Below are 144,179 nucleotides of genomic sequence, written 5' to 3' on the forward strand. Positions count from 1 at the left end.
GTTATAATTGCAAAACAAATCTGGAAACAACATATTTTATGAATCTGAGACTGTCCAAAATCTGTGGAAATCTCCCCATGAATAATTATCGTCCAGCTCCATAAACACAGATTTCTGCTCTTTTCTAAACATCCAAGTAGGCGTAATCCTTAAAAAAAAAAAAAAAATTAATTCTGGGTGCTTTCAGACCAAAAAAACGGACCTTTTCTTCTTCTGTGGCAGCCCTGGGAGTCGGTCCTGCGTCCCGGGCTCTCACGTTCCTCCAGACGAAGGGTTCCAGTCGTGCTTATGCTGCTGATTTAAAGCAACACTATGTAACAATTCTACCTTAAAATAACAGCTTGAAAAAAAATGTGCGGTTAGAATGAGTTTTAATATTACGATTGGCCTGTCTCCTATGCCCCTCGGGGGTCTGAGTTGGAAAAACTGCGCTATGTAACTTTGCTGGAGCGGCCCGGTGGCGGCCCGGTAGCTGAGCGGAAGTACTTCGACTTGCTTTCTGGCACTCAGACCCCTCCCAGGCTCCCAGGTATAAGGCTAAGCTAGCGCAACATTGTCAGTACGATCATCATGGCAGAGGCACCGAAGAAACTGAAGAACACATTGACTGATGAATAAAGGAAGAGAAAGAGAGAGGCCGATAAAGCAAGAGACCGGACTAGAGTTCCTCTCGGAACAGCTTTTACTCGTTGGCGAGAGCTGAAAGCAACATTTGGATACAAGTTCGATTCAGAGCTAGCCACCTTTCTGCTGGATTAGTAAGTAGCTTATTTGCTGCCATGCTTTGTGCTGTGTTGTACTTGCTTGATGTTTCACTGTGTTCGGAAAGTGACTCCCTAGTTTGTTATAACTGAGGATCCAGCCCGACGACCCGCTCGGGAGAACCGGCGCCGCGATCTCTCGGCAGGACACCATGCCACAGGCGCCCTGCAGTTGAAACGGAGCCGCGGCCCAGCTACGGAGCGCCTGCAGCCGGCGTCCCGCCGAGAGATCACGGCACCGATCCTCCCGTGGCGGCTGCTTCCAGCGGTGTTTCGGGCCCACCAGGACCCAGTTTGGTGGCCTGCTCGGGAGGATCGGTGCCGTGATCTCTCGGCGGGACGCCGGCTGCAGGTGCTCCGCAGCTGGGCCGCGGCTCCGTTTCAGCTGCGGGGCGCCTGTGGCATGGTGTCCTTCCGAGAGATCGCGGCGCCGGTCCTCCCGAGCGGGTCGTCGGGCTGGGTCCTGGTGAGCCTGAAATACCGCTGGAAGCGGCCGTCATCCAGACGCAACTCCTGGAGAAGGCGGTGAAATTCTCCGAGCTGACTGCGCATCCGGAGGATGTCAAAGAGGCGTTTGAGGCGATGGAATTTAATTTACACCTGCGGCAACGATCGCGCGATGAATGCGGTGCGAATATTCGCATCGCGTTTGGTGTGAACGCACCGTAAAACATTTGATTACTCTTACCTTCTCAGTCGACATAGCTTGCACCTTCTGACTCCTCGCCGGTTCGTCAACAAACGTGAAATGTGAAAGTGAAAGGGTGTTGTATTTACGACAGTGTCGTATCCGTCCAAGCCTGTAGGGGGAGCTCCAGTTCTGGCTTTTTGAGAAGTTACATTGTACCGCTTTAATGCTAAATTTCATAAGATGTGTCACGGTGGAACTGGGACCCGGCTTAATTTGTGTTTACTGGACCCTGGGAGCACACGTGCACTCCACAGGCCTGCAGCTTCACACACTGTGGGACGTCGGGTTCAGACTTCTGTCCGTCGGTTAAAAGAATTCATCTCATCTTAAAAAAGGTTAAAACGGGGGAAAAAACCTCAGAAACGTCTTCAGATGAAGGAATTTGTTCTTTGCCCCCTAACCCCCCCCACAGCCCTGCACATGCACAGCCGTACGCATGAATTTGCCGTCACATTGAAGAGGCCACGAAAATGTCACGGGAAACGTTGTAAACTGCGCTATAAGACGGACTTTAATGATCCCACAGGGGGGAAATATAAGTGAACCGCGGGCAGAACGGCACAAAAGAAGCATTACACGGTTATAGAACCGGCACCTTCCTTATAAAAGACATGAATAACTGCAAATGTCTGGTATCTCAGCATCCAGGTGCAAAAAGAAATGAGTCTTAGGCGGATTTCAGACTAGAGCGTGGCGTGGCGGCAGCGAGACGACGGCAGCGAGACGACGGCAGCGAGACGACGGCAGCGAGACGACGGCAGCGAGACGACGGCAGCGAGACGGCGGCAGTCTTAACGCCGGTTATCGGGCGGTGTGTTCTACTTGGCTTTTCACACCGGACAGTCCGCGGCCGCGGTAGTTCCGCTCCAGCCCTGTCTGCAAATCCAACAGACTATGTATTTAACTGTGCATTCCCCATTTATTTCAACGGGACACCGCCGGCCGCTGCCGTCCAAATTCCGCTCGAGTTCTATTTTCCAAAAGCAGCGCGGGACGGAGGCGTCTCCCGCGCCGGTACCGCCCGAGTACCGCCACGTCGGTGTGCAAGGACAGATCTGTTTCCATGTATTTTCGCCTCCGCCGGTGAAAATCGCTTCCGTTCCGCCACGCTTTCCCGCCCCGGTCTGAAATGGCCCTTACGGTGCGTTCACAACGGACGCGGTCGCCCGACGTGATTACATACAAATCGCGGTGAGGCGAATGCCGCCGCGCGAGTGAAAAGATGCGATTCCGCGCGAGTTCAAAAAATCCAACTTTGGCAAAATATTCGCGTCAGACAGCCTATCAGCGATGAGATTCTGGACTACGTCATGCGTCCCGGGATCCCGCCTATTCCAGGAAAAATGGAGGAAAAATGAATTGTCGCTGTCTCTGGGCTCCCGGTGCTCTACAACACCACTTCACCCTCCTACCGGGATAGAAACCAGAAGGAGCTCGCCTGGAGGAGGGTGAGTGAGGCGACCGGTCTACCTGGTAAGTTGTGAAAATGTTGTGATTTCAGCTATCTGCTGTAGATACTTCTCTGTCTACAAAGTTAGCGTTAGCAGCACTAGTTAGCACTAGCAGCCTTCGCCGTCCGGCATATTTAGTATTTATCTGTTCACGTTATTGTTCTTATCAGATGAGATATGCCAGAGGAAGTGGAAGGGGCTCAGGGACACCTTCATAAAGGAAAAAAAGGAGGAGGCAGGAAGGAAGAGTGGGTCGGCAGCAGGGTCAGGGAAAAGGTGGAGGTACTCTGCGGTCCTCTCTTTTCTCGACCCCTTCGTCACCCCCAGGGAAACAAGTGGCAACATGGGGCGGGGGGTCGAGGAATACTTTGTGTCTTTGCCTGATTTCATCATTTTCAGTCAGAAATAATGTCATGTCAAACTGTCATTATTAAAAAATCTGATCTAATTGAATCACCCTATGTTTCAATTTTCATACAGCACCAAAGAGGGCCAGGAGGAGGATGCAGGAAAGTCCGATAGAGGGGCTTCTGCTGGAGGTCCTCAAAAGGAACAATCTACCACCCCCATCTGAGGATGAACTCTTCCTCAAGAGCCTGCTTCCTTCATTGCAGAGGTTGCCGCCCCAGCAGAAGGAATTAGTAAAATTTCAAATTCATAAATTAATTTTTGAATCCAGCTCTGTTTTTTTAAATTTGGAACCTGTTGAGTAGGCTGCTGGGGCGATAATCTCTGCAGTGAAGGAACCAGACTCTCTCTCTCTCTCTCTCTCTCTCTCTCTGTCTCTGTCTCTCTGTCTCTCTCTCTCTCTCTCTCTCTCTCTCTCTCTCTCATATACACACACTGATACACACAAACACACACACACACACACACACACACACACACAGACACATATTTTGCTAATAAGAAATTATGTTTGAATTTAAAATGACTGTTGGTCTTAGTCATTTGTTATTATGTTTGTATGTTAGCAGTGGTTTTATGTTATTATGTAATATTGTATTGTCCAAACCTTGGTGTTATTTTGGTGTCCCATTGACCTTTGTTTGTTTGACAATTCCTGGGGTTCGGTGTGATGATCACTGACTCGTGTTAAACAGTCGAGGAGTCGAAAATAAAGTTGATTGTGGTTTATTAACAGAAATAATATAAATTACACACTTCAAGGGTTCAAGTGTCTTTGTAAGTTTCTAATGTTCTGGATTCCAATGTCCATTCATTCTTCCTCTCTTTGCCACGGTCTTTGATGGTGTGCGCATCACCGAACCCTCCTATTGGCATCCGGATGGCACACCTATATACCTGTCGGCATATTTCCCCCTTTGCCTGTAGAGGGCGTACTCATTCATTCACACTCACTCACTCACACATACTCAAAACAGGAATTATATTAGATGTAGAGAAACAAATGAAGTTCTGAATGTAAAAAAATGGAATTTGTAAATGATAATATTTAAAGACAATAAATGATAAACATAAACTATTCAAATGGCTCCTACACACCGGCCCCTAATTGTGTGCATGGGCAACAATTATCAAACATAAATACTTAAAAGGAGCCTAAAAATGCTTCAATGCATTATTATTCTTCAATGTAAACATTAACAAAACATCTATCAAAATCATAATTAATTATACTCAACTTTCTGCACATTCCAATAGCAGACAGAGTTTTGTCACTGGTCTGTCATATACACCAGTCTTCGTTCTGATCTTCACTGTTCTCACAAGCCCTTTGGAGTCTGGTAGAACATCTTCAATTCTTCCCAGAACCCAGGATCCACGGTGGGCTGTGCTGTCCACTACCATCACAATGTCTCCTATTGCGAATCCTCTTCTCACTCTTGTCCAATGTGGGACTACCACACTTCTGGATTGCAGCATTGCATGTGGCTGAACTCTTCACCTCAAGGTCATCTTCTGAAAGTGACAATGACTGTAATGGGTTCTGCGGCCACTCACCCTCTGATGTCCAAAGGAATTCTGGTCCATTCAGCCCTCTCTGCATTTCACAAAGGTGGTTGCCTTCACTCCTCTGCTTGCAACATCAGCCGGGTTCAGTTTAGTTCCAATGTATCTCCATTGCGAGATGTCTGTATTCTCTCTTATAACAGCAATTCTATTGGCTACAAATGTTCGAAATCTTGTGTGTTGGTTTGCTATGTATTTCAGCACTGACTGGCTGTCCGTCCAGAATGTTGAGCTGTTCAGCTCCATCTCCAATTCTCTTCTGAGCATCATGTCCACTCTCACTGCTACGACTGCTGCCACCAGCTCCATGCGAGGTATGGTCACCTGCTTCAGTGGCGCCACCCTGGCCTTGCCGAGCATGAAGGCGATGTTCACAGTGTGGGTCTCTGCATGTAGGCGCAGGTAACTGACTGTACCATAGCCTTGCTCACTTGCGTCTGAGAAGTGATGGAGTTCAACCTCCACAGACGTTCCAGCTTCACTTGGCTTCACACAGCGTGCCACTCTGAAGTCTTTCAGCTCATCCAGACCAGCCACCCATCTTCTCCATCTCTCCACACACGCCTGGGGTATTGGATGGTCCCAGCTGCACTTCAGTCTGCAAAGCTCCTGCAGGAGCAACTTGGCAGGCAGAGTTAGAGGAGACAGGAAACCCAGAGGGTCATATATAGAACTGACCATTGACAGTATGTTTCTCCTTGTGGGTGCTTTGTCAGGGATGGAGATATTAAACTTGAATGTGTCACTTTCCACACACCACAGCAAGCCTAATGCTCTTTCTGTGGGCAATTTGTCTCTGTCCAAATCCAGCTCTTTCATTTCAGTGGCTCTATCTTCTTTGGGTACATGTGCAAGTACAGTGCGGCTGTTACTCACCCACTTGGTAAGGTGAAATCCTCCCTTGTGGCAGACACAGGTAAGTTCTCTCATCAGCTCCACTGCTTGTTCTTCTGTTTCAAGAGACTTCAAACAGTCATCAACATAAAAATTTGATTCAATTGTGCTCACCACATCTGGACTACAAGTGCCTCTGTTGTCTTTAGCTGTCTGTCTTAGTGCAAAGTTTGCACAGCTTGGAGAGGACACTGCTCCAAAGATATGCACAGTCATGCGGTACTCAACAGGGGGCAGAGATACGTCACCTTTAGGCCACCAGAGGAAGCGAAGAAAGTCAACATCACCTCTTGACACTCTGACTTGGTGAAACATTGACTTAATGTCAGCCATCAAGGCTACTGGATGTTGTCTGAATCTTGTGAGCACACCAATGAGAGTGCTTGTCAGATCTGGGCCTTGGAGGAGTGCAGCATTGAGAGATGTTCCATGGTATGTGGCGCCACAGTCAAACACCACTCTGATGGTGCCTTTCTTTGGATGGAAAACACCGTGATGTGGGACATACCAGAGCCTTCCATCAGCTCGTTGACTTCCAGCTTGTGGTACCACTTCTGCATGTCCATTGCTTATCACATTTTCCATGAACTCTGTGTAATCAAGTCGGAATTGTTCATTTCTTTTGAATTTCCTTTTGAGGCTAATTAGCCGTTGTTCTGCAACTTGGTAGTTGTTCGGCATCACTGGACAGTCACTTCGAAAAGGTAAGTCTATGCTGTAATGACCATTTTGCAGCTTGACTGACTGTTCAGCAATTTTCACAAACTTTCTGTCTTCCATTGACATTTCTTTGTCATCCACTGTTTCATTAAAATCATGATTGTACTGCTGTACAAGTAAGTTCTCCAATTTCTCAACAGATATTCTGTTTACACTCACAGCATGACACTCACCAGCATCTGCAGTGGGCGTGGCTTCTAGGGGACCGTTGATAACCCACCCCAGTAGGGTTTTCACTGCATAAGGTCCTTTTCCACGGCTGTTGATTACGTTCCATGGTTCTAGAGCCTTAGGAGCATTGTTTCCAATCAATAGCTCCACTTCAGCATTCACTGTTGGAATTTGCACTTCGTTTAGGTAAGTCCATTTTCTTAGTTCCTCAGTTTTAGGTATGTTTGTTGTATCCACAGGCATGGAGGATTGGGTGTATGTTTCTGGGAGTGCAATGTAGTTGTTCTCCTTTAACGCACTGACCTCCAGTCCTTTTACCAGGTAAGTATCAACAGGTTTTTCTTGGTTCATTGTTTTTAGCAGTATATTGGTCCTTTTTCCAGGGATGTTCAATTTGTGCATTAGATTCTCTGTGCAAAATGTTGCAGAGCTGCCAGGATCTAAGAAGGCATAGGTGTTGATGACTCTGCTATCCTTGTTGCACTTGACCTGCACAGGTACAATTGACATGGCACAGTTCGATGTTTTGTGTGTGCTACCGGCCCCAATATGCTCACTCACATCAGATGAAGACTTGACGGTACTGGCAAATGTCTGTTCTGATGTTGACACTGCGGATTTGATGTGTAATGCACTGGGGTGTCGCTTGTTGCAAATTGAGCAGGTAAGGCGCTTTGCACAGTCTTTGCTAATATGACCGGCTTTGGTCAGGCATCCAAAACAAATTCCACTCTGCTTGAGGAATGTGATTTTGTCCCTGTGTGGCTTTGTGTCAAACTGTGTGCATGTCTCCAGGTTATGCTCACCAGTGCAGAACAGACATGTGGTGGTTGATGGTACTGCAGTTGACGTCACATCCACTTTTGTAGCAAAGCTTCCTTTGGCAGGTGGTTTCACTGGCATTTTGGGTTTCATTTTAGTGCTTGAATCTTGGATGTCACCAAACACTGGGTCAGAAATAATGGTGGCTTGTTTTTCAATGAAGTTGACCAAGTCCTTCATTCTGACTCGGATATTCTGTTCTTGAATTTTGCATGCTTCCACACGCCACCTTTCTCTCCATCTATAGGGTAACTTTAGCAAAATGCTTTTCATGTTTGAGATGGTGTCCAGCTCCTCCATGTATTCCACATTTTCCATGGCATTACAGCAACTCCTCAAGAACAATGCAAAGTCCTGCAGAGCTTTCACATCTTCTGTTTTAACTGTGGGCCGTGAGAGTGCCTTTTCAATATAGGCGCATGAGATCCTGTACTCATTCCCAAAGTGCTGGTCTAACAGCTTTCTGGCCTTCCTGTAGGCTCTGCTGGCATCATCAATCAGCTGGCAACTTTTGACGAGCTCTTGTGCTTTCCCCCTAGTGTACTGAATGAGGTACAGCAGCCTGTCATGGTTATTGTCAGTTTTGGCCTCAATGATGTGATCAAACCAGTGAATGAATGACTTGTACTGTAATATGTCACCATTAAAGTTCTCAATGTTGCCTTTGGGTAGAGTAGTCAATGTTTGCTGCTTTATGAGCAGACTGGTTAGCCAGTTTTGCATTTCCATAACTCTGGTGATGGCATCAGTGCCCTGGTTTCCTCCTGGTCGCTCTAGCGGCGTTTGAGGGAATGGGGTTCGGGGTGCTGGCCCATATAGCCTACCACCACCAATGGCTATAGGTGCAGCTGGTGTTCTGGCGGTTGCAGATGGGATTCTACTTGCTATTCTAGCTGCTGCAGGGGTAAATGGGAACTGGACAGTTACATTTTCCTTGAGTCTCACTGTACTTTGTTCAAGGTATTCATTCATTGCATCTCCTGCACTGTCACCAAATGGTTTTACTTCAGCATCTTTAAGATATTGCAATTTGGCTGAGTTTGCATTTAATTCTGCTTCCATGTCAAGTTTTTCTTTCTTTTTCCTTAATTCATCTTTTTGCAGCTGCATTTGCACTTGTAATTGTGCTTCTTCATTTTCAATGCTGTGTCTTTTTTCTAAGGCTTTGGCCTTTTCAAGTAACGCAACCTGTTCAGCTTCAGCAACAACGCGCGCCGACTTTGTGGAGGACTGGCTGCGTGCAGAAGTTCGACTGCGCATTGAAGCTACAGAACTTCTGTCTTCGTCATCTAAGACGGCACCTGTTTGCAGTTCTAAAGGCAACACAGTCTCTGAGCTGGTTACATTGCTTTCCACAGCATAGATCCATTTAGACACGTTTTCCATAAACAGATTAATTTCCTCTATTCGCGGATTGTACCAGGCCTTTGTGTCGTCGGTTTTGTCCTTTGCGCTTAAAGTGTGTTGGAATGAGACATGCAATTCTTTGAATTCTACCAGCTGCTGATTAAACTTGATCATATTTTCTTTTACTTCATCTAAACCGTCTCTGTCAGCCATCAAAGTATCAACTATTCCCATTCGTCTCGTCAGGTGAGACATTTTGCCTTGGCGAGACAAGCGCATCTTTGCTGACGTATACTTCATTTCCAAATTTTCTTCCTCTAGCTCCAAATCCGCCATTTCGATTGCAAACAATTACTTTTTCGTTAAGGCAAAAATAATAAATCAAAAATGGGTCGCTAGTTTTCAACAAAACGTGTCCATCAAACTCAAAAATCCTTTTCAAAAAGTTTCAGAAAGGTATAATGGCGTTTTCTTCTCGAGCCGTCAAGTCAAACCAAAAGCGGAGTTTAAAACAAAAATATAGGCCTACTCCTTAATTCAAAACTCAAAAGTTTGTCCGTAAAAGGGTATTCAAAAGTTCGATATGTCTTCTTTAAAGTCCGACAGTTCAATTAACTCAAAGTTTCCATACCTTCGAAGGGGCTTTGCTTTTAAAATGTTTGTTCTCCGCTTTTTCCTTTGTTCTTCAAGTTTGCGCTTTCCCAGTCCAGCGAGTTCCTTTCCACATAAATCCAAAGAATGTTCAGTGTTCCACGAAGCAGTTCTTCTTGCGTGCATCAAAGACTATTGTATTGTCCAAACCTTGGTGTTATTTTGGTGTCCCATTGACCTTTGTTTGTTTGACAATTCCTGGGGTTCGGTGTGATGATCACTGACTCGTGTTAAACAGTCGAGGAGTCGAAAATAAAGTTGATTGTGGTTTATTAACAGAAATAATATAAATTACACACTTCAAGGGTTCAAGTGTCTTTGTAAGTTTCTAATGTTCTGGATTCCAATGTCCATTCATTCTTCCTCTCTTTGCCACGGTCTTTGATGGTGTGCGCATCACCGAACCCTCCTATTGGCATCCGGATGGCACACCTATATACCTGTCGGCATATTTCCCCCTTTGCCTGTAGAGGGCGTACTCATTCATTCACACTCACTCACTCACACATACTCAAAACAGGAATTATATTAGATGTAGAGAAACAAATGAAGTTCTGAATGTAAAAAAATGGAATTTGTAAATGATAATATTTAAAGACAATAAATGATAAACATAAACTATTCAAATGGCTCCTACAAATATTAATATTAATATTTATCATGTAAAAGTGTGACTGTTTGCTGAATGAGTGATCTTTTTCCTTACTGACTGGTTTGTTTATCATGTAAAAGTGTGACTGTTTGCTGAATGGCTGATCTTTTTCCTTACTGACTGGTTTGTTTATCATGTAAAAGTGTGACTGTCTGCTGAATGGCTGATCTTTTTCCTTACTGACTGGTTTGTTTATCATGTAAAAGTGTGACTGTTTGCTGAATGGCTATTCTTTTTCCTTACTGACTGGTTTGTTTATCATGTAAAAGTGTGACTGTTTACTGAATGGCTGATCTTTTTCCTTACTGACTGGTTTGTTTATCATGTAAAAGTGTGACTGTTTGCTGAATGGCTGATCTTTTTCCTTACTGTCTGGTTAGTTTACATGTAAAAGTGTGACTGTTTACTGAATGGCTGATCTTTTTCCTTACTGACTGGTTTGTTTATCATGTAAAAGTGTGACTGTTTACTGAATGGCTGATCTTTTCCCTTACTGACTGGTTTGTTTACATGTAAAAGTGTGACTGTTTGCTGAATGGCTGATCTTTTTCCTTACTGTCTGGTTTGTTTATCATGTAAAAGTGTGACTGTTTGCTGAATGGCTGATCTTTTTCCTTACTGTCTGGTTTGTTTATCATGTAAAAGTGTGACTGTTTGCTGAATGGCTGATCTTTTTCCTTACTGACTGGTTTGTTTATCATGTAAAAGTGTGACTGTTTGCTGAATGGCTGATCTTTTTCCTTACTGTCTGGTTTGTTTAACATGTAAAAGTGTGACTGTTTACTGAATGGCTGATCTTTTTCCTTACTGACTGGTTTGTTTACATGTAAAAGTGTGACTGTTTGCTGAATGGCTGATCTTTTTCCTTACTGACTGGTTTGTTTATCATGTAAAAGTGTGACTGTTTGCTGAATGGCTGATCTTTTCCCTTACTGACTGGTTTGTTTATCATGTAAAAGTGTGACTGTTTGCTGAATGGCTATTCTTTTTCCTTACTGACTGGTTTGTTTATCATGTAAAAGTGTGACTGTTTACTGAATGGCTGATCTTTTCCCTTACTGACTGGTTTGTTTATCATGTAAAAGTGTGACTGTTTGCTGAATGGCTGATCTTTTTCCTTACTGACTGGTTTGTTTATCATGTAAAAGTGTGACTGTTTGCTGAATGGCTGATCTTTTCCCTTACTGACTGGTTTGTTTACATGTAAAAGTGTGACTGTTTGCTGAATGGCTGATCTTTTTCCTTACTGACTGGTTTGTTTACATGTAAAAGTGTGACTGTTTGCTGAATGGCTGATCTTTTTCCTTACTGACTGGTTTGTTTATCATGTAAAAGTGTGACTGTTTGCTGAATGGCTGATCTTTTTCCTTACTGACTGGTTTATACGTTTGCACAGTAAGAAATCTGACTGATTTCACTGTGAATAAACAGCTCGTTTGTTAGCTGCTGTTTGGCTGGATGACTGGTTTCTTTGTTGACTAAATGTTTGACTCTCTTGTTGAATGGCTGGTTCTGCGTGGTCAGCTGATCTTTTCCTCGAGTCGTTCGCTTTCTGGCTGGTTTGTTGGTTTGCAGGGTGAGAATCTGACACTATTACTGGCTGATTTACCGACTGAAAGATCATTTTGTGGCTGCTTTTTTCACCCTTTGTCTGGCTGGTTGTTATTGCTCGAGCTGGTTCCCAGTTTTCTGACTGGTGTTACGGCTGCTTTGCCTGCAGACCGACTGGTTTGTTTGTTTGTTTGTTTTGTTTGCTGACTCGTGCCTGGCAGACGGCTGTTGCTGTTGTCTCTCTGTGTTGGTGTCTAATCTTATTTCTCTGGGTCACACACACACACACACACACACACACACACACACGCGCACACACACACACACACACACACACACACACACACACACACACACACACACACACACACACACACACACACACACACGCACACACACACACACACACACACTCTGTTTATTAGCTTGAAGGCAGATCAGCTGATGATGTCATGCCCTGCTCTGATTGGCTGCCCCTGCCTTCCTCCCCCTCTTCTTCTTCTCTCTGCATCTCTCCTCTCCTCCTTCTTTTTCTCTCTCTCAGTGTCCGCTCTCTCCATCACCACTCAACACCACCCACCTCCTCTTCCTCCGTCTGTCGGCGCTCCTCTCCGCTCCCGATGATGCTGGTGATGCTAACGATGATGAGGATGATGTGACGCTGCCGCCGGCCAATCGCCGCGCAGGGGGAAGTGGAAGGGGCGTGTCCGGGGCTCAAAGCAGATCGATGCTGAGAGGACCGAGGAGGAAGACGGGGGAAGAGAGGGAGGCTGAGGAGGCTGGGGGAGGCCTTGTCCGAGCCAAGGAGCGCCGACGCCGGCCTGATAACGGAGGAGGAGGAGGAGGGAGGAAGGTGTCGCCCGTCGGACGGGCATCAGCCTGGGCGGCCATGGACAAATACCGACCAAAGAGACCCACCAGCCTGGCTCTGTTCCCACAGCTGCCACAAGCCGGCACCCAGGTAGGCAGGGTGGGGGTGGGGGGGCACTCAGAGGGGTAGGCAGGGTGGGGGGGTCCACTCAGAGGGGTAGGCAGGGTGGGGGGGTCCGGTTCTGTTTCCTGAGAGCGTCGGATGATGGATGATGGATGATGTGTCATCGTGTGTTGCTGCTGACTCTGGGTCAGATCTGATGATCTGAGGATGTTTGATCACCAACCTTCAAACGATCAGCGCTGATGAGTCGCTGTCTAGCAGCAGTGAGCGAGAAACTAAGTGAACCCCTGTAGCAGAGCTGCAGCGGCCCAGCGGCTCGGGGGGGGGGGGGAGCGGTTTGCTCAAGGACGCCCGGATGGCCTGTTGGACCGTGACTGTGCTGCTCTGCCATCTTGTGAAAAACACACAAGTGAGACGGCGGTGCGTCGGGTGGAAGAGAAAGTTTCATTTCAAGGTTTCATCCTGAAACCGTCATAAACGGGTCCAAAAACTAAGTGAACCCCTGATCCAGCAGCTGGTAGCAGCAGTGAGAAACTAAGTGAACCCCTGATCCAGCAGCTGGTAGCAGCAGTGAGTGAGAAACTAAGTGAACCCCTGATCCAGCAGCTGGTAGCAGCAGTGAGTGAGAAACTAAGTGAACCCCTGATCCAGCAGCTGGTAGCAGCAGTGTGTGAGAAACGAAGTGAACCCCTGATCCAGCAGCTGGTAGCAGCAGTGAGTGAGAAACTAAGTGAACCCCTGATCCAGCAGCTGGTAGCAGCAGTGTGTGAGAAACTAAGTGAACCCCTGATCCAGCAGCTGGTAGCAGCAGTGAGTGAGAAACTAAGTGAACCCCTGATCCAGCAGCTGGTAGCAGCAGTGAGTGAGAAACTAAGTGAACCCCTGATCCAGCAGCTGGTAGCAGCAGTGTGTGAGAAACTAAGTGAACCCCTGATCCAGCAGCTGGTAGCAGCAGTGAGTGAGAAACTAAGTGAACCCCTGATCCAGCAGCTGGTAGCAGCAGTGAGTGAGAAACTAAGTGAACCCCTGATCCAGCAGCTGGTAGCAGCAGTGTGTGAGAAACTAAGTGAACCCCTGATCCAGCAGCTGGTAGCAGCAGTGTGTGAGAAACTAAGTGAACCCCTGATCCTGCAGCAAACTGACAGAACTTCAGCGTTTATAGAGCTGCTCACACTGACTGATGATCAGTTAATCAGAGCATTGATCAGCAGCAGCTGGCTGATACTCACCCTCTAAGTTCCTGTGGAAGCAGTGAGGGTTCACTTAGTTTCCTTCCTGTTTGTTTTGTCTGGTTTTCCTCCTGAAGCAGCTCAGTTTGGGTTAAACGTTGGTTTTAAAAGGACTGCAGAGATCAGTGAATGAGTGGACGGCTGTAGGTCTGTGTGTTAGCCGGGTGATGGACTGCGACCCCTTCAGAGTGAACCCCATCTCTCAATAGCCTCCCGCGAGCCTGAATGGGAGCCAGATGCAGAATATGGAAGTATCCATCCATTAAGTCCATGTTGTGACACAAGAAGATACAAAACAGCAACAGAGACAAGAAATTACAGCAGAAAGAGAAAAAACTACGATAAAGAGTGAAAACCTTTAGAGATGGAGGTCTTTTGATGCCCTTTGAGTTTTAACTACAGCGCTTCTGTCGACCTGCTGACTCCACAGTAGAAGCGACGTGTCTGACTGCTCAGCTCGGCGGTAATGAGAGCTCTGTGGAGGGAAACGGCGGCAGTGTCCCTTTAAACGAGCCGCATCCTGTTTACTGGGTCAGTCCAGCTCTCCTGCATCATCATCCAGAATCCACACGTTTAATCTGCCTCTATAACTCGCCCTCCGACAGGCGTGAGGAAGGTTATCACGTCTGCAGTTCTGTCTCTGGATGAGCTGTGTGCTGAGAAACCTGACGACCCAGAAGAGCATTGTTACCTAGTTTGTGTCTTTGTGGTGCAACTTTATAATTAACAACATAAATAGATGCAGTGATGAACCCCTCAGACAGGCCAGAGTCATATTAATCACATCCTGCTGCTTTTAACCTCTGTGATTGGCTGCTGTGAACTGTGACCTCACTAACCTCCTCTGCTCACCACCTGAACTCTCATCAGGAGGCGCATTAGACTGACAACACTCCCACCCACATAACTCACTCACTGTGAGCTCAGATTGTCGACCCTGAGCCCAGAATTAATCAGATAATCATTACGTCTCAAATGAGTGAGTCTGAGAGGCAGCAACAAGCTGCTGGGGTTGTTCCGATGTGGACAGACCTGTGGAGACACAAGACAACTTCCAAAGCATCAATGCCTCAAAGACGCACAAAATGACCACAAACAGACACCGAGAGGACCAAAAAGAACCAAAAGGAGATACATAAAATGACCACAAAACAACTACAAACTGACAAAGGAACCAATAACGGCAACCAAGGAGACCAAAAGGAACCAATAACGGCAACAAGGAGACCAAAAGGAACCAATAATGGCAACAAGGAGACCAAAAGGAACCAATGACGGCAACAAGGAAACCAAAAGGAATCAATAACAGCAACAAGGAGACCAAAAGGAATCAATAACGGCAACAAGGAAACCAAAAGGAACCAATAACGGCAACAAGGAGACCAAAAGGAATCAATAACGGCAACAAGGAAACCAAAAGGAATCAATAACGGCAACAAGGAAACCAAAAGGAACCAATAACAGCAAAGAGGAGACCAAAAGGAATCAATAACGGCAACAAGGAAACCAAAAGGAACCAATAACGGCAACAAGGAGACCAAAAGGAATCAATGACGGCAACAAGGAAACCAAAAGGAACCAATGACGGCAACAAGGAGACCAAAAGGAACCAATGACGGCAACAAGGAAACCAAAAGGAACCAATGACGGCAACAAGGAGACCAAAAGGAACCAATAACGGCAACAAGGAGACCAAAAGGAACCAATGACGGCAACAAGGAGACCAAAAGGAACCAATAACGGCAACAAGGAGACCAAAAGGAATCAATAACGGCAACAAGGAGACCAAAAGGAATCAATAACGGCAACAAGGAAACCAAAAGGAACCAATAACGGCAACAAGGAAACCAAAAGGAACCAATAACGGCAACAAGGAGACCAAAAGGAATCAATAACGGCAACAAGGAAACCAAAAGGAATCAATAACGGCAACAAGGAAACCAAAAGGAACCAATAACAGCAAAGAGGAGACCAAAAGGAATCAATAACGGCAACAAGGAAACCAAAAGGAACCAATAACGGCAACAAGGAGACCAAAAGGAATCAATAACGGCAACAAGGAAACCAAAAGGAACCAATGACGGCAACAAGGAAACCAAAAGGAACCAATGACGGCAACAAGGAAACCAAAAGGAACCAATGACGGCAACAAGGAGACCAAAAGGAACCAATAACGGCAACAAGGAGACCAAAAGGAACCAATGACGGCAACAAGGAGACCAAAAGGAACCAATAACGGCAACAGTGAGACCAAAAGGAACCAATAACGGCAACAAGGAGACAAAAAGGAACCACGAGGTGACATGAAATGACCCCAGAGACAGAAAAATGACAAAAACTGACACAAAATGGCCACAAAAAGACAAACGATGTTCACAAGAAGACACGAGACTGAGATTGCCATTTAAAGAATGAAATCCCATCAATGGAGGTGAGTCTCCTGAGATCTCCTGGTTGCTCAGAGGTGCATATATCACACGGGTAGATAAAAGATGTTTTGATGTCCTTCCACACGAGACGCTGGAGGCTGCACTTGTTCTTGTTTTGTAAGCTGTGCAAATTAAACTTTGAGGAAAGAAAATAAAGTACAAAAACATACCTCGACCTGTTAGAGGTGCAGACACAAACCAGACCGAAATGAACACGTTAACCAGTCAAATGTGGAGCTCACAGGTCTGATGTGATGCTTTGTGTCCGTTACCTGATCGCTTTCATACATGGGGAGCATGAAAGTAGAGCGGTGAGGCCGAGCATTGATTAAAAAATGTTCATAAATTAGGTTTATAATGTTAAAACGGCTGGTAGAGACACGAGATGTCCACCATCTTGTGTAAAAATGACACAAAATGACCACAAAATGACCCAAACTGGAAGTTCAGACAGAAAGTCGTTAATGTTAAAGCTTCGTGATCATCGCAGAGGAAAACTGGACTAAAAACGAAGATGAACAGTGATGCCTTTATTCAGAATCAGAGCTGCAACTTTAACTGGAGCTGCTGCCCACAGTTAAGATGTCAGATTTCCTCTGAAATATTCCGTTTGGTTGGAGGTGAACCTGAGGACACACCCCCTGGAGAATAAAACATTCAGATTAATGTAAAATGATGCAGAAACAACCAGAGACTGTGAGGACAAAAGATTCAAACACATTTAAACAACTTCTGGTGAATAAATCGATGAAACGTCTCAGATGTCTGGAGCAGGAAAGTGAGTCAGGAATGATCTTTAATGGATAAAGTCGGAGAGCAGAAGTCTTTTTTAGAGGCGCGCCAACAGGGATGCTTTTATTCACACACACAGAGTAACCATAGCAACTGCACAGGGTGGGAGACGGGGAAACCAGATGCATGATGGGACGTCAGTGTGAGTCAACACTTTCATCACGTGGAGGCTCGACTGCCACACTTCCTTCTCTCCAGGCAGTGATGTCATCAGATGGATGATGATGGGTGGAACATAATGTGTGTGTGTGTGTGTGTGTGTGTGTGTGTGTGTGTGTGTGTGTGTGTTCTTGCACTTACTGTTGAGTGAGGACCAAGTCAAGTTTTTAACCAACAGAGTGAGGACATTTTTACAGAGGACATTTTTACATAGTGAAGACATTTTGGTCGGTCCTCACTTTGTTTCCCTCCAGATGACCTCCTTAGGTTATATAGATGCTATCCTCTAATTTTCTCAGTAGGACCTCAGAATCAAATCAAATCAAATCAAATTTATTTGTAGCACATTTCATGTACAAACAATTGAAAGTGCTTTACATAAAATAAAAACATTGAAGCAGCCGAGTGTCTGGAATGACACTTTGTTTGTTTCTAAGTGAACTAGAAATACTGGTCCTCACTTTGTGAGTGGTTTTACGTAGTCCTTACTCAGCATTAAGTGCGAGAATGTGTGTGTGTGTGTGTGTGTGTGTGTGTGTGTTTTATCATACAATCACGTGCACGTTGCTGTTTTTATGCTGCCTTTCTGTCTCTTTTCAGGACTCCATCAACAACAACTCTTTGGGGAAGAAGGACAGCTGGAAGGACTCCCACTCTTCCTCCCCACACATCACAGGTAGGACAGCATCTTTAAGCTCTAAATATCTTTGAATATTTGTTTGTTTGACCCGAGCGCAGCAGCTGGAGCATCATGATGTACAGTTCTAAACAAGAAGTCCCGATCCAGCCTCATTTCTTCCTGTTTCCCACCGAACAGCCAGACTTTGTTAAATCCTTTAAAGTGGTCTTCATCAGCAGTTCTGCAGCTTCCTGAAGCTCTCTCAGAGTTTCTCTTTGGACATTTTCTGCTTCTTCCCTCATCTTCAGTCCAGCCCTTGTACCTGAGCATCTTCAGAGGAATGTGTTTTTTCTTTGTTAAGCCACTTAACTCTGAGCTATGAACCATTCAGGCAGGAAAAAGGCTCCTAACTCAAGGGATGAACCAGTGTTGTGTTCACACAGAACAGACAACTTAGCAAAGAAGCCGTTTTAAACTGGACTTTTAGGCACTTTGTTCCCAGCAGCCTGTCACAGAGACACATCATTTGTTCCCATTTCTTTAGCTGCATGTGTCAAAAACAGCAAAATGTACAGATTAGTGAAAAAAAGCCAAAAATTAGCAACAAATAAATTATTTTTACAAGGAAAAAAGGTTAAATTTGTACATTGGGAAGAAAAAAAAGAAAAAAAATTGTGATTTTTTTTTTACATTATTACAGGGAAAACGAGGATATTGATTGAGATTAAAAAGTGAAAAGAAAGATTTTCACATTGAGATTGATGGTGAAACTAGTTTTTCTCCAGTTTTTCCTCATTTGCTCACAACTCTGTGTTCTGAACACATGAACGAGGCTTTGTGCTGATTCTCTGTGAGATGACATGGATGATGTGTCGCTGAGGTCACCGTCACTTACTGCAGGAAAATGTGCTCTTTACTAACCGAGTTCATTAACTTTTACATTTACAAGCTTTTCGTCGGGTGATAGAAAGTTAAAGGGAAAAGGACGAGGGCCCAGAATGGAGCCCTGAGGAACTTTAAGTTATCGTGTTTGGATTGGCTCAGAGACACATCATTTGTTCCCATTTCTTTAGCTGCATCTGTGAAAAACAGCAAAGATAACACAGTGTGACAGACAGAAAACAGGATTTCTGCAGCAACAAGGTGATTCCCAAAGAGCTGTTAGCTGAAAACTTGGCATATCTCAGCATGGTGTGCAGTGTGTCCTTAAAACATTTGAGGAAACTGGACAAGTGGAGGACAGAAGAAGAAGTGTCAGGTCTAAAGAACTATCTACAACTATCTACATGTTGGAACATGTTTCAGTGAATCCCTGCAGCTGTTACCATGGAAACATCTGCAGATATTCACCTTAAAGCTGCTCAGAACTGAACTAACTCTGGTTCTGCCTCAGATTCTGGGTTTATGTTCATGTTGGAACATGTTTCAGTGAATCTCTGCAGCTGTTACCATGGAAACATCTGCAGATATTCACTTTAAAGCTGCTCAGAACTGAACTAACTCTGGTTCTGCCTCAGATTCTGGGTTTATGTTCATGTTGGAACATGTTTCAGTGAATCTCTGCAGCTGTTACCATGGAAACATCTGCAGATATTCACTTTAAAGCTGCTCAGAACTGAACTAACTCTGGTTCTGCCTCAGATTCTGGGTTTATGTTCATGTTGGAACATGTTTCAGTGAATCTCTGCAGCTGTTACCATGGAAACATCTGCAGATATTCACCTTAAAGCTGCTCAGAACTGAACTAACTCTGGTTCTGCCTCAGATTCTGGGTTTATGTTCATGTTGGAACATGTTTCAGTGAATCTCTGCAGCTGTTACCATGGAAACATCTGCAGATATTCACTTTAAAGCTGCTCAGAACTAGCCTGATAAACCAGCCTAAATGGATTGGATGTCTAATTTAGTCTGGCACCGATCAATGGATACAACGGAACATTGTTGATGAGCACAACCCGTTGTCTTTCAAACCGCGTCTGTGCCTATAGGCCAACGCTCTGACCAATCAGCGCAACTGACTGTGACGTAGTAAGCGCGACAGAAAGCTTTGGTGGGAGGGGACTCTTCCAAAACTGATGCCAAGCACAGATTCTATAATAGGACAGATACGCCACTCACGGTGCATTTCCGGTTTCCAACGCGGCGATTTTGGTTGCAGTTCCACCCTCTTTCCACGTGGGGCGCCCAATTTTGGAGACCAGAATGAATGGAGTCCTATGGAGCTATACGCCCTTTCGTGCCCTTATCTCAAGATATAATTTTTTCTCTAGTAATTCGAATGTTGTTTTCGAAAAAGGGTGTTTAGAAAATACCCATGGCTGAGTTTTAGATTTTTAGAGCCACTCATTTGCTTAAAAAAAGGATTTGAAGTGTATATGACGTCATACATAGCGGGTCGACCAGCTGTCATTAGCACAATGCTAGCGCGTTGTGGACAACAAGAAGCCAACCAGTAAGAAATCAAAGCGATATATGTACTCCTTCAGTAGATTTTTTACTTGAAACCCATGTTGAGCTCTCAGAAACTACATTCAAATCTGAGCGCTCTTGAGGAGACTTAGGTGAAACTGACCATTTGTAGCATCTAGCTCCATAGGGCCCCATTCATTCTGGTCTCCACCGACGCTCCCAGTGGAATTCTGGTGGAACTGCAGCCAAAAAGCCGGTACAATGGGGCTTAATACAGAGTGGCAAGGCTGTTCGTTATAATGGCTGTGTGCCAAGGCTGAATCAAACGAGCACTGTTCCATTGACGCCGCCATCTTTCTTGTTGTGCTTTCGCTTGTCTATGTTCGCTTCCACTGCCCAACGTCGCACTGCTCTGTCGTCACTCCCTCAAAACCCCGCACCAGAACCCTCTGGCCCGCCCGCGTTGATTCAAAACACATCTCTGCGTTGTGATTGGTTTAGATGCCATCTGCCAGATTCAGGGCAGTATTTTCAAAATGACAAGTGGATCGAGGCCAGACCCAACCGCAGGCAAAACATTTTGCCGTCCAGCAGTTGGCGCTGGTTTTCCAGGCTAGCTCAGAACTGAACTAACTCTGGTTCTGCCTCAGATTCTGGGTTTATATTCATGTTGGAACATGTTTCAGTGAATCTCTGCAGCTGTTTCCTGCTTTTTCATGGAAATATAGAAAGAAATGAGGGCTGGATGAAGACTTTGGTCCATTACTATAGATGAGACGGGACTCAGTTAATAAAGACAGTTAAAGACTGAAACTGGTCCAGCACAGCTGGGCACAGATCAGGAATCTCCAGGCTGGAGGAGGTTAAATTGTTTGGTTAAATACAGACTTTGGAATTAAAAACGTGTGGGTAAACGTTTGCAGCAGATCCTGCAAACTGCCACGTTTTCATCCAAATGAAACGTGGGAGTTTTTCTTCTGTTGCTGTAACTCTTATCCGGGATAAACTGCTTACTGCTGGTTACTCCGGTAATCCCTCTGTATACTGTACATCTGGTTGAGTAACACATAATCTGATGCTTGTGTGTGTGTGTGTGTGCTCAGGGGATCTCACGGCTCCGGATGCCAAACCAAAAACAGAGGACAAAGTGCGGCGCGGTGCTCTACGCCGGCCAGCGCCAAAGCCCCCCGCAGGTGCCGGGACCACCGGCCGAGCCAACACTCAGGCCGCGGCCACCGGCGCAGACACACGGGCTCGACCACGAGAGCGCCCGGCGCCCGGGGCCACGCACACGCAGTCCTCCAGCACGCCGAAGAGTCAGCGGCGAGCGGCAGGAGGAGGGAGAGGACGAGGGGCGATGAGAGAGAGAGGCCTGGGGGAGCTCAGAGGAAAGGATGGAGGGCCGGACAGAAGAGGAGGGCGGCTGTGCGAGGAGATGAAGGACAGAGACAGGAACGGGCATCAGAGGCAAAGGGAGGCCAACGTGGCGAGAGGAAGAGGGGCAACAAAGGGGGGCAACAGAGCAGGGGGCGTCAAGCCCAGCAACAAGCCCCCCAGCCAGGAAGTTTACCTGCCCGCCATGGTGGTCCCACGCACACCTGTAGCACCGAGAACCCAGGAGAACCAGGAGAACCAGGAGAACCAGGGGAACCAGGAGAACCAGGAGAACCAGGAGAACCAGGAGAACCAGGGGAACCAGCGGAACCAGGGGAACCAGGGGAACCAGGGGAACCAGGGGAACCAGGACCAAGGTAAGGACTCAAAAAGCTGCCCGTTTCTCCTTCATCATCACAAAATACTTCAAAATAAGGGAAGAAACCAGCACTTTATTTTAAAACTAGGGCTGGGCAACGATTAAAATGTTTAATCTAATTAATCACATGATTTCCCTGATTAATCGCGATTAATCGCATTTGTACGCAGAATCCAAAAATGAATCCAAAAGTAGCGTATAGCTTTTAGCATTTAGCTTTATTTTAAATGTGCTGCCATATGAATGAAAGTGCCATAACATTTGTTGTGCAAACACACTTTTAACATCAGCATCTTTCTGTAGTTTTTATGTAGAAGCCTCGCTCCACTGTCTGTTTCCTTGAATGACTTGCTGCTATCAGTTGTGTGTTTTGCCTTTAAGTGATATTTTAGACTGGAACTACTACGCTGAGAAGACAATTCAACTTGGCAGTGTTTACAGATGACTTTGGTTCTGTCGACTCCGCCGTCTGGAAGAACTTTAAAATGAAAATGGCCGAGTAAAAGTTCCGTACCCTTCTCCATGTTTGGTGGATCCGCCGATTACTTTCTTTTCCTGTTCCACAGCAGACAGCAGCAGACTTTTACAAAATAAAAGCCTGTGAGCAACAGACTTTTACAAAATAAAAGCCTGTGAGCAGCAGACTTTTACAAAATAAAATAAATAATAAAACCTGCGTTAATGCGCGATAAAATATTTATCTGCGTTAAATAATTAACGAGTTAACTCGCCCAGCCCTAAAGAAAAGATGGCTTTTTTATCCTTTGGTGGAATAACAAAGTGTCACATGCCTTAAAAACATCCAGATAAGCTTAAATAAGCTTAAAATGTTTAATCTAATTTATCACGATTAATTGCATTTGTACGCAGAATCCAAAAATGAATCCAAAAGTAACATTTGTTGTTTTACTACATCTACTGGACCTCAGAGCTTTTACCTGATACAGGTCTGAGCAGTTTATATCTATTCGCAGAGAAAGCGTAGCATTTTCAGAGTAACTTTATTACATATTATTAATGATGTTAATTATCTCCACTGTATGAGGATGGAGGCATAAATCTAAAGGCTTAAAGCTTTCTGCTCCGATAAAGAAAGCGAAGAGAAGGTTTTCTCAGGGATTTTCAGTGTCTTTGTTATCAGGGATTCAGATTCAGGCTGTCTCAGTAAAACTAATCGTTGCCAGCCCTGTTAAAATCTGTTAGTCGCTGGAATCAAACCTTTGGTCCGAAGGGTTTGAGATGTTCAGTGTGCATAATCCAGTTTTTTTAACCCCTTAACGCCTGAATTTATATAGCTGTATATAAAAAAAATGTTTTCTGTGTGTTTTAGCCTGTGAGTAGATGGTAAATAATGCTGAGATTATTCATTTCACTTTTACACAAGAAATAAATAGAATTTTTGGTATTGGGGGGATAAAGATGCTATCTCAGCTGGTTGATCGAGTCAAAAGGTTTGTAGCATATATGCGACAATAGGCGTTAAGGGGTTAAACCTTTAACCCAAAGTGTATATATGCTACAAAGCGTTTGACTCAATCAACCAGCTGAGATAGCATCTTTATTCCCCCAATGCCGGTTAGTCCACATTCACTACGGACCTAGGAACCTTTATATAAATAAATATGTAAAAAAAAAAAAGGGTGAATAAAAAAACATGTTTTTTCTCTGTTATATTACTGTGTTGTTGTTATCTTATTATTGACCATCATGCCTGGTGTTGCAAATAAGCAACATACCAAAATTTCTATTTATCTTTTGTGCAAAAGTGAAACTAATAATCTCAGCATTATTCACCATCTACTTAAAGGCTAAAACACACACAAAACATTTGTTTATATGCAGCTATATAAATTCAGGTGTTAAGGGGTTTAATGGAAACGGAGCTGGAACTCTGCTTTATGTTCCCAGGCCAAAACCACGACAGGACCCAGGACAACCCCCCCGTTCTGTCCCGGTCCAGCAGTGAGGGCGGCTCCAACAGGATGTCCCTGAGTTCAGACACAGAGGGCCCCCCACCGGGGCCCCTACATCCGTCGCTGTCCCAGAGAACCAACCCCGACATCAGCGAGGAGGACGGGGAGGGGGACCCGACTCCCTGCCTGACGGTCCAGAACGGTCTGACCCACATCAGGCCGGCCTGCGACGGGTCTGAGGCGGGGGGCCGGAACACTGTGCTGCAGAGCGAGGCCGCGGCGGGGCTGAACTACGACTCTGTGAAGTACACTCTGGTGGTGGATGAACACGCTCAGCTGCAGCTGGTGAACCTGAAGGACTGCCTGAGCGGGTACAAGGAGCACAACGACGACAGCGATGCGGAGACCGTCTACCAGTCGGCCAACGAGGAGGAGGACCCCGAGTACGAGGAGGAGAGGAGGAGGAGCGAGGAGGCCAGGAAGCAAGGTGAGAAAACGGCTGAAGCTTGGTTTAAATTAAAAGAAGTCTCATATTCAGCAGGAGAACTCACAACTCCACAAAGCTCCATCAATTCAGTTCAATTTTACACAGGAAAAAATCAAAGTCTTACCAAGTATATTCATCTCATTTCTAGTCCAAATATCTCATTACACTTAATATCAGACACAACTGCCTAACAAGCACCATTTCAGCCAGATATAGGGACTTGTTTGAAGACAATACATCTGGAATATCTTGTTAAATGAAAAAGTCTTGAAAACAAATTGTTTTGAGTCACATATCATATGAAACAAGCTTTTTTTTTACATTTGAAGAGGTTTTTAAGCTAATTTCAAGATCACTTTTAACTCAAAAGTCCTAAATATCACATTTTATTTCAAGAAATCTGGACAAGCCGATTTTCACTAGTTCCATTGGCAGATTTTTTTTCTTATTTCAAGCAAAAACGTCTTTTATTTGTTGTTTTTTTACTTATTTTTGGAGGGGCATTTTTTCCAGTGTATTTATTAACAGGACCCTGCATATTAAAAAACAGCACATCTGTAACATGCCAGAGTTAGCCAAAGGCTAGTCTTCATCTGTAGTCCTGGTGGACTTTAGGCACCCTAAAAAAAGAATGGAATGTTAAACAATAAAATCATCAACAATCAAGAATGACATATTAAAACAGTGTTGGTTCATAACAGAGAGAGCAACAATGATGGGAGGAAACAGTAAGTAGGAGTGGTCCTGAGGATCTTTAAGCACACGTAGCAGCAGCAAAGCGTTCAATAATAGCATCAAATCATCACTGAGGATCAAGCACTGATAAAACCGATGAAAACATCTGGTAGATGCATGAATATTTAACAGGCCGTGCTGATAAAAACATAAAAACACGAGCATTTGGGTCAGAGGAGAATCACACATTCACAGGTGTGAATGTCAGCAGCAGGTTTAATGTTGACCAGTCTGACTGCTGATCAGCCATCGTTTAAAGCGAGCGCCCAATCATTTCTACGTGTTGATGTCTCTAAATGCTGTGGGAACGCTGTTCCACTGGAATAATACAGTCACAACCTCAAGTGGTTCTATGTGTAGATGTTCTTATTAGGTCTGGGCAATGATTAAAATGTTTAATCTAATTAATCGCATGATTTCCCTGATTAATCACGATTAATCTCATTTGTACGCAGAATCCAAAAATGAATCCAAAAGTAGTGTATAGCTTTTAGCATTTAGCTTTATTTTAAATGTGCTGCCATATGAATGAAAGTGCCATAACATTTGTTGTGCAAACACACTTTTAACATCAGCATCTTTCTGTAGTTTTTATGTAGAAGCCTCGCTCCACTGTCTGTTTCCTTGAATGACTTGCTGCTATCAGTTGTGTGTTTTGCCTTTAAGTGATATTTTAGACTGGAACTACTACGCTGAGAAGACAATTCAACTTGGCAGTGTTTACAGATGACTTTGGTTCTGTCGACTCCGCCGTCTGGAAGAACTTTAACATGAAAATGGCCGAGTAAAAGTTCCGTACCCTTCTCCATGTTTGGTGGATCCGCCGATTACTTTCTTTTCCTGTTCCACAGCAGACAGCAGCAGACTTTTACAAAATAAAAGCCTGTGAGCAACAGACTTTTACAAAATAAAAGCCTGTGAGCGACAGACTTTTACAACAATAAAATAATAATAAAACAGGGGCAGTCCGTGGCGTAGTGGGTTGAGCAGGCGCCCCATGTACAGAGGCTATAGTCCTCGCTGCAGCTGGTTCGAGTCCCGCATCGGACGGCCCTGTGCTGCGTGTTGTTCCCCCTCTCTCTGCCCCCTGCTTCCTGTCTCTCTAAACTCTCCTATCCATGAAAGGCACAAAAGCCCAAAAAAAATAATTTATTTTTTTAAAATAAAAAACAAATAAAACCTGCGTTAGTGCGCAATAAAATATTTATCTGCGTTAAATAATTAACGAGTTAACTCGCCCAGCCCTAGTTCTTAGACTGATGAAGAGCAGGTGGGGTAGGCCACAGATCGGGCCTTTTATGTTAAAGTTTTAATAACTTTAACACAATTCAAAAGGTTCCATCCCAGTTCTATTATTCTGTTAAATATCAAACAAACGTTAAAGATTTTCTGGTTCCAGCTTCTCAAAAGCAAACACTGATGCTTTTCTTTGCCAAACATTCAGCAGTTTTTTTTATTTTTTATAATCCTTTTAACTATGTTGGAATTTCCCCTCGTGGGACAAAGGAAGGTCTTGTTCGATCTTTTATCAGGCATTTCTCACCACTCTCTATTATTTGTAGATTAGAAGACAGACTAAACAAGCTGATTAACCAGAACAGTCGGCCGAGGATTGATTGACTGACTGATGGTTTACACGTGCACGGCAAGTGCACGGCAAGTGCACGGCAAGTGCACGGCAAGTGCACGGCAAGTGCACGGCAAGTGCACGGCAAGTGCACGGCAAGTGCACGGCAAGCTCAATGAACAGTGAAGATGCAAAACAGTTGACAGATGAAAAATGACAATAATATATGTACTAAACACCCTAAAACAACAAAAGTCTGCAGACATATTTAGCCGAGATGATGGAGTCGAACAGTTAAGATTAAGATGAATTAAGCTGTAAATGCAGACTGAGCAGATATATGATATAGCTGCTCATACCAAAGCAATCTGCCCCAGTCTTCTCCTGTGAGCCTGCAGATGTGAGCGATGGTGAGAAGCATGAAACTGGGAAATACAAAAAGTTCTGAGGCACTCTTTTAAAGAACGACTCGAGAAGCCTTTATTTCAGCGTCGCCGCTAACAGGCCGACGGACTGATTGGTGTCCGAGGTCCTTTCCCTGTGGAATTCCACCAATGTGGAATTCTCTGTAATGCAGTTTTCCTTCAGGAGTTCTCCTCCCATGAGGAAACAATTTCAATAATGCAGCAGGAGATGGTGTCATGTGACCTGTAACATCAGCCAAAAAAAGAAAGCGAGGGCATCTAACCCCAAGAAATGCACATCATGATACCAAACCTATGAGATAAGTGTTTAAGCCGGTAAAGTAACTGGATATTTCATGGCCTGTGAGTTAAATATCCAAACAGCTTCCTGTGCCTGTCACCTTTTCCAATGGAACCGATTCCAAAGGCTTGTTATGTAGATGGGTCACTGTTGGCCTGTGATAGTTGACTTTACCGACACAAACTGCATGTTTATGATCCGCTCGTCCATCCTGCAGACGACCTCTGGTCCTACGAAGGACGGCGCATGCATCTGATCCTTTTAAACAGAAAAATGAAGACGACACGCATCAAATGAGGCAGATGGTTCACAGGAACTCTTCAGAGTGATGCAGCATTGAGGCAGATTTATTCTGAATGACGGTTAAAAAAAGCTCTAAACTACAGTCATCTTCAAACAAAGTGGAAATACAGTTCTTTATGGGAAACTAGCTTCAGGGAGTTTTATTTGATGGAAATGCCTGCAACAGACATATCAGCAGCAAAGATGTTGGGACTCCACCAATAACACTAAGATATCATACCTGTTCTGCTCGTTTCCACCTATCAACGTCTGAATACATTTAGCTCTTAGATCTATGAGATTTTACTTCGGATTCAAGCTTTCTTTGGTCCTTTTGCACACACTTGACGTTTTAAAGTAATTAATTCTGTCTTTCAGAAGATGCTTTAAAACATTTCTTCAATTTTCAGTAAATGTTTACTTTTAATGATGCTTTCTTGGATCGTCTGACCTCATGTTTCAATGTTATTAGGACTTTTGAGTAGCGCTGGGCGAGTTAACTCGTTATTATCGCGTTAACGCATTAATTATCTAACGCCGATAAATATTTTATCGCGCATTAACCCAGGTTTTTTTTTGTTTGTTTGTTTTTTTAAATTGAGGGCTATTGTGCCTTTAGTGGAAAGTTCAGAGAAACAGGAAGCAGGGGTCAGAGAGAGGGGGAACAACACGCAGCACAGGGCCGTCCGATGCGGGACTCGAACCGGGGCCAGCTGCAGCGAGGACTATAGCCTCTGTACATGGGGCGCCTGTAAAAGTCTGTTGCTCACAGGCTTTTATTTTGTAAAAGTCTGTTGCTCACAGGCTTTTATTTTGTAAAAGTCTGCTGCTGTGGAACAGGAAAAGAAAGTAATCGGCGGATCCACCAAACATGGAGAAGGGTACGGAACTTTTACTCGGCCATTTTCATGTTAAAGTTCTTCCAGACGGCGGAGTCGACAGAACCAAAGTCATCTGTAAACACTGCCAAGTTGAATTGTCTTCTCAGCGTAGTAGTTCCAGTCTAAAATATCACTTAAAGGCAAAACACACAACTGATAGCAGCAAGTCATTCAAGGAAACAGACAGTGGAGCGAGGCTTCTACATAAAAACTACAGAAAGATGCTGATGTTAAAAGTGTGTTTGCACAACAAATGTTATGGCACTTTCATTCATATGGCAGCACATTTAAAATAAAGCTAAATGCTAAAAGCTATACGCTACTTTTGGATTCTGGATTCTGCGTACAAATGAGATTAATCGTGATTAATCAGGGAAATCATGTGATTAATTAAATTAAACATTTTAATCGCTGCCCGGCCCCAATTTTGAGATAATAAAACTAGTGTCATCTGCATATAAACAGACAAAGCATTGACTGAGCCTGGAGTTGACCTCGTGGAAGCTTAAAAGTAATCCAAACAGTTTGTTTCTTGGTTCTCTCGGTTTAATGTCTCCTTGTTTTCTGCACCCAGAGAGGAGAAAAGAGGAGCAGGAGGCACAGAAGAGGAGGGACGAGGAAATGAAGAGGAGGAGGGAGGAGGAAGTGAAGAGGAGGAGGGAAGTGGTGGTGAGGGTCTGTAAGCAGTCCAAGGTGACGTCAACCACGACTTCAGAGGAAGAGGAGTCTAATGGAGGAAGAGCCGGAGCTCCCAGAAGCAGGAAGTTCCTCAACCTGTTCACCAACAGCAGCCCATACAGCGCCACAGGTGCCCATTTACTGCAAATATTTAGTTTGAAATGTCACAAATGACCCAAATACAGTCATGTTCAGGCTCCTGTGATGTCATTCCACATTCCACTTCCAGAAAAGCAGGTAAAACAGCCCTGGAGAAGAGACTTTAAATCAGAAAAGCAGGTAAAACAGCCCTGGAGAAGAGACTTTAAATCAGAAAAGCAGGTGAAACAGCCCTGGAGAAGAGACTTTAAATCAGAAAAGCAGGTAAAACATCCCTGGAGAAGAGACTTTAAATCAGAAAAGCAGGTGAAACAGCCCTGGAGAAGAGACTTTAAATCAGAAAAGCAGGTAAAACAGCCTCGGAGAAGAGACTTTAAATCAGAAAAGCAGGTAAAACAGCCCTGGAGAAGAGACTTTAAATCAGAAAAGCAGGTAAAACATCCCTGGAGAAGAGACTTTAAATCAGAAAAGCAGGTGAAACAGCCCTGGAGAAGAGACTTTAAATCAGAAAAGCAGGTGAAACAGCCCTGGAGAAGAGACTTTAAATCAGAAAAGCAGGTAAAACAGCCCTGGAGAAGAGACTTTAAATCAGAAAAGCAGGTGAAACAGCCTCGGAGAAGAGACTTTAAATCAGAAAAGCAGGTAAAACAGCCTCGGAGAAGAGACTTTAAATCAGAAAAGCAGGTAAAACAGCCCTGGAGAAGAGACTTTAAATCAGAAAAGCAGGTAAAACAGCCTCGGAGAAGAGACTTTAAATCAGAAAAGCAGGTAAAACAGCCCTGGAGAAGAGACTTTAAATCAGAAAAGCAGGTGAAACAGCTTCGGAGAAGAGACTTTAAATCAGAAAAGCAGGTAAAACAGCCCTGGAGAAGAGACTTTAAATCAGAAAAGCAGGTGAAACAGCCCTGGAGAAGAGACTTTAAATCAGAAAAGCAGGTAAAACAGCCCTGGAGAAGAGACTTTAAATCAGAAAAGCAGGTAAAACAGCCCTGGAGAAGAGACTTTAAATCAGAAAAGCAGGTAAAACAGCCCTGGAGAAGAGACTTTAAATCAGAAAACTTTACAGGAAGCTGCCTCCTTCAGACAACTGTGGACATGAGAAAACTCCTCCAGGGTTTGAACTGACAGTGTGAGACCGGCTGAACTGTGTCAGAAGAAAAGAGTAAAATAAAATCTGATCAGGCAGCAGAAAATAAAGAAAGAAAGTCTGCACATAAAGATTATTTTTAGGTGTTTATGTTGGCACGCAGACCCGGTTTAACGTGGTTCTGTGTGGCTCAGGTGCTGGATCGTTCGGTGTGTTCTCCTGTGTTCTGGACGGGGTGGAGCGGCAGCAGAGCCACCGGGCGGTCTACAGGTGGGCGCACATCAGCTGAAAACACACCTGTGCACATCTGCAGGCGAGGCTGACGTCTGCGCCGTGTCCGCAGGTTTGTGCCCCGTCATGCGGACGAGCTGCAGCTGGAGACGGACGACCCGGTTCTGATGCTGACCCGGTCTGAGGACCTGTGGTGTCAGGGCTACAACATGAGGACGGGCGCCACCGGCATCTTCCCCGCCTTCTACGCCGTCAGGGTGCCCAGAGACGGGAGCCACGGCGCGGCCCGGAGGGACGGCGGGGGGGCGCAGCAGTTCAGCGTCCGGTTCCTGGGCTCGGTTCAGGTCCCCATCCACACGGGCAACGACGTTCTGTGTGCGGCCATGCAGAAGGTACGGAGATGAACGGGTTAAATGTGTGTCCTCATGAAAAGAAGACAAACTCACAGCTGATCATTTACTCCGGAGAGCAGAGACGATGTAAACCTCCAGCAACCCTTTAACAGGACGTAGAAATTAACGAATATTTCATTAATTAATGAAATATTAATTAATGGGCTGGCAGGTGGGCTGACAGGCGAGCTGGCAGGTGGGCTGGCAGGCGAGCTGGCAGGTGAGCTGGCAGGTGAGCTGGCAGGTGGGCTGACAGGTGGGCTGACAGGCGAGCTGGCAGGTGGGCTGGCAGGTGAGCTGGCAGGCGAGCTGACAGGCGAGCTGGCAGGCGAGCTGGCAGGTGAGCTGGCAGGTGAGCTGGCAGGCGGGCTGACAGGCGAGCTGGCAGGTGGGCTGGCAGGTGAGCTGGCAGGTGAGCTGGCAGGCGAGCTGGCAGGCGAGCTGGCAGGCGAGCTGGCAGGTGAGCTGGCAGGCGAGCTGGCAGATGAGCTGGCAGGTGAGCTGGGAGGCGAGCTGGCAGATGAGCTGGCAGGTGAGCTGGCAGGCGAGCTGGCAGATGAGCTGGCAGGTGAGCTGGGAGGCGAGCTGGCAGATGAGCTGGCAGGTGAGCTGGGAGGCAGGCAGGCAGGTGGGTTTAAGATGACGACTGGGCTGGCAGGTGAGCTGGCAGGCAGGTTAGCAGGCAGGCTGGCAGGCGAGCTGGCAGGTGAGCTGGCAGGTCAGGAAACTGACCAAAACACAGTTTTTAGTGAGCAACAGTTTAGTTCGGGTCCTAAGGCTGTGCTCAGCTAGAAGTCACTTCTGACAAACCGTAAGAACAGAATGAGGATCCGGCAGCGACCGGAGGTAGGTCAGGAACTAAATGCAGACTGAGTGATGAGCTGATGGGAACCAGGTGGCCTGAGTGTAGCAGCAGGGTAGGTGTGGAGTGGCAGGTAGGCGGATCCAGAGGTGACGCAAGAGTGCAAGGGGGTTCGATTCACCTTCGATATATAAGGTGAATAAAAGAGATAAAGAGTCTAACGCCATCGTAAACACAACAGACTTATTTTATGATTATTTATTTAAACGTTAAATCAGAGCTGTGAAATTTTAATAAAGCTGTTACAGGACGCACTGTGAGACGACGGTTCCCAACAGATCCGTACCCTTCAGAACGTTCCTCTCATGTCCGAATGAAACAGATTTCCTCTGATGAAGGGTTTGTCTGTTAAAGGTGCATTCTGTGATTTCCCCCTCCTCACCGGCCGCCTGTCTCTGTTTGCAGGTAGCGTGCAACCGGCGGTCGGCCTCTCAGCCCCCGTCAGCCTGCGTGCTGGAGGTCAGCGTGAAGGGCGTGAGGATGAGCGTCCAGGATCAGTGTCACTCGGCTCACCGGGTACGTGTCCGTCCGTGCTGCCTGTGGGGGTCCGGCAACATCTGCAGGGTCCGGCTGAATAGTCTGTTTTTATTCCCTTCCTGGGTGAAGAGCTTGATTATCTAACAAACATCTGTCTGAAGGACAGAAAGCAGGTAGAACAGATAAAGAGTTGTGACATCAGTGTGAGTTACTGTGTGACCTTTTAGTGGAAGGTTTGATCTTTTACTTTGACTCTTTTTTCTAATTTCTAGTCAAAATATCTCATTACACTTAATATGAGACACAACTGTCTAACAAGCACCATTTCAGCCAGATATAGGGACTTGTTTTAATTCAATACATCTGGAATATCTTGTTAAGTGAAAAAGTCTTGAAAACAAATTGTTTTGAGTCGGATTTCATATGAAACAAGCTTTTTTTTACATTTGAAGAGGTTTTTAAGCTAATTTCAAGATCACTTTTATCTCAAAAGTCCTAAATATCACATCTTATTTCAAGAAATCTTGACAAGCCGATTTTCACTAGTTCCATTGGCAGATTTTTTTGCTTATTTCAAGCAAAAACGTCTTTTATTTGTTGTTTTTTACTTATTTTTGGAGGGGCATGTTTTCCAGTGTAAAGTTTCCGCTCTGTGTGTGTCGTTGTGTCTCCGGCAGGGCGAGCAGTGTTTCCATTTCTTCCAGCTGAAGAACATCTCGTTCTGCGGCTGCCATCCCAAACACAGCAGGTGAGTCCCGCCACCAACAGCTCACCATGAAGCTGCTCTTTGTTTCTTTGCTGCTGTGGAACTCTGGAACTCTTTGCTCCGCAGATACTTTGGATTCATCACCAAACATCCCGACCAGCAGCGCTTCGCCTGCCACGTGTTGATGTCGGAGACGACCTTACATCCTCTGGCTGAGTCCGTAGGGTGAGAGCCGCTCTCTGCTTTTTGAATCAGAAGCTTGTTCTCACCTCCAGTTTCTTTGGAACTTTTACTTTTACTAATGGACCTCAGAGCTTTTACCTGATACAGGGCTGAGCAGTTTATTTATGTTCCAAGAGAAAGCGTAGCATTTCAGAGTAACTTTTTTACAGATTACTAGGGCTGGGCGAGTTAACTCGGTATTATCGCGTTAACTCGTGAACTATTTAACACCGATAAATATTTTATTGCGCATTAACGCAGGTTTTATTATTGTAAAAGTCTGTTGAATGCATCACATTCACACAGTTACAGCAAACACCACGAAGCATGGAGGAATAAAATAAAGATAAACTAGCAGCTAACATCACCGCTACAGGTGTGAAGCAAACGGAGCTAACCGGCGCTACTTCCTGTTTTACTTGTTTCAACATAAAAGCACGTATTTCAAAATAAACTTAAAAAAAACCTCCTGCATTTACATCACATTTCCCTGAATAATCACGATTAATCGCATTTGTACGCAGAATCCAAAAAATGAATCCAAAAGTAGCGTATAGCTTTTAGCATTTAGCTTTATTTTAAATGTGCTGCCATATGAATGAAAGTGCCATAACATTTGTTGTGCAAACACACTTTTAACATCAGCATCTTTCTGTAGTTTTTATGTAGAAGCCTCGCTCCACTGTCTGTTTCCTTGAATGACTTGCTGCTATCAGTTGTGTGTTTTGCCTTTAAGTGATATTTTAGACTGGAACTACTACGCTGAGAAGACAATTCAACTTGGCAGTGTTTACAGATGACTTTGGTTCTGTCGACTCCGCCGTCTGGAAGAACTTTAACATGAAAATGGCCGAGTAAAAGTTCCGTACCCTTCTCCATGTTTGGTGGATCCGCCGATTACTTTCTTTTCCTGTTCCACAGCAGACAGCAACAGACTTTTACAAAATAAAAGCCTGTGAGCAACAGACTTTTACAGAATAAAAGCTGTGAGCAGCAGACTTTTACAAAATAAAAGCCTGTGAGCAGCAGACTTTTACAAAATAAAAGCCTGTGAGCAACAGACTTTTACAAAATAAAAGCCTGTGAGCAGCAGACTTTTACAAAATAAAAGCCTGTGAGCAACAGACTTTTACAAAATAAAAGCCTGTGAGCAACAGACTTTTACAAAATAAAAGCCTGTGAGCAGCAGACTTTTACAAAATAAAAGCCTGTGAGCAACAGACTTTTACTAAATTAAAATAAATAATAAAACCTGCGTTAATGCGTGATAAAATATTTATCGGCGTCAAATAATTAACAAGTGAACTCGCCCAGCCCTATTTTTATTTTATTTTCTGTTAACCAATTATTTCTCTGACGTAGTGCTTATTTTACTTATTTGATGTTTCGACCTTGTTTGGAGCTATTTTCTGTGTCTAATTTTGTTTAGTTATTTTATGTTTTGTCTGCATTGATGCAAATAGTGAAGGAGCACAGCAGTAGATGTTGGTGACCAAAAAGGGATCAGCATGGATGGTGGTGGCTTGGGAGGGGTTTGTTTGCTGGGGGGGGGGGGTGTTACTGTTGTTATTGTATTGTTGAAATAATGAAAACAAAAAATGTTAATCACAAAAAAAGATAAAAAGAAACTGCGTCCAACACACATTTCTGTGTTTAAATCTCTGAACAAACTGAGTCTGAAATCGATTCCTTTAAATCTTCTTTAAATAGTGTAAAACTTCTGGGCAACACGTTAATTTGGTTATAAACGTGTGAGATTTCACCATCTCAGGAAGGTAGTGGAGCAACAAAAAGCTTCTAAAACCACGAGCCCGCAGATATCTAAAGAAACGAGAATATTTCTCAGAGATCCAAGTCAAAACATTTCCAAGGTCTTCATTCCTAAGATTCTCCTGGAGGAATGAGGAGGCTGTGGATGTGTTTCTTTTTTTTTAAACTTTGTTTATTGAACATTTTAAACATAACATGACAGACATTGTTGGGACAGAATAAAAGTATAAATACAATCAGTAGCAGCAACAATTCTGTCAACCCCCAACCCACCCTGACCACCCACAGGCCAACAAAAGAGAAAATTAAATTAAATTAAATAAATAAAAAAAAAAGGATAAATGATTAAGAATATTAGTTTAAATAAATAAGTACAGATACATAGAAAATCTAAGCTTACAGGTTTGTCAGATATTTAAATATCCTCAGTGTCAGAAAGAGTTAAGGAGTCAAAATACCTAAAAAAAAAAAAAAAGGGGTCCCATGTAGCATGAAATAAACTGGTGGAACCTCTAAGAGAAAACTTAACTTTTCTACTTTAAGGTTGTAGAGCACTTCTCGCACCCAGCGGACATGTGAAGGGGGATGAGAGACTTTCCAATTAAGTAGGATCTGTAAATATCAGATTATTAATGAGGCACCAGTTCATAACAAAGCTCACCAATCCCTTCAAAACAAGGATGAGCGATGCTCTGCTCACACCTGAGAGGGCTAAGGAAAGGAAACAAGGATGCACAGAATAATCTGTTGTATTTGATCTCAGACTGGGTAAAAACGTAAAAGACTGAAGGACTGATCTGTGTGAGGTTTCTGTCTGTTGGGGGAAGCTGGAGCAGCAGAACTGTCCCGAACTCTCTGACCCGTCTTGTGCTCTGTTGTTCCACCAGGAGGGCGTTCCAGCAGTACTACAAGGAGAACGTGGGATACTCCTGCCCCACTGAAGACATCTTTATCGAGTAGCACTCCCTCCCACCCTCACCCTGAACTGGAGACTCACCACGTGCATGTGAGCCCGGTCTCACCCCCCCGACTCAACCACAGATACCCCTTCGTTGCATGGTGGAGTTTCTCTTTTTTGGCTGCTTCCAGTGAGACGGCGAGCTCCTCCTTTCCGAGGATGGTCGGGGTCACACGAGGTGTTCCGTACGACGTAAACCCACCCGAACGTTGAACGTCAGCGCATTTACCGGCAGAAATTATTTCCACGCAGCCACACACCTACTTATTTCCTACGTCGTGTGAACTGTCCTCAAAGTATAAACACAGTAACGTCCAGACGTCCTGAGTTTGTCTTTGTCTCACAGAACCAAACTAACCCCAAACCAATGAGGTTTAAATGTGTCACTTATCAGAAATAACTGTTTGAAACTCCAGCTTTTGATGATTGATAATCAGCCTTTAACAGAACAGGAAGCTGCAGCTCGACCCTAAACCAAACCAGCTAACATGTCGGGAGATTTACAGAATCATCCCAAGGAAACACAAAAGCATGTGGATGGATGACCGAGGGGCCCAATGGGGGCCCAGCTGAGCCAGTGCTCTTAAATGGTCAATAAAACAACCACAAATATACCCACAGCGAGCTAAAGGAGACAAACCGGTTCCAAAAAGCCTCAGAAAGACCAAAGACAAACAAAAAGGTCAACCAAAACTAATTTAAAGAGATAAAAACGGCTCCAAACAACCACAAAAAGGACCTAAAGGACCATAAAGTTGCAAAACAGCGAGATATTAACACCTGCTGAGGTACAAAACAGCATGAAAAAAACTACAAATGACCAAAAGGTAAACCAAATAATGAGACAAAGATACAATACGGCAAGAAAAGCAACTGTGGTAAGGTGCAAAACTAATTTAAAGAGACAAAAACGGCTCCAAAAACAGACAAAACAACCACAAAAAAGACCATAAAGTTGCAAAACAGTTAGATATTAACACCTGCTGAGGTACAAAACAGCATGAAAAAGACAACAAATGACCAAAGAGATTAAAAAAGTGTTACATTACCACACCGTGCAACTATAAAAACACGAAAGGTTTAAAGAGGAGCCGAAGCTCGGGGCCGTAGTCACGTGATCTGTCCACGATCAGCAGCCGGCAGGGATCATCTCCGTGGGACCACGAATATTCGAACATGGCTGATAAACATCCGAAGCTGCTTAAATCCGGATTTTCAGTTCACCTGATAAAGCTGCTTCAGTTTGAAAAGGTTCTCGTTTCCTGGAACTTTCTCAGGATTTCATAAAACAATTAGCTGGTGGTTTAAAGGGTGAATTACAAGATATTTCCACAAACTGCTTAATAACTGTGCAGACTTTTTCTTAAAGATATCCTGTAATACGCAGCAAAGCATGAGCTAAAGTTTTTATATGATGAAAGATTAACCAGGAAACAAGCCGGAAGTTTCAGGAAAACCTTTAAAAATATCCCGACTTCCTGTTTATCTGCAGCTTCTCGGACGGTTTTTCACACTAATTCACTACATTTGAAAAAGTCCAGGGTCTTTAACCCCGTTTAACTTTGACAGTTTTGCACATTTTAAACAAATTATATTCTGCATGGATTTAAAGCAGAAGTGGCTGCTCACACCTCAGATTTCCATCTGTTCTGTCTGAGTGATTCGGTGCGACAAAGAGCGTTTCCCCCAAACATTCCTCCCTTTTGACCCGGTGAGATCCTGAGGCTGAAGCGGACATCGTCCAGATGTTTGCGGCTGGGGCAGACGAAGCGGACATCTTCCAGATGTTTGCGGCTGGGGCAGACGAAGCGGACATCGTCCAGATGTTTGCAGCTGGGGCTTCACACCAGCTGCGGCGGTCCTGGATGTGAGGGATTCGAACAGAACCAGAGCCGCTTGTTTCTTTGCGCAGATGAGGACAGATTGACGTGTAATTCTGTGTTTTCTAACCCCCCCAGAACTTGACAATCTACTGTTTTTCAAAGTGAAGGTGCCTCATTTCTGTTTGTTTTCGTGGCTGTAAACCTTCTCGCAGGGTTTCTGCAGCTGAGTGACAGCTCTGTATCAGCCAGGCCCGAACGGCGCTGTGCAATGTGGTGCGGGTGAGGCGGCGAGGACCGGCAGCGGCCTGGTTCACTGTGCAGTCATGTGTCACCTCAGGCCGAGGCTTCCTCTGCTTCACCTGCTCGAGTCGGAGGCGTTTAACCGCCATGAGGAGCCAGCTTCTGGTCAAACACTTATTTAGTGCGTTAGTTTAAAGGAAATCAAAGGTTTTGCTTTGTCCCTTTAAGCCGCTGATGGAAGTGTTTATTTGGGCCTCTGTACGGTGGCCCAGAGGAGCAGAGCGCCACAGAAACAGGAGCAGGGTTGGTGTAGATTCCCACGAGTTCAGATCAGGCAGCTGGACTTCTTTTACTTCAGCTCCGAAGACTCGAACGAGAAGTGAAACGCCTCGAAGAACCGTGAAAAAGAAGTCCAGCTGCCATAATTCCAGCGTTAAGGACGCGTGTACGACTTGGAGTCGGTGAGATTTGAGTCCAGAGTTTCAGCGTTTAAAGAGACAGTTTGAGTTTTTGTGACGCACTTCTGATCAGTCAGTATCTTTTTCTTTTTTTTTTTAATTTAATTTAATTTAATTTTTTTATATACAGTCAGTAACTTTTTAAAAACATTTTAAAATTAATTTTTTTTTTAAATTTTATTTATTTTAAAATGTATTTTTTATTTTAAATAATTAATTATTTTTGTATTATTATTTTTATTATTTTTAATTCAGTCAGTATCTTACCTGCTGTGGGCAGCGATCAGAGCGCTCTCTGTTAGGAGGAGAGAGGAAGAATTCTCCTGTTGGAGCCAAGCTAACAGCCACTGAGAGCCGGGACCAAAGAAGAAGAGTTCATCAGAGTTTCAGACCAAGTCTAAAAAAACTCTCCATTCTCTTCCTGATGATGAAATTGGCAAAATGAGACTGAAAACTGTAAATGTTGTCAGCCAGAAGTAATGAATGTGTCTCTGGAAAAGGATGGAGGAACATTATGTTTCCCCCGACACTCTCAGAGGCAGCGTTTCTGCAGTGCTGCCCCCTGGTGGCCAACAGAAAAGTGAAGGTGTTACTGCAGCTTTAAGAACATGTGGAGACACTCTGAAGCCGATCTGAGCAGATGAAGCCGAGGAAGTGAAGCCGGACATGTTTTGTGTTCGACAACCAGTGCCTACTTTCATTTGACTTTGTTTTCTGGTGGAGCGAAGGCAACTCTCCTCAGAGTCGCCCTCACAGCTCACGTGACTCTGCGCATCTGAGATGGTTGCCATGGATTTCAGGCCAATCAGAGTCACACAGTTAACTATCAACCGGTGAAGAACAATGCAAACTTTGGCTGTGTTCCAAACCGCATACTTCTCCTACTACTCCTACTAACTTTCTGAGTTAGTAAGCGAGAAGTTCCCGGATGCATACTAGATTCTCCGAAATGTTGGGTATGCATCATGAGGTTACTACTCATACTCAAACTACCCAAGATGCAACGTAACGTGACGTCGCCGATCGTCATTTCCTGTTAAAACGGCAGTTTCAAGCTAGCTACAACGAGGGCAGGTTCACTTCCTGTTTTCAAAACAAAAGCACCAATTGTATGGTAATGGCTTTCCCTATGATAAAAGGCAACGGGTATTTTATTTTGTGAAAATAACAGGAAGTGCGTTAGCTCACTGCGGCTAGCTTTAGTAGCGCCGAATTCGTGGGAACAAAATTGTAAACAGCCGGTATTTAGTCAGGTTTTCAACACGTTGGGGATCTAAACGACTACTTTCTCACCTGAAAATGTTTCAAATGTTGCTAAAGTTTACAGAATAGTGATGCCATCAGGAAGGAGGAGCCAGTAGGCGACTAAAATATGAACAAAGAGTGGCGTGTGTGATGCTGGCTGTTGGTCTCAGACTCCTGTGGAGTCAAAGCAACACTTTATTTCACTTCCTAGTTAGATTTAGATTCAGGAGGAAGAAGGTTCCAGAGTTCCAGAGACGGAGCTGAGGACCAATCAGAGGTAAAGTCTACGGGTAACGACAGGATGTGAACACTGCAGGTGAAGAGCAGAGATGGAGAATAACCGAGAACACGGAACCAAAGAACTAAGAAAGGATTCAACCAGAGAATAGACGAGGACCCAAAGAACCCAGCGTTCATACAAACTAACTTTAAGAGAATAAAGAAATAATAAGAATAAAAACCATGAATCGTGGCGGTAAAACAGAAATATAGTTTGATTAAAGCTCAGATAAAAGTTTCTTTCAGCACAACAGAGTCCGTAACCACAGCGATGGGGTCACATGACCAAGCCCGTTTCCATGGCAACCACCCCAAAAGGCGCACCACTGCAGGCCGCTCCTCCAGAAAGCGTCACTTTCCATGAGTTCCACCACCACGAGCATCTACTGTACATAAGTGGTGGACACAGAGATATCCTGTACAGAAGCTGTATGTATGTACGTTTGTATAGGAGTTATTATTATGGTATAGGAGTTATTATGGTATGCTGTCGCTGGGTGTAACGCCGCATGATATCAGTGTTGTACAATGAAGACGAGACGCTCAGACCGACGCCGACGGCGGTTTCTCTTGTCAATAAATCACGTTTACAACTGCAGCCGGAAACTCTTCTTCTTCAGTACAAAACAAAGCTTCTTTTTCAGCGAGTTCAGCACTTTTCATGGATTATTATTCCTGATTTATGGGATCAGCAGCTGCTGCTTTCAAACCCAGCCAACACTGACAATCACAGACCAACGAAAGCCGGAAAATCTTCCGTCTCAGGCATCAAAGCTCCATCTTTATTGTTCACAATGAGTCGTTTCATTGATAAAAAGTCACTGATGTAACTGAACACACAGCAGATAATGTTCCAACTTTAAACAGCCTGAAGAAGGAGTGAAGCGTCATCATTTTAGCACATTTAACACAAACTGCAAAGACAGCAGAGTCAGAGAGAGAAAACATGAATAAAGGGAAAGAAAACAGGTAAAAGCCTTATTTAAACATCATTACCCCTCATTCTCTCGTGTCAACAACACAACACAGAAGGGTAAAAACAACTGGATTATGGGTATAAAATACAGGCGTTCACATAAAGACTAAAAGTATAACAACACTTTTATCAGAAACCAACATGTTTGCTTTACTGGATCTTTATTCATTTTCTTAATTACTCATTCCATGCAAACTGCAAATAATTCACGTTTCCCGTCTCTATTTTGTTCATTATTGGACAATAATCCTCAAACTTTGTGCAGAAAACAGCTGAGAGACGACATAAAACCGAATTCTCGGTGCTTTTAAATACTTTAAATACTAACATACATACTGTTAACTATTATTTTATTACCTCTGAACGCTCAGCCCGGCTGTTAACCTTCCTGTAAAGTTTCTCAGACTTTCTGCTGACACAGCTTCACCAGGACATCGCTCAGGTTTCCCTTCACTACGGAACAAATTCAACCAAAAGAAGCTTGAATCAGAAGAAATTACTAAATATCTCATTCTATGGAACATTCTGTAGGGAAGTTGGTTATCATGGAGTCATAATTCACCCTGGAGCTGATGATGAAATGTGAGTTCCTGGAAATGATGCAGTCAGATTTGGCCCAAAAACAAGTCTGAGATCCCGTGTCTGGAGGCAGAAGAAAGGCTGGATTTCTTTACCAGGAATCCAGTGAATAAAAGCTTTTTCATTCCTGATGTTTGACTCTCTCCGGTGTCTTTGTGACCTTTGTTCTGACTCCATTAAACACTTGAGAGGAAGTCTACTTTCTGGTTGTAATGGAGCTTATTTGACAACCAGGACGATGGGATGTGTGGGAAGGTCCTTCTTAATGAGGTTCTACAAAGATCTACAGAAATCAAACCATAAGGACACATGGGCTGTGTTCGAAACCGCCTACTACTCATACTAACTTAAGTTCCCGGATGCATACTAGATTCTCCTAAATGTTGGGTATGCATCATGAGGTTACTACTCATACTCAAACTACCCAAGATGCAACGTAACGTGACGTCGCCGATCGTCATTTCCTGTCAAAACGGCAGTTTCAAGCTAGCTACAACGAGGGTAGGTTCACTTCCTGTTTTCAAAACAAAAGCACCAATTGTATGGTAATGGCTTTCCCTATGATAAAAGGCAATGGGTATTTTATTTTGTGAAAATAACAGGAAGTGCGTTGCTCACTGCGGCTAGCTTTAGTAGCACCGAATTCGTGGGAACAAAATTGTAAACAGCCGGTATTTTGTCAGGTTTTCAACACGTTGGGGATCTAAACGACTACTTTCTCACCTGAAAATGTTTCAAATGTTGCTAAAGTTTACAGAGTTTAGAGCTTAAGAGAAATCAGCTTCAGGCCGGCTGATTTCGGCTCGGGCAGGAGCGAAATGCATTGTGGGTAAACGCTCTGCATACTGTCTGATTGATGAGTATGCAGTATGCAGTTTGTAGTATGCAGTATGTAGTATGCAGTATGTAGTATGCAGTATGTAGTATGCAGTAGGGCTGCACGATATATCGAAAATGTATCGTTATCGCGATACCACGGCTTGCAATACACGTATCACAAAAGTAAAAATTTTATCGCAATTTTTTATTTTTTTTTATTTTTTCCTTGTCCTGTCCAGCATTATGGCAGCAGAATTGTAATCTGAATACCGTTTATGCTAAACACATTTGCTATGCCAAGGGAAGCTTTATGAATTTAAATGCACTAGCCATTTTGGTCTTTTCCCCATGTAATCATTTAAGCACTTTTAAGTCCCTCCCGACCTCATTTTGTGAACTCCTCCGTGATTCACCTAATTTGCTGTTATTAAAAAGGTTGACATTTTAAGTTTATGCTGTATATCAGCCATGTTTTTTCCTAATAAAAAATGTTGGAAATAAAACATTGCTCTCAGTTGTTTTATACATGATAAAATGCAGAATGGCAAGTAGAGAGGGAAAAATATATGTATATATTAAATATCGCAAGTAATATCGATATCGCGGTATCCAGTCATCTTATCGTGTATCGCATATTTTTCTAATATCGTGCAGCCCTAGTATGCAGTATGTAGTATGCAGTATGTAGTATGCAGTATGCAGCATGTAGTATGCAGTATGCAGTATGTAGTATGCAGTATGCAGTATGCAGTATGCAGTATGTAGTATGCAGTATGTAGTATGTAGTATGCGGTATGCGGTATGCAGTATGTAGTATGTAGTATGCAGTATGTAGTATGTAGTATGTAGTATGCAGTATGCAGTATGTAGTATGCAGCATGTAGTATGCAGTATGCAGTATGTAGTATGCAGTATGCAGTATGCAGTATGCAGTATGTAGTATGCAGTATGTAGTATGTAGTATGCGGTATGCGGTATGCAGTATGTAGTATGTAGTATGCAGTATGTAGTATGCAGTATGTAGTATGTAGTATGTAGTATGCAGTATGTAGTATGCAGTATGTAGTATGTAGTATGTAGTATGCAGTATGCAGTATGCAGTATGCGGTATGCGGTATGCAGTATGTAGTATGCAGTATGCAGTATGTAGTATGCAGTATGCAGTATGTAGTATGCAGTATGTAGTATACAGTATGCAGTATGTAGTATGTAGTATGTAGTATGCAGTATGCAGTATGCAGTATGTAGTATGCAGTATGTAGTATGTAGTATGTAGTATGCAGTATGTAGTATGCAGTATGTAGTATGTAGTATGTAGTATGCAGTATGCAGTATGCAGTATGCAGTATGCGGTATGCGGTATGCAGTATGTAGTATGCAGTATGCAGTATGTAGTATGCAGTATGCAGTATGTAGTATGCAGTATGTAGTATACAGTATGCAGTATGTAGTATGTAGTATGTAGTATGCAGTATGCAGTATGCAGTATGCAGTATGCGGTATGCAGTATGTAGTATGCAGTATGCAGTATGTAGTATGCAGTATGTAGTATGTAGTATGTAGTATGTAGTATGCAGTATGTAGTATGCAGTATGCAGTATGTAGTATGCAGTATGTAGTATACAGTATGCAGTATGTAGTATGTAGTATGCAGTATGCAGTATGCAGTATGCAGTATGCGGTATGCAGTATGTAGTATGCAGTATGCAGTATGTAGTATGCGGTATGCAGTATGTAGTATGCAGTATGCAGTATGTAGTATGTAGTATGTAGTATGCAGTATGCAGTATGCAGTATGCAGTATGCAGTATGCGGTATGCAGTATGTAGTATGCAGTATGCAGTATGTAGTATGCAGTATGCAGTATGTAGTATGCAGTATGTAGTATACAGTATGCAGTATGTAGTATGCAGTATGCAGTATGTAGTATGCAGTATGTAGTATGCAGTATGTAGTATGCAGTATGCAGTATGTAGTATGCAGTATGTAGTATACAGTATGCAGTATGTAGTGGGCGGTTTCGAACACAGCCATGTTTTCTGCACTCCTGTTCCCGCTCTGCTCTTTGCTCAGAACTTTAACTGTTAAACAGAAGTGTCAGCGCAGCGCCCCCTGCTGGACGCAGAGGGAACGGTTACAGACCATGTTCAGACGTGAACCTGAGGGTCAGTTCTCAGAGGAGTCCGTCTCCTCGGTGGAGCCGTCGCTCTCCACCTCCATCTTCCTCTTGTGGTGGATGTGCCGGCGGGGGGAGGCCCTCCTCTGCACCTCCTTCAGCCCCCCCACGGCGCTGCCGCTGCTGTTGCTGCTGGGACTCACTGAGATCTGAGCGATTCTGGAGGGGAGCAGGAAGAAAACTTCTGTTTCTATGGTTACGCATCATTACGGGCAGAGTTACCAGAACAAAGATGTATTTATATTAGGGCTGGGCAACGATTAACATGTTTAATCTAATTAATCACATGATTTCCCTGATTAATCACGATTAATCACATTTGTATGCAGAATCCAAAAATGAATCCAAAAGTAGCGTATAGCTTTTAGCATTTAGCTTTATTCTAAATGTGCTGCCATATGAATGAAAGTGCCATAACATTTGTTGTGCAAACACACTTTTAACATCAGCATCTTTCTGTAGTTTTTATGTAGAAGCCTCGCTCCACTGTCTGTTTCCTTGAATGACTTGCTGCTATCAGTTGTGTGTTTTGCCTTTAAGTGATATTTTAGACTGGAACTACTACGCTGAGAAGACAATTCAACTTGGCAGAGTTTACAGATGACTTTGGTTCTGTCGACTCCGCCGTCTGGAAGAACTTTAAAATGAAAATGGCCGAGTAAAAGTTCCGTACCCTTCTCCATGTTTGGTGGATCCGCCGATTACTTTCTTTTCCTGTTCCGCAGCAGACAGCAGCAGACTTTTACAAAATAAAAGCCTGTGAGCGACAGACTTTTCCAAAATAAAAGCCTGTGAGCAGCAGACTTTTACAAAATAAAAGCCTGTGAGCAACAGACTTTTACAAAATAAAACTTGCGTTAATGCGCAATACAATATTTATCGGTGTTAAATAATAACGAGTTAACTCGCCCAGCCCTAGTTTTGAGTTCAAGAAGATAAAAAGACGGACGGGATGTCCCCAGCTGCCTCACTCTGGATTAAAGGAATAAAAAGTCTTCGGCCCACCTCCCACACTCAGAGCCCAGGTGTACAGGACACAGCTCCTGTTGATGTGTGTGTTCTTACAGTTTGTCCAGCTCCTGGTCCATCTCTGGGTCAATGAGCAGCTCGGCCTTACTGGGTAACGCTCCTGCATGAACGGGGAGCAAAGACCACTCAACACAAGCAGAACCAACACAAGTTCAAGGAGAGAAAAACTAATAATCTTAATCTTAATCTGCTGGCTGAAAGCTTCAGATTGAGTTTAGTGAGAGCAGCGGAGGCTGGCGGGCCGTGTTGAACCCACCGATAGTTTGGTTTATGCCTTCGTGTTTAGCCAGACTCATGACGAAGCCGTAGTAGGAAACTCTGTCAGCCTGCTCCAGGATCTCCCTCATGCTGGACCTGGTGGGATGGCTGCACACAGAAGCAGATCAGAGCTGCAGTACATGGACATGAACCACAGGGGGAGCTGTGAGCGGTTTACCTGTGCTTGAAGCGCTCGCAGAGAGCGTCCACACACTGAGTTAAGGTGGACGGCTCCACCCCATCCTGCTGCTCCTCTCTGCCGTTCTCCTCTGCTGCCACGGAGGGAAGCTGCTCGATGGAGGAGGACGTGGGCACGATGACGGTGTTGGGACTCTTCCCTGCTAACAGATCCTGGTAGATCAGCAGAACGCTGTCCAAGAACTCTGCGGACAACAGATGTGGCCGTTATACTCAGACCTGCTCACTCGGTTCGTTGGTCAGTTCCTCATTTCAGTTTGTTACATATAAAACTGCAAAAAAGTCCTGATCGGCCTCATTTCTTTATATTTTACATTAAAAACAGGAAGCAGGAAGCAGCTGATCCACTGAAACATGTTCCAACATGAACATAAACCCAGAATCTGAGGCAGAACCATGCTGAGATATGCCAAGTTTTCAGCTAACAGCTCTTTGGGAATCACCTTGTTGCTGCAGAAATCCTGTTTTCTGTCTGTCACACTGTGTTATCTTTGCTGTTTTTCACAGATGCAGCTAAAGAAATGGGAACAAATGATGTGTCTCTGTGACAGGCTGCTGGGAACAAAGTGCCTAAAGATCCAGTTTAAAACGGCTTCTTTGCTAAGTTGGACACAACACTGGTTCATCCCTTGAGTTAGGAGCCTTTTTCCTGCCTGAATGGTTCATAGCTCAGAGTTAAGTGGCTGAACAAAGAAAAAACACATTCCTCTGAAGATGCTCAGGTACAAGGACTGGACTGAAGATGAGGGAAGAAGCAGAGAAACTCAGAAAGCTGCAGAACTGTTGATCAGGACACGTTAAAGGATAACAGTAAAAGTGTTTTTGCACAGTTCTGTATCAGTTATTCATCCATGAATCATTTCATTTTCTGTATCTACAGCGGTTGGATGTTGTACCTTGGTAGTAGAACTGCAGCTGAAAAGCATAGATGAAGTCAGAGAACGACATCAGACAATCGGTGGCGTCATCCATCAGCACGATTCTGCAGAATGAGAGAGAGAGAGTTAAACAGTTCAACCAGTTACCTCCAAACCGGTTAAGACCGGAAACAATTTAATCCATCAGATCCAAGAACACATCATGTGACTGCAGCGTGCTTTCATGTTTTATCGTGCAGAACTTTGTTGTTTGAAAGTGCTTTATAAATAAAGTTGTACGGTGCTAAACAGTGGAAATCCTTCAGGAATGGGCCTTCACTGTCTCACTGTAAGTTTATGCTGCAGAATATGGGCCAGATGTAAGACCCATGAGCAGCAGCAGAGCCGATCCAACATCAGCGAAAGATAAACTGGAGCTGGGAACTGATGTGGAAGCGGCAGGAATACGAGGCTGCGCCGTGTGTTCGGGGACAAAGCAGCACGACATCTGATAGCTGGAATAATGTTGCGTTTACACCATCATCCCGGTAGTTTTTCTTTTCTCCGACTCGTGTCTGCACTCCATCATTCTCTGAAATAATCAAAGTTGTACTGAGAGTTTTCCTCACGGCTCACCTGGCTGCACTCTGCACCACCTCCAGCGGGAAGTCGGGACACAGCAGCTGCAGCAGAGACCTGAACTCCAGCACGGACAGCACGTCTGCAACACAACAGAAGGCACAGCTGCTTTAAGATGCTTTTAACCTGCTTTAAGCTGCTTTTAAGATGCTTTCAAGCTGCTTTAAGATGCTTTAAAGCTGCTTTAAGCTGCTTTTAAGATGCTTTCAAGCTGCTTTAAGATGCTTTAAGCTGCTTTAAGATGCTTTAAAGCTGCTTTAAGCTGCTTTTAAGATGCTTTCAAGCTGCTTTTAAGCTGCTTTAAGATGCTTTTAAGCTGCTTTAAGCTGCTTTAAGCTGCTTTTAAGATGCTTTCAAGCTGCTTTTAAGCTGCTTTAAGCTGCTTTTAAGATGCTTTCAAGCTGCTTTAAGATGCTTTAAAGCTGCTTTAAGCTGCTTTTAAGATGCTTTCAAGCTGCTTTAAGCTGCTTTAAGCTGCTTTCAAGCTGCTTTAAGATGCTTTAAGCTGCTTTCAAGCTGCTTAAAAGCCGCGCCTGTTACGGTGTTTGCAGCTCGGTCTGCACAGCAGGCAGTGATACGAAGGGAGAGAAAATAGGGCCAAGAGATTGTGAGGTCTGACTTTTTCCTGGAGAACCATTTTGTGATGCAAATGTATTACTCTGTGGAACGCATATTGTTTTGAGGAGCAAAACGCTTTATTTTTTAAACCCCAGCCAACTAGCCGGACTACCTTCATCAACACCAAAACGAGGCTGGAACTCTGCTCACAGGACGCAGCAGGGGGTAAGAAGATGTTCAGAAATGATGCTGCTGATATGGGATGTTACACAGCTTCATGTGTCAAGAGGCGAACTATCCCTTTAACAAGAGTCCCTGATATCAACCGGGGATAAAAGAGAGAGTAATAAACAGAACGTGAGCTCAGTTCTACACAGAGAAACGAGGATTTGTCTCCTGATGACGTCTGTTTTTGTCTCATTAAAGCAGCTGCAAACTCGCGATGAAAAATTTGGAAATGAAATGATAAATTAAATTGTATCATTTATAATGATAAATTAAATGATTTGTGAATTAATGAGCAGCACATTTGTTGTCCATGGAGAACGGTTCCACCTCTACTCGTGTTCTGTAATCACACACTTTCTACCTTTGGATTCTGAACTCTTGGTTAGACGATGAGACAACGAATCGGATGTTTTCAGATCCAAAATGTGAAATTTTCCTCAGATTTCGGACTTTTCTCACCTCCACTCTTGCCAACTTGTCTGAAGCACCTCCAGAAGACTCTGATGAAGGACGCTCTGTTGTGAGGAGTGGCCCTGATGTAGTTAAACTCCCTGAAGAGGACGTGGTTGCTGTTCTTCACACTGCTGAAGCTGGACAAACACACACAGACCTTTCATTCTGAGCGTCGACCTGGAGGAAAAGCCTCCTCTCTGATCCAGGTTAAAAACATTTCTTTTCTCATATGTCTATACATTAAATCTGCACGGTATCTTTTAACTTATCTTGACTGTTATTCATTTAAATGATTTTATTTGTTTCTCTTTATATTCTTTTATGTATTTTAATGCTTCTTCCACTCCCTGCTCCATGCTTTTATTTTATGTGAAGCACTTTGAATTGTTTGTACATGAAATGTGCTATATAAATAAATTTGATTTGAAACCCTGCTCCGGGTCTGGGCCGCTGCAGCGACCCGTGTGGCTGAATGTTAGACCTACTATTCGGCGAAGTACCGGATCAGGCCGAACTGGGTGTATTCCTCCCGATGCTCCAGCAGCTGGGTCACAGCATCGCTCAGGTAGAACAGCACGTGACTGTCCGCTGGAACACACACACACACATACACATTAATATATACACACACACACACACATACACATTAATATATATACACACACAGGCCCGTTGCGTTAAGGTAGGCAATGTAGGCAATTGCCTAGGGCCCCCCAAGGACGACAGGTTGTTTTTTTCTTTTTTAATTGAAAGAAAAGTCTGATACAAATGCAACATGAATCAAACAACGTGCATACCAATAAGACAGGTTATGTATTCAACAGCAATGACGATTTTAAATAGCTTCATAATAATTCGCAGTCATCTGTATGAATGGCTCTGCTGCGAAGGCAGCAAGAGCGCCTCCCTAGAGCATACGATGGCCGAAAAGCGCAACGACAGTGTAGTCGAAATACCCCAGCTCGAGGGGGCCCCCCCTTCCCATTGGTTGGCTGCATCAGCGACAGCGTCAAGTCAAGTGCAAATACCTAGAACTGACAATGAAGCTAAATTATCTCTCTGAGAACCAAAAAAGGAAGAAGAAAAAGGAAGAGGAGGAGAAAAAAAAACAAGCCACCGGTAAGTAGAATATACACAATCCACATGAAAACTGTGCCAGGGTATACCGTATTTTGCAAGAGTAGCGAGGTTGTAACGACGACTAGCTAGGAACTGTGGAAACTAGCTTACCTGAGCTGTCCCACAGCGTGGGAAAGTTTATGCACTTGTAGCATGGGACGTGCTTATCAAAAATGTCAATAGGAACTAAGGTATTATTCATTATGTGCATTATTATAGCTCGTGTCGAGGGCACATTCAAATTGCTCCCATACCGAGCCAATCATAACTATTTTAAACAATATGGAGATTGCAGAAGATCTGGAAATTGAGAGGAAATTACCTGAGAAAAGGCAGCGGAAAGAGAAAAGGCAGTTCCTGTACGAGAGTACAGGCGAAGCACAATCGACCCCAGAAGAGGCCTTCAGAAGGGAATTCTTCCTGCCTTTGATTGACACTGCCATTAAAAGCTTGACAGACAGATTTTCCAGACTGGAAGGTGTGTATGCCCTGTACGACTTTCTGTTCACGATTGATAACATGAGGGACACAATCAAGAGAAGAAAACTGCATGAGAGATGCAAGAAAGTGGAACAAACCCTCCATGATGTTGATGCAGACGACTTGGCATTGGAGATCAACTCTGCTGTCCACACCTTTCCAGATGATGTATCCAGGTACCCATTTAAAATGCTGGACTACATATACAGTGAGAAGCTGTTGGACCTGTACAGCAATTTAAGCATTGCACTGCGCTTACTTCTGACCCTTCCTGTCTCGGTTGCCTCCGGAGAGAGGAGCTTTTCATCTCTGAAGCGCATAAAGAACTACATGAGGTCGACCATGACCCAAGAGAGGCTCTCTGGACTGGACTGTCAATTGAGAGTGACGTCCGCCGGTCTTTGGACTTGGAGGGGATTGTGTCTGCATTTGCTGAGGCCAAGGTCCGCAAGCAGCAGTTTTAATCGTTTCGTACCATCAGACCATCGGCTATGTGTGTGTGTGGTTTGTCATTCCCTTGTAAAATGAGCCACAAAAAAAATAAAGGCTACTTTTCAGAGGCTGTTTGACCTCTTTTGTGATTAAAATGCACGAAATTGCATGTAGGAAATACAACATTTTCTGGGGGAGGACCCCCAGACCTAACCTGACTCACGTCATCTGGCTGCGTTCACCAACTACACGCGGGGGCGTTCCCTTTCCTCACACAGCCATCTGAGGAGCCTGGGAGTCATATGTGTTTCGTCCAATTAGAAAATAATCAGAGCCAATCATTAATCGCTGGGTGGGACTTTGGATGAATGGCCGCGTTATGGCCGCCCATTCATGCTCCAGAGGGCGGGAGTCAGGTAAGCTCTGAGCTACGTCACGGGTTGAGTCATTAGCCCCTTTCACACTGCCGAATAACCCGCGTTTAATTCGCGAATTTAGCGTGTCCGCTGTTGCGTTCACACTGCCGAACCGGGCTGCCGCGTCAACTCGACTCGCCTTTCGACCCGCGTCGGACCCTAGTCTTTTTGCCGAGCCGAGTTTGATGTGAACACAATCGACGCGGGTCGGACGTGGGCGTGGCGTGAGGAGTTTAAAAGACAGAATGGACAGCTGATTCAGAACAACAGCGACAGGTGAGGACAAGTTTTACTCTGTTTTAGCCTACATCAAGTTGGAGACATTTTTTAATATGGCCAACTGGTGAGACAAGGAGGTCCGCGAGCTCCTCAGCCCCCGAGCAGAGGATGTTATTTACCGCCACATGTCGGGGACGGTGAAAGATGGACCTCTGCTGGAAGGGCTGGCGAGAAAGATGGGAGAGCGCGGTTTCCCACGCAGCAAGACGCACCGTAAAGTAACATCTCCATGAACTGCATTGCAAAAACGAGTTTTCAAGGTGTCCCGCCATCGTTTGTTTGAAAAATTTGATGCAGACAGGTGTATTTAACCCTACCTCCGGCGCATGGCTTGTGCCTACGTCATTGTACACGCCCAGCATTTTATGTGTTTAGTGTGACGCTCTGCCACTAGGCAACGCCCCCTGAACTCGGCTTCAGGCGACACGGGTCACCCTGACACGCCAAGCGTTCACATTGCTCGACGCGGGTCGAAGGTGCAATTTGGACCCGCTAAGGTAGCGGGTCGCAGTGTGAAAGGGGCTATTGGGAGTGGCTGAAGTGGCGTGTCAGTCAAGATGACGGACAGATTCTTCACCCAATCACATGCACGAGTTTTAGAAAAAATAGCCCCATTTGAAATCATGTCGGTTGTGGGCTCGTCCCAGATGGTATGCGAATACCAGAGGGCGGGAGTCAGGTAACCCCAGACCCCCCCGTTAAAAAAAAAGCCCTTGGGCCCCCAAAATCCTAGAAACGGGCCTGCACGCATTCACGCATACACACACACACACACACACACACACACACACACACACACACACACAGGCACACACACACAGATGCAGGCTCAGGTGAACAGAACCGGGCCGCGGGAGAAGCAGCTAACAGCTAACTCAGCTAACAGCTAACTCCGGACCTACCCAGGTACTGCTCCGCGGGCACGGCGGGGCTCAGGCGGTTCATGCTGCTCTTCCGCTCCGGAGAAACCGCTCAGATGATCACGAGCACGCGCGATGTGCGTGTAGAAATGACCTGTTTTTAACTGTGTACTGTTTTAACTCTGAAGTGTGTGGATTTCATTGGCTGACATGTTAGCTAACGGTCCTGAACGGGAGGGCTTCCATGGAAACAGCCGGATGTTGTGAGTTACACTAATTAAAGTCCCCCTCCTAACGGCACTGATAACAAAGGTTCCTGTTTTCTTTTTATTAATAATGATGATAATAGTATAGAAATAATAACAAGACAATCATAATTAGAAGAAGAAATTATCATTATTATTATTATCATTTTGCATTTTTTCTGCTCCAGTAAGAAGTAAAAATATCTGTAATTATATTTATTTAAATATAAAACAATAACACTGGCAGAGACTTAAGTCTTGTTGGTGATATTTACTTGTTTAGACTGAAAATATTCAAATATGTTGTTTGATACAAATGGACAGATATATAAGGTGGCCGTTCTTCAACTGAAAGGTTGCTGGATTGATCGCCGACTTCCCCGCTTCACACGTCAAAGTGATATCGGCCAAGATACTGAGCCCCACATTGTCTCCTTGTAAACTGCTTTGGAAAAACGTCGAGGATGGGTCAGCTGGGTCAGGGGTCGAAAAAACAGACATAGGATTAGTACTTTAGACGGGGAAATGTTTACTCCAAATATGGCCTTTTTAACCAAAAGGGGGCATGTAAATATTTCAAGTTCAAAGTCAGAATTCTGCAAATGCAAAAAGGATTTTTTGCTCTATCCAAGAGACATTTTTCAGCTTAACACATTAACTATCCGACAGACTTGTAAAAGTAAAAAGAAGAAAAATCCCAGATAGTATCTTCCAGAATTCATGTACAAAGCAATAAATTTCCCTGAATCGCTGTATATAGTCACACAAAAAAGGCTTATTATCTCAAAAATCCACGATTTGCTGACTACGGCTGGAAACATGCTGTCATACAAGCATGTCAACATGGCTTCTTCTGGTGGTAACTTTTTAAAGACTGCAGGACTTGGACAGCTTGCTTATTCCCATTCTTCAATTCAGATGCTCCATGTGTGGCCGATCAATTACTCTATCCACTTAGATGGCCCTCTTGGGAAAAAAAATTCTGCACTTTTTTTTGGATTATCGAATGAGATATGATTATTTTTGACACAATATGGAATCCCATTAAAATACCAAATGTATATATAATCATATGCGCTAGAAGTTAATGAGTTATATGTACACAAAAGTTGTTAAAGCAAAATATTTTGTGTCAACATTGTTTTACTTATTATGTTTTTGTAGTTTTACTGAACATCAGGTCCTAATTCTCACTGAGTAACATAATGGCTACAAAACCTATTTTACGAGCTACGGTAAATTGATCTCTAAAAGTACATGTTAGGGCGAGACACTACAGGTGAATAGGGTAATATTTTAAAATAATAGATATCACCATGAAACTTCCTCAGTTAATTACTTATACAAGTATGAAAAAAAAAATGTATTACAAGTTTTAGAAATCTGTATGTTTAATTATGCAAATTATGTATTATCTCATTAAATATGCGCACATTTGCATATATTTCCGGAAGATAGATCTGAACATATGATAAAGCCAGGTGCAAAATTCTTTTTTCATTTTGTTTACACACAAAATGAAAAGAAAATTACAGAAGGATTTCAGGATATCTGCTTTTATTTCCTAGGAAATATACTGTCCAGAGCCTAAAAAACATCAATTTTCGCCATATTTTTTTATTATAATGTCATATAAATCAGGCCAGGAATGATTTATCAACAAATCCTTCTGTAAATATCTTCAGAATACTGCTAAGTGTATAACTGGAAAGTTTGGTGTTAGTAGGTGCTCCATAGGCTGAGATATTGATACTGGAAAAATACAAAAAACTGATTTTGAGAAAACGGCATTTAAAGATTTAAATAGGGGGAATTTATTTTGGTAAATTTGGGCGAAACATACTGCCGCAATTAAACAAAATGTGATGAAATAAACATTTGAATTGATGTTTTCAACGTTTTCTTTATAGCAGGTTGAAATAACACATATTGAAGGAGTAGACTGGCCCAAAATCTAAAAATTGAGCAGTGCATAAAAAATCCCTGTTTTTCGCCTTAAGTGCACAATGTGCTGTATGTTTGTCAGTATCAGCTGTGCTGATCTTGGTCAGTTAATTAAAAGAAATCAAAACTTAATGACTAGATTTTTTTGTCAAGCTCACATAAAACATTTACACACCTCTTAAAATGATGAAATTATTAGGTACTGAATAGGTACATGCTGGACCTCCCCATCTGATCCAAACTAATGGAACTATTTGTCCAACATCCTCAGGCTTCTTTTAAAGTTCAGTTTTTTTTATTTTGTAGAGTCTCTGCAGAGTTGTTATCCATGCAGAGATCTTCTTTTAGTCTCAGCATGTCTTCAGAAACACTTCAGTCTGTTGTTCAGTGCAAACTGATTTCTGATTTTAACCTGATCTCAATTGTAATCATGCACTGCATCAAGAGAAAATATACTAAATTACATGTACTACAGAACTGCACACAAGTCTTGTAACTCTTATTTCTTTCTATTTTCCTTCCAAGCAGCCAGACTTTCCTGTAAGATAGATAGATAAATACTTTATTCATCCCAATTTGGGAAATTGTTGCGTTGCAGCAGCGTACAGAATAAAAGATATGTAAACAATTAAAGTAAAAACAAGCAAATAAAATAGAATAAAAATAGAGAATAAACATTAGCTAAATACAAATCTACAGTATGAAGAGTAAGGTAAATAATAATAATAATAATAATAGTAATAATAATAAACATCAGTAAACTAAATAAAAACAGATTTGTACATTTAACAATAAAGGTAAAAATAAATTTAACTGAGCAGACTGAACCAATAAGAAATATAGATTATATGGATAAAATATAGGGTATATGGATAATTTACATTATATTGTATTGTACTATGATGATGATCTTTTAAAGTGGTTTTGAGCAATAGTTCTCCAGGCTTTCTGAAGGTACTTTCAAAGTTTTTCTTTGGTAATTAGCTGCTTTTTCCACTCATTTTCAGTCCTTTGTACCTGATCGTTTTCAGAGGAATGTGTTTTTCCAGAAAACTAGGGTGTGTAAAGGCGATGTCTGAAAGCAGCCAATAACAGATAGATTCACCAGAGCAAACGGGAGGACTTCGTTGAAGAGGATCCAATCAGATCTCTTCTAAGTATGTGCAATAATATTAAGGTCCAATCAGCAAAGAATTTCTACAGCTTGAGGGCGGACCCTAGTTCAAATTCAACCAATCAATGCGCTCGTCTAGCGACAAACAAGGAAGCTCGTCAGAACGATCGCAAATGAGTGAAATGTGAATCTCTGCAGTTTAAATCGACTAAAGTGAGGCCTTTGCAGTTTTTTTTTCTGACTGTGATTTATCAGGTAATCAGAATGAATCTATGAGCTTGATGTAGTCAGGGTGGCGCCCCTGGTCTCCGCCCTCCTCTGTCTCTCCGCCCTTGGAGTCATTTGAAAATGCGCTGCAAGTTAGCCGCATTTAGCAGAGACAAGACCGGAAGCTAGTATTAAAAATAAGAGCCCAACGGTCCCAAAAATACGCAAACACTCATATGAATATCTAAAAATGGTTTTATTTGGGTAATCTATTTAATTGTATTCTAATCCCTGATATACACATGAATAAATGTGTTATTTTGGATGAGTTGGGAGACGGTGAAGTTGACCGTTTTATTTTTTCACCGGAAGCTGCGTACACCGGCAGTATAAATCTACACCGGGCTGCGCGGTGGTGGTGATCTCATTATCACTCTCATCTCTCCAGGCTGCAAGCATCTTATTGTCTCCCAGAGAAGCAGACAGGTGTGTAACTAGTGTAAATTACTGTCTGGATTTGGTGATTTGAACCCAGAAACTGTAACACGGGTCCGCGTGTCTGAGCGGTTTGTCGGGGGAAACTGCGTTGTTGGGCCTGGCTGTGTTGGCGCGGAGGGACGGTTAGCCCGTTAGCTTTCTTAGCCTTGTTTCTGAGCAGCTAACGGCCGTCACATCCAGCAGCGGTGAGACGTTGTGAACATTTTGCTCTACATATCGTGCTTTTAACCACACAGTGTTGACGAGCTGCATATTTAAGTCAATAAGAGCTGCCTGTGGTTTTAGCTGGGGGCGTTTTTTTTAACCGGAGTAGGTGTTGCTAACCTAGCAACAAGGTTGTTGCTAAGGTAGCTAGTTAATGGCGCACGTCTTAGACAGCTAGTTATAATGCAGACCACTCCCGATTTGAGCTGTCTGGGGATATGGTATAGTTGTCAACAAGTGGGAATGATAACTGAAGGAAGGGTTGCTAATTGATAATGTCCAGCTGTGGTTGAGGGTGCAGTCTAGTTGTTGGGTGCACAACGGTTAGCTTTGCGTGGAGTGTGTACAATTTTGAATTCAATTCAATTAATTTTTATTTATATAGCGCTAAATAAAACAAATGTCATCTCAAGGCACTTAGATAATAAGTCAAATTCAAGCCAACTGGAATTCAATTAATTGTAATCACAATTATTCATAAAATAATCCAATTCATTCATATAGAGCCAATTCAAAAACAATTTCCTAGCTAAGGAAACCAACAGATTGCACTGAAACTTTACTGAACTGCACTGAATAATTACTATAGGTTATGTAATGCTGAAGCCCTGGTGTGTTTAAATTTCAGGTTGAATAACTCGGATAAAGCTCCTGTGTGTGCTACAATTTAATAGCTGGTCTATCAACTGGGTTATGACTGATAAGTCAACATCTGTGTGCGTTTGTGCAGTTGATGTGATCAGAATCAGAATGCCTTTACGTGGTACAACGAAATTTAAAGCCACCAGTGCAAAGAGTGCAAATATAAAAAATATATAAGTAATGTAAGAAAGGGAAGGATGTAAGATGCACAGTTTTTTTACGGTAATAAAATAAATAGGATCAAATATGGTGTTAGTAGGTTCAAGTAAGATCTGTAATGTGTATCTAATGATGCTGTTGTGCGAAGTAAGGCTGAATAGTCCTCTCTCAGGTCGATGCAATGTATTGTGAAGGTGGCAAAACAAATCTATGAAAAAAAGCCTAAAAACAAGAGACTGGCTTCTACCAATGGTCCAAAACTGGTTATTTTTTATCAAATTTATTTGTATAGCACATTTCATGTACAAACACTTCAAAGTGCTTTACATAAAATAAAAGCATTGCAGCAGGGAGTGGGAGAAGCATTAAAATTCATAAAAGAATAAAAAGAGAAGCAAATAAAATTATTTAAATGAATTTAAAAACCAGCAACAGTCCAGATAAGTTCAAAGATAGCGTGCAGATTTCATGCATAGACACATGAGAACAGAAATGTTTTTAACCTGGATTTAAAAATGTCTCCATTTGGTGAAAGTTTAATCTCCACTGGCAGTTTGTTCCACTTGTTGGCAGCATAACAGCTAAATGCTGCTTCTCCATGTTTAGTCTGGACTCTTTTACCAACCAAGATGGCCAACAACAAGTTATGAATTAATGATTGACTGAAAATATTAGATTTATGTGTAGTTTTCTAACTCTACATGTAACAATTAATGTCTTAAAGGGGAACTCCGGGGCATTTGAAGCGCGTTTCCATTGCTAGAGGTTGTCAAATACTGATAGTAGGACACAGAGAGGTGCAAATCTGCGCTCCCTGTGTGGAGATCGCTCTGTTCGCTCAGCCTGTCATGCGAGGCTAATACGTGGTGGCTAGGGGCAAGTGCTAACCCTTCCACGTAAAACAACAACTTGCACACTGCAGAAACGTCACACCACTTTATAACCCATCCGACAATAAAGTCACAAGCCTTACCATCAAAACCATATGCATGGTTCTCACATTACTGGCATGGGGACGTTACAAAACAACTTTATAAACAGCATGTCACTCACCGGCTGGTTGTACGCTCGCGCATGTGAAAGCCCAAAAGAGTCGATGGAGAATAATCCCATATACAAAACAATTATATTCTCTAGAAAAACTGTGTTCAAGTATTTAAAACATTACAACAATACATGCCCAGTAATATTGTTGTAATGTTTTAAATACTTGAACGCAGTTTTTCTAGAGAATATAATTGTTTTGTATATGGGATTATTCTCCATCGACTCTTTTGGGCTTTCACATGCGCGAGCCTACAACCAGCCGGTGAGTTAACATGCTAAATGATTAATGAGGCGACACAAGGACAAACTTTGCAGCTCTTGCCTCATTAGAGATGCTTATTTGAGAGAAACGTGAGATTTCTGGAGAGGAGACCCAAATAAGAAATGTATTTTTATTTAAAAAAAAAAAAACAGTCACCTGTGATGAGCGGGCTTGGCCACCGTGCATGTAAGAAACAGCTTGAGCAAACTGTCACTTGACCAATCAGGGGTCCAGTTTATCTTGGTTGTGGCACAAATCATGACCACTTTTGGATCATTCGATCAACTTATGATAAATGAATATTTAGTGGCCGCAGGAGGGTGAAGGGTTGGGGGGCTGGGCCGGATACATTTAGGCTTAAAAGGATGTTGTGTTAAAAGTGGAGGGATTTGGTATTCTGTGGCTGTTGCGCTGCATCTTGTTCCCATAGAGACATCCCAGAATGTCCTGCCAGTGTGAGTGGAGGAATGTGGGGGGGCCATCTCCAAGGCAGAGCACCCTCTGTTTTATTCAAGCAGATGCTTTTTCAGAGGCCTGCTTGTAAAGGTCAAACAGAGTTGGCAAAGTTTGCTTTCGACATTTAAAATGTTCGAGGTTTCTGTTTCCCTTGTTGGTGTTGCCTATCAGACTCTAAGCTGACGGCATCTTTCAGCCTGTTTACCGGACTCCATCAATATGAAACAAACCCACAGCCCACCTTTTAATGTACATTAGAGCATCGCATGCTCCTGCTTTCAAGTGGAAGTTGATGAGTAAAGAAATGACTCTACACGGTTTGAAATCTGTGCTGAGATGCACTCATGGAGTTGTTTTTCACTGTAGGACGGTCAGTGTTGCCACGAGTTACTCTGCAATCCAAGTGTTGCTCCCCGTCTTATCTATCCGGACTTGAAATGTTTTTAAAAACATTGTTTGTGTAGTAGTTTCCTGGATTCAGCATGGATTTGTTTTAGGGCCCGACCAATATGTTTTTTTTTCAGGGCCGATAACGATAATTATGGAAATGGGAGGCCGATGTGTGCAACCGATAAATGGAAACATTATTCACGATAAATTAAAAATAGCACACAGACACAAACTTTCATATCCATTAAGTCTTTTTAATTGCAACGTATAATAAAGTAACTAATAGGCTAAACGTGCAATGTGTAGACACCATGGTTGTTAGCGCAAGCCTGCTAGCTACTTGGTGGTGGTGTGACAGCCTGTCTGGCTATCTGTAACAAGATGTTACTCCAGATGTTTGAAACGCAGCGACTGGCCAAAACTTAATTCTATTAGGGACATTACGACCAATCACCGTTGGCTCTAACGTGCTGGGTAACCAGTTGTTACGGAACAAGATGGGCTCTCACACCGGCAGGCTACCAAGTAGCTAGCAGGCTTGCACTAACAAATGGTTAGTCTCAGGAACAAACACAAACACGTTTTATTTGGTCTCCATTGACCATGGCTTTCAGTCCACCTTTGGTGTAGAACTACAGACACGTTCACATTTCCATGTGGGGGTTTAAAAATGACCGTACACTATGCTGAGACTGCTTTATGGAAAAACCGTTTCAGTGAGGAGTATTCGCTGTCATTCTGGTTATCCTTACGTGAGCTAAAGCTTTGCGTCGTTACACAGATCAAATGGACCATTTTCACTAGCTGTATACACTAATAAAGACGTTGTGGTGCCGTGCTTTTGCAACGTTGGTGTGTTTGTGACTTACTGCAGGGTATATCGGTCGGGCCTTAATTTGTTTAAAGGCCTCGGTATGCTTCTCCGTCGCTATCCGACTCCGTGGTCACAGAGAGGCTGTTAAACCCAAGGCAGTTCCCCTCCCGATCAGTAGGCGGCGCTACGTTAGACCAGTGTTTCCCAACCTTTTTTGGCCTGAGTACCCCCTGAGCCTTCTTGTCACACCACGAGTACCCCCTCACACATACAGCGTGTGCGATGATTCTCCAAAAGTAGAGCAACACAGTGGTTATAACATGAAAATCATTTTATTTAATATCCTTAACTTGAACATAAAATTCTCAGGCTTTTTTTTTTTTTTTTTTTTTTTTTTTTTTTTAAACCTCAGTTGAATTCAACATAAGAATAAATTTTCTTGAAATATAAATAATTAACCAAAATAGTATAAATACTAAATCAAAAATAATCTTCCTTTTGTTATCTAACTTAAACAAGTTCATCACAAAACTGGAGTCTCCTTCATAAACAGTCCTCCATAAAAGTGTGATGCCTTAATAAATAAATAAATAAAAAAAACTCCCTGTGCGCCGCGTACCCCCGGTTGGGAAACACTGCGTTAGACGACCCAATCTGGCGACGTCTATGGTGAAAATGGTTGATTGCTTGTTCACCTTCCGGCTCCGTTCCTCCTCACAGTGAACGATGGCGAGAGAGAAAGACTGTTGTTGGAGCTTATTGATGTTGAAATGCAAATAATTCTGACCAAATGTTGACCGGCACACAGTAAACTCTTTCAGAAATGGCGGCGTTGTTGTTCTGAGAGGAAGGAGCTAAACCGGAAAATTGATTCAGGAAATGATGCTGTTAGCCGACCAATCACAAGCCTTGCTGTCTCCGTAAAAAGTGTCTCTGGGAGGGTCTCTGTGGCTCTCTGTAGACGAGCATAAATCAGCCTTAAAGTTCTCTTTAAACGGGTTGTGGATAAACATCAAATCTCAAAGGCACTTTCAGTTTAATTATAATCAGATATTCTTTGTTGGAGTGACGTCATATAAGTTCTATACCTATAATTATGATGTAGATCATCAGAATTAGTTGACATAAAGATTATGGCTGCATAATTGCTTTATTTAAACTGTTTAAAAACAGACAAGCCAAGTGTCACAATGTTTTTAATTTTTTTATTTTTTGCTCTAATTTCTAATAAATGGATGTTATCTGTTGTAACAATTAAGTTGTTTATAACAATATTTGTGTGATTATAATATAACGGTTTATTTATGTGAAAAATGGTCATAACCGCGATTGGACCCGGTTCTCGCTACATTTTAAGGCTGAAAATGCGCGTCCACGTCGTAAACAAGTGCATCTTCAGCTTTGGGATTCTTTGACCCGGCTTCCACTGATATTTTCAGCTTCTGGGCTGGGCAGCCATGTTGCCCTTCAAACTGTTTGTGGGGGTTATTTACATTGGAAACCCCCAAAGCAGGAGCTGGTTCTGTGGGAGGAGTTACTGAGACATCCTGATGATGTGGCGCAGCCTGGATTTGATCTTTTTCACGGCGTCGCTGAGCTCTCAGCGAACATGCAGATCTGATCTGTTTGGGTCTGCTTTGTGTGTAAATGATTTGTCTTCATGGGAAACCAGCTTTTACCATCAAAGCTTTAAACTCCCAGTCATTTAACAGGTATGATTGCATTTTGATGTTGTTTGTTTTTTTTCCAGCTGAGTACGTTTGGGGAAGCCCAGCCCCCGACCAGACAAGATGGGGGACGACAGCGAGTGGATGAAGCTTCCCGTCGACCAGAAATGTGAACATAAGGTGACGGATCAGCTGATATTTGTTCTCGGTTCACCCATCCAGTCTATTATTGCACATTTGCTCCGGGCAGTTTGGCTTTAATGTGAACAGTTCTGACGTGAAATCCGGCCTCCGGCCTCGCTGTGCCGCACAGATCAAACATTCAGTCGAGTTCTGGGAACTCTGAGGTTCACTGCAGGTTGGAGCTTCTCTGTCTTCCTTCTCTCCTCTGATTGGAAGCCTGCAGCGATATGATAGATGGCACATGGGCTTAATAAAAGCATTTTGTTCCATTTAGTCTTTTCAAACAACTGAGCTCCATGAGAAGTGTGTTTGCTGCCCCACAGACGGGCTTCAGCTTCATCCTGCAGTCATCGGGGATTAAAACCACCGTTTCTGGCAGATTAGCTCCCCTCAGACCTGCTTACTCTGTTTGTTTAGTCTTTAAAAGGCTTAACATGCAGGATTACACTAGTATTGCTTTAGGAGAACCCTTTAATCCATGACATCGGTAGCATCTGTGACAATGCGTACAACAGAAGGCGACATGACACCGGTCGTTGGCTGAGTGTGGTGCTCAGTTTGGGTCATTAATCAGGTTCCCGTTGTTCAGTTCCTATAAAATAAAGATCACTGACGTGCAGAAGTGTTTACACTAGGGCTGGGCGAATTAACTCGTTGTTAACTCGTCAATTATTTAACGCTAATAAATATTCTATCGCACATTATTTATTTAAATTTAAATTTTTGGGTGGGGCTTTTGTGCCTTTAATGGAAAGTTCAGAGAGGCAGAGAGAGGGGGAACAACACGCAGCACAGGGCCGTCCGATGCAGGACAATCTGTTACTCACAGGCTTTTATTTTGTAAAAGTCTGTAGCTCACAGGCTTTTATTTTATAAAAGTCTGTTGCTCACAGGCTTTTATTTTGTAAAAGTCTGCTGCTGTCTGCTGTGGAACCGGAAAAGAAAGTAATCTTTGGATCCACCAAACATGGAGAAGGGTACGGAACTTTTACTCGGCCATTTTCATGTTAAAGTTCTTCCAGACGGCGGAGTCGACAGAACCAAAGTCATCTGTAAACACTGCCAAGTTGAATTGTCTTCTCAGCGTAGTAGTTCCAGTCTAAAATATCACTTAAAGGCAAAACACACAACTGATAGCAGCAAGTTATTCAAGGAAACAGACAGTGGAGCGAGGCTTCTACATAAAAACTACAGAAAGATGCTGATGTTAAAAGTGTGTTTGCACAACAAATGTTATGGCACTTTCATTCATATGGCAGCACATTTACAATAAAGCTAAATGCTAAAGGCTATACGCTACTTTTGGATTCATTTTTGGATTCTGCGTACAAATGAGATTAATCGTGATTAATCAGGGAAATCATGTGATTAATTAGATTAAACATTTTAATCGTTGCCCAGCCCTAATTTACAGGCAGATGAAAGGGAACCTGATGGCCACCTTGATGGTTTTCTCCTTGAGGTTTATTTCCTGTTGGAGCAACCACTTCTTTTGGATTACTGCACCTGAAACTTTATGCTACACCTGTTTCACCACCCGAGTTTACTTCAGACCATCGGATAGCAATACATGTCTGTGGTTTATATCGGCTTAGTTAGAAGCTGAAGCCCAGCTCTCATTTCAGCAGTAAATATCTTCTTTGAGTCTCTCAGGTTTAGTTTCAGTGTCTGAAACACCATCATATCGAGGTGGGCTGCATCATTTTATTTAATTTCTTAAACTGTTGGCAGATTAAGTCTCCCAGCTGTATTATTTCCTCCTTCCTGAGCTTGTTAGATAATTTTAGACTCTGCAGCAGAATCATTGTTGAAGTGGAACCTGAACAAAGCTAAACCTGATTTCCTGCCTCACCACGGTTTAACCTTACAGTGTTGTGTGTGTGTTTGATCTGGGCGTCATCAGCTATGGGATGTTTAATGTGGGTGGAAATGTTGTTCTAGTCCTGCTGACTGACCTTCTAAAGCTCCCAAATGAGCCTGGAAGGAAAGCTGCAGTTTGCTTTTAGGGCTGTAAAGCTAGCTGGGAAGCAGATGACGTACAGTTTCTAACGGGCTACTGTGGATGTAGGTCACATTTTCTGCCTGTTATTCAGACCTTCCCACAGAAACTTGAATGTCTCTTGTGTCGTGCAGGTGTGGAAAGCCAGACTGAACGGTTATGAAGAAGCTCTGAAGCTGTTCCAGAGGATAGAGGATGAGAAGAGTCCAGAGTGGGGCAAATACCTGGGGCTGATAAAGAAGTTTGTGACCGACTCGAATGCTGTGGCTCAGCTCAAAGGCCTGGAGGCGGCCCTGGCCTTCGTGGAGAACGCCCACGTGGCTGGAAAGTGAGTTATGGTTGGGGCTGAATCTGCACGTTCATAGATTTATTTTATTTATTAGTTTATTTGACAGGGACAGTACAATCAGACATGGTTACAAATCAAAGCTTGTAGCTGATGTGATGCATACAGAGTATAGCAACAAGTCGCTGGTTAGGCTTTTCTGACACAAGACCTAAAATAGACATTAATTTACATAAGAACATTAATCTATAAATACAACAGTGCAGTTCAAACTGTCATCTCATTCATTCACTCTCACAGTTTTACAAGTGAGGACAGTTTAAAGGTGAACAATTTAAACTCACTGGACTTAATATCTGTGGGCAGTGAGTTCCAGAGTTTACAGCTTTTGTAAGAAAAGACCGACTGTCCAAACGATGTTCTGCACTTAGGGATTGTACAGTTGTGGTTGGAGCTGCCTCTGGACTTGGAAGAGATTCCTTCTTGGGTGTGAGGTTTTGAGTCCAGGTTGGTTGAGCTCTGTGGTCTGTTACTGAGCTCCACCTTCCATCCTGAGTTCTTCTTCCCGGAGGATTTAAACACAGTTGTTCTTGGAACACTTTAAAGTTCCTTTAAACCATTTAAAACCTCTGTTTGGACAGGAAAAGAACCCCCCGATGCCTTCCAGACTGCTCAGGATGTGACTCCACATCTTCTCCCCCAGTTGGTGAACAGGGACGAGTGAATACATGCGTATATACGTTAGGGGTGGGACGATATGCTTTGGTCACGATTCGATTGTATCTTCCGATTCTTGATAATTGCGATTCGATATAATCATTCATTTAAATTTTCTTCCTCCTTTAAAAAAAACCAAAGTTGAATCGTACACTTCTAGAATGAATGTCGTTCCCGTAAACGATGCACATCAGTCTGTGTCAGTCAGTCCAGCAGCTGACATTTATTTCAACTCAGACAAAAAGAGGTTCTTAACATGTACAGCATTTTTTAAAGTTTAATTACAAAATGAGTTAATAGCCGCTTTCGGACTGTAGGAACCTTTGGTAGTTCTAATAACCTTTTAATCCGCGGGGCCGTTTTCTCCCGTGTTCGGACATACAGGAACTCGGGGCTTTCTCCCTTAGTTCCTATAACTATTTAGCTCCTTCTCCGCGGTCGGGTCTTTTCATGGTTCTATAGAACGCTTCTGATGGAGGTGTGTGGTGGTCGGTAGCTATGCCCCATGTCCTGCTGTCACGGCTGAAATGTCTCCTCATAGACACAGACAGAACCGGCGGGTGTTTAATAAGTTAAACTTACACTGGTCTCATTTGTCTGCAGCGCTCTGCTCTCCTTTCTTCCTTCATGAAATGAAAAAGTATCGTCTCCTGACTCTCTCTGTGAGCTCTTCCAGCCTCCATATTAGACGCCTGCTGTGATCGTCCATGATTAATATCACCATCATGCAGACCATGAACACGGTGGCCTCCCCGCTCTCCATATTAGCTTCTTGGTGCTGTTTTTTCTTCTCTCTTTACTTTTACGGGTTTTGTTTTGTTGTTGAATGTGGCGCTAAACGGCTAACGGCTAATACATCACTGTCGCAGACGGCTGCGCGCGGCGCATCAGTCCCTATCAGGTCCCGACTCATGTGCGAATGCAGACTGAAACAGAAGGACAGTTATCAGAACAAAATTCGAGTAGGACAGTTCTGATAACTGCGTTCTTAGAACGGTCTGTCCGAAAGCGGCTAATGTAATGAATTGATGGAGTTTTTCTAGACACGGATATGACGTAATATAATCGATTCAGGGGAATAAAATTGATTTTTAAAATCATCCCATTAAAAATCGCAATATGTACATGAATCAATTTTTTTTTTTTTTTTTCTTCACCCACCCCTAATATGCGTGGCCCCGCCCACCTCTGCACCAGCCTGCAGCTGACCTTTGCTAATATCAGGGTAAAATCATTGAGTTTTCAATGAAACTCTGATTTGGAAATAAATTAATAAATAATTGCTGAATAAATCGGCCGTAACGCTGAATGATGGAGCGATTCTGAAGAAAGTCAAAGTTCTACATGGTCACGGGCAGGTAAAAGGATAATTCCCAGGCTGGCACACAGCACCAGGAAAGCTGAGCGAGGAGCTGCTGCACCCACCAGCTGACTGGAGAGTCACTTTCTGTGGAGGCCGCTGGCTCCAGGGCCTGCAAACCGGCCAGAGGCCCGTTCTGCTCGCTCAGCGCTCCAGGAGCTTGTGCCTGCTGCCGTTAGCTTCCAGGAACTATCGGAAAGAGGGCCGCCTCCCTGCTTTAACTGACGAGTTTTCCTCAGTTTGTCGTTTCACCTGCTGCTCGCAGCACATTCACATCAAGGCTCTAGCATGGTTGCCGCGTCTGCTCGCGCGAGCGGTGTTGATGACGTCACGAGTTCGTGCCCGCCATAGGACCCTATATAGTGGCGCAAGTCGTTGCGCGCCAGTAGTTGCAATTTTCTCTGTCACAGAGGTGGCGCTGCTACGTGAAGGTTACCGCTACTCTACAACCATGAAAGTCGAGAAGAAAACAATGCCGCTGTCAAGAGCAGGAATACTGTAATTAATGATACTGCTGCAGTTTTCGGATCATTTTAATTTTTTAATTCAGTTAATAGAGGTGAAGGTTTGAAGCCCCCGGCATCAACAGAGTCTCTGCCCTCTTCTTTGCCTTCACGTATCTGTCCCGTAGCTTCTTCCACACATTCTTACAGAACTCTCCCTCTTTCCCCAAAGTTCTGCCAATCTCTGTGCACCAGTTTGGGGAGTTTACGTGCTCCCTGTGCTGCTTCACTGCAGTTTCGTACAGCTGCCTGTACAAACGCACCTCCTCACTGAGCCTGGTCTCACATCGGTCCATCCGGTTCGTTGTGCTCGGCGCCGCCAAGTTACAAAAATCGACTGGTGCACGACAACGCGCAGCGCCGTCTTTTCAAGGGAAGCGCCATGCCTGAAACGTCATTTTGACGTCACGGTCCACCACCGCCGTGACAGACGCGGCAACCATGCTACCGCCTTCAGCTGTGGTTGGTCCAAACATTCAGGCTGTCTGACCCCACAAAGCAGAGATCCAATGCTTTTGGATCTTTGCTCTAACTTTTAGCTCCTAATGTCTCATAGCACATTAAAAAGAAAACACATCTGGGCTTGTTAACAAGGCTAAAAATGAATTTTTAACAGTGTTCTGTCTTTGGAAGCCATAAAAGGTCCCACTTAGCAGCATGATGCACAGGGTGTCTGCAGGGAATGTATAAAAGAGTTACGTTCCATTATCAGAGTGCTGGCAGGAAATGGGGTTAGAAATATCCCCCGTTTCCCTTTTTTTTTCTGTCCAATCCTGTACTTTCAATAGCAGCAATAAGCACAGAATAAACATTTTTTGATAAAAGTCTGGTTGTAATCTGCTGCTCTCAGCTCTGCTGCACCAGGTGACTCCATCCTCTCTGTGGATGCATCAGGCAGAGCTGGACTCGAAGATGTTGCACAGTCTTTCTCATTAAGCCTCTAGCATGGTTGCCGCGGTGTTGATGACCTCACGATTTCGTGCCGGCTATATATGGTGGCGCAAGTCTCCAGTAGTTGCAATCTTCTCCATCACAGGTGTCGCTGCTACGTGAAGGTTACCGCTAACTACTCTACAACCAGAAGTGGAGAAGAAAACAATGAAGAGCAGAAACACCAGCTGTGTTCGAAACTACATTCTACATACTGCATACTCATCGATCAGACAGTATGCAGAGCGTTTACCCACAATGCATTTGGCTCCTGCCCGAGCCGAAATCAGCCGGCCTGAAGCTGATTTCTCTTAAGCTCTAAACTCTGTAAACTTTAGCAACATTTGAAACATTTTCAGGTGAGAAAGTAGTCGTTTAGATCCCCAACGTGTTGAAAACCTGACAAAATACCGTCTGTTTACAATGTTGTTCCCACGAATTCGGCGCTACTAAAGCTAGCCGCAGTGAGCAACGCACTTCCTGTTATTTTCACAAAATAAAATACCCGTTGCCTTTTATCATAGGGAAAGCCATTACCATACAATTGGTGCTTTTGTTTTGAAAACAGGAAGTGAACCTACCCTCGTTGTAGCTAGCTTGAAACTGCCGTTTTGACAGGAAATGACGATCGGCGACGTCACGTAACGTTGCATCTTGGGTAGTTTGAGTATGAGTAGTAACCTCATGATGCATACCCAACATTTAGGAGAATCTAGTATGCATCCGGGAACTTCTGTCATACTAACTCAAAGTTAGTAGGAGAAGTATGCGGTTTTGAACACAGCAACTGTCATCAACGATGCTGCTGCAGTATCTGGAAGATGAAATGCTTCGTGTGTTTCATGAAGTTTGTGAGCAAGACGATTCAGTCAATAGAGGTGAAGGTCTGAAGCTTCTTCCACACATTCTTACAGGGTTAGGGTTAACTTTCCCCAAAGTTCTGCCAGTCTGTCCACCAGTTTTGGGAGTTTACGTGCTCCCTGTGCTGTTTCACTGCAGTTTCGTACAGCTGCTGTACAAACGCACCTCCTGACTGAGCCTGGTCTCATTGGTCCATCCGGTTTGTCGTTCTTAAATTACAAAAATCGACTGGTGCACGACAACGTGCTGCGCCGCCTTTTCAAGGCGAGCACCAGTCCTGAAACGCCATTTTGACGTCACGGGTCGGCTGTAAGTCCAGCTTAAAGCAGAAATGTTGTAGTTCCCACTGCACATGCTCAGTGTCTCCCTCTGCTGGCTGTGGGGCTCGTTTCCCATATATTCTCACAGATTTAATCTGTTTAATCTCGTTCTTTTAAAGATGGCAGCTGCTTGTAAATAAGATGATCTACGGCAGTGGTGCATAGGCATGCAAACATGCCACAAAATCCTGACTAGATAAACCAAATGAGTCCAAATAAATGCAGTGAATGTGGATTAAAAAGGACCACTGTGGCCGTCTGTTCAGTTTCTGGGGAGAACACATATGTTCTCCTTTTTTAAAAAGATTTATAAAGTGTTCTGTGTGCGTTAAGGGTCATTCTGTCAACATAATGTCAGTTTTAACAAAGAAGTCGGTGGACTATGAGAGGTTCTGAGGCTCGGTACTGACGGGCTGTTTCTCCACGCTTCAGGACGACGGGTGAGGTGGTGTCGGGCGTCGTGACCAAAGTGTTTAACCAGCCGAAGGCCCGAGCCAAAGAGCTGGGCATGGACATCTGCCTGATGTACATCGAGATAGAGAAGGCCGAGGTGGTTCAGGACGAACTGCTCAAGGGGCTGGACAACAAGAACCCCAAGGTCGTGGTGGCCAGCATCGAGGCGCTGCGGAAAGCTCTGAGGTCAGTGCTTACAGAAACATTTTAGTATATCGTTTCTAACTTGGTTGTTTAACCTTTCAGTCGCTTGCTTTTGATCCCTTTCTGTACGGCTGTGTTTTATATGGATTTAATGATGTAATTCTGCCTGCTCGCGTTGGTTTGTTCACTTTGACTGCAGCTGCCGTTCTGTGATGTGTAAATTATTCTGAATCTGTGCATCGTTGCCCAGATTCACTTATTCAGACACGAAACGGGCGGGTTCAGTTCTGGTCCCATGGATAGGAAGCAGATTTAAACTTTCCCGTTGTCATGGCAACCGTAGTAGTGAGCTGTCTCCTGGAAATTAATTAATTAAAATTGACTTTGGACATAAACTCCACCTTTTTTTCTTCCCTTTTTTTAATCAGAAGTGGAAGTTAAGTGATTTTTCTCTTCTAAAAGGTTTAAAGAAGAGTTTTTTTTATTTTTATATATGTATATTAAATTTTCAAAAGAGAAATGCACACATTTGGCTCACATACACATTCAAATTCAGATTTAAATTGATACAGGTGAGAGAGATCAGGAGTCGTCCCATATAAATAAGATGAGCAAGCAAAATAAATCAAGTGTACTCTGCCATGCATGATACATTCACATGATCAAAGAAAGGTGCACAGAAACAAAAACATACCAATTAAATGGTAGGGTGGCATTCTCGGCTATGAGACAAACCCTCTTTCAAGACTGGTGGAGATATTCAGGCAGATTACAAAATAAATACATTTCCATAATACATATCAATTTACATATTCATCCAGAACAAAGGTAACATAAATCAATACTTGCTCGAAAGGGAGTAAGATGAAGTAAAAAAACACTTATTTTCTCCCACCCCCATTCAAAAATTACAATTTATAAGGATGCGTCTTACATACATTGGCATAGTTTTTAACTTTCAACTTAATTTTAACATATTATTACACATATCTTCTCATCTCTTATTTGATGTTATTATTTAATCACAATTTACAAGATGGGGCTTTATCCATTATCCCATTCAAAAGAATATACTTTCCAGCACAGAAAGAAAGTGTTTGATGTTTTCCCTTAAATTTGTCAGTAATGGACAAATCGGATATGCCAAGTAGCAGATATTTCTATTAGTGGACAGAATCTCAATGACCCATCAAAACTGCTGGACTTTTCCACAGTGCCACAAACAGTGTGTAAGACTACCAGTAAGACTCTATTTTCCTCTTGGGGCACAGCTGAGATGAGTTAGGGTTGAACTCATGACATTGAGAGGGTCATTTTGATTTTTGAATGCAGGTACACCCAGAAAAATGAGCATATAAATCCTTTGACATTGCCAGAAGTAGTTTTGTTTCCCGTCTGAGAGAAATCAGAACCTGTTTGGTAACTATCAGCACCTCCCAGGACACGAGCCTGTAACTGCAGCAGCATGAAAGCGTGCTGTTACACTGCATCCTGAGTGTCTTGGACCGGTTTCAGATGATTTGGCTCGTTTTAATTTTTAAAAACCTGCTTCTACTGCAGAGGACGAGGGACTGAGAGCTGAACATTTACCGGATGATGGCGGCTGTTTGTGGCTTTACTTACCAACTTCTTTGGCTTCTTCCCGCAGTGAGTTCGGGTCTAAGATAGTGACGCTGAAGCCAGTGGTGAAGGTTTTACCCAAACAGTTTGAGTCCAGAGAGAAGGCTGTGAGAGACGAAGCCAAGCTGCTCGCTGTCGAGATCTACAAGTGGATCCGAGACGCTCTGAGACCTTCGCTGCAGAACATCAACTCTGTGCAGGTGGGACTCGCTCATCCTCACACACGGCTGTGATATCCAGTAGGGGTGGGACGATATGCTTTGGTCACGATTCGATTTGTATCACGATTCTTGATAATTGCGATTCGATATAATCAGTACACTGGAAAAAATGCTCCTCCAAAATAAGTAAAAAAAACAGCAAATAAAAGACGTTTTTGCTTGAAATAATAAAAAAAAATCTGCCAATGGAACTAGTGAAAATCGGCTTGTCAAGATTTCTTGAAATAAAATGTGATATTTAGGACTTTTGAGATAAAAAGTAATCTTGAAATTAGCTTAAAAACCTCTTCAAATGTAAAAAAAAAAAAGCTTGTTTCATATGATATGTGACTCGAAACAATTTGTTTTCAAGACTTTTTCACTTAACAAGATATTCCAGATGTATTGTCTTCAAACAAGTCCCTATATCTGGCTGAAATGGTGCTTGTTAGGCAGTTGTGTCTCATATTAAGTGTAATGAGATATTTTGACTAGAAGTGAGACAAATATACTTGGTAAGAGTTTTATTTATTTATTTATTTTTTCCCAGTGTAATTGCAATTTTCTTCCTCCTTAAAAAACAAACAAGTTGAATCATACACTTCGAGAATGAATGTCATTCCCATAAACGATGACATTTATTTCAACTGAGAAAAAAAAAGGTACCTAACATGTACAGCATTTTTTAAAGTTTACAGTTACAAAATGAAATTAATTGTCCACACAGCACAAATGTGGGCTAGTTTTAACGTAACTTAATGTAATGAATTGATGAAGTTTTGAGTGTGCACGGATCTGACGTAATATAACCGATTCAGGGGAGAAAAATCGATTTTTAAAATCATCCCATTAAAAAAATCGCGATATGTACACGAATCGTTTTTTTTCGCCCACCCCTAATATCCAGCTGTCGAACTAAACCGTCCTCTGTCCCCGCAGCTCAAAGACCTGGAGGAGGAGTGGGTGAAGCTGCCTTCTTCCCCTCCCAAGCAGTCCCGGTTCCTGCGCTCCCAGCAGGACCTGAAGGCAAAGTTTCAGCAGCAGCAAGCACAAGGAGGAGAGCAGTCCGACGGTAGGTGTGCTGAGACTCGCTCAAACTGACCGGGTGCTTTCCTTTGGTGCTGTGGAGTCATTCTCTCTCATCTTCTTCCTTCAGGAGAGGATGAGGAGGACGCGCCGGCAGCAGTGGATCCTTACGAGCTGCTGGAACCCGTGGAGATTCTGTCCAAGATGCCCAAAGACTTCTACGATAAAATTGTAAGTTTATCTGATGACCAAATGGCAGGTGTAGCCCGGGCATCTGGGATTAAAGCCAGTATAAGTGTAACCAGTAGGGATGATAGATAGATAGATACTTTATTCATCCCAATTTGGGAAATTGTTTTGTTGCAGCAGCATACAGTAAAAGATATGAAAACAAGCAAATAGAATAAAATAAAAAAAATAGTGAATAAACATTCGCTATTTACAAATTACAGTGTTTTTGTTTTTTCTGGAGAGACTTCAAGCCTATTGAGCTTGAAGTTCTCTTCCAGCCAGAGGGGAGGTGTTGTAGATGGTGATGGCTGCTGGTAGGAAGGATTTCCTGAATCGGTCCTTGTGACAGCGAATTGATGAGATTTTTACGATTCCAATACCATTTCAATTCTGCTTAACGATTCGGTCCTTTGTCGGTTCCCTTATCGATTCTCATTTGGAGAAAAAGGACAACAAACCGGTCGATCAGCATCAACTTTGTTTAGTTTAGAAGTAACACGAGTCATGACCTCACAAACCCAACAACGGTGAGGTCCACATTGGTCTATCCTGGCCTGGGTAATTTAACTCTTCCCTGCTCTGGTGAAAGGAGAAGCTGGAGGTAGAGGTGAACTGGGGGTAGTACCACCAGCCTCTGGCTCTGAGCCAGTCAGGCTCTGTCTCTCATGATTTCATATAAATGTAATGCCTGAGAAGGCATTCATTTAACCTTAACCGTTACTAACAGCAGCTTTTACAATGAGGCAAATGCTGCTAACATGATAGGCAGTGTTTGTTAGTTAGTTACCTGCAGTGTTAGCCGAGGACATGCTAACGTTGCTAACGTTGCTGGGTTCAGATTCGCCGACGTTAATCATTCATTCATAGTTATTGCATGTTGGTAGTATTTCCTCCCTTTGGTGAAATATTCACTTTGCAAGTTGCCCTGTTGTCGTCTTTTTTAGGGATGTGTAACCAAACTTTCGAGCGTTTGTACCGCTTGGGCGCCATGTTTACTGTTGGCTGCTGGCTGCGCTGGACTCGCCACGCAACGTTGCGTGGTGACGTCATTCGCACCCACTGGAATCAATAAGGGAATCGTTTGCAAAAATCACCAAACGATTCCAAGGAATTGAAACGCTGGGAACCGGTTCTCAACAAGAACCGGTTTTCGATTCCCATCCCTAGTAACCAGTGTGTGTCCCTTAGAGACCCAGTGGAAAAAGATGCCTTGGGTGTAAGAACTCGTGTTTTCTCCTCCTTCTGTCCTGCAGGAAGCTAAAAAGTGGCAGGAGAGAAAAGAAGCTCTGGAGGCCGTCGAGGCTCTGACCAAGAACCCCAAACTGGAGAACGGAGACTACGGAGACCTGGTCCGGGCCCTGAAGAAGGTAAAGACTCCGAGGCCTCGTTCAGACCGCCAACATCGGTTCTTTAGGCTGTTTATTTTCCATCTTTAATGGCGTGCTTTAGTCAGACTTGGGGTTGCAAAATTCCCAGAATTTCCAAAGACAGAAACTTTCCATGGGAATAAACTGCGAATTTATGGGAATAAACTGGGAATTTTCAAAATTGAAGGTTGGCTCTTCTAGGGAACTTAAATATAGTTGAGGAAAGTATATTTTAGCATAATCATGACTTGAATCTGAGGCCCGTGCACCTGTAGCCTCCATCATCAGCCGCCTCCAACTGGTCACTGTTTGGCAACACCCACACAAAGGTCGGCAACAGGCTCACAAATGTGAGAGTGGAAAAGCTGGTTGGCATTCGCGCAAACCTACGGCTCTTTGAGCCAGACAGAGCCAGCCTTGTTGTCACTTTCCAACAAGGCTGGAAAGTGACACTGAAGAGGAAGAGTTGGATGCTGAGGAAGGGGACAAGTTGTTGGATGTTGAGGCCCAGGAAGAGTATTGACTGAGCAAAAATGCAGAGGATTGCTTGAAGGAAGATTTGCATGTTTAATGGGACTTTGTGGAGATTTTTGAATGAGTGGGGTTAGGGGATGGGTTATATTTAACCCAACACTCCTGTTTTTGTTCATCCATGAAACGTAATTGGAACGTGTTCTGCTCTACTTACAAATAAATCTGAAATATCTGTTAAGCATTTTGTATGGATGTTTTCTTATGACTTCTGTTTATATTTATGCTTGGATATAATATATTCCCAGTTAGTTCTCCTAAATTCCCATGGAAAGTTTCCAATATGGAATATATCCAAAATTCCCAAGCTTAACTGGGAATTTTTATTGTGAGCTGATGGGGAATGTTTCTGCTCCCAAATGGAGTTTGTACCACCAGGAGTTGGTTTGACTCTGCGCTGGTTCTGTGTTCCAGGTGGTGGGGAAGGACGCCAACGTGATGCTGGTGTCCATGGCGGCTAAGTGTCTCGCTGAACTGGCCGCCGGTCTCAGGAAGAAGTTTGGAACTTATTCAGGACAGGTTAGTGGGTGTAATCCATCTGGTGCGGCTGGGATTCCATGGTTCGTTTTCATCTAATTCTTTATTTGCTTTATTTGACCGTAAACGCGTTTGCATTTCACCAGAGAGAAACCAAACTGTTGTGTTAGTGCGACCAAATCAGACTTTTTAAAAATGAGCTTAAACACGTTGGTTCAGACCCGGATCAGCTGGACTCGCATGGTCCCAGCTGCTCTGTTCAGGCTCCAAACTTCCATCTTTCTGCATCTTTCAGTAAAAACACTAAAGAGTTCATTAATCCAGCTGAACTCCCCATAAAGCTGCTCTCATTCACATGTTTTTCTGTTTCTCTGGTCAGAAACTGGGACTGAAAATCGGCCCACTGAGACCACGTGTCCGCTCACTGAAAGCGTTCCCAGACTGTCGCTCTGCTCTAATAAAATCCAGAATCAGCATTAAAGCAGCTTAAAGACAGATAACTCAGCTGAATTACATGGACCAGCAGGAGGTCTGGAAGGTTTTTAACTGGGTTCTCCTCTGTGCCTCTTAGGTGGTTCCTACTATTCTGGAGAAGTTCAAAGAGAAGAAACCTCAGGTTGTCCAGTCTCTGCAGGAGGCCATCGATGCCATCTTCCTCACTGTAAGTATTTGAGCAGCTCTGAGGAACACGTTGCTGTATGAAAGCTCCTCAGACTGTCTTTATATTCAGCTGAAAATCTATTTCTCTGATGTGCTTTCGCCTCAGCCCGGCTTCTCCTGTGATGCTCTAAATGTTCCTGTTCCTAACTCGATAACTGCCGTGATTCATGGAGCACTCTGCAGCTTCTGTGTTTCAGACGGCATCCTGATGATGCCTGATGGACTGATAATCTCTTTATTTTTTTCCAGACGACTCTCCAGAACCTGTCGGAGGACATCCTGGGTGTGATGGACAATAAGAACCCCTCCATTAAGCAGCAGGCCTCCTTGTTTCTGGCCCGCTCATTCAGACACTGCACACAGGCCACGCTGCCAAAGAGCGCCCTCAAACCGCTTTGTGCAGCGCTCGTCAAGGTACGTCCGCCGCGGGCCTCAGTAACGCCCCGAAGCTGCTTCATTTCAACGAAACCGTGATTTTTAAAGGGACAGTACGCCTCTTCTGACATGAAGCTGTATGACATCCCATATCAGCAGCATCATTTCTGAACATCTTCTTACCCCCTGCTGCGTCCTGTGAGCAGAGTTCCAGCCTCGTTTTGGTGTTGATGAAGGTAGTCCGGCTAGTTGGCTGGGGTTTAAAAAATAAAGCGTTTTGCTTCTCAGAACAATATGCGTTCAACAGAGTAATACATTTGCATCACAAAATGGTTCTCCAGGAAAAAGTCAGACCTCACAATCTCTTGGCCCTATTTTCTCTCCCTTCGTATCACTGCCTGCTGTGCAGACCGAGCAGCAAACACCGTAACAGGCGCGGCTGTCGGCAGGTGTATTTCCTTTCCTTTCTTTTCTTGTTTCCTTTCCTTTTTGATTCCTTCTCTTTCCTTTCTTTCTTTCCTTTCCTTTTTGTTTCCTTCTCTTTCCTTTCTTTCTTTCCTTTCCTTGGGTGCGGCTATCGCAAGGTGGCTGGATGCATTGATATCATGGGAGAGAAAATAGGGCCAAGAGATTGTGAGGTCTGACTTTTTCCTGGAGAACCATTTTGTGATGCAAATGTATTACTCTGTTGAACGCATATTGTTCTGAGAAGCAAAACGCTTTATTTTTTAAACCCCAGCCAACTAGCCGGACTACCTTCATCAACACCAAAACGAGGCTGGAACTCTGCTCACAGGACGCAGCAGGGGTTAAGAAGATGTTCAGAAATGATGTTGCTGATATGGGATGTCATACAGCTTCATGTCAGAAGAGGCGTACTGTCCCTTTAAGAACGCTTTTGTCTTTCCCGTCTCAGCAAGTGAACGACCCGGCTCCAGAGGTCCGTGACGCCGCCTTCGAAGCTTTGGGAACAGCCATGAAGGTGGTGGGTGAAAAAGCCGTGAACCCTTTCCTGGCTGACCTGGATAAACTCAAACTGGACAAGGTGAGGACCGGAGGATGGCAGTAGAGAAGGCCACTGTTTTTAATTCTACCGCCCTGCCGACCGTGGTCACTTGTTTCCTGACAGATTAAGGAGTGTTCGGAGAAGGTGGAGCTCGCCGGAGGGAAGAAAGCTGCAGCGGTGGAAAAGAAACCTGCAGCCAAAGCTGCTGCTGAAGCGCCTTCAAAATCCTCTGCTCCGCCCAAGAAGAGCCAAGCTGCTGCTGGCAAGGTGCGCACATCCTGAAAGCTCACCCAACACCTAGTCCTGGTTTAGTGTTATCAGTTCAGTTATAAGCATTTTTTTGTTTTCTGCAGGCGTCGGCAGGTCCACCTAAAAAAGGCAAAGCAGCATCTGCAGCCGGAGGAAAACCGAAGAAGACGTCGGAGAACAAAGAGCTCATAGAGACCGAGCTGTCGGTAAGAACGGGAACCAGCAGCTCAGCTGTCCTGCTGATGGCCGAGCACACAAACACCGGCTGTGTTGGTGCCGATGCACTCACCACACAGTTCAGAAATACCTGGGGGGGACTGAAAGGAGTCCTTTAGTGACTCCAGCCCGTATAGCTGCTGTCTTTTGACCTTTGCTCTGCGGTGCAGCTACCGTCTGCGTTGTATTTGGCTTTCTGCTAATGCTCATAAGCCGCTTTCGGACTGTAGGAACCTTCAAATAACCTTTTGATCCGCGGGGCCGTTTTCTCCCGCATTCGCACATACAGGAACTCGAGGCCATCTCCTTCAGTTCCTATAACTATTTAGCTCCTTCTCCGAGGTCGGGTCTTTTCATGGTTCTATAGAACGCATCTGACGTAGGTGTTTGGTGGTCGGTAGCCCCGCCCCTTGGTGGTCGGTAGCCCCGCCCCATGTCATGCTGTCAGGCTGAAATGTTTCCTCATACGACACGGACACAACCTTGGCGTGTTTAATAAGTTAAACCTCCACGTGGTCTCCTTTGTCTGCGGCGCTCTGCTCTCCTTCCTTCATGAAACCAAGAAGTATGGCCTGCGCTCCATCCTGCGTCTCCTGACTCTCTCTGTGAGCTCTGCCAGCCTCCATGTTAGACGCCCCATGTGATCGTCCATGATTTTTTTTCTTCTCTCCTTACTTTTACCGGGTTTTGTTTTGTTGTTGAATGTGGCGCTAAACGGCTAACGTAACACGTCACTGACGCAGACGGCTGTGCGCGGCGCATCAGTCCCGACTCATGTGCGAATGCAGACTGAAACAGTTCCGCTGGGGAAGGGCAGTTATCAGAACGAAATTCGGGTAGGACAGTTCTGATAACTGCATTCTTAGAACGACTCGTCCGAAAGCGGCTATAGTCACAGTTGTGATCTTAAATCTGTCAGATTCCACATTGTGTGCCTGCTTCAGCTGAACTGCTGGTTTAATAACATGTTTTTAACGTCTGTGACCAACACGCTGAACGTTCCATCCTGAAGCTGCAGAAGCGGCGCAGCATTATCGGTCCTCTGTTTGAATTTCTGGTCATGCACATGTTGCCGTCTGGTCAGGTGGAGGCGTGCGAGGAGCGGGCGGCGGGCGTACTTCCTGCTTCCTGCCTGCAGCAGCTGGACTCGGCCAACTGGAAGGAGAGACTGGCCAGCATGGAGGAGTTCCAGAGGGTAAAGTCTTCCAGTTTGTTCTAAAGTAACAGTAATTCGGCTCGTTGTGGACAGAGTCGGGAACGTTGACGTGTGACTGGCTCTGTGTTTGTAGGCGGTGGAGACCATGGATAAGGCAGTCATGCCCTGCCAGGCCTTAGTCAAGATGTTGGCCAAGAAGCCGGGCTGGAAGGAGACCAACTTCCAGGTAACTGCTGGAATTACTTCACCCCCACAATAATACCAACATTTAAGATTTAAGAAATTATTCAAACACATTTTCAATCAAATTAAATAACATGGTTTTAATTTATTATTATTATTATTATATTTAATAACTAGGGCTGGGCAACAATTAACATGTTTAATCTAATTAGTCACATGATTTCCCTGATTAATCACGATTAATCGCATTTGTACGCAGAATCCAAAAATGAATCCAAAAGTAGCGTATAGCTTTTAGCATTTAGCTTTATTTTAAATGTGCTGCCATATGAATGAAAGTGCCATAACATTTGTTGTGCAAACACACTTTTAACATCAGCATCTTTCTGTAGTTTTTATGTAGAAGCCTCGCTCCACTGTCTGTTTCCTTGAATGACTTGCTGCTATCAGTTGTGTGTTTTGCCTTTAAGTGATATTTTAGACTGGAACTACTACGCTGAGAAGACAATTCAACTTGGCAGTGTTTACAGATGACTTTGGTTCTGTCGACTCCGCCGTCTGGAAGAACTTTAACATGAAAATGGCCGAGTAAAAGTTCTGTACCCTTCTCCATGTTTGGTGGATCCGCCGATTACTTTCTTTTCCTGTTCCACAGCAGCAGACTTTTACAAAATAAAAGCCTGTGAGCAACAGACTTTTACAATAATAAAACAGAGGCGGTCTGTGGCGTAGTGGGTTGAGCAGGCGCCCCATGTACAGAGGGTATAGTCCTCGCTGAAGCTGGCCCCGGTTCGAGTGCCGCATAGGACGGCCCTGTGCTGCGTGTTGTTCCCCCTCTCTCTGCCCCCTGCTTCCTGTCTCTCTGAACGTTCCATTAAAAGGCACAAAATAATAATAAAAATGTATAGTTTTATCGGGGTCAGACTGAGAATTTAAAGGTTTTATTTTTAACCCAACACACAGTTTGCAGCTCACACTGAACACAGATGATTCATAATATGAGGAAAGGACTCAGAGTTGTTGCTGTAATCCCACCTGCAGCGACAGGTGGTCGTGGCGTTAAAGCTTCCTGATGACGCGCCACATGTCTGCTGACGCTCTCTGGTCCTCCGAGTCGCTCAGTAACCACGTTCCCTTGTGCAGGTGATGCAGGCGAAGCTGCGCATCGTGGCCCTCGTCGCTCAGCGAGGACAGTTCTCCAAGATGTCGGCCTCTGTGGTTTTGGACGGCTTGGTGGATAAAGTTGGAGACGTCAAGTGCGGCGGAAACGCCAAAGAAGGCCTGACGGCGATCGGAGAGGCGTGCTCCCTGCCGTGGACGGCAGAACAGGTGAGCCCGGTTAACAGAACCTGATTTAAAAATGTCGTGAGCAGAATGGATGCGCAGCATCAACGCTGTTTGTTTGTGTGTTTCGTACACCAGGTTGTGTCCATCGCATTTGCACAGAAGAACCCCAAAAACCAGGCCGAGACGCTCAACTGGTTGGCCAACGCTATGAAGGAGTTTGGCTTCGCCGGGTAATTTTCTTACACTTTATCAGACCATGTTGCCCCAGATGATGCATTTCTGCTGCAGCTCTAAAGTATTCAGCTGTTTTAACCCTCCTGTTGTCTTGCGGGTCAAAAGTGACCCACTACCACGTTTAGCTTTAGAAAAAATACCTTAACCCATTAAGGCCGGGAAAACGCACACGTCCTTTTCCTGTATAAGGGTTGTTTTGCACCAATTATTGACCTCTGCGCCAATGAAATGCATTATAATGGACACGTGAGAGTGTCGTCATGTTCCTCGTGTCATTGTTTTAAAGTTAAGTTTTATCAAACAAGCATGGAGGACTTTCAGTGGGAAGACATTTCAGACGGGAGCAATTGTGAGGAGTTTCTTGGCTTTGATGATGCTGATGAACGTGCTGACCCAATTGATCGAGATTTATGGCTAGCACATATGTTTGAGGATGATTTTGAAGGGTTTGAATGTGAGTGGAAGACTGACATTTACCATCGTAATCGACGGAGAGATTTCAAATCTCGATTTACCTGCAGATGCCACACCGTTGCAGACATTTAATCTAATTGAAAATAGTGCACAACAGAAGCAACTTTTCGCAACGAAATTTGATATGGATTACCAGTGCACACCAGTAACCACTCCAGTGAGTTGATCATTTTGAAAACGGACGTTTATGGTGCTTTTACGGACCTTTTTGGACATGCGCATGACTTGCCATTCTGAAGCAGGTTGAGAAGAATCAAAATTAGGCAAATACCGGAGACGGCAGTAAACATCAAAGCGGTGAGGGGGGTTCTAAAACATTGCAGACGACTCAGAAAAGAGGCTTAATGTTGAAAATACCGCAGTTCCCCTTTAAGTTGCTTTATTTTGGGGCTTTGGTAGGGTGGGTCATTTGTTACCCGTAGGACAAAGGGGAGTAAACACAATGTTAAGACCGCACAAAGGGTCAAAAGCAGCAGTCATGTCCCGGCTCCTTTAGGCTGACCTTTAACCTTTTATCCTCTGTTCTTCAGCATCAATGTGAAGGGCTTCATCAACAATGTGAAAACGGCTCTGGGAGCCACCAACCCCGCCGTGCGGGTGGCGGCCATCGCCCTGCTGGGCGTGATGTACCTCTACATGGGAGCGCCGCTTCGCATGTTCTTTGAGGACGAGAAGCCGGCGCTCCTCGCGCAGATAGACGCCGAGTTTGAGAAGGTGCAGACTTTTTTTTTTTTCTTCTTTTTTTTTTCTGAGCTGTTTGTAATCGTGACGTCGCGTTTTTTGGTGTTCGGGGGTGAATTTGGAAATGTTTGACTCACTCACAGATGCAGGGTCAGACTCCTCCAGCTGCCATGAGAGTCGCCAAGAAGGCGGCGCCGGCGGAGGACGCCGGAGATGATGGCGAGGAGCCGGATGAAGACGGGGGAGGGCACGACATCATGGACTTACTGCCACGGACAGATATTAGGTAAGAAAGCTTTTTAAATTGTTTGTTTTAAACTAGGGCTGGGCAACGATTAACATGTTTAATCTAATTAATCACATGATTTCCCCGATTAATCGCATTTGTACGCAGAATCCAAAAATGAATCCAAAAGTAGCGTATAGCTTTTAGCATTTAGCTTTATTTTAAATGTGCTGCCATATGAATGAAAGTGCCATAACATTTGTTGTGCAAACACACTTTTAACATCAGCATCTTTCTGTAGTTTTTATGTAGAAGCCTCGCTCCACTGTCTGTTTCCTTGAATGACTTGCTGCTATCAGTTGTGTGTTTTGCCTTTAAGTGATATTTTAGACTGGAACTACTACGCTGAGAAGACAATTCAACTTGGCAGAGTTTACAGATGACTTTGGTTCTGTCCACTCCGCCGTCTGGAAGAACTTTAAAATGAAAATGGCCGAGTAAAAGTTCCGTACCCTTCTCCATGTTTGGTGGATCCGCCGATTACTTTCTTTTCCTGTTCCACAGCAGCAGACTTTTACAAAATAAAAGCCTGTGAGCAACAGACTTTTACAATAATAAAATAAATAATAAAACGGGTCCGTGGCGTAGTGGGCTGAGCAGGCGCCCCATGTACAGAGGCTATAGTCCTCGCTGCAGCTGGCCCCGGTTCCAGTCCCGCATTGGACGGCCCTGTGCTGCATGTTGTTCCCCCTCTCTCTGCCAAATTATTATTATTTTTTAATTTTTTTTTAAATATTTTAATAAATAAATTTAACCTGCATTAATGTGCGATAAAATATTTATCGGCGTTAAAAAATTAACGAGTTAACTCGCCCAGCCCTATTTTGAATGTCTTCTTCTGAAATAAAATGATTCATGTAAAACTTTATCTAACAAAATTAAATTTTTAGCTTCTTCTTAGTCGTGTTCAATGATTTAATCAAATTTATTTGTATAGCACATTTCATGTACAAACAGTTCAAAGTGCTTTACATAAAATAAAAGCATTGCAGCAGGGAGTGCAAGAAGCATTAAAAATACATAAAAGAATATAAAGAGAAACAAATAAAATCATTTAAATGAATTTAAAATCAGGCAACAGTCCAGATAAGTTAAAAGATATTTCATGCATAGACACATGAGAACAGAAATGTCTTTAAACTTTCACCAAATGGAGACATTTTTAAATCCAGGTTAATCTCCACTGGCAGTTTGTTCCACTTGTTTGCAGCATAACAGCTAAATGCTGCTTCTCCATGTTTAGTCTGGACTCTGGACTGGACCAGCTGGCCTCAGTCCTTGGATCTCAGAGCTCTGCTGGCTTTATATTCTCTGAACAGATCACAGATGTAAACCATCAGCAGGCTTTTAAAAGCTATTCTGTGACTGACTGGAAGCCAGAGTAAAGATTTTAAAGCTGCTGTGATGTGTTCAGATCTCTTAGGTTAAAACTCCAGCAGCAGCGTTCTGGATGAGCTGCAGATGTTTGATGCTCTTTGTCCAGTTAAAAGAGCGTTACAGTGATGGAGTCTGCTGGAGATGAATGCATGGATGAGTTTCTCCTGGTCTGTTTGGGAGAGGAAACCTTTAATTCTGTTGATGTTTCTGAGGTGGTAAAAAGCTGCCTTGGTGACAGCTTTGATGTGGCTGCTGAAAGTCAGATCTGAGTCTATCAACACTCCCAGGTTACCGACTTGGTCAGTGATTATAAGGTCCAGAGTCTCAAGATATTTACCAACGCTGACCCTCTTCTCTTTGCTCCCAAACAGAATGATCTCAGTTTTGTCTTCATTTAATTGTAGAAAATTCTCTCTCATCCAGGTGTTTACTTCCTCCAGACACTGACACAGTACGTCTGCTGGGCTGCAGTCGTCCGGTGACAGAGACACATAAAGTTGTGTATCGTCTGCATAACTGTGATAATTGATGTTAAAATTCTGCAATATCTGACCCAAAGGGAGCATATACAAGTTAAACAGAAGAGGTCCTAGAATTGACCCCTGGGGGACTCCACAAGTCATGGCCACTCGCTCAGATTCATAGCTGCCAATTGTAACAATAACTCCGGCCTTCTAAGTAGGACCTGAACCAGTTAAGGACCGCTCCAGAAAGTCCAACCCAGTTTTCCAGCCTGTGCAACAGGATTCTGTGATCTACAGTATCAAACGCAGCGCTGAGGTCCAACAGAACCAGGAGTGAAACATTACCAGAATCAGTATTCAACCTGATGTCGTTTAACACTTTGACCAGAGCTGTTTCAGTGCTGTGCTGACGTCTGAAGCCTGATTGAAACTTATCAAGACTTCCACTTTCATTCAGAAAGTCGTTGAGCTGGTTAAATACAACTTTCTCAATAATCTTGGATATAAAAGAGAGATTAGAGACAGGTCTGTAGTTGTTCATCAGAGGCGTCTAGAGTTCTCTTCTTTAGGAGTGGCTTAATGGCAGCTGTCTTTAGTGACTTGGGAAAAATGCCTGATGCCAGTGAGCTGTTAACTATTCGTAGGAGATCACTTTCTACTGAGGTAAAAACAGTTTTTAAAAAGTCGGATGGTATTATGTCCAGAGAACAAGTTGTTGATTTCAGCTGCCGAACTGTTTCCTCTAGGATTTTTAAATTAACAATATTAAATTGTGACATAACGTCAGAGTTATTTCTAGGTTTTAGACACAGATTAGTTTTCTTGTTTGTCTGTGTTGCGTGAATGTTTTGTCTAATTGTTTTGATTTTTTTGGCTAAAAAAGTTGGCAAATTCATTGCATTTCTCAGTGGAGAGGAGGTCTGGGTTTGACTGTTTAGGAGGATTTGTGAGTTTTTCAACCATAGCAAACAGAGTTCGAGAATTGTTGACATTCTTATTAATCATTTCAGATAAATGCAGCTGTCTGGCCTTGCACAGCTCATTGTTATAACTACGCAGGCTTTCTTTGTACAGCTCATAGTGAATCTGAAGCTTTGTTTTCCTCCATTTACGTTCAGCTTTCCTGCATTCTCTTTTCAGATTTTTGACCGTAGTGGTGTTTCTCCATGGGGTTTTCTGTTTGATCAAGGTGCTCTTGATTCTTATCGGTGCAACAGCTTCCATTACATTAAAAATTTTCAAGTTAAAATGATCCAGCATTCCTTCAACCGACTCTGCGCTCATTGTTGGTAACATAGCTATGGCCTCCCTAAACTGAGCACTTGTTTTCTCATTAATGTTCCTCTTCTTAACTGAGAAGCTGGTTGTTTGAACATTCTGAGTAATATGTAAATCGAATAAAATGCAAAAATGGTCAGACAAGGCCAAATCAGTAACAACAACAGAAGAAATATCAACACCTTTAGAAATGAGCAGGTCCAGAATGTGACCTCGAAGGTGGGTAGGTTCTGTTACACGCTGCCACAAACCAAACATGTCCAGCACAGAAGAAAATTCTTTGGCAGTACCATCCGTCATATTATCTATGTGAATGTTAAAATCCCTGGTCAAGATAAAATGGTTAAAATCAGTCGAAATAACAGACAATAATTCAGAAAAATCATCAATAAAACTTGCACAGTATCCTGGAGATCTGTAAATGATTAAGAACAGGATTTTAGGAACACCCTTTAAAATAAAACTCAGATATTCAAAAGAAGTGAATTCACCAAATGATTAAGTTTTGTTCTTTAATCCCTTTTTTGTTCATACTTGAACTGTTTTTAAATGCGTTTCCCTGTCATAAAGTTTAACTTTGGGAACCTTTCAGAAACCCTGAACAAAAAACATCAATTTAACCGTTTCTCTCCCTTTGTTGTTTTTTTTTTTTTTTTTCCCTAAGTGACAAGATCACATCCGACCTTGTGTCTAAAATCGAGGACAAGAACTGGAAGACCAGGAGGGATGGTCTGAACGAGGCTGCGGCCATCATATCCGAGGCCAAGTTAATCACAGCCAACATCGGAGAGCTGCCGCTGGCCCTGAAAAGCCGACTGGGCGACTCCAACAAGAACCTGGTGAGTTGTCCTGGTCTGCTGGGGAACTGCTTCTTCTAACCATGACTTCATCATTTGTTATTGTACTGAGATGGAAGGGAAACACTAACTTAACCGCTTTATGTTTGTGTCTGCAGGTGCAGCAGACTCTGACTATTCTGCAGCAGCTGGCTACAGCCATGGGACCTGGACTCAAGCAGCACATTAAATCTCTGGGAATCCCCATCATCACCGTTCTGGGAGACAGCAAGGTACTCACAAGAGAACCTGTTCACTTATCTGACACTTTTCATACTTAATTAATTATTACAGCTTCAGATGCTGAGATTTCCTGAAGTTAAGAGGGGGGGGAAACCCAGAAGTTTCCAGATGAACTGCATGATAATCAGACGTGTGCTTCTGTTCCTCTACAGCTTCATCTGAGGTCAGCTGCCATGACGACTCTGCAGGCTTGGGTGGAGCAGACTGGGATGAAGGACTGGCTGGAGGGAGATGACCTTTCTGAGGAGCTGAAAAGGGAGAATCCCTCCCTCAGACAAGAGGTAAAAGATTTCTTCTTGTCCTGTTTCAGGAGGAAGGAAGCTAGCGGGGAGCAGAAGGGAGCTAGGAGAACAGGAAGGGAGCGGGAGGGAGCTAGCGGGGAGCTTAAAGGCGGTAGCATGGTTGCCGCGTCTGTCACGGCGGCGTCGCACCGTGACGTCAAAATGACGTTTCAGGCATGGCGCTTCCCTTGAAAAGACGGCGCAGCGCGTTGTCGTGCACCAGTCGATTTTTGTAACTTGGCGGCGCCGAGAACAACGAACCGGATGGACCGATGTGAGACCAGGCTCAGTGAGGAGGTGCGTTTGTACAGCAGCTGTACGAAACTGCAGTGAAACAGCACAGGGAGCACGTAAACTCCCAAAACTGGTGCACAGAGATTGGGAGAACTTTGGGGAAAGAGGGAGAGTTCTGTAAGAATGTGTGGAAGAAGCTACGGGACAGATACGTGAAGGCAAAGAAGAGGGCAGAGACTCAAAGTGGTGATGCCGGGGGCTTCAGACCTTCACCTCTATTAACTGAATTAAAAAATTAAAATGATCTGAAAACTGCAGCAGCATCATTAATGACAGTATTCTTGCTTTTGACAGCGGCATTGTTTTCTTCTCCACTTTCGTGGTTGTAGAGTAGCGGTAACCTTCACGTAGCAGCGCCACCTCTGTGACGGAGAAAATTGCAACTACTGGCGCATCGACTTGCGCCACTATACATGGCGGGCACGAAATCGTGACGTCATCAACACCGCTCGCGCTAGCAGACGCGGCAACCATGCTAGAGCCTTTATGAGCCTTGGCCCATCAGAGCAGCTTCAGCCTGGAAGCTGTTAATGTGAACTAATATTCTGAGTCCCATCAAAGTCCAACCAGAATAAAAACGGCTCATTTTATCAGACCATGTTGTATCTGTAGCATCAGAGGCTGCTGGTTAAGGTGTCGTGTTAACTGCTGTTATTCTGAGTCACTGTGCTGTCTGATAACAGACAATAGAACAGGAAATAAGAGGCTTTATTAGGATTTCTGCTGCATTAAAATACAGTTTATGAACGTGGAGACAGCGGGAGAGAAGCTAACAGATGTTAGCACAGCTGGATGTTAGCTGGAAAGCTAATAGCTGCTGTTCTATAGTCCTGTTATCAGTTTCAGGAGGAGGGATGTTAGAAAAATAAGCGAATCAATAATTCAAGTAACCATTGATTGGTTCACATTAAAACCCTTTTTCAGTTGCCCTTTAATACGGCCAAATTATTTCCTAAATGAGTGAATAATGGAATAAATAACAGTTTGAGCTCTGAGCTGAAACCCGTCTGACTCTCTGAGCTGAAACCCGTCTGACTCTCTGAGCTGAAACCCGTCTGACTCTCTGAGCTGAAACCCGTCTGACTCTCTGAGCTGAAACCCGTCTGACTCTCTGAGCTGAAACCGTCTTACTCTCTGAGCTGAAACCCGTCTGACTCTCTGAGCTGAAACCCGTCTGACTCTCTGAGCTGAAACCCGTCTGACTCTCTGAGCTGAAACCCGTCTGACTCTGAGCTGAAACCCGTCTGACTCTGAGCTGAAACCCGTCTGACTCTGAGCTGAAACCCGTCTGACTCTGAGCTGAAACCCGTCTGACTCTGAGCTGAAACCCGTCTGACTCTGAGCTGAAACCCGTCTGACTCTCTGAGCTGAAACCCGTCTGACTCTCTTCATCACGCAGGTGCTGGGCTGGTTGGCGGAGAAGCTGCCCACCCTGAGGACCGTCCCCGGGGATCTGATGCTGTGCATCCCTCAGCTCTACACCTGCCTGGAGGACCGGAACGGAGACGTGAGGAAGAAGGCTCAGGACGCCCTGCCCACCTTCATGATGCATCTGGGCTACGACAAGATGCACAAAGCAACGGGCAAACTGAAGGTACGGCACCAACGGCGCTGATACCAGCAGGCGCTTTCAGGGTTTGGCTTCAGGTGGTTTGACGTGTGCCCGTCCTCTCCCCCCTCCAGCCCGCCTCTAAGGATCAGGTGGTCGCCATGTTGGAAAAGGCCAGAACGGTGATGCCAGACAAACCGGCAGCGCCGGCCAAAGCGGGGAAAGGTTCTGCAGAGCCGAGCCGAGCCGCCTCCGGTGGGTTTGGCTTCATGATGAAATTTAAACCACAAAGCCCAAAGATTGCTGTAGTAAAGGGTGTTTTTCGTGTGTGAAAGGTCTGTTTCCTGTGAGTGTTTTTAAGGGAATGTTACCGCTGATGGCACTGAATGTTTGCTCAAACATCTTTAAAGGAGAATGATTGTTAAATGATCCAATCGACTCATTTATTTTTATATATATTTTCATTCATTTTTATTTATTTTATTATATATATTATTATATATTTATTATTATTATTATTATTATTATTTTATATATATATAATTTTATCATTTTTAATTATTTAATGTTTCTTCCATCTGGACAAAGCGTTTTTTTTTGTTGCCGCTACTATCGCTGAACTGAACGAGCTCTCGCTTATCTGCACACAAGTTCTTTGATTTGGTTTATAATCGTGTTTTATTCAGTTTTTATGATTTAACAGATTATTTTTCAGATATTATTGGTGTTCATGTCCTGATCCTGTGGATCCGGAGCACTTTAAAAGATGATCAAATATCAGTAAAATGATTAAAGTTTGACCTTTAACTAAACAAATCTACCAGCGGGTATAAATGAGGTGAACCTGGTCCAGAGATCTAACTGTGACGTTGGTGTTGTTTGCAGCTTCCAGGTGTGCTGCAGGTGGCGAGGACTTCCCCGACAGTAAAGCTGAGGTGAAGAAGGTGCGAGGAGGAGGAGGAGCGGCTGCGAGGAAGGTACGTCGCTTTGGATGAACTCCGTTTCAATGTGCTCACAGGAGCAGAAAGTTAAGTTTGGAAAAAGAAACGAGTGGCTGTCTGGGGTAAAATTTATTTATGTTTGGGTACAAATCCAGCGTCTGAGGATCTGAATGAATAAATATTCAGTGTTTTTATTGCATTTACATCTGATACATTTTTATTTTATCAGAATTACTTTATTAATCCTTTGCAGGAAATTCCTTTTTTGCAGTGCCCTCGTTTACAGAAAAAGCTTAAGTCAGGATGAATAAGAATAAGATGGGGGAAAATCTCAATATATACAATAAACAGTATTTACAATGCTGCACAGTACCTAATTATTATTGCACATGGTGAAGTAATAAAATAAATGATGAATATAAACATGTGGTGGTTGTTTTTTTTTTTTTTGTTTTTGTTTTTTTACCTCACCCAGCCTCCCTCCCCTCCGGAGGATCCCTCCCCTCCCCCTCCCAAGGACAAGGAGTGTAATGGTAGTAAAAAGCCCCCCGGCAAAGGGAAGGCTGGGGGCAGTCAGCAGGTAGATGTGCCGGGTGTCCTGGTGGTGAAACTCACAGCAGACAGATGTTAACCTCTGTCCAGCTCCTCTAACCCTGTTTCTAACCACTAACCCCGCCTCACAGCGAGCAGTCTGATAATCAGCTGTGAGGTCAAACCGTAGCATGTTCAGGTCGACCCGAGAGGTCACATGACGGCCTCAGGTCACATGACTGTGTGTCAGATATGGGTGTTTCTTCACCGCTGTGTGTCTGTGTCTGATAACCTTTCAGTAGAACTCCTCCTTATCTCCTGTTTTCCACTCTTTCATCTAAATTCACCTTTTATTCTGAAACCCGACGACATATCCCCTCCACTCACTGTGATGTCACTTCCTCCTCCGTCAGGGTCCGGCTGCTAAGAAGCCTGCCGGGAAAGGCCAGAAGGAGGAGGAAGACAAGTCCGGGCCCATCTTCGTCCTCATCCCCAACGCCAAGGAGCAGAGGATCAAAGAGGAGAAGCAGCTGAAGGTACCCGATGGCAGGAAAACGGGCGCTCCACCGGGTTCTAAGTAGGGATGGGAATTGATAAGATTTTTACAATTCCAATTCCATTTCAATTCTGCTTAACGATTCGGTTCTTTGTCAGTTCCCTTATCGATTCTCATTTGGAGAAAAAGGACAACAAACCGGTCGATCAGCATCAACTTTGTTCAGTTTAGAAGTAACACGAGTCATGACCTCACAAACCCAACAACGGTGAGGTCCACATTGGTCTATCCTGGCCTGGGTAATTTAACTCTTCCTGCTCTGGTGAAAGGAGAAGCTGGAGGTAGAGGTGAACTGGGGGTAGTACCACCAGCCTCTGGCTCTGAGCCAGTCAGGCTCTGTCTCTCATGATTTCATCTAAATGTAATGCCTGAGAAGGCATTCATTTAACCTTAACCGTTACTAACAGCAGCTTTTACAATCAGGCAAATGGTGCTAACATGATAGGCAGTGTTTGTTAGTTAGTTACCTGCAGTGTTAGCCGAGGACATGCTAACGTTGCTAACGTTGCTGGGTTCAGATTCACCAACGTTAATCATTCATTCATAGTTATTGCATGTTGGTAGTATTTCCTCCCTTTGGTGAAATATTCACTTTGCAAGTTGCCCTGTTGTCCTCTTTTTCGAAGCCCAGTCGGGTTCCTACAGATTTAAGCTTTCAGGGTCGTTTTTAAATTGTATATCGGATGCTGCTTTAGATGACCGGTTTCCCCAGTAAAGGAACATATTAGCATGATGCTGGATGGCTCCAGGTGTACAAAGGGCTTCGGGTCAGAACCAGAAGACTTCAGAGGGGAAACTGCTTAAAATCTCCCACAATGATGCACCTGTAACACAATAATCTGACTGATCTGACCCACTCCTGCTTTCAGGACGCAGAAACCGATAATTTAAATGTTTAAAGCATTCACACAGTGTCCAGTTTGGCCTCCCTGCTGTGTTGCTTCCAGCCCTAATTGAGATCATTCTAGCAAAAGGGACTCAACACAAACTTTAAAAAGACAGCCCATGACTTTGTATAGTCAGTGTTCGAAACTACATACTACATACTACATACAGCATACTCATCAATCAGACAGTATGCAGAGCGTTTACCCACAATGCATTTGGCTCCTGCCCAAGCCGAAATCAGCCGGCCTGAAGCTGATTTCCCTTAAGCTCTAAACTCTGTAAACTTTAGCAACATTTGAAACATTTTCAGGTGAGAAAGTAGTCGTTTAGATCCCCAACGTGTTGAAAACCTGACAAAATACCGGCTGTTTACAATTTTGTTCCCACGAATTCGGCGCTACTAAAGCTAGCCCCAGTGAGCTAACGCACTTCCGGTTATTTTCACAAAATAAAATACCCGTTGCCTTTTATCATAGGGAAAGCCATTACCATACAATTGGTGCTTTTGTTTTGAAAACAGGAAGTGAACCTACCCTCGTTGTAGCTAGCTTGAAACTGCCGTTTTGACAGGAAATGACGATCGGCGACGTCACGTTACGTTGCATCTTGGGTAGTTTGAGTATGAGTAGTAACCTCATGATGCATACCCAACATTTCAGAGAATCTAGTATGCATCCGGGAACTTCTCGCTTACTAACTCAAAAAGTGAGTTTGGAGACTACATTGCTGGAAAAATTGTATTAGATTTTTTTTATAACACCCAAAATGAGGAATAAACTTACTTCATTACCACAGCCGTGTTGGAGAAGCTGTGGAGATGTGAATGTGAACCACTCACATGTGCTCTGTCCTAAAATCACAAAATTCTGGGAAGATGTTCATTTGGTTATGTGCAGAATTTTGGGTTATGTTGTATCCAAGTCTTGTTCATTATTATATCTTGGTGTTATTACGGAAAATGTTGTGTTGAAAGATGATAGATACATATTGAAAATTATGTTAGTAGCCTGTAAAAAGGCAATTACAAGAAAATTGTACAAGACAGACCCACCATCCCAGGAAGATTGGTTCAAAGTTATGGACGAAATGCATATTATGGAACATCTGACTTACAAAATAAGGACTCAAGAAGATCAATACTGCCGGAAGTGGGAGAAATGGACCGAATACATAAAAACGACAGGACAAGGACGATCACATGGACATCGAAAATTTATCAAACTGTAGAAACATGGTGATCCAACATGCTCTTTTTCACTTTAGTTATTTGTTTCCCCCCTTCCCCTTGCATAATGTTATACACTGCTAAAGAAAAACAATAAAAAGTTAGGAGTATGCGGTGTGGAACACAGCCCTGGTGTATAAATCTCAGGTCGGGTGGTTAATCAGAGTTTTGACCAGAAGTTGCTGCTCAGGCAGAAATCTGAGATGATGCTGAACGTCTGTGTTGCAGATTCTGAAGTGGAACTTCATGACCCCCCGGGACGAATACGTGGAGCAGCTGAAGACGCAGATGGCCACCTGCTTCGCCAGGTGGCTTCAGGACGAGCTGTTTCACTTCGACTTCCAGAGACACGTGAAGGCCATCGGCTTCATGATAGAGGTATCGATCGTTCCGGTCTCTGCAGGTTCGGGTTCTCTGGGTTCGGTTTCCGTAACGGTACTGTGTTCGACAGAGGTTGGAGAGCGAGAGCGACGCCACCATCGGCTGCCTGGACCTGATCCTGAAGTGGTTCACCCTGCGCTTCTTCGACACCAACACCACGGTTCTGATGAAGGTCCTGGAGTACCTGAAGCTCCTGTTCACCATGCTGAACAGGGAGGACTACCACCTGACGGAGTACGAGGCCAACTCCTTCGTCCCCTACCTCATTCTGAAGGTGAGCGCACATGCTCTGCTTCTTTAACCCTCAAACCTGATTTAAAACGACTTCATTTCTGAAAAACAACTTAAACATCATATATTGATATTTTTTTCTGCTTTTTTTTTTTTTTTTTCATAGATCTTTTATTCCACTTCAGTTCTGATCATAACTACCAAGTTTTCAATTAGTTAAAAAAATTTAACCTTTTAACTACTGGTTTATATGATGTAAACACAAATTTCTGTGAGAAACCAAAAAAAAAACTGCTATATTTTCAATATATAGAATGCAAAGTGGAATTGTTGAGCGGGGATAATTATGGTCTGGGATATGTCAATGATTAGCAACCACATTGATTTTATTTATTTTTTTATTTTATTTTTTTTTGCAATTCTTTAAAAAAAAAAAACCTCAATTTTTGTCCCTTTTTTAAAAACGACCTTAAAACATATATTTTTTTTTCATAGATCTTTTATTCCACTTCAGTTCTGATCATAAACACCAAGTTTTCAATTATTTTCAAAAAATTAACCCTTTAGATGCCAATTTGAACTTTTTAGCCCAAATTTGAAGCCTTTAGGTGCCAGTATTTTCAAAATATTGAAAGCAAAGTGGAATTATTGAGTAGGGATAATTATGGTCTGGGATATGTCAATGATTAGCAACAACATTGATTTTTAGGGATTTTTTTTTTTGTTATGCCTGATTTTATTTTTTTTTAATATAAAAAAATTAATTCCTTAATTTTTGAAAAGGGACATTTTTGTCTCCTTCTAAAATAGTCCCCAAAATACCATATGTTAATATTTTTTCCACTTTTTTCCATAAATCTTTTATTCCACTTCAGTTCTGATCATAAATACCAAATTTTCAGAAAATCAACCTTTTAAATACTAGTGTACATGGGACAGTGTAAGGGGACAAAAATGTCCCTTTTCAGAAATTAAGGAGTTTTTTTTTTTTTTTTTGTTTTTCTCTACACAATGAAAAATTGCATCGTATATGATGTGTGTTTGAAATTCTAAAAAATAGTCAAAAATGCACAACTGGACCAAATATGAGTATCACTATTTCCAGTGAAATTAGGGGAGAAAGTACACCCCGAGTGGATCAAAATGTCCCCTATCAGGGGTTGGGGTTAAAGCTTCTTCTTTTTCCTCCCCTTCAGGTCGGAGAATCTAAAGATGTGGTTCGCAAAGATGTTCGGACCATCCTGACCATGCTGTGCAAAGTTTACCCGGCCTCTAAGGTCTTCCCTTTCCTCATGGAAGGAACAAAGTCCAAGAACTCCAAACAGCGAGCGGGTAGGTTTCTGCAGACGTCCAACATCATGAAGTTTATCTTAAACCTGTAAGATTAAAGAGCCGCTCTGAAACCGGAGCTCAGAGGCAGACATGGACTGCTTTTAAAAAGTCAGCTCTTAAACAGCTGAAGTGTGGTGGAGCTGCATGGCTTAAGATGGAAAGTATCTCCATAACTAACCCAAAGAGTAATTTTTTAAAGGTGACATATTATGGCTTTTTTTTTTTTTTTTTTTTTTAAACAATTTGACAGAATTTTGAGGTTTTGCCAGAAGACAATTCAACTTGGCAGTGTTTACAGATGACTTTGGTTCTGCCGACTCCGCCGTCTGGAAGAACTTTAACATGAAAATAGCCGAGTAAAAGTTCCATACCCTTCTCCATGTTTGGTGGATCCGCCGATTACTTTCTTTTCCTGTTCCACAGCAACAGACTTTTACAAAATAAATAATTAAATCTACGTTAATGCGTGATAAAATATTTATCGCTGTTAAATAAATATCGAGTTAACTCGTTATTAATCGAGTTAACTCGCCCAGCCCTAATAAAAACATAGTATGAGCTGTTTGGCGTGCCGAACAGCTGAGCTCCGAGGGTTAAAACGACCCCGCCGGGGTGCAGAGGAACGTCCTAAAGGCTCGTCTGTCTTTGTTCTCAGAGTGTCTGGAGGAGCTGGGCTGTCTGATCGAGAGCTACGGGATGAACGTGTGCCAGCCCACGCCGGCCAAGTGTCTGAAGGAGATCGCCGTCCACATCGGCGACAGAGACACGTCCGTCCGCAACGCCGCCCTGAACACCGTGGTGGCCGTCTACAACGTCTGCGGCGACCAGGTCTACAAGCTGATTGGAAATGTAAGGCGGAGAACGCGGCGTTGGCTGGTTTGAATCCTGGAAACCTGCTCTGAGGCGCTCACCCTTCTGCCTGATTTCAGCTGTCGGAGAAGGACATGAGCATGCTGGAGGAGAGGATCAAACGATCGGCCAAGAAGACCGCCGCCGCTCCGGCCAAGCCGAGCGCCGCGGAGAAGCCTCAGAGGGAGCACCCGCCCAACCCCAACGCCACCTTCCTCCGCAAGCCGGCGCAGGAGGACCCCAACAAGCTCAAGTAGGTCCCCGAAGCCGAGCCAGCGGGTCTGAATCCTTATTAAACAGTAGACCTAATCTTAGTATTAAAGTGGAATTAAATTCAAATCTTTTCTACATTTTTAGACTTTAGGATCCTGGATTTGAGTCGTTTATCTTAAAGGGACAGTTCGCCTCTTCTGGCATGAAGCTGTGTAACATCCCATATCAGCAACATCATTTCTGAACATCTTCTTACCCCCTGCTGCGTCCTGTGAGCAGAGTTCCAGCCTCGTTTTGGTGTTGATGAAGGTAGTCCGGCTAGTTGGCTGGGGTTTAAAAAATAAAACGTTTTGCTTCTCAGAACAATATGCGTTCAACAGAGTAATACATTTGCATCACAAAATGGTTCTCCAGGAAAAAGTCAGACCTCACAATCTCTTGGCCCTATTTTCTCTCCCTTCATATCACTGCCTGCTGTGCAGACCGAGCAGCAAACACCGTAACAGGCGCGGCTGTCGGCAGGCGGCAGCAGGCAGTGATACGAAGGGAGAGAAAATAGGGCCAAGAGATTGTGAGCTCTGACTTTTTCCTGGAGAACCATTTTGTGATGCAAATGTATTACTCTGTTGAACGCATATTCTGAGAAGCAAAACGCTTTATTTTTTAAACCCCAGCCAACTAGCCGGACTACCTTCATCAGCACCAAAACGAGGCTGGAACTCTGCTCACAGGACGCAGCAGGGGGTAAGAAGATGTTCAGAAATGATGCTGCTGATATGGGATGTTACACAGCTTCATGTCAGAGGAGGCGAACTATCCCTTTAATGTTTTTCTTGCTGTGTTTTCAGAGTCAGGTGGGAGATGTGCGGCACATCCTCCAGCTGTTGTTGTTTCCTCTTTTCTGTCGGATCGTCTCATCCTTCTGACTGTTTGCTCACACTAATCTGTCTCTTCTCGTCCCGACTCCTCCGACTCTTTGCATGTTGGGTTGCTCTCACAGGCGCCGCCTCGGCCTGTGAAACCAACTCTGAGCCGTTTCTTAACCCTTCATCTCTCTTCCTGTGTGATCTGCTCTCTCTGCTCTGCCTGCCCTCCTTTACGGAACAGAATAATGTATCGCACGTATAGGATGTGAGTACAACTGCTCCTCCCCTCTTTTCTGTGTGGTCATCGTAGGAACTCCTCCGAACGCACTCCTCCGAACACTCCTAACACCCGTCATCCATGATGCTAATGACCCAGAGTTTGCTGTGGCCTCAGCTTTAGATGTGCACCAGACTCGCCTTTAAACATGCACCCTCCCCCGTCTCCCCTCTGTCCTCCCGTGTGTTTGTGAATCAGATTAACTTGTCTGCCGCTTCTCATTTAGCTCAAAGTTTAGCTTGTTTTTAATGGGAGGAACATCTGGACACAGCTGGACTGTGAGGGTGCGTCGGAAAGGAAAGATGTGGAGCAGAAACCGATGAAATCAGGCTGCAGATCTGAGGATGATCTGTGATCTGAGGCGGTTGTCATACACGCACTGCAGCTCGACTTTTACCCCAGACGTGTCAAACCGAGAGGCTGTTTTCTAAATTATGAGTGTCCCACAACGTTTGGTTCGTGGCTTCTTCAGAGCTGTCGGAGCACCGCCGCCTGGTGGAAAAAGCTCCAGAGCTGTGCGACTACAGCGAGGAATCCTCCGGAGACCTTTCTGCTTTCCGCTCCTTCTCCTGTTGCCCTGCATGCTGCTTTCTGCCCCCTGCGGGGCAGATACATGCTGTGGTTGCCACGTCCTTCCACCCCGCCGGCACTCCGGAGTATTTCCAGCTGTGAAAATGCATTTTTGTTTTTAATCCCATTTAATCTGGTGTTGTGTAGGGTTGCAAAGGGGGAAGTTAAGCTTGGGAATTTAGGAGAACTAACTGGGAATATATTATATCTAAGCATAAATATAAACAGAAGTCATAAGAAAACATCCATACAAAATGTTTTCCACAGATTTATTTGTAGGTAGAGTAGAACACGTTCTAATTGTTTCGTGGATGAACAAAAACAGGAGTGTTGGGTTCAATATTACCCATCCCCTGAATGAGTGGGGTTAGAAATAAAAAAAAAAAAGAGCCTTAGGTTTGGTTTGATATTTGCAATTTAAACATTTAATAAATATATTTCCCCAGAATATCATCAAAACTTACTTCACTTTGTTAAGTCCACAGGCTCAAAGTGTGGTCCAGTCTTCTGGAAATCTTCTGCACATGTGATGGAGGCGTGCACAGTACCAGTAGGGGGCGTGGTCTCAGTAGCCAGCAGTGTGCTCTGTACATGTGATTGAGGAATGGCATCTGTTTGTTTTAGTCATGATTATGCTAAAATATACTTTCCTCAACTATACTTAAGTTCCCTAGAAGAGCCAACCTTCAATTTTGTAAATTCCCAGTTTATTCCCATAAATTCCCGTGGAAAGTTTCCGTCTTTGAAAATTCCGGGAATTTTGCAACCCTAGTGTCGTGTCTGAGGCGCGACTCCTTCGATGTTTCCGGACACGAATGTGACGCGTTTCACGTCTGAAAAAGAATCTCCTGCTGTGAAGTGACTGTGTGAACAACAGCTGACACGATTCTGTGCTCAAACTCCTGAAATTTGGCTTTAAAACGTCTTCTGTCGTCGTTGGTTCCCAAAGAGTCGCCGTCTGTCGGAGGCGTTTCTGACTGTAGGCGGAGGGAATAATGGACTCGCTTTCTCTGTTCTCGGCGTAGTTCTGTGGGCAGATGCTGCTTGTTGTTGGATTCATAACGTTCATAGAACCTGTTGCTGATTAGCTCTTCATCATCAGGGTGATAAAGACGGCAGGAAATGCTCCGAGTCCTTTTCACAGGATACAAACATGTTGTTTTACGATCAGTGCCGAGCAGCTCCAGTTCGGTCCGGCTCACCTGGAGAAGAAGAAAAACGACTCATTAACTCTTAAAAACTAAGATTTTAAGAGCTGAAGATCTTAGTTTTTGTCAGAAATTGTAAAACTCTGAAATGGAACTGGTGTTGGTCGGGACTGGAGCTCAGACGGCACTGATCAATCCCACGCTGGACTAACTGGATCCCCGTTTCTCCGTCCAGTCAAGCCCGTCAGAACGCGCAGCACAGCGAGCCGTCCCACCCGTCCATCCCCCGGGAGTTCCAGCTGGACCTGGACATGATCGAGAGGGACCAGAACCTGGTGGGCGAGCTGCCGGAACTGGTCCAGCACAAGCTGGACGAGCTGCTGGAGCCCTTCATGATCCCCGAGCTAAAGTAAGCGCACTCGGATCAAATTTATTTATATAGCACGTTTCATGTACAAACAATTCAAAGTGCTTCACATCAAATAAAAGCATTGCAGCAGGGAGTGGAAGAAGCATTAAAAATACATAAAAGAATATAAAGAGAAAGAAATAAAATCATTTAAATGAATTTTAAAAACAAGCAACAGTCCAGATAAGTTCAAAGAGTTCATCCAGCATCCAAGATATGAGGAAAAAAGCCTGAACTCCAGTTAATGTTGGTGTTTTTTTTAAGTAAAGGACAGAATCCTGATGCAGCCAGGGCTGCAAGATTATGGCCACCATAATAATAATAATCCTGGTCATTTTTATTACAATTATTCCCTGATTTTAGTTAAAAAAAAAAAGTTTTTATTTCACTTTTCTATAAATCAAATTTATTTGTAGCACATTTCATGTACAAACAATTCAAAGTGCTTTACATAAAATAAAAGCATTGCAGCAGGGAGTGGAAGAAGCATTAAAATGCATAAAAGAACAAAGAGAAAGAAATAAAATGAATTAAAAGAATATAAAGAGACAGATAAAATAATTTAAATGAATTTGAACTTATCTGGACTGTTGCTGGTTTTTAAAGATATCATGCAGATTTCATGCATAGACACATGAGAACAGAAATGTCTTTAACCTGGATTTAAAAATGTCTCCATTTGGTGAAAGTTTAATCTCCACTGGCAGTTTGTTCCACTTGTTTGCAGCATAACAGCTAAATGCTGCTTCTCCATGTTTAGTCTGGACTCTGGACTGGACCAGCTGACCTGAGTCCTTGGATCTAAGAGCTCTGCTGGCTTTATATTCTCTGAACACATCACAGATTGTAAACCATCAGCAGGCTTTTAAAATCTATTCTGTGACCGACTGGAAGCCAGAGTAAAGATTTACACGCGGAGGCCCGGAATCCGTCTAATGTCCGTGGTTTTTATGTTTTTAAAGGATGCGCTCCGTCTCGCCGCACTTCGACGACCTTCACAACAGCACCGCCTCCACCATCAACTTCGTCATCTCTCAGGTGGCGAGCGGCGACATCAACACCAGCATCCAGGCGCTGGCACAGGTACGCCGCAGAAGGCTCTGATCCAACCAGAGTCGCTAAAGACGTCTGCAGATCTGTTATATTATCTCTATCTCAGCTTTTAAGGCCAGACACGGCAGGTGAATAGGGTAATATTTTAAAATAATAGATATCACCATGAAACTTCTTCACTTGATTACTTATACAAGTATGAAAAAAAATGTATTACAAGTTTTAGAAATTTGTATGTTTAATTATGCAAATTGGGCATTATTTAATTAAATATGCGCACATTTGCATATATTTCCAGAAGATGGATCTGAACATATGCAAAATTCTTTTTACATTTTGTTTACACACAAAATGAAAAGAAAATTACAGAGGGATTTCAGGATATCTGCTTTCATTTCCTAGGAAATCAAATTATACTGTCCATAGTCTAAAAAAACATCAATTTTCACCATTTTTTTTATTATAATGTCACATAAATCAGGCCAGGAATGATTTATCAACAAATCCTTCGGTAAATATCTTCAGAATACTGCTAAGTGTATAACTGGAAAGTTTGGTGTTAGTAGGTGCTCCATAGGCTGAGATACTGATACTGGAAAAATACAAAAAACTGATTTTGTGAAAACAGCATTTAAAGATTTAAATAGGGGTAATTTCATTTTGGTAAATTTGGGCGAAACGCACTGCCGCGATTAAACAAAATGTGATGAAATAAACATTTTAATTTATGTGTGGAAACGACAGATATTAAAGGAGTAGACTGGCCCAAAATCTAAAAATTGACCACTGCATGAATATCCCTGTTTTTGCCCGTCGTGTCTCGCCTTAACAGTCAAACTGTTTTTAAGTGGTCATGACCTTGAGAAAGCCATCCATGATAAGTTCAAGGTCAGACTGTTTAATGCTCTTTATGTGGGCGTCTCCCAGTCTTCTCTCAGCCGCCTTCAGCTGGTGCAGAACGCTGCTGCCCGTCTTTAACCCTTTATACGGGCTTAACATCGTGTTTACTCCCTTTGTCCTACGGGTCAGAAAGGACCGTCGTATTTATCTGAGCTTTTAACAGTCCTGGCAGAGCTCTGAGGTCAGCAGATCAGTTTCTGCTGGAAGTGCCCAGGTCAGAATACAAACCCTGGGGTGAGCCAGCCTTTTCCCAAAGCTGCCCCCAGGCTCTGGAATAAGCCCCCCGTCCAGCTGCGTCTTATTTCTGACCCGGGCCTCTTCACATCTGGGCTAAAAACCTGCTTATTTAGGATGGCTTTAATACCCAGTAGCATGATGATGCTTTTATCTGATTTTATCGAGGGCTGGGCGAGTTAACGCGATAATAACGAGTGAAACTTATTAATTATTTAACACTGATAAATAGTTTATCGCACGTTAACGTTTTATTATTGTAAAATTCTGTTGCTTTCTGCTGCGGAACTGGAAAAGAAAGACCGTTACAGGTGCTCCTCGATCTGTGTGAAGCTCACGGAGCTAACCGGCGCTACTTCCTGTTTTACTTGTTTCAACATAAAAGCACGCATTTCAAAATGAAAATAAAAAATAAAAAACTCCTGCATTTACTGCCAAGTTGAATTGTCTTCTCAGCGTAGTAGTTCCAGTCTAAAATATCACTTAAAGGCAAAACACACAACTGATAGCAGCAAGTCATTCAAGGAAACAGATTTATGCCATTTTTGGTGGCTTTAAATGTCGTTGTACCATGTATAATGACAAAGGCATTCTGATTTAAAATAAAAAATTAAATAAAAAGGCTATACACTACTTTTGGATTCATTTTTGGGATTTTGCGTACAAATGAGATTAATCAGGGAAATCATGCGATTGATTAGATTAAATATGTTAATCGATTTTGTTGTATTTTATTGTTTTTATTTGTTTTTACTTCTTCTTCTCTTTATTTATTACCTGCTGTAACGCACTTTGGTTACACCGTAAGGATCGTCTGTAAAGGGCTGTAGAAATAAAGCACTTTTACGTTTGTAAGCCGCCACGGTTTCTTCTTCGGTCCTTTTTTTGGTTGAGATTGAAGCAGGCGTGTTCTGACCTCCGCAGATCGACGAGGTTCTGCGACAGGAGGACAAAGCGGCCGTCATGTCAGGCCACATCGACCAGCTGCTCATCGCCACCATCATGCAGCTGCGGCTCATCAACAGCATGCACCTGGGTGACGACCGCGTGGACAAGCGGGACATCATCAAGCTGTACAGCTGCATCCTGGGAAACAAGCTGTCTGTGAGTACGCGTCTGAGAGACTAGGGTTGCAAAGGGGCGGAAAGTTTCCGGTAAATTTCCATGGGAAGTTAAACTTGGGAATATTGGATATATTCCATATTGGAAACTTTCCATGGGAATTTAGGAGAACTAACTGGGAATATATTCTATCCAAGCATAAATATAAACAGAAGTCATAAGAAAACATCCATACAAAATGTTTTCAACAGATTTATTTTTAAGTAGAGAAGAACAGTGGTTTTCAAAGTGGGTGCTGCTGGGGGGGGCCTCAGAAAATTGGAGTGAAGATGAAGAAAAAAATGCAAAAATTAAAAAAAGAATAAAAAAAATTTTAAACATTAGAAAAAATTATTTATTTTTTTTAATCAGTATTGTAAAATACAATTTATAATAATATATCATATCGAAATGTTATTTGCCACGCTTTTGTTCTGATTGGCTGCCAGTCAAAACATGGTAGACCTGGCGGTTTGCGCCTGTTCTGAAGCTGCGCTGCTCCTAAAGCTAGCGTGTAGCTAGCTTAGCCAAAATGGACAGATTTTTTTACTTGGAAGAGACCGAAAGAACTGGCCGACTAAAATCAGAAAATATGAGGCAGCATACATTAAGTTTGGCTTTACAGCCGTACAGAAAAGTGGCGTCCTCTGTCTGGAGAGCCTCTCAAACGAGTGTTCAAAACCTTCCAAACTTCAGCGTCACCTGATACAAAAACATCCGGCAGAGTCCGAAAAAAAACGGTCGACTTCTTCAGACGTAAAGAAGAGCATTTAGTCAGGCTGCATTCACACGGCGAGCTGCTGTGCGTGAAGAAAAGAAAGAAAATACCTTCTAAAAGTTTGTTTCTTTGCAAACCACAGACAATGCTACAAAATATGTAAAGGGGGGCAGAAGCTGATACTGTTAGGGGGGCCTTGGTATGGAAAAGTTTGGGAACCCCTGGAGTACAACACGTTCTTATTACTTGTTTCATGGATGAACAAAAACAGGAGTGTTGGGTTCAATATTACCTTCAATTTAGAAAATTCCCAGTTTATTCCCTTAAATTCCCATGGAAAGTTTCCGTCTTTGAAAATTCCGGGAGTTTTGCGACCCTAGCTGAGACGGTCCGCCGGGCAGACGCTAACGTCCTGAACTCCTCCCTCAGCTCTTCTCCGTGGAGGCGCTGGCCAGAGAGGCGTCCATGGGCGTGCTGAAGGACCTGATGCACGGGCTGATCACCCTGATGATGGACAGCAGAGTGGAGGACATGGAGGATGGAACTCATGTCATCAGGTCCGTCAACCTGCTGCTGATCCGAGTCCTGGATAACTCGGACCAGACCAACATGATCAGGTCAGTGAGAAACGCTCGAGTCGGTTCCACCTTTTAAAAGCCAGTTAGCTTAGCACGATAGCACAATGTCAATGCTACAGCATCTCAACAGAAAGCAGTCGGTTCACATATCGACTGAGCGGAACAAACACAAGGGAACATTTCACGTTAGCATTTTAATGGAAATCAGTCGGCTTGTTAGCAGAGAAGGAAGCTAGCGCAGTGCAGAAGGAAGCTAGCGCAGTGCAGAAGGAAGCTAGCGCAGTGCAGAAGGAAGCTAGCGCAGCGCAGAAGGAGGCTAGCGCAGTGCAGAAGGAAGCTAGCGCAGCGCAGAAGGAAGCTAGCGCAGCGCAGAAGGAGGCTAGCGCAGCGCAGCAGGAGGCTAGCGCAGCGCAGCAGGAGGCTAGCGCAGCGCAGGAGGAGGCTAGCGCAGCGCAGGAGGAGGCTAGCGCAGAGCAGGAGGAGGCTAGCGCAGAGCAGGAGGAGGCTAGCGCAGAGCAGGAGGAGGCTAGCGCAGCGCAGAAGGAGGCTAGCGCAGAGCAGAAGGAGGCTAGCGCAGAGCAGAAGGAGGCTAGCGCAGAGCAGAAGGAGGCTAGCGCAGAGCAGAAGGAGGCTAGCGCAGAGCAGAAGGAGGCTAGAGCAGAGCAGAAGGAGGCTAGAGCAGAGCAGAAGGAGGCTAGCGCAGAGCAGAAGGAGGCTAGCGCAGAGCAGAAGGAGGCTAGCGCAGAGCAGAAGGAGGCTAGCGCAGGGCAGAAGGAGGCTAGCGCAGGGCAGAAGGAGGCTAGCGCAGGGCAGAAGGAGGCTAGCGCAGGGCAGAAGGAGGCTAGCGCAGGGCAGAAGGAGGCTAGCGCAGGGCAGAAGGAGGCTAGCGCAGGGCAGAAGGAGGCTGAGGCTCATATTGTCCTTAATGTGCCTCTGCCCATCAGAGCAGCTTCAGCCTGGAAGCTGTTAATGTGAACTAATATTCTGAGTCCATCACAGTCAGAATAAAAATGGCTCATTTTATCAGACCATGTTGTATCTGTAGCATCAGAGGCTGCTGGTTAAGGTGTCGTGTTAACTGCTGTTATTCTGAGTCACTGTGCTGTCTGATAACAGACAACAAAACAGGAAATAAGAGGCTTTATTAGGACTTCAGCTGCATTAAAATACAGTTTATGAACGTGGAGAAGTAGGAGAGAAGCTAACAGATGTTAGCACAGCTGGAAAGCTAATAGCTGCTGTTCTATAGTCCTGTTATCAGTTTCAGGAGGAGGGATGTTTTGGGCCGTTGCCCTGAATGTGGCTGCATGTAACAGCTGGTTCATGTAAATTTCTCTTACTGTAAAAGTATTTATTCTGCGCCTCTAAGTTCCATTAAAGGAGATCGGATGACTTTGTTTAAGAAAATCAGATCTCTGCATAAAGCTGTAAATGTGACTGCTCCTGTCCTGCTGCTGCAGTGCTCTGCTGGTGCTGCTTCAGGACATTCTGGTGTCGACGGCCAGTTCCTCCCGTCTGTCCGACCTGGTCATGAAGGTAAGACCCGCCGCCGCCGCCACGCCTGCAGTGCCCGCCCCTCCCTCTGACCCGCCCGTGTTTGTGTGCCCTCAGTGTCTGTGGAGGATGATCCGCTTCCTCCCGGATACCATCGACAACATCAACCTGGATCGGATCCTGCTGGACGTCCACAACTTCATGAAGGTTTTCCCCAAAGAGAAACTCAAGCAGCTGAAGAGCGACGTCCCACACCGGACCCTGAAGACCCTGCTGCACACGCTGTGCAAGTTGACCGGGGCCAAGGTGACGCGCACACCGCCACCCCGGCGTTAGCTTCAGCACTCGGGTTTATTTTCAATCTGCCGGGTTTTTTGAGTCCTGAGTAGGGATGGGAATGGAAAACCGGTTCTTGTTGAGAACCGGTTCCCAGTGTTTCAGTTCCTTGGAATCGTTTGGCGATTTTTGCAAACGATTCCCTTATCGATTCCAGTGGGCGCGAATGACGTCACCACGCAGCGTTGCGTGGCGAGTCCAGTGCAGCCAACAGTAAACATGGCGCCCAAGCGGTACGAACGCTCGAAAGTTTGGTTCCACATCCCTAAAAAAGACGACAACAGGGCAACTTGCAAAGTGAATATTTCACCAAAGGGAGGAAATACTACCAACATGCAATAACTATGAATGAATGATTAATGGCCCTGTCACACTGTTGCGTATGGCACTAGCGTATGAAAATGATCACTCATACGCTGACATACGCCAGGGGAACGTTAGGCATAGGTTGTATACGTTTCAAGCACCCTGCCATACGTTGGCAAACGCTGAGGCAGAAATAAATTTTTGAACATGCTCAAAACTTTTGTGCGTATGGTTAATACGCTGAGCATACGCTAGGCATACGCTGAATATGCTAGAGGTACGATATAGGTACGTTACTGATAGGTCGAGAACGCTGGACATAAGTTGCCATATGTTGGCATGAAGGTGTACCGTACAGCTAGCGTATTATAGCCTCCGCCCGTCTGCAACTGACATATCTGAGGCAACCGACGATTCACGGGAGCGGTCAGGAGGAGGAGTTGGGGATCTTGATTGCTCAGAAGCATGTAACTCATCAGCCTCAGGTGCATCAGGCATTTCAGCAGGTTTGGGTGAGAATGATTCTTGTGTTTTGTTGCCTTTTCCTCGGCCCAGGGCCCGGGCAAACTACGATTGCTTCTTGGGAGGCATGATCGAGATGAATGTCTCGAGAGATGTTGATAGCGCGTCGTCTACTGCAATAATGGAGCAATGTGGAAAGGCTGCTGAATTAATGGCGTTGCCCCTGGCAACCAATAGCGTCTTCTGCCAACATGGCCGACCGGCCGACCGGAGTCACGTGACTCCTCATTCTCAATAGGCGCATTGAAACGTACGCTGGGCATGCGCAGTTCATAAGCTACTCATACGCTAGTCATTCTTTATTTTCAAGGACTTTTCGTGCGTATGATTAATTTTCATACGGAACTCATACGCTTCTCTCATACGCAACAGTGTGACAGGGCCTTAACGTTGGTGAATCTGAACCCAGCAACGTTAGCATGTCCTCGGCTAACACTGCAGGTAACTAACTAACAAACACTGCCTATCATGTTAGCACCATTTGCCTGATTGTAAAAGCTGCTGTTAGTAACGGTTAAGGTTAAATGAATGCCTTCTCAGGCATTACATTTAGATGAAATCATGAGAGACAGAGCCTGACTGGCTCAGAGCCAGAGGCTGGTGGTACTACCCCCAGTTCACCTCTACCTCCAGCTTCTCCTTTCACCAGAGCAGGAAGAGTTAAATTACCCAGGCCATGATAGACCAATGTGGACCTCACCGTTGTTGGGTTTGTGAGGTCATGACTCGTGTTACTTCTAAACTAAACAAAGTTGATGCTAATCGACCGGTTTGTTGTCCTTTTTCTCCAAATGAGAATCGATAAGGGAACCGACAAAGAACCGAATCGTTAAGCAGAATCGAAAATAGAAATTGTGAAAATCTCATCAATTCCCATCCCTAATGAAGGAATCGTGTTAAAAGTGTTTTTGTTCTTGTATCGGGCAGATCTTGGACCACCTGTCGATGATCGAGAATCGTAACGAGTCCGAGTTGGAGGCCCATCTGAGGCGGGTGGTCAAACACTACGGGAATCTGACGGGGCACAAGAACGAGAAGACCGGCCTGCACATGGTGAGTGAGGCGCCGCCTGAGCCGACCGCCCACACCCGGGCAGAACCATCAGCTGTAGAAGGCTGGATGCTTCCAGATGTTTCCAGATGCTTTTACCCAGAAACGTTTGAACGGGTGGTCTCGGATGTTCGTCGGTCACAGAACCGTGGAACGTTTAGGGGAGATTTGCTTTAACTTCTTCTGTTTTTCAGCCGGATTTATTTTCATGGTGAATAAAACGTGTTGAAGTTAAATTCCCTTTTTTAGTTTTTTTTTATTTGACATATACATACATCAGGGGCGTCAAACTCATTTTCACCGAGGGCCACATCAGCATAATCGTTGCCCTCAAAGGGCAAGATGTAACTTATAAATGTAACTAAATGCAATGTAAAATAAATCTAACTACTCCTTAATGTTAAATAACTCTTAATTTATCACTTATTCAAGTTACAAATATTACATATATATAGTTGCATAGATGTAGAAAAAAATACATTTACTTGTTGCTCTGTTATATCATAAATCCTTTTAATTTGTCAGGTTATGAAACCCACATCACTCCATCAATCAACGATCAAACTATTCAAGTGAATAAAGAAAAATAAGTTATGACATTTACTTTGTTCCAAACTTGAAATATCAAACAAAGCTTTTACTGCCGCGTTGTTTCCGGTTTGTGGCTTTTAGCGAACACGCTCTGCTGCGGTCGCAGTTTGTCTTTTAATTCTCGGGCAGTTTGTTGTTGTTCTTGATGCCTGATGTCGGCACACTGAGCTCCGTGTTTGGTCTCAGAATGCAGACGTTGATCGTACTCTTTGACAACCGCCTCATAACACAGAACTCATACCGTTTTTTCTCCTCGAAGCACGAACACGTATTCGCCTTCCGATCTTTCTTGAAACAGAGAAACTGATGCAGATGGAAGATGCATCTGCATCAGTTTCTCTCTTCCTGGACATTTTGGGATCATTATTTGTATTTCTCAATTCCACTTGTTGGGAAAATCGCATCAATTTGGAAACATTGCAGTCTAGTGGCGGGATGCCGTCACTTCGCGTAATCAGCATGCATTGTGGGAAATGTTGTTTTTGGTCACTGCACGTATTTGACTTATTTATTTTTAGACAATCAGACCTTTTAAGCTCTCGCGGGCCACATAAAATGACGTGGCGGGCCACATTTGGCCCGCGGGTCTCGACTGACTAGATCTTTGTAGATTTCAGTCACTGTTTTGCACCTTTACTTTATTTTCCGCTAATCCAATACTCTTCTTCGCTCTATATGCCCTAACGAGCATTCTGCGTTAAGATGGCCGACCGGGCCTTCAGCTCAGCTGCACCAGTCTGTGGAATGCTCTCTCCGACCATCTAAGGGCACCACAGACTGGATTCTTTTAAAAAAGGCCTGAAAACTCACCTTTTTAGAAAAGCCTTTAGTTTGCCTGAAAAATCTTAAAATTATTTTATTATTATTATTATTTTTAAATGCTGTGGTGTTACAGTCTTCTTTGCTATCAGCAGCAGGATTCTCTGAATATTTGGAGCTCTTATCCGTCATAGCGTCAGGAATTATACCCAAAGTGTAAAGTGCTGGTTCCAGATGGAGGTTAATGCCCATAATCTGTTTAATTCCCTTTTAATTTGGCTTCTTGTTTTTGGTCTGCAGCAGCTTTACGGTGACTGTGAACGTGTTGAATTCTTCCTTTGCAGGACGATCGCATGTCCAAGGGGAAGGTCAGTGACATTCTGACCGAGATCTTCAAGAAAATCGGCTCCAAGGAGAACACCAAAGAGGTCAGCTGAGCTCCGACATTCGTGTTTCAGTTTAAACCCGTTTTATCTAAGTCCCGCCCCCTTCTCCTCAGGGCCTGACGGAGCTGTACGAGTACAAGCAGAAGTACTCGGACGCAGATCTGGAGCCTTTCCTGAAGAACACGTCTCAGTTCTTCCAGAGCTACGTGGAGCGAGGCCTTCGCATTATCGAGTCTGAGAGGGAGGGCAAGGCTCGCATCCAGACCTCAGCAGGTACGCCGCCGCTGAGGTCGCCGCTCTGTGGGTGGGGTGGGTTGGGTCTGTGGTTTCACCGCTGCGTTGGTCTCTCTGCAGGGAACCCTGAGCACGGCGTGGACTCCAGTCTGAGCAGCAACAACGAAGAGCTGAAACCGGCCGTTTACTACGAGAGACTCAAGATCCTCAGGCAGAGACACGGCCTGGAAAACACCTCCAGGGTTCGTTTCATCCTCCAGACTTTATTTCCCTAAATCTGGTTCTGCTTTCAGGTTTTGCTGCTCCAGCTTTGCTCCGACCCTCAGCTGAGGGCACAGAGCTGGGGGGAGGAGCTGGGATGGGTTCCTTCAGAGGGGGGCGGGGCTCCACCATAAAGGGGAGGAGCTCCACCGTCCGGGGGCGGGGCTCAGGCTTAGAGAAAGGGGGCGGGGCTCCACCGTCCAGGGGTGGGGCTCAGAAAGGGGGAGGAGCTCCGCCTTTATACCAACAGGTTTAGTTAGTTTATCAAAGTATCTTCCAACGCTTGTTTTGTTTTTTCCTTCCACTCGAGTGCAGAATTTGGCCAATAGTCATAAAATTTCCCATCATCCCCTAAATCAACTTATTTTTAAGTTGTTTTCTTCCTCCTTCGGTGTTTGTTCTGATGTTCAGAGTTAAATGGAAGAGTTTATGGTTTAAAGGTGAAGCTAACCTCCACCCCCCTCCTCCTCCAGCAGGGCGGCGGCAGCGAGGAGGAGCCTCAGCAGCGCCCCACCATCTCGCTGCTGTCCTCCAAGCCGTCGGTGGCGTCCTCCACGGACATGCTGCACAGCAAGCTGTCGCAGCTCAAAGAGTCGCGGGAGCTGTACCAGACAGAGCACAGCTCGCACTCGCCCACGCACGCCCGCTCCGCCTCGCCCGCCGCCAACCTGGACGACCTGAAGAAGCGTCTGGAGCGGATCAAGAGCAACCGGCAGTGAGGCTCCGCCTCCTCCTCTCAGCCGCCACCCAGCCTCCGCCTTCCTCACCCGCTCGTCTTCATGTTCATGTTCTCAGACTGAAGCTGACTCCGCCCCCCCTGGGGCTGAAGCTGACTCCTCCCCCCCTCGGGCTGAAGCTGACTCCTCCCCCCCTGGGGCTGAAGCTGACTCCTCTCCCCCTGGGGCTGAAGCTGACTCCTCCTCCCCCCTGGGGCTGAAGCTGACTCCTCCTCCCCCCTGGGGCTGAAGCTGACTCCTCCTCCCCCCTGGGGCTGAAGCTGACTCCTCCCCCCCTGGGGCTGAAGCTGACTCCACCCACCGTGCCTGTACCTTGTCAGAAATCGAACACGCCTGAGTCTTCAGTCCAACTTGATTCTGTTTCAGGAGGACGATGGACGAGGGTCCCGTGTTCTGTCTCCTTCTGTCCTCTCGCCCCGTTTGTAATCAGTTTGTACATATTTACCCGCCTCGCCGCCGCCGCCGGGCGCGTCTCTGCTGCTGCAGGAAGACGACGGACGTCAGGAAACGGCGTCAGTCTTCCCGTTTCGCTGCACAAAATAAACACCAAGAAGTTAAAGTTGTAGCTGTGCGAACGTGGGGAGATGAGCGCCCCCCTGTGGCCGCACACCGATGTAGCAGCTTCATGCTCGCCATCTGCTCGCCGTCTGCCGCCTGGAATCATTTCCTCAGCTCTTAATTTAATCCGAAAAGAGTCCGACGTCCTTCAGCCTCGGACCTGAGAGGAGCTGAAGGCTGAATCCAGCCAGCATTTCATCATCTGTTCGTCTGCTCTTATGAAGGTGGAGGCCTCAGAAAAGTCTCTTAATCCCAAACGTCCCGTTATATCTGTGGTTAAACACGCCAAACTTTAACGGCTCCAGCTCTGCGTCGGACTCGGAGCAGCCGGGCTGTAAATACTGTAAAGTCTTCATCAACACGTCCCCTCACTTATCTAACAGCGGGAGCGCAGAGCCAACATGGCCGCCTCTGAAGCTGGCAGGAGGCTTGTTTGTTGAAGAGCATGGCATGCCGTCGTTTTTATTTCCTCCTGTAAATAAAGTTTGCTTTAATAATAAAACTGCTGTTTTAATGACATCACTGTTTTTGTGACGAGGACGGTGGTCCCGTCGCTCGTCTGTTCCGGACCTGAATGTCGAGTGAGAAAGATAAATAACATGTTTTTATGTATTTAACTCAGTGCTGCAGTAGTCTTATTGTTGCTCTCCTTGTATAATCCATCGTGTAAAATGGCAATAAAGTTTGTTTCTTTTTTTTAACAATCCATCTGAGTTTATTTTCTGAGTGAAACTTTCTTCTTCTTTCATCCTCAAAGATTTAAACGAGTTATTTTAAGGCTGAAACTGGATCTTTGAGTGATTCTGTCTCCATCTGCTGCAGGCTGGGATGTCTGCGCTGTTAAAGGTTTTTATTTATTTTTTATCCTTCAGAGCGTCTGTAGCTCTGCATGTGAGGTCCGGTCCGGCCCGGGAACTCCTTTAACCGCGCTGCACTCTTTAGTTCTTTGTTTTTGTCGGTAAATGATTTGAATTAATTTAATAAATGTTTTTACGAGGGCTGGGCAACTATTAACATGTTTAATCTAATTAATCACATGATTTCCCTGATTAATCACGATTAATCGCATTTGTATGCAGAATCCAAAAATGAATCCAAAAGTAGTGTATAGCTCTTAGCATTTAGCTTTATTTTAAATGTGCTGCCATATGAATGAAAGTGCCATAACATTTGTTGTGCAAACACACTTTTAACATCAGCATCTTTCTGTAGTTTTTATGTAGAAGCCTCGCTCCACTGTCTGTTTCCTTGAATGACTTGCTGCTATCAGTTGTGTGTTTTGCCTTTAAGTGATATTTTAGACTGGAACTACTACGCTGAGAAGACAATTCAACTTGGCTGTAAATGCAGGAGTTTTTTGTTTTTGTTTTTTTATTTTGAAATGCGTGCTTTTATGTTGAAACAAAACAGGAAGTAGCACCGGTTAGCTCTGTGAGCTTCACACAGAGGCTGTGTTTCAAACCGCCTACTACTCCTACTAACTTTAACTTTTTTTAAGTTCCCGGATGCATACTAGATTCTCCTAAATGTTGGGTATGCATCATGAGGTCACTACTCATACTCAAACTACCCAAGATGCAACGTAACGTGACGTCGCCGATCGTCATTTCCTGTCAAAACGGCAGTTTCAAGCTAGCTACAACGAGGGTAGGTTCACTTCCTGTTTTCAAAACAAAAGCACCAATTGTATGGTAATGGCTTTCCCTATGATAAAAGGCAACGGGTATTTTATTTTGTGAAAATAACAGGAAGTGCGTTAGCTCACTGCGGCTAGCTTTAGTAGCGCCGAATTCGTGGAGCAGACCGAGCTCTCCCATGCTTCCGAGCAGCAAACACTGTAACAGGTGCAGCTATCGCTAGGTGGCTAGGGAGTGCTCGGTCTGCTCAGTTTTACACTGGACGCATTGATATCAAGGGAGGCAAACATAGCGCCAAGCGATTGTGAGGTCTGACTTTTTCCTGGAGAACCATTTTGTGATGCAAATGTATTACTCTGTTGAACACATATTGTTTAGAGAAGCAAAACACTTTATTTTTTAAACCCCAGCCAACTAGCCGGACTACCTTCATCAACACCAAAACGAGGCTGGAACTCTGCTCACAGGACGCAGCAGGGGGGAAGAAGATGTTCAGAAATGATGCTGCTGATATGGGATGTTACACAGCTTCATGTCAGAAGAGGCGAACTGTCCCTTTAAGCTGCAGTTTTGTGTTTTACCTGGAGATGTCACTGGATCCCACAGACTGGACTGTTTACCGTTCTGTTGGGTTCCGTTTGGCCCGGTTCTTTACCTGATCAGAGGTTTTTATGAGGCTGCTGTTACCCACCATCCTCTGCATCAGGGCACAGTGTGGTCGTGTCATGCGGGCAGCGGCGGCTCCTCCATAGGAGCGATTTGTGCGACGCACTACCAAACACGGAGGTTTTTTTTTTTTTTAATCTAGTTGCTAAGGCAGGACTGATCTACTGTAGGCAAACTGGTTGTATATGTCATCGTCCAATCAGATTAAGGTCGTGCCTGGTGTTGCCACGCCCATTTGGGGCGATTTCTGTCAGGGTCGAATTTGCACCAGGAAGCTCCCACTGACATGAATGGGACGTCAGTTTTTTTTTTTTTTTTTTTCAAAAATCCTGCTCTCAACACATTTTCTTTTCGGGTTCATGTGCTCGCACAAGCGACGTGCTTTCGTCATACGTCTGCTGCGCGGGACCATGAACATTCTACGGTATTTGTTGTCTTGGAATCATATATAACGTGTGTAATAGGGCAGGCACAATAAGTTTCTTTTTACTTCAGCCTAGACCCTTTTAGTCATTACATAATCAAAGAAATCCATTGATGTTTATATTTTGTTATGTATTATAATGACCAAATAAAATTACCTTTACCTAAAAGATGGCGAGTGTGGAGTGCAACAACACGTTAGTGTTTCTGACAGAAGTTCCCTTTAGGCGTCGTACTGATGCGGAGAAGGAAGTTTGGAAGAATTTTGCAGGATTTTCGGGCTCGCCTTGCGAGGCAAAGATGAAACCCAGGGCTCCACCAACCCTGCTATTTATCCAGGTAGGATCTGATGTAGCTAAATAACTTACCCTTTTGTGCTCAATCATTGACTTGTAATGAGTTAAATCTTTTATATAATGTTGACAGTAATAGCAGAATGTATAATGACACATTCATTGTTAATGGTGCAGTATTATATTTAAAACAGAGAGAAATATCACATAAGTAAGCTGCACTTTGGTTTTGCTTTTCTAAGTCATATTTTCCAAAACTTCAATAAACACTTGACTTGGATTTATATGTTGTCATTTTAATGACATTCTTTAGAATGAAAATTGAATGAATCTTATCATTAAGAGCTTATGTGTTTACTTATCTCATAGAATCCTGGAACAATGAGGAAAATAAATAAATAATGGTTAATGTGTAATATTAACTGGCAAATGTTTTTGCTTTGAAGGTTTCACAATGTAACTTCCCTAGTTTGACACTCTTTTGTAATTTTGTTGACTTCCTGTTTGGGTTTCCACTAAGTGGCAAAATGAATCCGAAGGTTTTCTTTATTCATTTATTAATTATCAAAGCTAAATTTCACATGCACAAATGCACATTTTTGAAAAGAAAACCAAATTTCTCTTTTTTTTTTTTATTGAATTAAAGCAATACTTGCTCACAATTAAACCTTCAACTAATCATAAAGCAAAAACAACAATATGGGCTTGTTCCCAATTTGGGATTATGGACGAACTGTTGTCCTAAATCTTTGTTTTATTTGTTTTTATTTTTTTACACGAGACTCCTTGGCACATGTCAGTTTGTTCAATAGTTTTCTTTTTGCTTTTCTTTTGTGACTGTCATTCTGTTATTATTATTCTTATCCTTATGCTCCCCTTGGCTGGCTTTTTTTTTTTTTTTTTTTGATGTTATGTACACATTTATGTCGTTATTCTGCTTTGTTGCAAATAAAGTTATTAAAATAAAAAGTTTGACACTTTTAGTTCAGTGTTGCCATCTGGTGGACAAAAGAGATATTGCCTAAAATTGATATCTGATATCTGAATTTATAGGCACAAACAAGTTACCTGGACAAATATACCTCAGTCCTGCGGACTTTTATGCTACTTATGGACATAACGGGGGGAAATTGCACTACAAAAAAAAAAGTCAGGAGCCGCCACTTCATGCGGGACAGATTTAACTCTGAGATGGAGGTCAGCAGGAGACCCCGGGGTCATGGGAAGCTGCTGGCTGTGTCCGGCCCGTTCTGGCACCGCAGCCCCTGGTCTGCTGGTTCAGTTGGAGTTCCTTTAAGGTGACATCATGCAGACTTACAGCCCAAAGCCGGTTCATCTGCAGCTTTAAAGTGCACAGAAAGACTTTCTGCTGTAAGCGGCTCAGAGCCGCAGTGAAGTATCACTTCAAGACCACACACTCTGCCCTCTGCATCCCAGTCTGCAAACACCCCGAAAAGCGCTTTTCTTACTTCTCTCTTCTACCAGTTTTCTCTTTTTTTTCTAATCTTCTCATCAAATGTGCCAAAAGCTTCCCAAAGAATGCGAGCGTCTGAAACTGGCCCGGGAGAGAGCGGCTTTGATTTGTGGCGCGGCCGCTTTGTTGGAGCCGCTGAAGCACTTCTCCGAGCGTTTGAAAAGATAAACATAATTCCAGCAGCAGAGAGCTCAAGTGTTATGACAAAAGATTAATGCACGTGCTTGGAAATGTAGGTGCACGGACTCCCAAAGTCCTGCTGGAGTCTCACAGGAACACTCAACGGGGACCAGCTCATTTCCCTCTGATTGATTTATTCAGCACACATGCCGCTTTTCCTCTTTTTGTGCTGAAGTTGTGGAAGTTTCATGGAGCTGGTTGGAGCTGATTATCAGTTTTTACAGCCACTGATGGATCTTCGGCCCATACGTGAGGCCGCTCGATGATCGATTGAACCGAGTCCCTGATTGGGTAGTTTGACGGGAAAATGTCTCAAAAACACAAAAAACTGATTCCAATGAGAAACCAAAATAAGTGAAAACCGAGACTCAAAAATGGACTTCAAAGGAAATCTTCTGTCTGCTGGAACTTGATTTATTTGATCTGGAATATCTTGAATCTGATGTCAAGCATGCTGTGAGGTTCCTAAAAGAAAGAACTTTTTAATCCTCGCTTTGCAAACTGCATTGCTGCCTAGATTTTGTTTCCTGCGCTCGTGGGCGCAGTAGGAGCCAGGTAGAGGCGCAGGTGATATGTGTTAGTGGGTGATTTAGTTCAGCTTTGAGCATCCGGGGGAGCCTCACGCAGCAATCTTTTCGATCGTGACTCGTGAGTAAATGAAATGTTTGTTTGGAGTTAAATGAAACCTTGAGTCCTTGGAATAAACAAGCATAAAGATGACGGCATGCAGTCATTGATGTTTTTCGTGGACACGCATCGAAACCCTACTGAGCCCCCCCCCCCCCCCCCCAGATAAGTACATCTTCATTTTTGATTGTGGAAAGTGCTACCAGGGTTCTAACTAGGATGAAATTATAGTGCAGTGGTGTAGGCGAGGGAGCGAAGCGACCAAGCCCGGGGGGGGGGGGGGGGCGGAGATTTTGGAAATTTAAGGTAAAAATTGGCCATTCTAGGGGTACCCAAAGGGAGAAATTGTACTTTAAAAACAATAAAGTCTTGATGGGAGATGGCTTTTGGCAGTGTGTTACCTTCATAACGGACCTTGTCAGAAGACATTAAAACTTAGACATAACCAGGAATAGAGATTAAAACAAATGTTTATTAAAGTTACACACTTTTCAGTTATCCTGATGACAGACAAACCAACGCAACCAAAAACATAACCTGCTTGACAGGTAAAAACGCAGACTCTTTACTTCAGCTGCTGCGAGCCGCTGAGCGCCTACTGTTTCCTCTGCAGTTGCACTAACTTCTGCGCAACCTTTCTTGGCTGTCATCGTCAAAAACAGTAAAGCCTAGGTATGACATCAAGTAGGACAGAGAAAGAGACAGAGCATTTGTGGTTGCTTTATTCCATCATCTTTCGTGGAGAGAACTGTTTTCTGTTCTTTTCTCGAGCGCCAAGTCAACTGCACGTTCAGCTTAAATGATAACCTGATCAGCTCATCACATATTGGATGTAACCTTTCATGGCTGCCATCGCGAAAAATGTGTCAAGTTTGTCAGAAAGGTGAAAATGGCATTGATCTGGCGTTATTGTACAAATAAATACAGACAAAATGCCGCTACGCTGTATTGAAAATAAGCGTAGCGGTCCAAAAATTATAGCGTAGCGGGCTGCGACGCAAGTTTGCGCTAGCTAGAACCCTGGCTACTACACTCGCCATCATCTGAAGGCTCCAAAGTGTTGGAGTCCAGATCCTTTCACATTGTTTCTGCCAACCGTTGCGTATAGATGTTGTTTTATTTCAAAGGAAAAGATGTTAATGTTGTCTTACTTTAGTCTTTGTCCAGTATAAAGCTATCATTTCTTTTAGCATGTAGAATATCTGCTTATACATGTTAATATCTGCTAATACACGTTAATACATGTTAATACCTGTTAATATCTGCTAATATATGTTAATATCTGTTAATATCTGCTAATACCTGTTAATATCTGCTAATACCTGTTAATATGTGGTAATATCTGCTAATACATGTTAATACCTGGTAATACCTGTTAATATCTGCTAATACCTGTTAATATCTGCTAATATCTCCTATTACATGTTAATACCTGGTGTGACGACCCCTCCGCTCCACTAGTTGTCCCTGTTCTCTTTATTGTCTTCTTCCCTCTCTTGCCAGTTTGGATCCCTCCTGACTTGTGCTTGACTTGCAGGGCGGCTGCTGTTTTGTTGCTTTGTGATCGCTTACACATTCACACACTCAGGCATGCATACACGACTGACAACTGACTTACACGTTTCCTTAGTTTAGATTATTTTGTAAATAAAAGTTGTTTTGAAATTTGGAAGCTTTCGTTTGTCTCCCATTTTTGTTGCAACCTTAGAGCCGGGCTGTGACACTGGTAATACCTGGTAATATATGTTAATATCTGCTAATACCTCCTATTACATGTTAAAGCTATGGTAGGTAATCCTAGAGAGCTAGCAAGATTCGAAAGTGTCCCCCCCTCTAAGCTCCACCCCCCCCTCCCCATTCCGTCCGTGCTTCATCCAAAGCCGGAGCCGGCAGAGGGGGGCGTAGGCAGAAAGCAGAGGCATCTGATTGGTTTTTTGTAGGCGCTCCAATCCCAGATCAGCGCCACGCTGATCTGGGATTGGTCAGCTTTTTCTCAGTCCTGCAGCTGCCACAGAGGTCTGATTATTTTCGTCCCTTTTTCTAAATACATCTTGTATAGATTTCTCTCAGGATAGACGGACCATTTCACCCAGTATTACAAAATGTGTTTCTGAACAGGATTACCTACCATGTCTTTAATACCTGCTAATTATGGTGGTCACCACCATACAGAGGCCTCCTCCCTTCCTTCCCCCTCCCTCCTCCCAGCTGAATAACCACTAAAGATAATTAGATCATAATGACACTGCACCATCCATACAAACCTGATTAGCCGCGCTCCCCTCAGCCTAATGAGCTGAAAAGCTGCTGTGTGTGTGTGTGTGTGTGTGTGTGTGTGTGTGTGTGTGTGTGTGTGTGTGTGTGTGTGTGTGTGTGTGTGTGTGTGAGAAATGTCTGTATTTCGCTGCTTTGGTCACAGCTCTGTGTGGTATCCGACGCACCGAGCGGCCTCCATGTGAACACGTGTGCAGGTTCGTCCAGCAGGGGGCAGCGCGACCTGAGGGCCAGATCCCGTCCGTCAGAGGGCCAGATCCCGTCCGTGAGAGGGCCGGATCCCGTCCGTCAGAGGGCCGGATCCCGTCCGTGAGAGGGCCAGATCCCGTCCGTCAGAGGGCCGGATCCCGTCCGTGAGAGGGCCAGATCCCGTCCGTCAGAGGGCCAGATCCCGTCCGTCAGAGGGCCGGATCCCGTCCGTGAGAGGGCCAGATCCCGTCCGTCAGAGGGCCGGATCCCGTCCGTGAGAGGGCCAGATCCCGTCCGTCAGAGGGCCGGATCCCGTCCGTGAGAGGGCCAGATCCCGTCCGTCAGAGGGCCAGATCCCGTCCGTCAGAGGGCCAGATCCCGTCCGTCAGAGGGCCGGATCCCGTCCGTGAGAGGGCCAGATCCCGTCCGTCAGAGGGCCAGATCCCGTCCGTCAGAGGGCCAGATCCCGTCCGTCAGAGGGCCGGATCCCGTCCGTGAGAGGGCCAGATCCCGTCCGTCAGAGGGCCGGATCCCGTCCGTGAGAGGGCCAGATCCCGTCCGTGAGAGGGCCAGATCCCGTCCGTCAGAGGGCCAGATCCCGTCCCTGAGAGGGCCAGATCCCGTCCGTCAGAGGGCCGGATCCCGTCCGTCAGAGGGCCAGATCCCGTCCGTCAGAGGGCCAGATCCCGTCCGTGAGAGGGCCAGATCCCGTCCGTGAGAGGGCCAGATCCCGTCCGTCAGAGGGCCAGATCCCGTCCGTCAGAGGGCCAGATCCCGTCCGTGAGAGGGCCAGATCCCGTCCGTGAGAGGGCCAGATCCCGTCCGTCAGAGGGCCAGATCCCGTCCGTCAGAGGGCCAGATCCCGTCCGTGAGAGGGCCAGATCCCGTCCGTGAGAGGGCCAGATCCCGTCCGTCAGAGGGCCAGATCCCGTCCGTCAGAGGGCCAGATCCCGTCCGTGAGAGGGCCAGATCCCGTCCGTGAGAGGGCCAGATCCCGTCCGTGAGAGGGCCAGATCCCGTCCGTCAGAGGGCCAGATCCCGTCCGTCAGAGGGCCAGATCCCGTCCGTCAGAGGGCCAGATCCCGTCCGTCAGAGGGCCAGATCCCGTCCGTCAGAGGGCCAGATCCCGTCCGTCAGAGGGCCAGATCCCGTCCGTCAGAGGGCCAGATCCCGTCCGTCAGAGGGCAGCCCTGATGGAGTCCATCACACAGTTAAACCTTTAGAGCAGCGTTATTTTTTTGTATTTATTGGGCTTTTCTGGTGTAAAGTGGGTTTCCATCAGCCTGCGTTGAACATGTTGTAATAATCTATTGACTGTTTGTTCAGGAGCTCTGGGAGAGCCACTCCTCTATGGTAACACCGTCATGCATTTCCCTTTTCCATGCCTCCAGTCTCTTTTTACGGGAGATTCGGATGATTCTAAGAGAAGTTACAGAGACTGCAGTCAGAGCGCTAACAGGAAAGGAGGAAGATCACAGAGCTGGTTAACAGCAGATGCTGTAATCCTGGACCTGGCTGCAGGAACAGTTCTAACAGCTCTCTGCTCAGCTTTAACCCAGAAGAACCCACCGGGACACAGGTGCCCTTTAAATGTTCTGGAAAATTCCATGAAAAACTTTATCCTTGATTTCAATTCATGAATTGCCAGATTGACCCATACTTAACATCCTGGTGGGTCATGTGACAGGTCATGTGATTTAGTCTTCCCATAATAACATTTCCAAGATGTCTGTGTGCCAGGTTAGCACTACGGGCAGAGCTAGCTAAATTTAAATGGCTTGTTTTTGGTTGCTAAAGGAAAGATTCAAACCATTTAACACCCATTGACACATCTTTCACACTAGGGAGTGTTATTTTGAGAAAAATGTCAGAAATGTGTTCTATATAGTCGGTTTAGTTTGTTTTATTTTCCTTGATGGAGAAATTATCCAGGTTCTTAACGCCCAATGTGACATATCACATTACAGATCTCTGACAGTGGGGGGTGGCATTTTGAAAAAAAAATCAGAAATGTGTTCTATTTGGTCTATTTAGTCTGTGTTATGACCCCCTTAATTTTCATGAAAGTAGAAATGGGTCCGAGTTCTTATGGGTTAAGACTATCCGGGCAGACAGAGACCGCAGACAGAGCGGTAACAGGAAAAGAGGAGGATCACAGAGCTGGTTTACAACAGATGCTGTAATCCTGGACATGCTTCTGTCCTTGTTGTCTGCTGAGAGAGTTCACCTGAGTTACCTGCTGACGCTGTGTGTGACATCATCAGTTACCTGCTGACGCTGTGTGTGACATCATCAGCTGAGTTGTTGCTAAGCTACAGAAACAGCCCGACCCACTGATGGAGACCTCTGAAGGTTTCTATCACACCTTCCTCTCTGCTACACTTCAGCTGGTTTATATTTTATTATCTATCTATAACAACAGCATGTTTTAAAGATAATTAATGCCGCACTTTAATTTCCCTTCAGGGATTAATAAGTATTAAAGAATTAGATTAAATTGGTGTGAAAACAGACTAAAAATAGTGCAAATCTACACACAAATACACCAATGAATCAAGTTTAATTTCTGCAGCACTTTTCATCCAAATGAAATGTTGCAGAAAGTGATTTAATGAGTTCAAATGAATAAACAAAATAATCATTAACGATGGTAAAAATACACCGAACATAACTGAGGCAACTCAAATCTGTCAGTATAAAGAAGGAAAATAAGAGTTCAGAAAGACTGTGATTAAATAGAAAAACATATAAGATTAAATTCAGAGACACAAACGAGTGAAACGATTCATACAAGCCTGGAGGGCTGACGGTGTGGTTCTGCTGGACCTCAGTGGACCACGGCATCTTTATTCATGGGACATTGTAGGGGTTTCCTGTACTGTTTCAGACTGATTCATTTATTTTATTTCTAGCAGAAAATTCAGTGCATGTGAATCAGATTATGTCAGAGACTACGGTTATATTATGGGGCGTCCCTCAGGGTTCTGTTCTGGGCCCAGTGCTGTTCTTGCTACATATTCTTCCTCCAGAACAGATTAGAACAGTCGGTTATCCATAAATACCACAAGACTGAGACCTGGGCAAATTTCACTACAAGCTTCAAAGCTTTTTGGTAATTCTACTGTATTCTGATTTAAAGTAAAACCCCAGAGAAAAGTCTTTAACGACCTGTTGATTCTGAATGAACTCAGAGTTACTGCGTGTAGAAAACCAATAGACCTGCAGCTTATCCAACAGAACACTGGAAAAAATCAAAGTCTTACCAAGTATATTTGTCTCATTTCTAGTCCAAATATCTCATTACACTTAATATAAGACACAACTGCCTAACAAGTACCATTTCAGCCAGATATAGGGACTTGTTTTAATACAATACATCTGGAATATCTTGTTAAGTGAAAAAGTCCCAAGCTTTTTTTTTACATTTGAAGAGGTTTTTAAGCTAATTTCAAGATCACTTTTATCTCAAAAGTCCCAAATATCACATCTTATTTCAAGAAATCTTGACAGGCCGATTTTCACTAGTTCCATTGGCAGATTTTTTTGCTTATTTCAAGCAAAAACGTCTTTTATTTGTTGTTTTTCTTACTTATTTTTGGAGGGGCATTTTCTCCAGTGAAAGACGGTTTGTGGCCAAACATTTAGCATTTCTGTCGCTGCTCACAGGTGATGTGTTGGTCGCTCTGTCAGGTGTTTGTCGAGCGAACGAAATAAATCATTTCCTTTTGATTTGCTTTGATGAAGCTGGGAGTTACATTGATGTGATTCAGGCCTCCAGCTGCTTTTTGAACCATCACATTTGTTTCAACCTCTCTGCTCTGTACGGAAGAGTATTAGGGCCAGGCATGAGAAAAATAATATTATTTTGCCTGTCGAGATTAAAGTCGACATTTCGACTTTATTCTCGACAGGCAAAATAATAATATTTTTCCTTATGCCTGGCCCTAATACTCTTCCGTAGCGCTGCTTGTTCGGCTGTTTTAATTCTCTGTGGAAACCTTTATTTACACCTTCTGCCCCCCCCCCCGCCCGCCTCTCCTCGGCGATAATGAACTGCCTGTCTTGCCTCTGTGAATCTGTTCAGATTGTGTGAATGATAGACTAACCCCTTTCTGAATTATAGACTCCCAGGGGTCAGCGTGCTGCCGGGGGCCCATTGTTAGGAGCCCCCTCGCAGCCCCTCTCAGCTGCACTTGACAGCCCTCTGGTATGATGTTGGTGTGTGTGTTAGTGTGCGTTTCCTCTCAGGTAGAAGGAGCAGCAGATCACTCCCTGCCCTCCACTATGCCTCACTGGCTCTTTTATAGACTCCCTCTTTCTGCCTGAAAGGAGGCTGGATTCTAAAATCCAGCTGCCACCAACTTTCCATCTCGGCACATTTTCCAAAGAAGTGAGCCGCAAAATCAGAGTGTGTGTGTGTGTGTGTGTGGATTAGAATAAAAAATAATTACAGCAGCTAATGTTGTGAGTAAATACGCTGTAGAAACAAGCTGAAACATGTCCAGACTGTAATCCATCTGTAAGACTTCCACAACAGAAACCTCATCTTGTATTTATATCAGGGCTGGGCAACGATTAACATGTTTAATCTAATTAATCTCATGATTTCCCTGATTAATCACGATTAATCGCATTTGTACGCAGAATCCCAAAATGAATCCAAAAGTAGTGTATAGCTTTTAGCATTTAGCTTTATTTTAAATGTGCTGCCATATGAATGAAAGTGCCATAACATTTGTTGTGCAAACACACTTTTAACATCAGCATCTTTCTGTAGTTTTTATGTGGAAGCCTCGCTCCACTGTCTGTTTCCTTGAATGACTTGCTGCTATCAGTTGTGTGTTTTGCCTTTAAGTGATATTTTAGACTGGAACTACTACGCTGAGAAGACAATTCAACTTGGCAGAGTTTACAGATGACTTTGGTTCTGTCGACTCCGCCGTCTGGAAGAACTTTAACATGAAAATGGCCGAGTAAAAGTTCCGTACCCTTCTCCATGTTTGGTGGATCCGCCGATTACTTTCTTTTCCTGTTCCACAGCAGACAGCAGCAGACTTTTACAGAATAAAAGCCTGTGAGCAGCAGACTTTTACAAAATAAAAGCCTGTGAGCAAAAGACTTTTACAAAATAAAAGCCTGTGAGCAGCAGACTTTTACAAAATAAAAGCCTGTGAGCAGCAGACTTTTACAACAATAAAAGCCTGTGAGCAACAGACTTTTACAATAATAAAATAAAGAATAAAACAGGGGGGGTCCGTGGCGTAGTGGGCTGAGCAGACGCCCCATGTACAGAGGCTACAGTCCTCGCTGCAGCTGTTTCGAGTCCCGCATCGGACGGCCCTGTGCTGCGTGTTGTTCCCCCTCTCTCTGCCCCCTGCTTCCTGTCTCTCTGAACTTTCCATTAAAGGCACAAAAGCCCCCCAAAAAAAATGTTGTAAAATTTTTTGTAATTTAAAAAAATAAAATATAATAATAAAACATGCGTTAATGCGCAATAAAATATTTATCGCCGTTAAATAATTAACGAGTTAATGCGATTATAAGGAGTTAACTCGCCCAGCTCTAATTTTAAGTCCTGATCTCAACCCGATAGAACACCTTTGGGATGAATCAGAGCGGAGACCGTGAGCCAGGCCTTCTGTCCAACATCAGAGTCTGACCTCACAGATGAGTTTCTGGAAGAATGGTCAAAAACGTCCATAAACACCCCTAAAGCTTGTGGAAAGCTTGCCCAGAAGAGCTGGAGCTGGTACAGCTGCAAAGGGTGGGCCGGCGTCATGTTAAACCCTCTGGAGTAAGAATGGGATGTCACTGAAGTTCATGTGAGTGTAAAGGCAGATGAGCCAATACTTTGGGCAATATAGGGTCTGTCTGAAGATTGATTGGGAGGAGTTACAGCCCGTATATAAGGCAAGTATGACTTAATTCATATTCTGTATCATATTGTTGTTTTTTTATCACACGATTTGCAGGAATCTTGGATAAATGCAGCCCTATCGTTTTTCTTCAGAACTGATTTTCTCAGGTTTTCTGTGTCAGTTCCTTTCACAGGTACAGCCACAAACACATGCACACAGCCCGGTCTATAAAGTTACGTGTAGCGTATAGTGCACATCATCATCGGGGTGTGTGCACGTACCTTTAAGCTTCAGGGAGAAAAGTCTAAACTGGATCATTTTGATTCTTTCAGCTGTGACTTTCAGTCCTAAAATCACCACATTGGACTTTAATGATCTCACTTATGTTTGGTGTTTCTTCTACTTTCCTTTAAATGTTTTCTTAAAGTTTTCTGTTGAAGCCTCTTTTTTGGGGTTCATTGCAGCTCTACTTCTACGGTACTTTTTTTGCAGTTTCTGAGTATCTTTTAAAGAAATTACCGGGTGTCAGTGCCGTCACTCAAGCTTAAGTCATTAGATAAATTTGTCTCATTTCAAGAGGAAAAGCAAATTTAAGGGCCTGAAAGAGAGAAAAACACTTTGAGCAGGCTCACTGCTCTCAGAGAAACTCTGCGTGTCCGTCTCAAAGCTCCCATGGCCTTTAAACCAAGAGTTAATTAGTCTTTTCATCATCCATGAATGAGTTAATTGATTAACCGGAGTTGTTAGTGGATTTATCCGTAAACAGCCTCTCTCCGGCTCCTCTCTCGTCCGCAGGTTTCCAGCTCTGAGACGAGAGGCTCGTTCAGAATTCCTCGTTTTAATTAAAAAACTCGAGAATCTTTGCCTGGGTTGTCTCACGCCAGCCTCCTCCTGAGCCACTTCTGCTCTGCGGAGAGGCAGAAGGATCGGCCCTCGCCCTCCTCCTCGGCTCCCTCATGTCCTGACTGCTCTCACAATAAGAGCCATTAAACACAATGACGGACAAAGATGGCGCCCTAATTCAAAGCCCCTCCTCCTCTGCCTCTTTACATCATTAGGGTATTAGTCATGAGCGGGACAGAGACACTGATGGAGGAGAAAGAGATGGATGAATGTGGGGCTTCAAAGTGCGGCGGCGGCCCTTGAGGGGAATAATCAGGCTTAGTGGGACTTCCAGCTTTCTATAAAAACCTCCATCAGAAGTTCATCAAACCAGAGCCGAAAGGAGAGTGAAATTAAGACGTGGGTTTCATTGCAGGTTTTATAGCGAGTTGAGTCAAATCCTCCCTCTTCATTCTGCTTTTCAATAAAGGACCGGTCGCACAATCTGAGGTATCTTTTTTATTTTTTTGTAGCTGTGTTTGTGAGGTCTGCGCAGCCTCTGAAGCAGCTGGATAACATCTGGGCACAACCAGAGGTGGGTAGAGCAGCCAAAAACTGTACTCAAGTAAAAGTACTGTTACTTCAGAATAATATGAGTCCAGTAAAAGTAAAAAGTCGTCATCCAAATAATTACTTGAGTAAGAGTAAAAAAGTGCTTGCTGAAAAAACTACTCAAGTACTGAGTAACTGTTGAGTAACGTCTGATTTATTTGTTAACACAAGCATTCAATCAGACAGACAAAAATACTAAATAATCATCTTTAGGCAGATTAGAGTTCATCCAATAGATAAAATAAATTAAAATGAATTAATTAATTACAAAATAGCTTAAATTAAAATAATCCAGGTAAATTCAAGAACTTCAATAAAAAATAAAAGAGACTAAGAAATGTTGCCACAGCCTGCACTTTTCTGTCAGAGTTGCTCGCCACCAAACCTCCACGGGTTTGGAATTCCAAATTCCGAATCAATCCCGAATTCAGTGGAGTGGATAAAAAAAAAAAAATCTACACATAGAGTGCAGACATTATAATAATTACTCTCTATCCATTGATATAACACTCTTCTACTTTCACATTTCACTCTAATTATCTTCCATATCTACACTCAAATGCAGGATAAACCATTCAACCATTTTAAATGAGCCTGTGTACATTTACAGTACAGAATAAGTATTTTTACCATGACAATTACCCATCATGAACTTATATTTTGAACATAAATGCACTATTTATATTTTTATACAGCTCTATAAATCAATATTTATCTTTTTAACTCTTTTAACCGTAAATTAAACCCATATGTATAACCCATGTGGAACCTAAAAAACAAACATTCACCTATCCATGGGGGAAAAACGAGTTTAGGAAACTTAGCGCTACATGTTTCCTCAAGTTAGATGTTGAGTTTCTGCTGAAATGTGCGTTTGTTTTGGTTGCCACAGAAGACACATAATGTAGCTGCTGTTTCTCACTCTTTGGAAGGTAAACATGCTTTCAGTATGAGGCCTCGTCTGCGTCTTCATTTCCCACCGTTGGTTCTGACATTTTTCATCTGTTTCTTTGTTTGTTTGCTACGACTGCTAATGCTAAAGCTAACCCGTCCCGCCGCTGAGATAGAGTACGGTCACGTGACCAGACGGCACGGCTGCGTCTGATTGGTGGAACACAGTCAGGTGGTAGAGCCTTTGGCGGAAGTCTCTCTCTCTGTCAGAATAAAACATTAAAATGAGGCGTACGCGGGGGGATAAAAATAATGAGGCGTAGAATACCAAAGAGGTAAGAAGAAAAGTAACCAGCTCATTGTAGCCTAATGTAGCGGAGTAAGAGGACAGTTTCTGCTGCACACATCTACTCAAGGAAAAGGAAAAAGTATAGAGATTTAAAACTACTCCTAGAAGTAGAATGTTTTCAAAAACTTACTCAAGTAAATGTAACTGGTTACTACCCACCTCTGCTCATAACCAGGTTTACGTCGGCACCATCAGTCAAACTAAACTGACGCTAAAATTAAAGCAATTGCATATTAAGTCAAAATGGGCACAGTTTAAGTGACAGTGGCTTAAAGAATAATTCAACCCTCGTGTCATTTTTCTCATTTTAATGAGTTACAACTTAAAACAAACGCTGTGTTCGAAACCGCATACTTCTCCTACTTCTCCTACTTCTCCTACTACTCATACTAACTTTAACTTTTTTAAGTTCCCGGATGCATACTAGATTCTCCTAAATGTTGGGTATGCATCATGAGGTTACTACTCATACTCAAACTACCCAAGATGCAACGTAACGTTACGTCGCCGATCGTCATTTCCTGTCAAAACGGCAGTTTCAAGCTAGCTACAACGAGGGTAGGTTCACTTCCTGTTTTCAAAACAAAAGCACCAATTGTATGGTAATGGCTTTCCCTATGATAAAAGGCAACGGGTATTTTATTTTGTGAAAATAACAGGAAGTGCGATAGCTCACTGCGGCTAGCTTTAGTAGCGCCGAATTCGTGGGAACAAAGTTGTAAACAGCCGGTATTTTGTCAGGTTTTCAACACGCTGGGGATCTAAACGACTACTTTCTCACCTGAAAATGTTTCAAATGTTGCTAAAGTTTACAGAGTTTAGAGCTTAAGGGAAATCAGCTTCAGGCCGGCTGATTTCAGCTCGGGCAGGAGCGAAATGCATTGTGGGTAAACGCTCTGCATACTGTCTGATCGATGAGTATGCTGTATGGAAGTATGCAGTATGCAGTATGCCGTATGGAAGTATGTAGTATGTAGTAGGTGGTTTCGAACACAGCCAAAGTGTTTTGGGGGGGATTCTGGGTAAAAAAATTAAAAATCTACAAAAATAGTCCAAGTTGGTGAAGTGAAACCGGAATAAAAATATTTCTAAAAAAAATCATGTATATCTATTCATCCCATTTGCTGTGTAGCCCTCAGATAAGATAATTAAAGGAGTAACATAATTCATTAAATAAGTTCCACCTGTGCAAGTGTCACATGATCTCCGTTTGTACACACCTGTTCTGAAAGACCTCAGAATCTGCAACTCCACCAAACAAGAAGCTCCATAAAGACCAAGAAGCCTTTTCAAACCGGTCACAAATCAGAAACTTTGATCATCCAATCATTCAATCCACCATCACAACGATGTTTGCTCACCAAGTCCATAGTCACGTGTCTTATTAAAACACTGACAACTTCCCTTTTTAATTAAAGTTTCTGAACAGGTTCGATGACGGTTTGACCGCTCACAGCCACCATACAAATCGTGTTTACTTTGTTTTTTTTTAGTATTAAGAAGGGAGTATCCCACAGAATCTCCTCATTAATCCCAAAATGGGTCAATGTTTTTGCAGTATGAAGACTCTAACTAGACATTAGTCTTTGTAAAAAATGGTTATAATTTTGCCTCATGTTGTAAATGTCCATAACTCAATTAAATTTAACTCTGGCGTGATATCATTCCTAACTGGGAGTTTCATTAATCTGAACTTCAGGCGACACAAAGCCGAGCTCCACAAAGTGTTTCCCACATCAAGTGTTCGAGCTTTAAGGAAAAGCCCAACAGATGGAGAGAGATGGATAAACAGTTAAAAATGTGTTGGATCGAACCGCCACAATGCGATTAAATGCTCAATAAAACTCACTTCACAGGCTCGGGGCTCCGGCTCTCAGGGGACGCAGAGATGAGGATGTCAAAATGCAATTGGTCACGTAGGATTGCCCTCTATCCCTTTCTGTTGTTTTCGGGAGAAAAGCAGCAATTATAACGACACAAAAAGGCGTGAATAGAGGAATTGGTTGGAGTGATATTAAAGAGGCGGCTGTTAAGTAAATGATGAGAATGATAATTTGAGGAGAAAGCAGCTCTATCGGACATATGGCCAAGTGCCGCAGGGTGGAGGGCTTTTCATGATCTGCACTCTATTAAAGGGATTAGAGTGGATGCCGTGCACACACACACACACACACACACACACACACACACACACACACATTAATATACACACACAAGTATTATTCCTGAAAAATCTGAATTTTGTCCCCACAATGACGCATGTCCCCAACGTTTGGGGGTGTGCACAGACTTTGGTCCCCATAAAGATGCCTAAACATGAACAAACACACATTAACTAGCACCCTGTATATATATATATATATATATATATATATATATATATATATATATATGTATATGTATATATATATCATATATATATATATATCATATATATATATATATATATATATATATATATATATATATATATATATATATATATATATATATATATGTATGTATATATGTATATGTATATATATATCATATATATGTATATATATGTATGTATATATATGTATATATGTATATGTATATATATATCATATATATGTATATATATGTATGTATATATATGTATATATATGTATGTATATATATGTATATATATATATATATATATGTATATGTATATATATATATGTATACATATATATATATATATATACATATATATATGTATATGTATATATATATATGTATATATATGTATGTATATATATATATATATGTATTTATATGTATATATATATATATGTATATATATATGTATATATATGTATATATATATATGTATATATATGTATTAGTCATGGTTTTCTTTTCATTTCTGTAGAATTTAACAGAACTCAACACGGTGTTTTCTGTTCGAGCTCTGGGAGTTTAAAGACTTCATAATGTAATAAAAATAATAATAATAATAATAATAATAAAGGCTTAGTAATGTAATGCTTACACCAGCAGCGCCGCTTCGAAAGTTCAGCTTTTCTCAATTTTTCCACTGCAAGCAAAGCGATGCAAGTGAGCCACAAATCAGCAAGGCAACGCGTGACATCACCTCCCTCAAAATGAACGGGAGGTGTGACCATTTTACATTTTACTGGTTCTTAGAGTTAGTTAGAAGCAGAGATGGGACCAAGTCACACATGTGCAAGTCTCAAGTCTCAAGTCTTAGCTTTCAAGTCCCAAGTAACTTTTTCTTGGTCAAGTCAAGACAAAGTTAAGTCAGCTTATTATTGCAATTTTACCTGCAGAATCTGATCTTAATACAGTAAAAACACAATATATAAGTAACTGTCAGTAAACATCATTGGCCAATGTGTCCAACCTGTCCACCCCGTATCATATCAAGCTAACGTTAGCTAACTACCGACTAGGCTAACAGGTTAATACTAGCTAATTTCACGAGCACTTACTGGTCAGAATGGATCTTCAAATGACGAACAAAGTTCGAAGTTATGCTCGATGCTTAACACTCAAGTCATTGTGTCTCAAGTCAAGTGCCGAGTCTTTGTCTGTGTTCGAAACCGCCTACTACATACTGCATACTACATACTGCATACTGCATACTACATACTGCATACTGCATACTGCATACTACATACTGCATACTGCATACTGCATACTACATACTGCATACTACATACTGCATACTGCATACTGCATACTGCATACTGCATACTTCCATACTGCATACTACATACTGCATACTACATACTGCATACTGCATACTGCATACTGCATACTTCCATACTGCATACTACATACTGCATACTACATACTGCATACTACATACTGCATACTGCATACTACATACTGCATACTACATACTGCATACTACATACTGCATACTACATACTACATACTACATACTGCATACTACATACTGCATACTGCATACTGCATACTACATACTACATACTACATACTGCATACTACATACTACATACTGCATACTACATACTGCATACTGCATACTACATACTGCATACTGCATACTACATACTGCATACTACATACTGCATACTGCATACTGCATACTACATACTGCATACTGCATACTACATACTACATACTGCATACTACATACTGCATACTACATACTACATACTGCATACTACATACTGCATACTACATACTACATACTGCATACTACATACTGCATACTACATACTACATACTACATATTGCATACTACATACTACATACTACATACTGCATACTGCATACTACATACTGCATACTACATACTGCATACTACATACTACATACTGCATACTACATACTGCATACTACATACTACATACTGCATACTACATACTACATACTGCATACTGCATACTACATACTGCATACTACATACTGCATACTACATACTATATACTACATACTGCATACTGCACACTACATACTGCATACTGCATACTACATACTACATACTGCATACTACATACTGCATACTACATACTGCATACTGCATACTACATACTACATACTGCATACTACATACTGCATACTACATACTACATACTGCATACTACATACTGCATACTGCATACTACATACTACATACTGCATACTACATACTACATACTACATACTGCATACTACATACTACATACTGCATACTGCATACTGCATACTACATACTACATACTGCATACTACATACTACATACTACATACTGCATACTACATACTACATACTGCATACTGCATACTACCTACTGCATACTGCATACTACATACTGCATACTGCATACTACCTACTGCATACTGCATACTACATACTGCATACTGCATACTACATACTGCATACTACATACTACATACTACATACTGCATACTACATACTACATACTGCATACTACATACTACATACTGCATACTACATACTACATACTACATACTGCATACTGCATACTACATACTGCATACTACATACTGCATACTGCATACTGCATACTACATACTACATACTGCATACTGCATACTGCATACTACATACTTCATACTACATACTACATACTGCATAATGCATACTCATCGATCAGACAGTATGCAGAGCGTTTACCCACAATGCATTTGGCTCCTGCCCGAGCCGAAATCAGCCGGCCTGAAGCTGATTTCTCTTAAGCTCTAAACTCTGTAAACTTTAGCAACATTTGAAACATTTTCAGGTGAGAAAGTAGTCGTTTAGATCCCCAACGTGTTGAAAACCTGACAAAATACCGGCTGTTTACAATTTTGTTCCCACGAATTCGGCGCTACTAAAGCTAGCCGCAGTGAGCTAACGCACTTCCTGTTCTTTTCACAAAATAAAATACCCGTTGCCTTTTATCATAGGGAAAGCCATTACCATACAATTGGTGCTTTTGTTTTGAAAAAAGGAAGTGAACCTACCCTCGTTGTAGCTAGCTTGAAACTGCCGTTTTGACAGGAAATGACGATCGGCGACGTCACGTTACGTTGCATCTTGGGTAGTTTGAGTATGACTAGTAACCTCATGATGCATACCCAACATTTCAGAGAATCTAGTATGCATCCGGGAACTTAAAAAAGTTAAAGTTAGTATGAGTAGTGGGAGTAGTAGGCGGTTTCGAACACAGTCTTTAACTTCCAAGTCCGAGTCGAGTCTCAAGTCTTTTATTTTTTGTCAAGTCATGTCACAAATCATCAAAACAGCGACTTGAGTCGATTCGAGTCCAAGTCACAGTGACTCGAGTCCCCATCTCTGACTCTAGTTAGCCCTAATTAATACATACAATCACAACAGAGACTCACTCACAAAAATAATGCCCATCCGACTTGTTTCCATCCTCTGGCTGCAGGGAATAAACCAGTGTTTGCAGCGTTGTCAGTAGGAGGAGCTGTAATAATAATCAGAGCAGAAGTCGCTAACTGTACGAAACTAGATGCCTTGGTCATACACGAGAGAAATATGGCAAGAAGTCTCCAGGATTTTCAGCTTCTGTGATTAACTTTTCGTCCTCCAGCTCCTCCAGCAGAGTGAGGTCTTTGGTAGTTATGTCATAAAAACAGACAGGTGGAAGCACAGAAACAATAATCCAGTTGGACTTTGACGAGCGTTGGAGCGAAGCAGCACCTGGACCTGGCAGGGAGGCAGGGATTTACACATTAGCTTTCGTCCTTTCTCAGGACGGACCCCCATGAAATCACCCTTTTAACTGGGGGATCACTCCCCATGTGTGTGTGTTCATGCTGGTAATGCCCATGGTAAATTGAAACCATTACTGTCTGGTTGTGAAAAGGCAGAACTAAAGACCATCCTGTGTCCCACCACTCGCTGCTGACTTTCTAACACAACAGCTGTGTGTGTGTCTGTGTGTGTGCTCGTGTCCAGGAAGTACTCGGCTCCTTTTTAAAAGTAAAAGTACTGCATGGGCAAAGTTTACTAAAGTATTACAAGTAGTGTTAAACCAGATGAATCCAGACGTTTTCACTTTAAAATCTGCAATATGGGAAGAAAAGAATCTAGAAAAATCTACTGATGGAAAAACATGGTCATTAGATACGTATTAAAGTAGTCGGATTACTTGCTGAACAAGACAACTAAAGCAACCCGTGATCACAAACTTATTTAGTGATCTAAAGGGGCAAATAGTGTATTTATTAGGCAGTAAACCCTTTAACACTTAGAGACGTCCTGACAGTGAGGACACCAGGTGATGCAGAGATCCAGCTGTTATTTTGTGCCATTCTTCCTGCAAAGATAGATAGATAGATAGATAGATAGATAGATAGATAGATAGATAGATAAGTACTTTATTCATCCCAATTTGGGAAATTATTGTGTTGCAGCAGCAGCGTACATTTAACAAGAAAATAGAATAGAATTAGAATAGAAATAGAATAAAAATAGAGAATAAACATTAGCTAAATACAAATCTACAGTATGAAGAGTAGTAGGGTAAATAATAATAATAATGATAATAATAATAATAATAATGAACACCAGTAAACTAAATAGAATAGAATAAATAAAATAAAAACAGATTTGTACATTTAACAATAAAGGTAAAAATAAATTTAACTGAGCAGACTGAACCAATAAGAAATATAGGCTATATGGATAATTTACATTGTATTGTACTATGATGATATTTGTGCAAATGTTATTAGTGGTCTTAAATGTAAATAAATGTAAATGTACTTTATTTCTACAGCCCTTTACAGACGATCCTTACGGTGTACCAAAGTGCTTTACAGCAGGTAATAAATAAAGAGAAGAAGAAGTAAAAACAAATAAAAACAATAAAAGAACAGTGAAAGCAATAAAATACAACAAAATTGAATAAGATAAAATAAGATAAAAGTGCCATCATACTACTGGGTATTAAAGCCATCTTAAATAAGCAGGTTTTTAGCCCAGATTTGAAGAGACCCAGGTTCAGAAATAAGACGCAGCTGGACGGGGAGCTTATTCCAAGGCAAGGCAAGTTTATCTGTACAGCACAATCCAACTACAAGGTGATTCAAAGTGCTTTACAGAGACATTAAAACAGTAGAAATAAAAAGCATGATTTAAATTTTAAACAAAAAAGAAAGAAATAAGAACAATAGATGAAATCAGGAGTTAAAATGTGATTAATTTTTGAAACTCCAGCTTCAGATTTGGAGCTTTATTCAGCTGAAAATAGGTGTGTCTTAAACACACTGAGTGTTCCAGCTGATCCGAGGCTTTCTGGGAGTTTGTTCCAGACATGTGGAGCATAGAAGCTGAATGCAGCTTCTCCATGTCTGGTTCTGACTCTGGGAACTGATGGAAGACCGGATCCAGATGAGCTGAGGGGTCTGGAGGGTTCATCCTGGGTCAGGAGGTCCCTGATGCATTCTGGTCCTGGACCATTCAGAGCTTTATAGACCAGCATCAGAGCTTAAAAGTCTATCCTCTGATGGACAGGCAGCCGGTGTAAAGACCTCAGAGCTGGACTGACGGGGTCCACTTCTTTGGTCTCAGTGAGGACTCGAGCAGCAGAGTTCTGAATGAGCTGCAGTTTTTAGGTAGACCTGTAAAGATGCTGTTACAGTAACCAAGCCGACTGAAGATGAATGCATGGACTAGTTTTTCCAGGTCCTGCTGAGACATCAGATCCTTTAACCTTGATATATTCTTAAGGTGATAGTAGGCTGACTTTATTACTGCCTTAATGTGTTTTTCCAGATTTAGGTCTGAGTCACTACATCACTACACCCAGATTTCTGGCCTGGTTGGTAGTTTCTAGGTGTATAGATTGAAGTTCTGTGGTGACCTGTAATCGTTTCTCTTTGGCTCCAAAGACAATTACCTCAGTTTTGTTTTTGTTTAGCTGGAGAAAGTTGTGGCACATCCAGTCATTAATCTCCTCAATGCATTTACCAAGAGCCTGTACAGGGCCTCGGTCTCCTGGTGACATTGTAATATATATCTGCGTGTCATCTGCATAGCTGTGGTAGTTTATTTTGTTGTTTTTTATAATCTGTGCCAGTGGGAGCATGTAGCTGTTAAACAGAAGAGGTCCCAGGATGGAACCCTGGGGGACTCCACATGTGACTCTTGTGTGCTCAGATGTAAAGTTACCTATTGACACAAAGTACTTCCTGTTCTCTAAGTATGTTTTGAACCAGTTTATTACAGTTCCAGAAAGACCCGCCCAGTTTTCCAGTCGTTTCAGTAATATATTGTGGTCAACTGTATCAAATGCAGCACTGAGAGCCAGTAAAACTAAAAAAAAACTGACATTTTTCCACCGTCTGTATTCAGACATATGTCATTAAACACTTTGGTCAGAGCAGTCTCAGTGCTGTGGTGCTGTCTGAAACCTGACTGGAAGGTGTCATAGCAGTTACTTTGTTTTAAAAAGTAAGTAAGCTGTTGAAAACCCGCTTTTTCAATGATCTTACTTAAAAATGGGAGATTTGAGACGGGCCTGTAGTTGTTCATTTGTGTCTTGTCCAGATTCCAGAGCCTGGGGGCAGCTTTGGGAAAAGCCTCGCTCACCCCAGGGTTTGTATTCTGACCTGGGCACTTCCAGCAGAAACTGATCTGCTGACCTCAGAGCTCTACCAGGACTGTTAAAAGCTCAGATAAATACGACGGGGCGAGGCCGTTAAGAGCTTTAAAAACCAACATTAAAAGGTTAAAATGAGTTCTCTAAAGGACAGGAAGCCAATGGAGGGAGTTAAGAGCTTTAAAAACCAACATTAAGAGTTTAAAATGAGTTCTCTAAAGGACAGGAAGCCAATGGAGGGAGTTAAGAGCTTTAAAAACCAACATTAAGAGTTTAAAATGAGTTCTCTAAAGGACAGGAAGCCAATGGAGGGAGTTAAGAACAGGAGTGATGTGCACACGTCTGTTGGTGTTGGTTAAAAGCCGGGCAGCAGCGTTCTGCACCAGCTGAAGGCGGCTGAGAGAAGACTGGGAGACGCCCACATAAAGAGCATTAAATAGTCTGACCTTGAACTTCAGGTGTGCAGCAGCACGGGGGGGGGGGGCTGCCATCCTAGAAGTGGAAATGAGCTTTGCTCATTGGGGCCCTGATCCGAGCCCCTCCCATCCCAGAGCCTGGCTGCTGACTGCAGGCTGGATGCTGCTTTGGCTCTTTGCTCCATTTCTTCCAACAAAGATCTGGAACTCTGACGGCTCTGACCACAGCACACGTTTCCATGGTGACACTCCATCCCAGACGCCTCCAAGCCCAGAGAAGTGGACGCCGCCTTTGGACCAGGTTAACATCAGGCTAACAACAGGCTAACAACAGGCTAACATCAGGTTAACATCAGGCTAACATCAGGCTAACACCAGGTTAACATCAGGTTAACATCAGGTTAACATCAGGCTAACATCAGGCTAACACCAGGTTAACATCAGGCTAACATCAGGCTATCAGCTGCTGATGAATGAGGGTTCTTGATGCAGCGCCGTCTGAGGGGTCAGAGGTCACGGGGGTCCAGCTGAGGCTCGGGTCCCTCGTCCTTTACGCACTGAATAACAGGTACAGTTTGGTAAAAGTTCATCCACCAGAGTGGATGATGAGGCCTGAGGAGGTGGCGTGTACTGGAATTAGAAGGAGTCCCAGCATCGAGCCCTGAGGTATCCCTGTGGAGAGGTTAAGTGGATTTTCATTAGTTGGAGGTCAGAAAGCAGTTGCCCTCCTTTTCCTGGCTTACTGGAGGTAAGACACAGTGTGGAAAACAGAGGGAGCAGCAGTGTTTTCAGCTTTGAGACAGTTTGGACTCACTTTTATCTCCCTCCTTCTTTTAAAATCTTGACTGGATTTTCTGTTACGTTTTGAGTTTGGTGTCTTCTCCTCTGTTTCCTTCTCTCGGCGCCTCCCACACTCCCCCCCCCCGGCTCTCGGACCCAGCCATGTATGACAGATATGGTTGATTGTGAGCAGATCAGAGCAGATCATTGAGGTGAATGACTTCAGTGAAACCTCTCATTCAGCTCAGAGTCGAAGCTTTCAAAGGAGCCCTGATATGGAAGAAATGAGGAAATCCTCCTTTATTCCGCAGAGTGTGGGTCTGTGCGTGCTGCTGACTTCAGTCCATCTGAAATGATCAACCAAAGCTGAAATAGGAAGTCGCATGAATAGCCCTCACGCTGAGCACCGTGACCATAATCTGGTGTCTCCGTGCACGCTCGCTGTTTAGGAGACGATGGCGGTTCGACACAGTTTTCAAACAGGAAATGAAAATGTTGTTTTAATCCTTTCTGAATTCATCCTTTTGAATTTTTCCTGAATGATAATGAACACGACGTTTGGCCCGCGGCATCAATGGCGACTTGCTGTAAGACGGCTGTCCGCTTGTCACTTGAAAAGCATTAGTTTTTCCTCAGAATAGACATTTAAATCAAGTCGTTTAAGCTATTTGAATATAATTGGTGTGAAACAAACGTCAGGTTCAGCCTGCAGCAGCCAGTGCCGGACACACTTTGACTCAGTTAGAAATGCAAAACAATCGATGTGTTGACAGCTACATTAACACCTCATCTTGTTTTTATATTAGGGCTGGGCAACATTTAAAATGTTTAACCTAATTAATCACATGATTTCCCTGATTAATCACGATTAATCTCATTTGTACGCAGAATCCAAAAATGAATCCAAAAGTAGTGTATAGCTTTTAGCATTTAGATTTATTTTAAATGTGCTGCCATATGAATGAAAGTGCCATAACATTTGTTGTGCAAACACACTTTTAACATCAGCATCTTTCTGTAGTTTTTATGTAGAAGCCTCGCTCCACTGTCTGTTTCCTTGAATGACTTGCTGCTATCAGTTGTGTGTTTTGCCTTTAAGTGATATTTTAGACTGGAACTACTACGCTGAGAAGACAATTCAACTTGGCTGTAAATGCAGGAGTTTTTAAAAGAAATTTATTTTGAAATACGTGCTTTTTTGTTGAAACAAGTAAAACAGGAAGTAGCGTCGGTTAGCTCCGTTTGCTTCACACCTGTAGCGGTGATGTTAGCTGCTAGTTTATCTTTATTTTATTCCTCCATGCTTCGTGGTGTTTGCTGTAACTGTAAATGTGATGCATTCAACAGACTTTTACAATAATAAAACCTATTTAATAAAATAAATAAAAATAAAATATTTATTTATCGGCGTTAAATAAATAACGAGTTAACTCGCCCAGACCTACTAAAGATACTCCGTACGTTTCCCATTTTATTTGTGCTTTCAGACGCAGCGGACGGGGAACAGCCACCATCCTCAGCCGCACACTGAGGTGAATGAAGGAGTTTTCTGATTCCTTCCATTGTTTCCATTGGCAGCTCTTTATTTATCTGACGTTTCCTGTCAGTCAGCAGGTGCGACGGCTCATTAAGCTCCACACGAACCTCTCTGAGCCGAAGACTCGTTTAGACACGGGCTGTGTTCGAAACCGCCTACTACATACTATATACTGCATACTACATACTACATACTACATACTGCATACTACATACTGCATACTACATACTACATACTGCATACTACATACTACATAATACATGCTGCATACTGCATACTACATACTACATACTACATACTGCATACTACATACTGCATACTACACACTGCATACTAAATACTACATACTTCATACTACATACTACATACTACATACTACATACTGCATACTACATACTGCATACTACATACTACATACTGCATACTACATACTACATAATACATGCTGCATACTGCATACTACATACTACATACTACATACTGCATACTACATACTACATACTACATGCTACATACTGCATACTACATACTGCATACTACATACTACATACTGCATACTACATACTACATAATACATGCTGCATACTGCATACTACATACTACATACTACATACTGCATACTACACACTGCATACTAAATACTACATACTTCATACTACATACTGCATACTACATACTACATAATACATGCTACATACTGCATACTACACACTGCATACTACACACTGCATACTAAATACTACATACTGCATACTACATACTACATACTACATACTACATACTACATACTGCATACTACATACTACATAATACATGCTGCATACTGCATACTGCATACTACATACTGCATAGTACATACTACATACTACATACTGCATAGTACATACTACATAATACATACCACATACTACATACTGCATACTACATACTGCATACTACACACTGCATACTACACACTGCATACTAAATACTACATACTGCATACTACATACTACATACTACATACTGTATACTACATACTACATAATACATACCACATACTACATACTGCATACTACATACTGCATACTACACACTGCATACTACACACTGCATACTAAATACTACATACTACATAATACATGCTGCATACTGCATACTACATACTACATACTGCATACTGCATACTACATACTACATACTGCATACTGCATACTGCATACGGCATACTACATACTGCATACTACATAATACATGCTGCATACTGCATACTACATACTACATACTGCATACTACATACTACATACTGCATACTACATACTTCATACTGCATACTGCATACTGCATACGGCATACTACATACTACATAATACATGCTGCATACTGCATATTACATACTACATACTGCATACTACATACTACATAATACATGCTGCATACTGCATACTACATACTACATACTGCATACTACATACTACATACTGCATACTACATACTTCATACTGCATACTGCATACTGCATACGGCATACTACATACTACATAATACATGCTGCATACTGCATACTGCATACTACATACTACATACTGCATACTACATACTACATACTACATACTTCATACTGCATACTGCATACTGCATACGGCATACTTCATACTTCCATACTGCATACTTCATACTGCATACTTCATACTGCATACTGCATACTACATACTACATAATACATGCTGCATACTGCATACTGCATACTACATACTACATACTGCATACTACATACTACATACTTCATACTGCATACGGCATACTTCATACTGCATACTGCATACTTCATACTGCATACTTCATACTTCATACTGCATACTACATACTACATAATACATGCTGCATACTGCATACTACATACTACATACTGCATACTACATACTTCATACTGCATACTGCATACTGCATACGGCATACTTCATACTGCATACTGCATACTTCATACTGCATACTTCATACTGCATACTGCATACTTCATACTGCATACTTCATACTACATACTGCATACTACATACTACATAATACATGCTGCATACTGCATACTGCATACTGCATACTACATACTACATACTGCATACTACATACTTCATACTGCATACTGCATACTGCATACGGCATACTTCATACTGCATACTGCATACTTCATACTGCATACTTCATACTGCATACTGCATACTGCATACTTCATACTGCATACTGCATACTACATGCTGCATACTGCATACTCCATACTGCATACTACATGCTACATACTACATACTGCATACTACATACTACATACTGCATACTGCATACTTAATATTGCATACTGCATACTACATACTGCATACTGCATACTGCATACTTCATACTGCATACTTCATACTGCATACTGCATACTACATACTACATACTACATACTACATACTGCATACTCATTGATCAGACAGTATGCAGAGCGTTTACCCACAATGCATTTCGCTCCTGCCCGAGCCGAAATCAGCCGGCCTGAAGCTGATTTCCCTTAAGCTCTAAACTTTGTAAACTTTAGCAACATTTGAAACATTTTCAGGAGAGAAAGTAATCGTTTAGATCCCCAACGTGTTGAAAACCTGACAAAATACCGGCTGTTTACAATTTTGTTCCCACGAATTCGGCGCTACTAAAGCTAGCCGCAGTGAGCTAACGCACTTCCTGTTATTTTCACAAAATAAAATACCCGTTGCCTTTTATCATAGGGAAAGCCATTACCATACAATTGGTGCTTTTGTTTTGAAAACAGGAAGTGAACCTACCCTCGTTGTAGCTAGCTTGAAACTGCCGTTTTGACAGGAAATGACGATCGGCGATGTCACGTTACGTTGCATCTTGGGTAGTTTGAGTATGAGTAGTAACCTCATGATGCATACCCAACATTTAGGAGAATCTAGTATGCATCCGGGAACTTCTGCTTACTCAAACTCACTTACTAACTCAGAAAGTGAGTTTGGAGACTACATTGCTGGAAAAATTTAATTAGATTTTTTTTATAAAACCCAAAATGAGGAATAAACATACTTCATTACCACAGCCATGTTGGAGAAGCTGTGGAGATGTAAATGTGAACCACTCACATGTGCTCTGTCCTAAAATCACAAAATTCTGGGAAGATGTTCATTTGGTTATGTGCAAAATTTTAGGCTATGTTGTATCCAAGTCTTGTTCATTATTATATCTTGGTGTTATTACGGAAAATGTTGTGTTGAAAGATGATAGATACATATTGAAAATTATGTTAGTAGCCTGTAAAAAGGCAATTACAAGAAAATGGTACAAGACAGACAGACCCACCATCCCAGGAAGATTGGTTGAAAGTTATGGACGAAATACATATTATGGAACATCTGACTTACAAAATAAGGACTCAAGAAGATCAATACTGCCGGAAGTGGGAGAAATGGACCGAATACATAAAAACGACAGGACAAGGACGATCACATGGACATCGAAAATTTATCAAACTGTAGAAACATGGTGATCCAACATGTTCTTTTTCACTTTAGTTATTTGTCCCCCCCCCCTTCCCCTTTCACTTCGACTTCCAGAGACACGTGAAGGCCATCGGCTTCATGATAGAGGTATCGATCGTTCCGGTCTCTGCAGGTTCGGGTTCTCTGGGTTCGGTTTCGGTAACGGTTCTGTGTTCGACAGAGGTTGGAGAGCGAGAGCGACGCCACCATCGGCTGCCTGGACCTGATCCTGAAGTGGTTCACCCTGCGCTTCTTCGACACCAACACCACGGTTCTGATGAAGGTCCTGGAGTACCTGAAGCTCCTGTTCACCATGCTGAACAGGGAGGACTACCACCTGACGGAGTACGAGGCCAACTCCTTCGTCCCCTACCTCATTCTGAAGGTGAGCACACATGCTCTGCTTCTTTAACCCTCAAACCTGATTTAAAAAGACTTCATATCTGAAAAACAACTTACCGTATTTTCCGCACTATAGAGCGTACTGGATTATAAAGCGCACTGTCGATGAATGGTCTATTTTCGATCTTTTTTCATATATAAAGCGCACCGGGCTATAAGGCGCATAAAGCGAAACAAAACAGTGCCGTTGCTGTAACCTGGCAGTTCAGTGATGATTCGAAAACTAAACTTATAAAATCGGCTCGGCACATGCGCAAAACCACATAGTAGCAATTCTCGACAAGTAGCACAAATCGACTGAACACCGGCCTTCGTGAAAGCTCGGACCACAGTTGAGACTGCTACCTTAGCCCAGGCATCCACGATCCATTGGCAGATAGTAGCGAAAGTCGCCCGGCGCTGTCTCCCTCCCTTGGTGAATGTGTGTTCGCCTTCTGTCACAGCTGCTCCCACGCAGCTCGCAGTTTAACTTTGAACGCCCTGTTTACACTGATATTCATGTCCCGTGCTAACGCTGTTGCCTTCAGTCGAATAGAGACTGTAGAGACGCTTCTACCCGCTGCTCTCTGTTCAATTTTGTTATTATTATGGTGAATCACAATATATATTACTCCGCTACGCTCATGACTACTGTAGCCGTAATGCTGCGGTGCGGCTTTGCAGTTTACCAAAGTCTTACTAAAACATTTTGACAGAGCGTGTACCACACAAAATCGTTTCGGGTTCCGTAAGCTAACAAGGATAAATCCATATATAAAGCGCTCCGGGTTATAAGGCGCACTTTTGTTTTTTGAGAAAATTATAGACTTTTAAGTGCGCCTTATGGTGCGGAAAATACGGTAAACATCATATATTAATATTTTTTTCCGCTTTTTTTTTTTTTCATAGATCTTTTATTCCACTTCAGTTCTGATCATAACTACCAAGTTTTCAATTAGTTAAAAAAATTTAGCCTTTTAATTACTGGTTTATATGATGTAAACACAAATTTCTGTGAGAGAACAAAAAAAAACACAAACTGCTATATTTTCAATATATAGAATGCAAAGTGGAATTGTTGAGCGGGGATAATTATGGTCTGGGATATGTCAATGATCAGCAACCACATGGATTTTTTTTTTCTTTTTATTGATTTATTTTTCTGCACGATATCTTTGAACTTATCTGGACTGTTGCTGGTTTTTAAATTCATTTAAATTATTTTATTTGTTTCTCTTTATATTCTTTTATGTATTTTAATGCTTCTTCCACTCCCTGCTGCGATGCTTTTATTTTATGTAAAGCACTTTGAATTGTTTTGTTCATGAAATGTGCTATACAAAAGAAAAAAAAACAAAAACGTGCAGACGGTTGTTGTAGAAATCTAATTCGATGTCTTTATAAAAACACTTATTACAGCCGTTTTCAGAACACTCGGCTGTTAAATGTATTATTTTAATTTAGATTTTTTTTCTTGGTCGGATATTAAATTAATTTAATTAACCTACATGGATTAAACTGCTGTA

General features: G+C 43.3%; 3 protein-coding genes and 1 long non-coding RNA gene across 7 annotated transcripts; 2 read left to right on the plus strand and 2 right to left on the minus strand.

Annotated features, from left to right (window-relative positions):
• Window positions 1–12,236: 12,236 nt before the first annotated feature.
• LOC142384504 (C-Jun-amino-terminal kinase-interacting protein 1-like) lies at window positions 12,237–36,380 on the plus strand. The gene is made up of 11 exons (XM_075470779.1): window positions 12,237–12,646; window positions 17,829–17,904; window positions 21,360–22,007; window positions 23,918–24,409; window positions 29,154–29,387; window positions 30,638–30,713; window positions 30,787–31,066; window positions 32,334–32,444; window positions 33,083–33,153; window positions 33,238–33,336; window positions 35,991–36,380. The coding sequence occupies exons 1-11, from the start codon at window positions 12,413–12,415 to the stop codon at window positions 36,061–36,063; spliced, it is 2,394 nt and encodes a 797-aa protein (XP_075326894.1). The 5' UTR covers window positions 12,237–12,412; the 3' UTR covers window positions 36,064–36,380.
• A 4,728-nt stretch (window positions 36,381–41,108) lies between these two features.
• On the minus strand, window positions 41,109–43,487 carry LOC142384506 (uncharacterized). Its single transcript, XR_012770065.1, has 2 exons — window positions 41,645–43,487; window positions 41,109–41,535 (listed from the first exon to the last, which is right to left on the minus strand). It is a non-coding gene; the product is annotated as an uncharacterized LOC142384506 (long non-coding RNA).
• A 918-nt stretch (window positions 43,488–44,405) lies between these two features.
• On the minus strand, window positions 44,406–52,721 carry cstpp1 (centriolar satellite-associated tubulin polyglutamylase complex regulator 1). The gene is made up of 9 exons (XM_075471147.1): window positions 52,505–52,721; window positions 49,362–49,464; window positions 48,883–49,013; window positions 47,635–47,719; window positions 47,038–47,123; window positions 46,122–46,326; window positions 45,942–46,051; window positions 45,722–45,785; window positions 44,406–44,815 (listed from the first exon to the last, which is right to left on the minus strand). Exons 1-9 carry the CDS (start codon window positions 52,545–52,547, stop codon window positions 44,647–44,649), a joined length of 996 nt encoding a protein of 331 aa, XP_075327262.1. The 5' UTR covers window positions 52,548–52,721; the 3' UTR covers window positions 44,406–44,646.
• Window positions 52,722–56,369: 3,648 nt separating this feature from the next.
• On the plus strand, window positions 56,370–111,389 carry ckap5 (cytoskeleton associated protein 5). Of its 4 annotated transcripts, none has more exons than XM_075470780.1 (45): window positions 56,370–56,458; window positions 62,195–62,291; window positions 64,428–64,621; window positions 69,703–69,909; window positions 71,516–71,687; window positions 72,627–72,759; window positions 72,844–72,944; window positions 74,198–74,311; window positions 75,257–75,361; window positions 75,891–75,980; window positions 76,229–76,393; window positions 77,271–77,399; window positions 77,484–77,627; window positions 77,714–77,815; window positions 78,910–79,020; window positions 79,115–79,207; window positions 80,308–80,493; window positions 80,587–80,681; window positions 81,690–81,873; window positions 81,984–82,126; window positions 85,910–86,084; window positions 86,201–86,314; window positions 86,477–86,605; window positions 88,299–88,493; window positions 88,583–88,703; window positions 89,334–89,425; window positions 89,865–89,969; window positions 90,334–90,456; window positions 92,818–92,967; window positions 93,041–93,244; window positions 94,398–94,533; window positions 95,189–95,382; window positions 95,463–95,635; window positions 96,703–96,726; window positions 98,692–98,865; window positions 99,828–99,948; window positions 101,977–102,156; window positions 103,301–103,488; window positions 104,910–104,985; window positions 105,061–105,249; window positions 107,035–107,160; window positions 108,852–108,935; window positions 109,007–109,166; window positions 109,248–109,369; window positions 109,862–111,389. In XM_075470780.1, exons 2-45 carry the CDS (start codon window positions 62,235–62,237, stop codon window positions 110,105–110,107), a joined length of 6,126 nt encoding a protein of 2,041 aa, XP_075326895.1. In that variant the 5' UTR covers window positions 56,370–56,458; window positions 62,195–62,234; the 3' UTR covers window positions 110,108–111,389. The 4 variants fall into 4 exon arrangements, with proteins under 4 accessions (XP_075326895.1, XP_075326896.1, XP_075326897.1 ...); XM_075470781.1 differs by having other exon boundaries at window positions 109,865–111,389; XM_075470782.1 differs by lacking the exon at window positions 96,703–96,726.
• The last annotated feature ends 32,790 nt before the right edge of the window (window positions 111,390–144,179 follow it).

This window comes from Odontesthes bonariensis, chromosome 7 (assembly GCF_027942865.1).
Source record: "Odontesthes bonariensis isolate fOdoBon6 chromosome 7, fOdoBon6.hap1, whole genome shotgun sequence".
NCBI lineage: Eukaryota > Metazoa > Chordata > Actinopteri > Atheriniformes > Atherinopsidae > Odontesthes > Odontesthes bonariensis.

Excerpts from the sequence above, each read along its gene's own strand:
- ckap5 (XM_075470780.1), top strand. The coding sequence starts at position 62,235 with ATGGGGGACGACAGCGAGTGGATGAAGCTTCCCGTCGACCAGAAATGT. Across the intron at positions 88,704-89,333 it reads GCCGAGCCGAGCCGCCTCCG|CTTCCAGGTGTGCTGCAGGT; the intron begins GTGGGTTTGGCT and ends TGTTGTTTGCAG. Across the intron at positions 94,534-95,188 it reads GAACTCCAAACAGCGAGCGG|AGTGTCTGGAGGAGCTGGGC; the intron begins GTAGGTTTCTGC and ends CTTTGTTCTCAG.
- cstpp1 (XM_075471147.1), bottom strand. The coding sequence starts at position 52,547 with ATGAACCGCCTGAGCCCCGCCGTGCCCGCGGAGCAGTACCTGG. Across the intron at positions 46,327-47,037 it reads GCTGCAGTTCTACTACCAAG|AGTTCTTGGACAGCGTTCTG; the intron begins GTACAACATCCA and ends TGTTGTCCGCAG. Across the intron at positions 45,786-45,941 it reads AGGCATAAACCAAACTATCG|GAGCGTTACCCAGTAAGGCC; the intron begins GTGGGTTCAACA and ends CCGTTCATGCAG.
- LOC142384504 (XM_075470779.1), top strand. The coding sequence starts at position 12,413 with ATGCTGAGAGGACCGAGGAGGAAGACGGGGGAAGAGAGGGAGGCTGAG. Across the intron at positions 29,388-30,637 it reads CAGCCCATACAGCGCCACAG|GTGCTGGATCGTTCGGTGTG; the intron begins GTGCCCATTTAC and ends TGTGTGGCTCAG. Across the intron at positions 33,337-35,990 it reads CCTCTGGCTGAGTCCGTAGG|GAGGGCGTTCCAGCAGTACT; the intron begins GTGAGAGCCGCT and ends TTGTTCCACCAG.